The sequence below is a fragment of the Bufo bufo genome, chromosome 6 (genome assembly GCF_905171765.1).
Source record: "Bufo bufo chromosome 6, aBufBuf1.1, whole genome shotgun sequence".
Lineage (NCBI taxonomy): Eukaryota > Metazoa > Chordata > Amphibia > Anura > Bufonidae > Bufo > Bufo bufo.
The window spans coordinates 339,484,185-339,628,363 of NC_053394.1; the positions used below are offsets into that span (position 1 = coordinate 339,484,185).

The window sequence follows — 144,179 nt, forward strand, 5'->3', positions numbered from 1 at the left end:
CATGGCTGCAGCGGTGACGTGTCATCCATGTGTCATGTGACCCAGTGACATGACGCATGGATGACACATCATCACTGTAGCCAGTCTTTGGCTGCAGCGGCCACGTGACCCACGTCAAACTGGATGCTGACAACTGCAGACCTGCGATGGCCAAAAGGGGAGGGTTGGAGTCAGAACCCAGCAGTGGTCATCTGCTAACTATGATTATCACCATAGGTCTGGCCATGCTTGAGGGTCTGTAGAAAAGGTCCCCAGAGGTGAACAACCCCTTTAAGAGGTGCACCCCTTTTCATAATCTTGCCACATCTCAAGAAGTCCATTGACCAGAAACTGAAATCTAGGCCAGTTAGAAGTTGATGTACGGTAGATTTCTGGTCTATGTTAAATGTATAGGCCCCACCCCTTCTCACAACACCACACCCACTTTTTAGAAACATGGTCAGCACAACCAGAAAGTTGCAAATTTTTGTGCAAATGGGATTTGTTTTAAAATTTAGGACTTTTCGGAATAAATGCCTTAGTAAATACAGTTGTTTTGCCTTATGATCCACCCTCTGAAAACTTTAGCAACTTTACTTATGCTGTCACCATTGCTTCACCCGCAGTCATCTCACATTCACAGTTTGTGAGTTCATGTTCATTATGTCTTGAAGGAAACACTCTGACACTAGTTTTATCCTTTTCTTACCCCTCAGAGATCTGACATGAGATATAACTGTATAACACCCCAGAGTTGTCTTACTACACTCCTCTACCCCGCTACTGCCCTTCAGGAGCCATTATATTGTCATTTGATGTGATTTTGATTATGTCATTCACAAATGTGCATAACACCATGTTAAAGGGAGTCTGTCACCAGCATTTCACTTTTTTAACCCTTCCCACAGCTCCCTAGCATGCTTACAGTTAATAAAAACGTTACCTCTGGCATCAATCCTGGACGATTTTCGCGTCGTTAGCCGGCGCATGCGCAATAGTTACTGTGATGCCGTACAAGGAATGGGCATCGCAGTGCGCATGCGCCGGCCAAAGGAATGAGTGCGCCGGCGCGGGATATATCGGCAGCATAACAAGTTAGTACAAAGGCGGTCAAAGGGAAAGGATGGGCGGGCAGAGGGTAGGAAGGGGCGGGGACGCAATGAGAAGGCTGAGCAAGCAGGGCACCTAAGAGAGTAACGCCCGCCCTGGGCACTTGCGAGCCCTCATTTGCATATCTTATAAAGATCGTTTTTGAGGGTTCTATAAGTCCAGGATTGATGCCAGAGGTAACGTTTTTATTAACTGTAAGCATGCTAGGGAGCTGTGGGAAGGGTTAAAAAAGTGAAATGCTGGTGACAGACTCCCTTTAAAGGTAATTCTTTCCTTGTAATGTTCCAGGTTGACCAGCAGGTGGCAGCATCATTGGTAGGGATAGTTTTAATGTTATGGCCGTTCAGAGTGGAACGATCCTGTTCTGTTCTGCCCCCCTGTTTAAGGGAAGTGGAGGTTCCCACATCCTGCAGCAAGGGAAGAAAAAAACAGAACGAGTTCTAGCCCTCCCTGCATAGGGAAGACAGCAAGGATCAAGTCTCATGCTGAGATTTGATCAAATTCCCAGTCTGAGCTCTGCAGCTCAGCTGGATGAAACAAAGCAGAAAGTTGCAGACAACTTTAGTTCCAGGAAGAAACCATACCCCTGAGAAGATAACTGTGAGTAAAATCCAGAGACCCTAGGAGAAGCCATTCCTTCTCAGCTAGTCCCCATACAGCAGAAGATAGAGAGTGCAGATGTCACGAGGGTGTCAAGAGCCACGTCTGACTCCGTTATACCCGGGGTCAGGAAGTCGCAGCGGGTGGCTGCGCGTTCTATGTATAAAGATAGTGCTGATTCTTAATGGTAGCTTTCTGGGTTTGCCTTGCAACCCTTTTTGGCTCACTCAGGGATCTGTAGCTTCTTCTCCTCAGCTGTTTCTTGTCCAGCACTCCCAACCTCCTTATATTCCCATCTCTCACTTCTCTGGTTGCCAGATATAGAGCTTCCTGCCTGGACTTCTATACTGACCCACTGGAGCTGTGTAGCTGTGTTCCCTGGTTGTTGTTCCAGAACGTTACCCTCCGGATCCCTGTTGGGCCTTTGTGGTCTGCTGTTGTCGCCCACCTGGGATTATATGTTTGTCTGTATTGTCTGTCCTCTCCTTGGTGTTTTCCTTTTAGTGTCAGTGGTGCGGACTAGTGATCCCAGCGCCCCGTTCACTACATAGGGCTCATCTTAGGGAAAGCCAGGGTTTAGGCACGTGATCGGCGTACGGGTGAGGAACCCGTCTAGGGATGTCAGGGCAGTCAGGTGCCAACCTCTAGGTGAGTCAGGGGTCACCACCTTTCCCTCTCCCTTGGACAGGGCCTTCCCATTTCCCTCCCTTTGCGTGATGCCGGTCATTACAGCAGAAGCCAAATTCCTGCCATAGTGTAGAGCTAACAAGCAGACGTCTTTTCCTGCAAGCTCCAGGTTGATAGAGCACAAGATAAATTCCTGCCAACCATTGTCAATACCTGCTTGGACCTAAGACTAAAGCTGTATCTTGCTTGGATGAAAGTTACAATCAGTAAAGACAAGTTTGAACTTCACCAAAGGTTTGGATCTCAATTTCTGCTGCAAATTCCTCTATTACTCTTATTAGCACCACACTCAATTTATTGCAAGTGAGCCAGGATCCAGGAGTCCAGCCGTACCCAGGTAGGAGACACCGTTGACACCATTATTATTACCATACAGAGACATTACACCACTCTGGCATTCCTAACCTGAGGCGGGAGTTATAACACCTTGGAGGGCCCTGTGACAGTACCCTGCGCACGCTGGAATTGGCGTCACGAACAAACAATAGACTATTATACCTCTATCCTGACCCACTGCATTAATTGGCGTCCGTGTAACCGTACCACGGTCCTGCTCATTGCAAAAGTGGCATCACAAACAGGATTCAAAACAAATTGTGTGCCATTGTCACGACTGTGACTGATCCAGACAGGTCTGGGAGGAGAAGGTCGCAGCGACTTGCTACTCGCGATAGCTTGTGAGTTTGCTCCGTGGTTCAGGGTATGTCATCTGGGTTTTGCCTTGTGAACCTTTTTGTCCTGACTGGGAGTTTGTAGGCATCCTTCTCAGGTGAGTCCTGTCTGCCACTCCCAGCTACTATATTAGTTTCACTTTCACTTGCAGTCATTGCCAGATATAGTCTTTACTTCCAGTTCTATTCTGACCTTTGAAGGAGATCGTTTGATGGTGTTGCTGTGGAGCTCTTGTCCGGCGTGGACTGTCGTGATTGGGATCGCCTTCTCTGCTCGTGACTGGATAAGTCTATCTCTGATATAGTTTGTTTGTTGCTGTCTTCCCCTGCTGTTCTCCTAGACATGAGTGATGGTGACTAGTGCTCCCATCGGCCTTTCCCCACTCTACGCTTGTTAGGGTGACTGAGGGTTTAGGCATCCTGCTCGCCGCACGGGTTCACACCCCGTCTAGGGTATCAGGGCAGACAGGTGCCAGCTTAGGGTTAGTCAGGGGTGGCCATACTATTCCCATCCGTAGATAAGGGTCCCCCTTCCCCTCCGTCTGGTGCGACACGACTGCTGCTGGGGTAGCGGTCGTGACAGCCATAACAGGATCGGATCGAATTGTGTGCCTATCCCTGCCATAACCTGATCCAACTGTGTGCCAACAGGATCAAATTGCATGTTTTACAGTACTGCAAGATCTGAGGATTGTGCCAAAACCCTGAAAATTGACTTTGCTGCTTAATTGCTGTGCCAGAAAGCGCACCAGCACTCCAAGGGTTAATTTGCCATATTCGCATAATGGCACCGCTTTTTCATGCCTTTCAGAAGCGGGAAAACTCAAGAACGCCCTCTCAAGAGCGCGAAAATGCCGAATATGCCCCCCTAGAAGCGGGAACTCTCAAGCCTGCCCACCAAGAACTTTGCAATGTGAGCCAAGGGAGTGCTGACTCCTCCCTCTGGGCTCCACCCTCACTTCCTGTACTCGTCCTGACAGAGGAGCCAAGGAAGATGGCGCTTCCATCACCTAAGTGGGACCAGATGGTCATCGGAGGAGAGCCTGTCTATGAGGACCACCCGCCAGAGATTAGAGTTTCTCAGCTGGTAAAGAAAAGTGGCCCCTCCACCTTTGCCGTGATCCCGGAGGCAGTGGATCCCTCCGCGGCTACCGAGCCCGCAACCCAGATTGCCACCAGCGCTGAGGACAAGATGGCCACCACACTCCATCCTGCTCCCGCAGAAGCAGATGCCACCCCTATCAAGACACTGGAGGAGACGACTGCACCAACCACCTTACCGTCTGTACCAGCGACTGACGTCCCGGCCCAGAAGCAAGCCGCGATTCCTGCAGGGCGGACTACAGCTTCAGAGACAGCCGCGATGACGTCACCTATCGCGGAGGTCTCCACGCCCAGCCGCGTCATCAGGTAGGAGCTGTCGCGCTCCCTGAGGCCCAGGCCCGGTTCAAAGCTGCCCCAGCATCGCGCTTGGTGGGTCCCGCCACTGCTAATAGGCCTGAACAGGTTCCGCCATGCACGCTTGCTGGTGCGGCGGAGGCGGCCGGAGTTTCCACTCCACCGCCCAGAAAGGACATCCCTAAGTCCAGAAGCCTTAACCCAGAGGTCCGAGTGGAAATCACTGCTCATGCCCAGACTGCCTGGGAATACAAATCGGCCATTGAGGAATGGGTAAAGCAAGTTTTAGATGACCCCCGGCCCGGCAACCCAAAGCTCATCAGGCGCATAGGGACTGTACTATGGTTCGCTGTAGATCGAGGAGTGGGCTTCCTCCAAGACAGCCATTCAGGGGAAAAAATATTTGTGGGCCACCGTTCTGTCAAGCGCCATTACCTACCACAGGCCCGTCACAACCTGTACGCAGGGGATCAAGTGGAGTATACCCCCATTCACTCTATCCAAGGCCCATTTGCTACCGGTGTGACCCTGCTGTCCAAACCTTTGTCCCCTGCAGTTACCCCAGAGACCTGGCAGGAAGATCCAGGCTCTGCAGGGAGAGTTAGGTGTTTGCAAGAGACTCAAGACGGCAGGTTGCAGTTCAAAGAATAGCCTCAGCCAGGGCCTGAACCACTCATCCCTGACCTGGCCGCACCACCAACACTACGGATGGGCCAGATTAATAACTCTGTTTTAACATTTAAAGGGTTTCTGTCACCCCATTAAACCGTTTTTTTTTTTTTTCTTTAATAATAATCCCTATAGTGCGATCTCATGATACATAATCAAATTAATAATTTTGGTTCAGTAGATTTTGCTAAAAAACGATTTTTAAAATATGCTAATTACCTTGCTACCAGCAAGTAGGGCGGCTACTTGCTGGTAGCAGCCCCATCCTCCGATGGTAATGACGCCCCCTCGGCATGCTGATTGACAGGGCCAGGGAAGGTAATCCTTCTCTGCTGGCGCTGTTAGAATTTGAAATCTCGCGCCTGCGCCGTACCTGGCTTCAATCGGCGCAGGCGCACTGAGAGGCGGCCGCTCTGCTCGACCGCTCCATCCTCAATGCGCCTGCGTCGATGACGTCATCGCATACACCCGGAAGCATATTTTAAAAATCGTTTTTTAGCAAAATCTACTGAACCAAAATTATTAATTTGATTATGTATCATGAGATCGCACTATAGGGATTATTATTAAAGAAAAAAAAAAAAAACGGTTTAATGGTGTGACAGAAACCCTTTAACCCCAGGGTGCAGCCATATGTTCTACCTTGGAAGCTGCCACAGGCACCCTCAGTTTGCCTTCCAGAACCCCTTCAGCCGGAGGTTTTAACCGCCTCTGCACCGGCTAGGGATCCCGGCTTGCAGCATGTCACAGCTGCATTCACCAGGCTGACTGCACAGCCAACTCTAAAGGATAACACCAGAGGGCAGTGGCGCATCACTACTGCTGCAACTCTGAGCTATCAGAAACAGGAGCGCCCTCTAATGAGATTTAGTAGCTCAAGCAGCGAGGAGGACCTGGACGTCCTTCTCTAAAAATGCTCCTTTTCAAAAATAAAGGACTATTGGAAGCCACGGCATGGACTGTTCCTGACGGGTGAGGACCCGTTGGCATTGTTTTAACCACCTCCCGTCACACTAACGCCGATAGGCATCAGGACGGTGGTGCTCCCAGGTCTCGAAGACGCCAATAGGCGTCATCTCGTGAGACCCGATATTTTCTCTGAACGCGCGGTCACAGGATCGCGAAGTAAACAAGTTGATCTACAGCCTGCCAGCAGCGATCATTCGCTGGCAGGCTGTAGATGCAATTTTTTTAACATCAGAAAGGTATATTAGGCGCTGTTTTGTTAACAGCGTCTGATATACCTGCTACCTGGTCCTCTGGTGGTCCCTTTTGCTTGGATCGACCACCAGAGGACACAGGCAGCTCTGTAAGTAGCACCACACTACACACACACCCCCCTGTCACTTATTAACCCCTGATCACCCCATATAGACTCCCTGATCATCCCCCTGTCATTGATCACCCCCCTATAAGGCTCCATTCAGACATCCGTATCTGTTTTGCGGATCCACAAAACACGGACACCGGCAATGTGCTTTCCGCATTTTGCGGATCCGCACATTGCCAGAACTATATAGAAAATGCCTTTTCTTGTCCGCAATTGCGGACCCGGAAGTGCAGATCCGCAATTCCGGATCCGAGCGGGACAAAGTCTGTCCCCATAGAAATGAATGGGTCCGCAATTACGTTCCGCAAAATGCAGAACAGAATTGCGGACGTGTGAATGGGGCCTAAGGGTCCCTTATCACCGCCAGTTAGCTACTTGTAAGGTAGTTAGCGCCCAGCCCACCGCACCACAGTCACTGTTTAGTCGCTGATTAACGTCATCGCTGTCGCTAATGAGCACTATTACTATATAGTATTTGTAAGTGATCAAGACTGATCGCAATCAGATCTATATCAGTACATTAGGGTAACCTTAGGCTCTACAAAAAACGCAGTGTTCGCCCGATCAGGCCTGATCTTGTGCGCACACTTGCGTTCAGTCCGCCCCACCGAGTGACAGAATTTTTTTTTTCTGATCACTGCAAAAACACAGTAAAATCGCTGCGGTGCTATAAAGATCACTTTTGAGCTTTTTGGATCTTTATTAGCGATCTGAGCTTTTTCTTTTTTGCACATTTTTTGGCAGAGATTTTTTCATCCACATTGATTGATGCGAATGAAGAAATCTGTGCCGTTTATTTTTTCTTTCAGCCCAGAGGCTGAACGAAAAAAAAAAATCTCATTACCCGTATGCTCAATATAAGGCCTCATGCACACGACCGTGCCGTTTTTTGCGGTCCGCAAACCGCAGATCCACAAAAAACGCCGGCAATATAAATGCCTATTCTTGTCCGCAAAGCGCGGACAAGAATAGGACATGTTATATTTTTAGCGGGGCCGCGGAACGGAGCCACGGATGCGGACAGCACACGGAGTGCTGTCCGCATCTTTTGCGGCCCCATTGAAATGAATGGGTCCGCATCCGAGCCGCCAAAACGGCTGCTCGGATGCCGACCCAAACAACGGTCGTGTGCATGAGGCCTAAGAAGAATAGCAGAAACTCCTAATGCTGGCCATACATGTAATGATTGCGGAGACCCTCAAATGCCAGGGCAGTACAAACACCCCACAAATAACCCCATTTTGGAAAAAAGACACCCCAAGGTATTCGCTGAGGGGCATATTGAGTCCATGAAAGATTGAACTTTTTGTCACAAGTTAGCGGAAAGGGAGACTTTGTGAGAAAAAACAAAAAAAAATCAATTTCCACTAACTTGTGCCAAAAAATAAAATCTCACATGAACTCGCCATGCCCCTCACGGAATACCTTGGGTTGTCTTCTTTCCAAAATGGGGTCACATGTGGGGTATTTATACTGCCCTGGCATTTTAGGGGCCCTAAAGCGTGAGAAGAAGTCTGGAATCCAAATTCCTAAGAATGCCTTCCTAAAAGATACTCGTTGGACTTTCGGCCCCTTTGCGCATCTTGGCTGCAAAAAAGTGTCACACATGTGGTATCGCCGTACTCAGAAGAAGTAGGGCAATGTGTTTTGGGGTGTATTTTTACATATACCCATACTGTGTGTGAGAAATTTCTCTGTAAATGACAACTTTTTTATTTTTTTTATACAAAGTTGTCAATTTACAGAGATATTTCTCTCACCCAGCATGGGTATATGTAAAAATACACCCCAAAACACATTGCCCTACTTCTCCTGAGTACGGCGATACCACATGTGTGACACTTTTTTGCAGCCTAGGTGCGTAAAGGGGCTGAAAGTCCAATGAGTACCTTTAGGCTTTACAGGGTTGCTCACAATTTAGCCCCGCCCAAAATGCCATAACAGTAAACACACCCCACAAATGACCCCATTTCGGAAAGTAGACACCCCAAGGTATTCACTGAGGGGCATAGTGAGTCCGTGGGAGATTTTTTTTTTTTTTGCCAGAAGTTAGCAGAAATGGAAACTTTATTTTTTATTTTTTTTTCTCAGAAAGTGTCATTTTCCGCTAACTTGTGAAAAAAAATTTAATCATACATGAACTCACCATGCCCCTCCACGAATACTTTGGGGTGTCTTCTTTCTAAAATGGGGTCATTTGGGGGGTATTTATACTATCCTGGCATTCTAGCACCTCAAGAAACATGACAGGTGCTCAGAAAGTCAGAGCTGCTTCAAAATGCGGAAATTCGCATTTTTGCACCATAGTTTGTAAACGCTATAACTTTTGCGCAAACCAATAAATATACACTTATTGGATTTTTTTTTTTATCAAAGACATGTAGCACAATAAATTCTGACACAAACTTGTATAGAAATGTAATTATATTTGAACAATTTTACCCGAAAAAGTTAAAAATACACTTTTTTTGCGAAAAATTTTTTTTGATCTATTTTGATTAATATCAGAAAAACGAAAAATTTCAGCAGCAATCAAATACCACCAAAAGAAAGCTGTATTTGTGAGAAGGAAAGGAGGTAAAATTCATTTGGGTGCCAAGTTGCATGACCGAGCAATAAACTGTTAAAGTTGTGCCGATTTGTAAAAAAGGGCCTGGTCACTAGGGGGGTATAAACCTGTGGTCCTTAAGTGGTTAATGTTTTCTTTTACAGATTGCCCTATTTCGTCCTGTGTATGTAATTTGTCATGTGCAGTAAGGACTCCCTCCATCATCATTTAACCCCTTGCATCCAAGTTTGCAAATTGTTTTACCCCCCTTTCTCAGGTTACTTGAGAGCCTCATGGAACTATGGTTCTAATTATGCTGCTTTTATGTGCTGTTATGTGACATTTTATACCTTTCATTGGATTATAATTAACTCTATTGTTTCCTTGGATTACAATTGACTTTTACCTGTTTCCAGAGGATTCTACATCAAGTACTTCAAGAAAAAGGACTCAAGCCTTATTTGAGCGTATTATGATAATATTGATTGCACTAATATTTACAAGTTATGCAACGGTAAAAGCTTGCACCCAAAGAAAAGACTCAAACGTATATCTGAGCTCTTTGTCATTCATACTGTTCTAATTTTGCACTAATTTCGTTACCAGTTTACAGGTTATGTAACGTTCAAGTATTATATGCCCATTGTGTGTATTCTTTTCTAGGTGCCGCAATGTGACCGTCATGCACTTAACTTTGCACTTAACCAGATATGTAGCACCTTACTCTTGTGTGCCTTGCTTTACAGCTCTTGTTCTCTCACCCCTTTATACGGACTGCCTATCTGGACGTTTAATACTAATGGCCTACACCCGGTGTTATATACCCATAGGTACCCAGGGTAGGACCAAGTGGTAAGTCCTGGCAGGTCTAGTAACTACACGGGTAACCCCGCTGCTTCGGGAATCGTTAGAGGAGTTTTTGACCCCTGCTTCCCGTTTATTTGTTCAGGATTGCTCCCATCCTGAGGTGTCTTCCAGGAGTTTCATGGGATTATCATACCCTCCTTCTGTGACTGTCAGAAGTGCATGGAGACGCTAATACCTCCACTTCTGTGACTTTGCCTAAGGTATGGTGCCTCAAACCTTAGAGCTACATTTTAGCTACCCATAGTCACCATAGTGATTGTGCTATAAGCCATATATTTGGACTTTGGTGCAGGGAAGGGAATACAGGATAAAGCCACCCTTCCATTTGCGGGCATTCCATTACATAATGGCGGGATTACAGAGTAAAGACACCCCCATGCTTCCTTTGGTGTTTAAAAGCCAGAACACTTCAAAGTTAGTCAGTAGTGATTGCTTAGTGCAGACCTTGGTTACTGGTTATACCGAGAGGGAAACTGTTACTTAGGACACCCTACTCATGCGGGCAGGAACCTAGGGTAGCCATTATATGCTTGTCTTTGTATGTCTTATGTGTATTCCAGGCAGCCCTTTGTATTAATTTGGGTACCCCAGAGCTTATTGCTCTTATCCCAAGCACAAGCCGAGGACTGCTTGATTCAAAGTAAGGGGGAATGTAACACCCCAGAGTTGTGTTACTACACTCCTCTACCCTGCTACTGCCCTTCAGGAGCCATTATATTGTCATTTGATGTGATTTTGATTATGTCATTCACAAATGTGCATAACACCATGTTAAGACCTAAGACAAAAGCTGTATCTTGCTTGGATGAAAGTTACAATCAGTAAAGACAAGTTTGAACTTCACCAAAGGTCTGGATCTCAATTTCTGCTGCAAATTCCTCTATTACTCCTACTAGCACCACACTCAATTTATTGCAAGTGATCCAGGAGACCAGCCGTACCCAGGTAGGAGACACCGTTGACACCATTATTATTACCATACAGAGACATTATACCACTCTGGCATTCCGAACCTGGGGCGTGAGTTATAACACCTTGGAGGGCCCTGTGACAGTACTCTGCGCACGCTGCAATTGGCATCACGAACAAACAATAGACTATTATACCTCTATCCTGACCCACTGCATTATTTGGCGTCCGTGTAACCGTACCACGGTCCTGCTCATTGCAACTGCGTCATGTGATCGATTCAGACTTAGGTTAAAGAAGACACATAACATTTCTTTGTTAAAACCGACTTTATTACAAAAGGAAAACGATGCAGAATTTATTAAATTTCATTTTAAAGGTTTTTTTAGGTTTATATTCTCAAAGTGCAAACTGTCAGAGCATATATGGGTTGATCCTCCACTACCATACTCATTCCTGAGACATGCTGCAGTCCACACAGTATTGCTGTACATTGGAGGTCTCCAACCTGTCACAAAACTACAACTCCCAGCATGTCCTGACAGCCACGCTGGGAGTTGTAGTTTTGCAACAGCTGCAGTAACCTCTACTGTTCATGATCACATCCCCTGCTTTAATCCGTGTGAGATACATGCACAGTAGTACTTTGTGGCCACTCATTTCCATGATCATCAGGACTAGGTAGTCATTGGCACTGCCATCTTGAATTGCACAGCTTTACCACTCATCATGCTCTCTGTTCTGCATATGCCAATGTTTGTCTTAGAATACTTACAATATTTTTTATATACAACTTTCCATATAATACATGTACAGAATTATGTAGCTCTAGAAATATTCCCTGGGGTGACCAATCTTATTAGATAGAAGTCAGCCTAACACGTGTTCAGATTCCCGGTTCCCCTATACATAGGCACACTTGGCTGAGAGTCCATGAGCCCTCAGCCGCTGGCGGGCACCTCTGCTGGTGGCCTATCTTCCCTGTAAACATAATGATAAAGCATGTTGAAATCCAACTGCCCAATCCTTCTATCCCCTGACATATGCTATTGAGATGCCCCATGCACATTAGATGGTCTACAGAGGTTGCTGAAAACAGGTTAGACCAACATTCATCGAATGTGTATGGCCAACTTCAGTTTCTATACAAAATTTACATATGATCAGTCACTAGAAGGGTTGTCTTGTGCAGACTTTGCTGGCATATTGCATGGATGCCTGAAAGGTGGGGGTCTAACTGCTGCAATCTTCACTTTAAATGAAGAAGAAGCAACACTAGGGTGGACATTTTACAAGACTGAAGGTCCCATACACCAGTCTTGATCCTCTGTGCACCGTAGTGAGAGGCACCTAATTTATTAAGATGCCTCTTAATAAATTGGGTGCATCTCTGCCCTTTTGTGTGCCAGAATCTCAAATCTGCACCATCTAGGGGTTGGCATAGACTTGAGCTATAAATTCCACCAGTTTTCTAGTGTAGGTTATCGTAAATCTGGTAGGACACGATAGGCTCTCTCCCTTCCCACTTTAGAAAACTGTTGAGAACTCAAAATGTCGCAAATTATGGTGCAAAGCTGGAGTGCACCATAATTTGTGACATTTTACGCCATAATAGTGGCATAAACTCATTGTCAAATGCCCTGGAAAGTCTCCTGTTGGATAGGCTTTATCAGAAGCCGCATGCTTTACCAATTATGGCTGTTCATGCTGCCTCTTGTAAAATCCAACCGGACCCTGACTGTGACTTCACTCTAGTCAGACCCTCAAAAACCATGCTTGGGAATTATATTGGTGCCCATATTTGTTGTCCCACAGCTATTCCAGAAATAGGTATAACAATCTGAAAATGAGAATTTAAAGATTGATGTTTAACACTGGCTTTTGGTTTGAAAGGGGTTCTGTCATCAGATATGTGGCAATCAAACTGTGTCACCTGAGACATGTCCTTGACAGTTGAATATCATGGTTGTGGTCCCATCTTTCTAGGTGCTCACGTTCTTAAGAAAATTGAGCTCCTGGGAGCAACGAGGGTGGTGTCGTTGCCCCTCGTTCTCAGAGGCTCTGCTCACTCCCACCCACCGACTGATAGGGCCAGGCAATACTAACGCCTGGCACTGAAGTCTCACGGGAGGTGATCCATCCCTGTACAGCGCGTGCACTGAACGAGCTCTAGTCAAGCACTCATTTCTTAGGTGAGATGGTTTTAGTGCAACATACCTGATGACAGAACTCCTTTAAAAAGAGTACAATTCACTGTTGGTCTATGTAAGCACCTTCATATATATGTATATGTCTGCTTCTATACAGGTAGATACGATTCCTGTGTACATGTAGCTTGACATATGTACAGTTTAGGATTTTTTACATATATATCTACACAGATCTGAATGTATACATGAAACCCATGTTCTGCGTAGAACACAGATACAGTCCTCTGCAAATATTGTATACTTGCAGTTATGACAGCCGACAACAGCGCAACATCCTGCACGCCTCTTGTCCTTCATCGTCAACCGGAGACTTTAGTCGTAAGATTGGAGGGTCTCCGCTGGTAGGTGTGTAGTATACAGAGGTCCCATTTGAGCACCACGGTGGAGTTCCAGGGTCACTAGAGTAATCTAAGCTTCCAGATCCAAGCAACTCACTAGTACTCCTGGCTAGGTATCGCCCCTGCTTGGCTGCCATCCTCTGTCTTTTTAGCTCCGATAGGGTAATAGGTGCCTGGTCCAGGATTCCCCTCCATATAGGACTTTGTGAATACGAGGACAATGAATGATTGCTGTTACCATTGGTTAGTTGGGTGGGTACTGGCGAATCAGTAATGGTTTGCGAGCAATAGAAAGGAGGTAGTGGAGAGCAGTACCCATTCCGATATGGGGTTTCTGGAAAGGTCTGTGGAGATGACAACACGGAGTTAAGGTCCACAGAATCCCTCTGTAAAGAAGATATATATGACAAATTATTGACGTCTAATGATGTCATCAGCACAAGTTTTACATTAAAGGGGTTTTCTGGGAGTAAAATATTGATGATCTATCCTCAGGATATCTGATCAGTGGTTGTCCACATTCAAAGGACCCCTGCCAATCAGCTGTTTGAAGAGGCTTCGGTACTCCTGGGACTTTTTTACACCCTAGAGCCTGGGCTGCAATACCAAGCACAACTATACAATGTATGCATGCACAGGGCCGAATGAGATCGCAGGTTGCTAATCTCTGTGCACACAGGCTGGGGCCTAGTGAAGGTCCCAGGCCTGCCTCCATTGTGTCCCAGCAGGCCATGCCTCTCTGGTGCAGCCTGCTGGGGGATATCAGTATAGCAAAGACAGTAATACATTGCACTGCAAGAACAGTACTATGTATTTTAGAAGCAATTAAAAGATCACCTAATATAGTCCCCTTTTGGGACTATTAAATGGTTTAAAAAAGTAAAAAAAATAAAAATATTTTTTTCATTTTCAAGAAAATGAAAAAAATTGCTTGATCATTTAGACCCAAAACAGGATGGTCCCCAGATATAATATTTAGTATTATATATACCTTTTGCACAGTTTATGTCTCTTTCTTTTTTAAGCTCCCCTGTGGCCAAATGTTTTGAGAATTACATAAATATTGGAAATTGGAAAAGTTGCTGCTTAAGTTTTTATAATAGCAATTTGCATATACTCCAGAATGTTATGAAGAGTGATCAGATGAATTGCATAGTCCTTCTTTGCCATGAAAATTAACTTAATCCCAAAAAAACCTTTCCACTGCATTTCATTGCTGTCATTAAAGGACCTGCTGAGATCATTTCAGTAATCGTCTTGTTAACTCAGGTGAGAATGTTGACGAGCACAAGGCTGGAGATCATTATGTCAGGCTGATTGGGTTAAAATGGCAGACTTGACATGTTAAAAGGAGGGTGATGCTTGAAATCATTGTTCTTCCATTGTTAACCATGGTGACCTGAAAAGAAACGCGTGCAGCCATCATTGCGTTGCATAAAAATGGCTTCACAGACAAGGATATTGTGGCTACTAAGATTGCACCTCAATCAACAATTTATAGGATCATCAAGAACTTCAAGGAAAGAGGTTCAATTCTTGTTAAGAAGGCTTCAGGGCGTCCAAGAAAGTCCAGCAAGCGCCAGGATCGTCTCCTAAAGAGGATTCAGCTGCGGGATCGGAGTGCCACCAGTGCAGAGCTTGCTCAGGAATGGCAGCAGGCAGGTGTGAGCGCATCTGCACGCACAGTGAGGTGAAGACTTTTGGAAGATGGCCTGGTGTCAAGAAGGGCAGCAAAGAAGCCACTTCTCTCCAAAGAAAACAGGAACAGATTGATCTTCTGCAGAAAGTATGGTGAATGGACTGCTGAGGACTGGGGCAAAGTCATATTCTCCGATGAAGCCTCTTTCCGATTGTTTGGGGCATCTGGAAAAAGGCTTGTCCGGAGAAGAAAAGGTGAGCGCTACCATCAGTCCTGTGTCATGCCAACAGTAAAGCATCCTGAGACCATTCATGTGTGGGGCTGCTTCTCATCCAAGGGAGTGGGCTCACTCACAATTTTGCCCAAAAACACAGCCATGAATAAAGAATGGTACCAAAACACCCTCCAACAGCAACTTCTTCCAACAATCCAACAGTTTGGTGAAGAGCAATGAATTTTCCAGCACGATGGAGCACTGTGCCATAAGGAAAAGGTGATAACTAAGTGGCTTGGGGACCAAAACGTTGAAATTTTGGGTCCAGGGCCTGGAAACTCCCCAGATCTTAATCCCATTGAGAACTTGTGGTCAATCCTCAAGAGGCGGGTGGACAAACAAAAACCCACTAATTCTGACAAACTCCAAGAAGTGATTATGAAAGAATGGGTTGCTATCAGTCAGGAATTGGCCCAGAAGTTGATTGAGAGCATGCCCAGTCGAATTGCAGAGGTCCTGAAAAAGAAGGGCCAACACTGCAAATACTGACTCTTTGCATAAATGTCATGTAATTGTCGATAAAAGCCTTTGAAACGTATGAAGTGCGTGTAATTATATTTCACTACATCACAGAAACAACTGAAACAAAGATCTAAAATCAGTTTAGCAGCAAACTTTGTGAAAACTAATATTTGTGTCATTCTCAAAACTTTTGGCCACGACTGTAGTATATTCTTCAGGGTGAGTTGCTTAGCAACAAATCAGTTTCCTGTCTGGGTGACTACCATTTGCTACATGCATAGATTTAGTTAATATCTATTTTTTTAAAGATTAAATTGCAACTATGGTATACAGTTATGTTGTATATTCCGCCCGTGTAGTTCATCCAGTCCTTCATTCGTTTAGACTAAGTTTTTACCCTTTGCATATCAGGGCTGCTGTCTTCCTCATCTTGAGTCCCCTCAGTATCTCCTGCAGAGACGAGGCACTGCCACACCACAGCCTCCTTCTCATACTCTCGCCTGTACATATTTGTTCTCTCCGATAAGCTGGCACGTCGTACCACCTTTCTGAAAGAAAAAAAGACTGTCAGAAAGCTACAGATGTGTGCGATATTTGTAAAATGAGTAGACTGGACGGACGGACAGATAACAGATAGAATAGATTTGTTTGCCCATATGACTGGATGGATGGATGGGCAGATAGATACGAGATGATAGATAGATAACCCCCTATATGTGTATCATATTGATATATTGACACCCATTCATTTGCCACAACAGTGTAGATAGCCACAAGAAATGGCTTATTTTAAAAAAGGGATTGTTTCCCACTCCTTCTATATTGATGGCCTTTCTTCAGGATAGGCCGTTTATATCTGATGGGCAGGAGTCCAACACCAGCGCATTCCCCCAAGGTGAACTGTCCTGCAGTAGCTCCATTGCTGGAAGTAGGTGCTGGAACTACAGAATTCTGTCCATTGTGTGAAGTGGACGAAGGTGGTTACTGAAGCTGATCGCCAGAGGTGTGGGGTGTCAGACCCCCTCCGATCAGATATTGATGGAGATAGGCCATCAATATAAAAGGAGTGAACAACCCCTTTAAGGCTAGGGCTAAATATATATGTCTCATCATGACATACAATGTAATCTTAACAAATGAAGTCCTCCTAGACATTGACTAATCTGGCCCATGGTGTCTTGCATTGCATTGAGGCCCATTGGTACCCTCCCAACATGGCCATCATCTGACAACATAATATGTGCATTGATTTCGGAGTGTTTTACTATGTAGCTCCTTCTCGTGCATCTACTTTTGATCCTGAAGTGAGCCAGCATTTACATGTGTATGTACATATGTATGTTACATACTTGTATGTTATTCCCTTCATATGAGCTGTTGTATAGAGTGGTTAACCAGCTGCATCCTATCGTAACAGGATGTTGGTTTTTATTTTGTCTTGCTCTATTTTTCAGCCAATTATACAATTATATATTGTTAGACTGGGAATACGAAGACTGACTGAATGGAGCTACGACCTTCCCCTATGAGAAACTGCTTCCTTTGTGTATCATAACAATCATGAATGAAGCATCTGTCTAAAACCTTAAATGCCAGTGGCGTTCTAGTGAAGAAAATGAGATTTATGTAGCTTGTGTTGGTGTAGAGAAGTGTAGCCTATAATAGAGGGAATACAACAAGAAAACAAGACTTGGTTCTCAGGGAAAGACTTTGGTGGCGCACAGGAAGTAGTTGGGGTATTTTAGAAGGGCTGTATCTAAACTCCATGTGACTTAAGGACCATGTGGGTATAAAGCAGCCATGGGATGTAGCAGCAGGGTAATATCAACATCCCATGCACTGTGGTAATAAAGACTAGTAATATAATACAAAAATAATAATGACAATGTTTTTGTAGGATGAGGCGCATGGTCATCTTGATCTGAGGCTTTGAATGTCACGTGACCCTGCAAAGTCACAAGGTCCTTACAGTGCATGGAGGTTAGATACTACTGTTTTAGAAGGCGCAACCTACTACCCGGTATGTGTGCAGTACCCCGGAGCAGGAGGTACAGTCAGGTCCATAAATATTGGGACATGGACACAATTCTAACATTTTTTGCTCTATACACCACCACAATGGATACACCACCACAATGGATTTGAAATTAAACAAACAAGATGTGCTTTAACTGCAGCCTGTCAGATTTAATTTGAGGGTATTTACATCCAAATCAGGTGAACAGTGTAGGAATTACAACAGTTTGCATATGTGCCCCCCACTTTTTAAGGGCCTAAAAGTAATGGGACAATTGGCTTCTCAGCTGTTCCATGGCCAGGTGTGTGTTATTCCCTCATTATCCCAATTACAATGAGCAGATAAAAGGTCCAGAGTTCATTTCAAGTGTGCTATTTGCATTTGGAATCTGTTGCTCTCAACTCTCAAGATGAGATCCAAAGAGCTGTCACTATCAGTGAAGCAAGCCATCATTAGGCTGAAAAAACAAACCCATCAGAGAGATGGCAAAAACATTAGGCGTGGCCAAAACAACTGTTTGAAACATTCTTGAAAATAAGGAATGCACCGGTGAGCTCAGCAACACCAAAAGATCCGGAAGACCACGGAAAACAACTGTGGTGTATGACCGAAGAATTCTTTCCCTGCTGAAGAAAACACCCTTCACAAAGTTGGCCAGATCAAGACACTCTCCAGGAGGTAGGTGTGTGTGTGTCAAATAGAAGTGTTTCTGGGGCTCACCAGACGGTCAGTATGGATAGAGGTGCTCAATCACCGGTACACCTAAGACCGTGAGGATATATTAAATTAGAAAAGAATTGTGATGGCACACTCGCATTTGGATTAAATTAAGGGATGTTTAATGTTATTTAAAGTAAAATATTCGATTAAGGATGATATTTATTTAAATTACATAAAAATGATAAGATAAAAATATATATAATATATGTTAAGATAGAGTGACTACTCTTGTATAAAGTCTATTGGACAAAGGTGTATATTCCAATGGGTAATGTTGGACGGGAACTAGGATTCCCTAGGATTGGAGCTGGTGTCCAAATGTTCAAAGAGTTCTTCAAAAAGGTCCTGGAATCAATAAGTATACAGTCCAAAAAGCCTAACAGTATATGTTGATTCCCTTCAGTGAAGTAGTGCTGTTCTTGAAAGGTGTGCAGTATATTCGCATAAAAAATCCAATAAATATAATATAAGACAAAGTGCCGTGCAAAAAAAAATTGGAAAAAAGTGCTCAATTGAGTAAAATACGTTGTGCACAACAAAAAAAATGTTGATTTTTTAGCATACGAGTGTTCTTAAAAATGTGTTCTTAAAAACGTGAATCATACACCATATAGATAGTCTTCATATATTGCAACGCTATAAAGTAGCTGCTGGTATGGCTACAACAATAGTAGGTCCTGTGTTCACCGGGTTTTCAAGTGTTAGAGTGTCCGCCTTTTAAAGAGAGAGCGACTCTCCTGGCAGATTTCTAATTCACTTGAATTTAGATGTAAATTGTCCCGATATTCTTATTACATATAGCTGTTATTGTAGGCAAAGTACATATGTTGTATTACGGAGGAACAGTAAAAGGTGTAATTTACTTTACCCCTCTTCAATCTGTTACGGTGTCTTCCGTTCTGCAAGGACCTGCGTGGCGTCCCACGTGATCACTTGCCTTACCATGTGATGCTGCACGTGATGGTGATGCAGCCTGACGTCACACGGTAGTTGGTTCCTGATTGGCCAATCTTCTTAGCTGTGGGAAATTTAAAAGAATATCGCGGTGGCGAGTATTTTCATCCGATGATTTTCAGTTCAATATAGTTGATTTCCTTATGGTCCTCACTGCTTCCTCTGATCAGACGCGTTTCGGGACACTTTCCGGTCCCTTCCTCAGTGGTCATTACTCAATTGAGCACTTTTTTCCAATTTTTTTTTGCACGGCACTTTGTCTTATATTATATTTATTGGATTTTTTATGCGAATATACTGCACACCTTTCAAGAACAGCACTACTTCACTGAAGGGAATCAACATATACTGTTAGGCTTTTTGGTCTGTATACTTATTGATTCCAGGACCTTTTTGAAGAACTCTTTGAACATTTGGACACCAGCTCCAATCCTAGGGAATCCTAGTTCCCGTCCAACATTACCCATTGGAATATACACCTTTGTCCAATAGACTTTATACAAGAGTAGTCACTCTATCTTAACATATATTATATATATTTTTATCTCATCATTTTTATGTAATTTAAATAAATATCATCCTTAATCGAATATTTTACTTTAAATAACATTAAACATCCCTTAATTTAATCCAAATGCGAGTGTGCCATCACAATTCTTTTCTAATTTAGTATGTGTGTCAAAGTCAACAATCAAGAGAAGACTTCACCAGAGTGAATACAGAGGGTTCACCACAAGATGTAAACCATTGGTGAGCCTCAAAAACAGGAAGGCCAGATTAGAGTTTGCCAAACGACATCTAAAGAAGCCTTCACAGTTCTGGAACAACATCCTATGGACAGCTGAGACCAAGATCAACTTGTACCAGAGTGATGGGAAGAGAAGAGTATGGAGAAGGAAAGGAACTGCTCATGATCCTAAGCATACCACCATGCTTCAGAACTCATTGGACGGAGCTTCACAGTGCAGATGGACAATGACCCAAAGCATACTGCAAAAGCAACCAAAAAGTTTTTTAAGGGAAAGAAGTGGAATGTTATGCAATGGCCAAGTCAATCACCTGACCTGAATCCGATTGAGCATGCATTTCACTTGCTGAAGGCAAAACTGAAGGGAAAATGCCCCAAGAACAAGCAGGAACTGAAGACAGCTGCAGTAGAGGCCTGGCAGAGCATCACCAGGGATAAAACCCAGCGTCTGGTGATGTCTATGCGTTCCAGACTTCAGGCTGTAATTGACTGCAAACGATTTGCAACCAAGTATTAAAAAGTGAAAGTTTAATTTATGATTATTATTCTGTCCCATTACTTTTGGTCCCTTAACAAATGGGAGGCACATATGCAAACTGTTGTAATTCCTGCACCATTCACCTGATTTGGATGTAAATACCCTCAAATTAAAGCTGACAGTCTGCAGTCAAAGCACGTCTTGTTCGTTTCATTTCAAATCCATTGTGGTAGTGTATAGAGCCACAAATGTTAGAATTGTGTTGATGTCCCAATATTTATGGACCTGACTGTATCTGCAAATGGTTTGTTCTTTAAGGAAATGTCAGGTATTGCTATGCCATTTATTCAGTATAGCTCTGTATGGTAGTGATGAAGTTAACTAACTCTAACACAGCCCTTTGCAGGAGGTTGCTAGGTGGCAGCTGGCTCCACCCCTAGCTCTAGAGTGTTCTAGGAGAGTCTGAGGAGAGAGTGGAGGGAAAAAAAGAAGCTGTTGCCTGATGCTGCTTCTTCCTAGGCAGGGAAGGCTTCAGAGACTAACAGATCTCTACATAGGAATCAGCAAGGTAATCTGCTACTACAACCATTCAGACTTTGCTGCAAGTGAGGAACCCCATTAAGACACCCTTCACACCTTGAAACATCCTGGCCAGACGTGCTATCAAAACCCTGTATTCTGCAGTCGGCATTACAGACATCATTGCCAGAGTCCTATTGCCTACCATAGATTCTACTGAGAGAGACCTTACCAAGATAGAGAAGAAAGAGGACCATAACTCCCATCCTTGCCTAAATCCATACACTGCTGTCTGGGAGAGAATTGCACTATGTACAGTTCGAACAGTGTTTTGCTATAGTTGGATGTACTACAAGTCCTATTTTGCACTACAGTAAAGAGAGGTGTTTTTCTATCTCTGGCCTGGTTTCCTGACCCCTACACCATGCTCTGGTCATTGCACTCTACACGCCCTGCTGCTTCTTCCTAGGCCGGGAAGGCTTCAGAGACTAACAGATCCAGCCAAATACCTAACATCATGGGCATTGCAGCTACCCTCAGGTAGGAGCCCCAGAAATATGATGTGCCTCGAGGGAAGAAAGGGTGCCCTCTCCTTGCGCTGCACTGGCCCTTTGGAGCAATGGTGGGAGGAGAGCCACTGTGATAGACTATGTTATAACAGGAGCCACTATCACTCCCATCCTCTGCTCCAGCTATTCAAGGGCTCGCTGCATGTGTGCTGAGCAGAGAGAAAAACATGAGAAAGTGAAGCATGGAGCTGCAAGGAGATATAGGAAGAGGAACCGAGAGACAAGAGGCTACAGTGAAAGAGATGGGTAGCTAGCAGAGTCCATATGTTGGTTGCATCACTTTCAGATGAATGCCGTACTATGGATCTGAGAGACAATAAAGACAGAGCAGGCAGTGTGGGTGATACATGTCTATAAGGATACCGAGTCAGCAACAGCAGGTACTAGGTGTATCCAACCACGAACAAAGTGCAAGTGTTGAAACGAAGTTCAGAGACTGTCATTATACTTGTAAAGATGTATTATACCCCATCAATACAAGGTCAACTCAGGTCCCAGATAGTTCCACCAATTGTATCATTTTACATTCGCCGTTGGCAGCCAGAGGCCAGCCATGAATGACAAGTCATTCGGGAAATGGCCTTCTGAAATGTCTAGTTTATAATGAAGTGAAGGATTTGGACCGCCAAACAGAACAAGATACCTCCAGTCAAAGTTTAACATCTGAGTGGGCTCCTGAATCATGGTGCTTCCTGGAACAAGAAGTAGCTGTCTGACAGCCATATTAGCTCTCATAGGACTTCCTTTTTTGCCACTCGATCACCCAGGTCTCTGGAACAACCACTCAAAGTAAGAAGAGCCATGTTTGGACTGAATCTACACATGTCCTTGTATCAATGGCTTAATATTTATTTGCCCCTACAAAAGTAGCTGTTTTTGTTGTACGCTGAGCATTGAATGGGCTGGCTAAGGTCAACAATAAAGGGGATTTCCTGGATTTAGACATTGATGACCTGTCCTCAGGATACAGCATCAATATCGGATTGGTGGGGATCCGACATCCGGCACTCCTCACTGATCAACTGCTTGCAGCAACCTCCAATGCCGGACACAAAACAGTGGATAGAGCTGAAAACAGAAGGCACCATCCTGTGTGTAGTGGCTGTACCAGTGTGCCTCAGCTCAGCTCCTATTCACATGAACTGATCTGCAGTAAGCCAACCTTCTGCTTCCGGCTCCGTCGGAGATCGGATGTCCGATCCCCACCATTATGATATTGATGATCTATCCTGGGGATAGGTCATTGGTATCTAAATCCTGGAAAGCCCCTTTGATATGGGAGGTCATTACAGCTCTGGTTACTGGGTGAAAGTTAGTAATACCAGTTAGAGGACTGGTATTGAGGCTGGTGGAGAGGGTTCCTATAAGGTAGTAGACAGGGAAGAAGCCATTTTATGACTTAATAACCAGGTACCATATTCTTACTGACCCATGACTCCCTGTGCTGGAGCTCCGGCGACTCAGAGAAGACTTGTTTTTCTGCTGAGATTTCATTATAAGGTCATGTTTGTGCTTCAGCTCTAGGAGCAATGAGCGGAGTTCTTCGTCCTCACATAGATCTAGGGACAGAATTACAATGACATATATGTGAAGACACATTACAAAAGGGGCACAAGCAAGGAAACCTTTTATTCATGACAGTACAGGATATGAATAGTTCTTCCCACCTAATCTTGAAAATGGAGGCTTCCTGATAAAGATGTATTTTAAGGCATGATCAAAAAAATCTAAAATAGGTGATGCCAAGATGATGAGAAGCCAATGACTAGTGATGAGGGAAGTTATGAAAAATTTGATTCAGATGCTTCGCCAAATTACTTAGTCACAAACCGCATTCCTTTGTATGAGGCAGGTGCAATGACGGGGAACAGCGATCGCACCCCCCCCCCCCCCCCCCTTTATTGATCGTGACAGCCACTCCAAGAGCAAATGGATGAGGTAAGTATGTTTTTTTTTGCCCACCATTTCAGGAAAAATAGATTTGTTACCACGAAACATGAAGAAATTCGGCTTCGTGGCGAATTGAATTTTTCCTGAAATTCGGATCAAAGTCAATTTGTTTGGCTTCGATTCGCTCAACATTGCCAATGACCATGGTACCTGCACAACAACTTGTATCCAAAATACATAATTGTTGTTATATATTTCTACACGTGTCCAATCATGCCTATACATTTCCACCTGTCATCGCTTTGTGATGCCTTAGGGTACTTTCACACTTGCGGCAGGACGGATCCGACATGCTGTTCACCATGTCGGATCCGTCCTGCGGCTATTTCGCCGTGCCCCCGGGCCGCCGCTCCGTCCCCATTGACTATAATGGGGACGGGGGAAGAGCTCCGGCGCAGCACGGTGGTGCACGGCGAAAGGCCGCCGGACTAAAATTACTGCATGTCAGGTTTTTTAGTCCGGCGGCTTTCGCCGTGCACCGCCGTGCTGCGCCGGAGCTCCGCCCCCGTCCCCATTATAGTCAATGGGGACGGAGCGGCGGCCCGGGGGCACGGCGAAATAGCCGCAGGACGGATCCGACATGGTGAACAGCATAGAGCCGCGCTCCTGCTCTAACAGGCCAGACCATCAGGAGTGCCAATCTGGGCTGTTTAACCCCTTACATGCTGCAGGCAATAGCCCCCACCGCAGGTAAGTGGTGACAGACTTCCACTGTCTCCCATCGGCACCCACAAATTCCGATGTGTGTATAGGCTGGCTGGGGCATGGTATAGGCCCCAATCCAGCCTTGAGTATTTTCCAACAGCCTCTCTGGCACAGCCTGCTGGTCAATGTCAGTATAGTACTGACATTAAAATGCAATGCACTATAGGGATAGTGCATAGTATTTTAAAAGCAATCAAAATATTGCCTGTTATAGTTTCCTTGTGGGACTATTAAGTGGTAAAAAAAAATGCAAAAAAAATACACTTTTTTTCCTCTGAAAATACGCTTTTTAATGAAAAAAATTGCAAAAATAAAATCTGTTTTGTATCGCCACATCCGTAACGACCTGCACTACACTATTATTATGTAAATTATCCCCTATAGTGAATGCTGTAAAAACAAAAAGGCAGAATTGCTAATTTATTCTTAGTCACCCCCAAAAACATTATAACAAGTGATCAAAAAGCGTGTATTGAAAACCAATAAAAAAGTTTAAATAAAAAAAATAAAAAAAATAAAAAAAAGCGTAATTTACCCCAAAATGATACCAATGAAAACTACAAGTCATCCTGCAAAAATCAAGCCCTCACACAACTCCATAGAAAGAAAAAAAAAAAAGTTATAGCTCTTGGGAAGCCGCGATGCAAAAAGATTTTCTTCTTTTTGAAAAAAGGGGTTTTATTGCACAAAAAGTAAAAAAAATATACGTACTGACCCAGAGAATAAAGATATTATATTATTTATACCGAAAATCAACCGATTAAACTCCTTAAAATTTATCATGTAAAAACTCAGTGGCAGTATTGCTATTTTTTCGCATCTCCCTCCCAGAAAGAGTTAATAAAAGTTAATCAGAAAGTTATGTGTACCCCAAAATGACACTATTAAAAACTGCAACTTATCCCGTAAAAAAAAAAAAAGCCCTCATACAGCTACATAGTCAGAAAAATAAAAAAGTTATAGTTCTTGGAAGGCGACAATGAAAAAAGGAAGAAAAAACGCTTGGTCAGTAAGGCCCAAAACAGGCTGGTCACTAAGGGGTTAATTAGTTGTAAAAGTAATTTGTAATTTACTTTCTGTTCAGTTGTGAGATATTCTCTTTACTTCATTATAATGGCGCCCCCTGGTGTTTAATCTGTATAGTAACATGCACATGCCCTTCTACTGAAGTGGACGTAAATGCTCAGTTCTATCTTTCAAATGCCACCAGTCCTAATTACTATTACAAGCTTTGACACAGAGAGAGAGAGCTGATGCCAAAAGGACACACCCCTGAGAAAAGACACACACCTTTAGCTTTGATAGGGTGAGAGCTGTGACAGAAAGGACACACCTCCTGAGAAAGGACACACCCCTGAGCTGCCAGCCTGAAGAGAATCCAGCATTATTGGAGAAATAAATGCGGGAAGCTCTAGATCCATGTGAGGTACAGGGCTGGTCCTAGCTTTGTTAGAAACAGATTTTCATGTACTATATGATGTCTGATTTTCATTTTTTTTTTTTACATCAATCATGGCATAACTCCTTAAAGGGTTTGTCAAGTTTTCTGATATTTATGACCTACCCTCTGCATGGGTCAGCAATATCAGATAGGCGGGGGTTCATCTCCTGGCACCCTTCCCAATCAGCTTAGCCTAGGCCGTGTGATGTCACTTTCATCGGTCACATGGCCTAGGTGCAGCTCGGTCCCATTGAAGAGAATGGGGCTGAGCCGCGATAGTAAGCACAGCCGCTATACAATGTACGAGTTGTGCTTGGTTTGTTGAGAGAAGGCCGTGGCACCACTGTGAGCACTGGTGCCTTCTCAAACAGCTGGGTGTCGTACCCCTAATGATCACCTACAGAAGATAGGTCATCAGTTAAAAAGTATATATATTTTTTTCAAGAATAGCAACAAAAGTTTATTTAGTAATTGCAAAAATGTAAGGGCGCAAAATAATAATAAATCACATTTGTCTATATACAGTATAATGTAGAAACCCTTTTGGTAAAAATTCTCTTCAGACTGAAAACGATTGTCAATTCATAGTGTTGAGCGAATCGAAGTTAACGAAGTGGACTTTGATCCGAATTTCAGGAAAAATGTGATTCTTCGCAAAGCTGAATTTCCTCGCGCTTCGTGGTAACGAATAAATTGTTCCTGAAATGGCGTTAAAAAAACAAAAAAAATATATACAGTACTCACCTCGTCCATTTGCTCGCGGAGAGGCCGTCGCGGCCACTCCGTCATCAGTGATGACGTCACCGGGCCCGGCCAATGTAATGACGTGGTGATGTCAGCACGTGCGAGATTTGGATCATTTTCTTCAGTCAAGATGGCCACAATAGACTCTCCGCGACCAAATGGATGAGGTGAGTATGTATTTTTTTTGTTTTTAACTCCATATTAACCCCTGAAAAACCTCAATGTAACTGTCGGAAGCGTTGAACGCAGCATCTGAGGGGTTCAATGACGGGGAGCGGCGTGATCGCTGTTCCCCACCATTGCGCCTGCTAGATACAATGGAATGCGATTTGTTACAAAGTAATTCGTAATTCATTTAATTTCTTTGTGAAGTTCGGCGAAGCAGCCGAATCAAATGTTTGATAATTTTGCTCATCTCTGTTCATAGTTCATTAATCTGGATATGTGGCAGACAAAGAGGAAAAAAGCATTTCTGTACAGGGTAGGTTCACACTGAGTTTTTTGGAGGAAGGTTTGAGGCAGATTTTTCTGCAGGTTTTTAAGAAAAAGCAAGAAGTGGATAGTAAAGGATTCAGAAATATAAAGGAAGGATTATACTTTGCCTCCCTGCTGGAAAATCTCCCACAAGACCTCCTTCAAAACCCCGGTGTGAACCTACCCTATGGGTGCTCAGAAGGAATTACGAAGAAGGGTTTGTCCGTAAAAGCCAAACTCACCAAGAGGAGTTTCATCCAAGGAAGTCTTACTGCTCAGACTGGCACCATGTGACACTAAAATCTCAGCCACATAAATCTGCAAAGGAATTAGAGAGAATTTAGGCCAATCCCATTGGAAGACGATGTTAGGGAAGGTTCACATTTACTTTTGTCTTTATCAGAATTGTACACTTAAGAAATTAAGGTAAGTTTCCTTTCCATCTCTCAGCAGATACAAACTGCTTAACAAATATCTGCACCCAGATCAAAGACCACAGTCCACAGTAGGAGATCCTGTGGCTAACTGGAGCTGGGCCCAATGAGAAGGGGGAGAAGCCTGCGAGAGATTGTGAAAAGGAAACTCCTCGAACCATGAACCAGCTAATGAGACAGAGAGAGGAACAGTACAAGCACCCAAGGAGCCCACCATAACAGGTGCCACCTCTTAAGTTGAATTGTGCATAAAATGGCCTCTTGGTCTGTGTCTGAGCGCAGTTCCTGGTACATACACGCTCATAGTCTATTTGATGTACTATAGAAAGCAATTGTGGCAAAGAATGGAGAGGCACTCATAGGGTAATAATTGACAAGAGTAATAAGTTGTGCTCACCTTTTTGTGTTGTGCAAGCATAGGCACAAGACTAGTGTAGGCGTGTGATTAGACAGTGGTCGGTGCTGCCAGTATTGTTCGCTTCTCCCTTGTAGGGTTGCCAGTCCTCCAGAGGAGCAACGCTCTCTATATATACACATGTACATGTGATTGCAGCTAATGTTTTTTTGCCCCCTGCTATACGTGCCCCTGGGTGACTAATCTCACTGTCTACATATATATATATATATATATATATATATATCTATATACAGTACAGACCAAAAGTTTGGACACACCTTCTCATTCAAAGAGTTTTATTTATTTTCATGACTATGAAGGCATCAAAACTATGAATTAACACATGTGGAATTATATACATAACAAACAAGTGTGAAACAAAGTAGCCACCTTTTGCTTTGATTACTGCTTTGCACACTCTTGGCATTCTCTTGATGAGCTTCAAGAGGTAGTCCCCTGAAATGGTTTTCACTTTACAGGTGTGCCCTGTCAGGTTTAATAAGTGGGATTTCTTGCCTTATAAATGGGGTTGGGACCATCAGTTGCGTTGAGGAGAAGTCAGGTGGATACACAGCTGATAGTCCTACTGAATAGACTGTTAGAATTTGTATTATGGCAAGAAAAAATCAGCTAAGTAAAGAAAAACGAGTGGCCATCATTACTTTAAGAAATGAAGGTCAGTCAGTCAGCCGAAAAATTGGGAAAACTTTGAAAGTAAGGGCTATTTGACCATGGAGGAGAGTGATGGGGTGCTGCGCCAGATGACCTGGCCTCCACAGTCACCGGACCTGAACCCAATCGAGATGGTTTGGGGTGAGCTGGACCGCAGAGTGAAGGCAAAAGGGCCAACAAGTGCTAAGCATCTCTGGGAACTCCTTCAAGACTGTTGAAAGACCATTTCAGGGGACTACCTCTTGAAGCTCATCAAGAGAATGCCAAGAGTGTACAAAGCAGTAATCAAAGCAAAAGGTGGCTATTTTGAAGAACCTAGAATATGACATATTTTCAGTTGTTTCACACTTGTTTGTTATGTATATAATTCCACATGTGTTAATTCATAGTTTTGATGCCTTCATAGTCATGAAAATAAAGAAAACTCTTTGAATGAGAAGGTGTGTCCAAACTTTTGGTCTGTACTGTATATATATATACAGTTGTGTGAGTGCACATACACATTCCCTTAAGGCATTCCTATTATAACCATTATTAAATCCACTATTATAAACAACAATATAATAAATAACAATTCACAACAAAATGACAACATAAACTCAATATATTCTTCTCTTTATAAACAAGATTTTATTATATTTTTTGACAATTTTGATACATTTTATTTTATTTATAACATATACTCAATACATTTCCTTTTCTTTGAAAACATGATTTTATTATTAAATACCTTTCTGACAATTTTTGATACATTTCATTTATGGTTTATTTATTATGTTGGCTTGCAAAGCCAACATACTGTTATTCGATAGTCAAAAAGCGTTTCAGCTTATTATTATTATTCTTAGCCGCGTTTTCTATACGCTACTCCTCCTACAGTTTTGTGGCTACATACCCCAAACTTTCTACACTTCTTCGACCTATAGCGACTCGAGTTGCTTGTGCTTTTATAAGTGATCCCACCCCCGGGGCCCCCGTGGCGGGCCCCGGAAGCTCGCTTTTTTCCCATAGACTTTGACAGGGTACATTTTCAAATCGCTCCCACTCGCCAGGCTTTGACGCTAAAGTCACCAAACTTGGGTCACTTAGTCATGGGATCAACCCGAAAATTTTTGGAACATTTCGGGGACCCCGAAAAGTGGGCGGGGCCACACAGAACCAATCAAAATCTCCCCATTGACTGTAATGAGACGTTCAAATTGCTACTCCTCCCACATTTTTAGGAGTACAAATTCCAAACTTTGCAGACTTGGTCGGCACCCACCCTAGTACCTTGCTTGTGCTTTGTTAACCGATCCCACCCTCCGGGCCCCTGGGACGGGCCCCCAAAATCCACGTTTTTCCTATTGACTTTGACAGGGAAAATTTTCAAATCGCTCCCAGTCGCACAGATTTGAAACTAAAGTCACCAAACTTGGGTCACTTAGTCATGGGGTCAACGCGAAATTTGTTAGAACATTTCGGAGACCCTAAAATGTGGGCGGGGCCACACAGAACCAATCAAATTCTCCCCATTGACTATAATGAGATGTTCAAATTGCTACTCCTCCCACAGATTTAGGAGTATAAATACCGAACTTTGCACTCTTGCTCGGCACATACCCGAGTATCTTGCTTGTGCTTTGTTAACCGATCCCACCCTCCGGGCCCCTGGGGCGGGGCCCCGAAAACCTCTTTTTTCCCATAGAGTTTTATTGGAAAAATGCAAACGTTTGTCACTCATACAGCTTCGGAGTGAAACTGACCAAACTTGGGTCACTTAGTCATGGGGTCAACCTGAAAATTTATGTCACATTTTGGGGACATTAAAAAGTGGGCGGAGCTACAAACAACCAATCAGATTTTCCCTATTGACTTCAATGAGAAACCTTTAAAAAGCTGTCATTCTCACAGTATTTAAGCCACAGCACCCAAACTCGGCAGGGTGGGTCAGTGTGTGACAAAGGTTAAAATTTATAAAAAGTGGGCGGAGTCTACAACGGCCAATCAAATTTTAGTCAGCTGTTTTAATAGGAAAATTTAAAACTGCCGCTGCTCTTAGACTTTTATTGGCACAGTCTTCAAACTTGGCACGGTTGGTCACTGGAGGACTGGGATTCAAATTAAAAAAAGTGGGCGGAGACACCCCGACCATTAGGTGCACCCACTCCGACCCTTAGGTGCACTCATCCTAGTCATTAGGTGCAACCACCCCGACCCTTAGGTGCAACCACCCCGACCCTTAGGTGCAACCACCCCGACCCTTAGGTGCAACCACCCCGACCCTTAGGTGCAACCACCCCGACCCTCAGGTGCAACCACCCCGACCCTTCGGTGCAACCACCCCGACCCTTAGGTGCAACCACCCCGACCCTTAGGTGCAACCACCCCGACCCTTAGGTGCAACCATTCCGATCCTTAGGTGCAACCACCCCGACCCTTAGGTGCAACCACCCCGAACCTTAGGTGCAACCACCCCGACCCTTAGGTGCAACCACCCCGAACCTTCGGTGCAACCACCCCGACCCTTCGGTGCAACCACCCCGACCCTTCGGTGCAACCACCCCGACCCTTCGGTGCAACCACCCAGACCCTTAGGTGCAACCACCCCGACCCTTAGGTGCAACCACCCCGACCCTTAGGTGCAACCACCCCGACCCTTAGGTGCAACCACCCGACCCTTAGGTGCAACCACCCCGACCCTTAGGTGCAACCACCCCGACCCTTAGGTGCACCTACTCCGACCCTTAGTTGCAACCACCCCAACAATTAGGTGCACCCACCCCGACTCTTAGGTGCACCCACCCCGACTCTTAGGTGCACCCAATTATTAAATTTATTAAATTATTAAAATTCAAATAAGTGGGTGGAGCCACCAACAGCCAATCAGATTTCAAGCCAACATCCTGTGGTTTCTTCAGAAACGACACCTTCTAGTTATTATTTATTATTTGTTATTACGGTGACTCCTAAAAGACTTCCTGAAAATATCCTGCTATATACATATATGTATATCTATCAACATGATTTTTATTATACTACTACCAACACTACTATTATTTTATCAATTTATTTATATATCATACACAATCTTTGATGTTATATATCCCAACCTTTCACCCATGTTTTTTTTTTATGGAACTTGACTACCTTTTAGACTTCAAAAAGGAGTATTTATAACTCCGAAACGTGTTGTCACCTCTATACATAAACAATAAAGGAACTATCTACAACTACCTGAGATCATATCCTTGCGCCAAGAAGTATCGAAAAACGGTGGATAACAATTACTCCACACCCTTGTACTATAGAAAGGGAAGTCCCAATGGAGACTTGTACCATACAGCAGTCCAGAAGTATTGCAGTGTATTATACCAGGCATAAATCTATTAGAAGTTAAAGTCCCCTAGTAGGACTTGAACAACGCATAGACTCTCCTTAGTTGGATAACATCTACTAGCAATTTCCTAAGCTCGATAATCAGTATCAGCGATCTGCAGACTTGGTTCAGCACCACCATTGATCGCCTAAGTTGGATAATCATCACCACCACTAATTTTCTCTACTGAGCTGGATCACCACCACCAGCAAACTCCTAGACTGGATAATCACCATCACCAGTGATCTCCTGAGCTGGATAATCACAACCACCGGCAATTTTTGAGCTGGACAACCACCAACCCCAGTGTCCTCCTGTGCTAGATAACAACCACCACCGGTGATCTCCTGAGCTGCATAACAACCACCACCAGTGATCTCCTGAGTTGGACAACCAGCACCAGTGATCTCCTGTGCTAGATAACAACCACCACCAGTGGCCTCCTTTGCTGGATAACAACAACCAGCAATCTACTCAACATCTGCTCTCCAAAGAAAGATTTGCTCAACATCATTTCCATTTGCAGCTTCTCTCCATAATGGTATTTCATAAAAAAAAAGAATTATCCTTCCCTTCCCTACTTTTACTTTTGTATAGCTTGACACTTGGACAAAGGTTTTCTTTTAATATCCAAGAATTGTTCTTATTTCCAAGCTTGTTTTATTCTCTGTGATTTACTGTATATCGTAGAATATAAATAATAGCGTATGCCATACTGTACATGCACGAGAGTCACACAACACCCACCCAGTGCCATATGGCGCCAACAGTACCATACAACAAAACAAGGTCTGTCTGCTTTCTGGAAGTACTAAACAAATTCAATAACCCCTTGAGGACCAGGGCATAGTTTTTTTCCTTCCTGTCTTCTGAGTCACAACATTTTTAATTTTCAATTCACGTAGACACGAGGGCTTATTTTTTTGTATTTTTATGGCATTTATTTTTATCATATCCTGTATTGGAAAATGGAGAAAAATGGTCTGTGGGGTAAAACTGGAAAAAAAAGACAAACCAGTTCCACCATGGTTTTTCGGGCTTTGTTTTTACATCCTTCATCTTGCACTATGAATAACATGACAACCTTATTCTGTGGGTCAGTGCAATTACAGAGATACATTTATATCATTTTTATTATGTTTTACTTCTTTGTTGACATCCATAACTTTTTATATTTCTGTCTACAGGTCTGATTGAGGGCTTAATTTTTGTGGGACTTATAATTTTTAATTCAGTTTTTTATTTATTATGTTTTTGGTAGATTCTGGACTGTTCATGTGCTGCCCTTCATGTGCACTGTGGTAGCAACAGGGGTGCTGTGAGAGGGCACTATGTGACATCAAACGTTGTGTGACTGTAGCCTTCCGCAGAGCAGTGACACTGGAGAGTGCATCACAATGTTCAGACAGGGAGAGGAGGAGGGGGGATATAATCTCCACCAGAAACCAAATCAGAAGTTATGGGGTGTTACCGTGTGTAGCGTATACCCACCTGCTGAATGTGTGGGTCAGTCATGGCAGCCGTGGCAGTCATTGGGCACAATGCACTAAAAAATTGTGCTACATTAAAATGACTGTGTTAGCCAAGGAGATGGCTGCAGGGAGAGGGGCTGCCAGCTACAGAGACTGCTTGACAGAATTAGAGAGCAGGTGGAAAAGAGCCTCTTCGCATAACAGAGAGAGAGTGGTTTAAAAAAAGTCCCCTCACAAGAGAGCCACTGATAGAAGTCGGGTCCAGAGAGTGATGGAGCTGAAACAAGAGCCTGTGAGGTGCTGTATGATGGCACCTTGTGCATGGAGCTGGTAGATATGGAGATTCAGACTGGTGGGTGGAGGTAGAAGACTACTCACAACCGGCTTGCCAAGAAGAGCGTGCCTGTCCTGTGAGTCAACCCCCGAGGTTCAGAGTGGTGGGTGGAGTGAGGAGGCCCAAAAATAGTGTGGACAGACGGAGCTCAGACAGAAAGAGAGACCCAAAGCTGTGTGTGGCAGTACTGTATTCAGGGGCACGGTATGGGTGGCAGTCTGTATTTGGGGGGCACTGTGTGTGGCAGTATTGTTTTCAGGGGAACTGTGCGTGGCAGTATTGTATTCGGGATGGGGGGTGCAGGCAGTATTGATTCAGGGGCACCGTGTGTGACAGTCTGTATTTAGGGGCACTGTGTGTGGCAGTCTGAATTTTGGGGGTGATGTGTGTGACAGTATTGTTTCCAGGAGGCACTGTGTGTGGCGGTATTGTATTTAGGGGAACTGTGTGTGCCAGTCTGTATGTATTTGGGGGGTGATGTGTGTTGCAGTATTGTATTCAGGGGAACTGTGTGTGGCGGTATTGTATTTGGGGGGGGGATGTTGTGTTTGGAAGTATTGTATTCAGGGCCACTGTGTGTGCCAGTCTGTATTTTGGGGGTGATGTGTGTGACAGTATTGTTTCCAGGAGGCACTGTGTGTGGCTGTATTGTATTCAGGGAACTGTGTGTGGCAGTATTGTATTTAGGGGAACTATGTGTGGCGGTATTGTATTCAGGGGGCACTGTGTGTGACAGTATTGTATTCGGGGGGGGGGGGGGGGGGGGTTGTGTGTGGAAGTATTATATCTGTATGTATTTGGGCGGTGATGTGTGTGGCAGTATTGTTTCCAGGAGGCACTGTGTGTGGCAGTATTGTATTCGGGGGGGATGTTGTGTGTGGCAGTATTGTATTCAGGGCACTGTGTGTGCCAGTCTGTAGTTGGGGGGCTTGCTTTGTGTTGCAGTATTGTTTCCGGGGTACAGTGTTTTTTTTTTTTATATGGTAGGAAAACATCTGAATCCCATCCCTGCAGGTCCCATCCCTCAAAATAATTTCCACTGGCGTGCTTAAAGTACCTCAGTCCAACACTGCCCGGATATATGTTTAAGCCAACGTATTGCAACCAAAACATATGTCATAGTCTACACAGTCCTTACCTGTCCCCAAAAGGCTGCAGCATGAAGAGGGTCCCACATGTCAGGATCTGTCACATCCACAGAAGCCCCATTTTCAAGCAGGGTCTCTGCCACTTCTGCAAAGCCTCTAGAGGCTGCAACATGGAGCTGTAGTAACAGAGAACATACAATTACAAAATCTTCTATAAATTACCCCCTAACTCCATGCAATCTAACCCTGTTGACAGAGTGGCACACAGGCTGATTTGGACCAGGGGATACCTGGGCTGTCAGGTGTCAGATGTCACCCATGAAGATGCCCGGTGAGTCAGCTGAATGGCATTCAGCCAGCAAGGAACCAATGGGTCATTCAAAATGAAGATGCAAATGTTGTACTCCCGCAGTAATTGCAGTCATACTCCTGCAGCGAGTGCAGTCTGTGGCTTCCATTCAGTTCTATGGGGTTACAGAAACAGCAGAACTCAGTCCACTTGGCTGATTCTGTAACCTCAATCACTTCTGGCCACCACATTCAACAGGTATTCTAATACTCCTTTAAGACACATCTGCTCTGTGTACTTCAAATTATAATGGAAGCTGCAGTGCTCTCCCAGATCTTTCATACAATGGATATCAATGGCACCCAACAGACCCCAATGGCTTGCAATGGGGTCAGTTGTGTGTCTGTCCTTTGCATGTCATGAATAGTGCTGCTGCTGCTGCTGCATGCTTAGCCATTCTTGCCTTCAAATGTACTAAAACTGCCAACAGAGTTTTCAAACCAAGTGTGAACAAAGCCTAATTGGCACCTCCAATTGCATAATACAGTTGTAATATTCTTTAACTTGACACTTAAAGGGAACCTGTCATCATCTTTATGCTGACCTCACTGAGGGCAGCATAAAGTAGTGACAGAAATGCTGATGTCAGCGGTGTGTCCCTCATGAGCTAAAAGTAAGTGGTTGCTGAGAACCAGGATCATAATCATTGCAGCCCAGGCCTCGAAAAGAGTCAAATCTACCTGAGAAGAGTCCTGGTTATTCCTAATCTCCTGCACTCTCTCCCATCTGCTGATGACTGGCAGTTTTCTCCTAGAGAGAAAGAGAGACAACTAGGTAGAAGACTGTCAGTCATCAGCAGGTGGGCAGGAGAGCAGGACTTCATGAATAACCAGGACTCTTCTCAGGTGGCCGGGACTCTTTTCCAGGCCCAGTCTGCAATGATTGTGATGTTGGTTCTCGGCAACCACTTACTTTTAACTTATAAATGACACAACGCTGAAATCATCTCACCTGTCACTACTTTATTCTGCCGTTAGTATGGGCAGCACAAAGTTGATGACAGGTTCCCTTTAACTCACTATATACACAATAGCCCGAAACTATACGTTGACCCTTAAAGAAGCACACCCACAATAACTTTATTCTCTGACCTGTTTGAAAGGTACATGATGTAAACTTTAGTGAAGGTAATCTTCTTAGCAGTGACTGTATTTGTGATTTATAACCTCCCCTCTGATCCTCAGCTGTGTGATGTGACCAATTCTCTTAACTGACACAGGATCGGAAGTCAGTTACTTCTCTATTCATTCCTATGAGACTGACTGGCTACCCTAGGAATACATAGAGAATACATAGAGAAACTGTCTTCCTGTCCACACTTAAAATACTGTGTTATTTGGAAAGTCAGAGTGCTTGTCACATGACACAGCTGAGGATCAGAAGGGAGGTTATAATAAATACAGTCACTAGTAAGAAAATTACCTTCACTACACTTTACATCATATACCTTTCTAACAGAGAATACATTTTTGTGGGAGTGCTACTTTAACACAAGAAAAGTATTTAACATCAAGGTAACATCTTTCTAGAGACTTTTTCTCACACATTCATACGGGATCCCCCAAAAAATAACATTGCTGCCTACTTCAACACATGCCATATGGTAATCTTCGGCACACGTTACTTTGAGGGGAGAGCGTGGTGCCTCTTGGAGACCCCCTATGACAGCAGAGGGCAGATGGATTAATAGTACAGGTCCACAGAGGCTTAGCTATGGCGGATTCTGGGATAGCAGTCATACCAAAGCTCTGTAGCATTAGGGGGTCCAAAGGCACCGCTGCCACATCAGTAATATAAATGGCATATGGTAGGCGGGGGCTTAGATTTTGCTAAAGTAGGTGAAATCATAACTGGGTAATTGGGTAAAGTAACACGACCAGGCTATTTATCTCACCAGAGTGGCCCCTTGGCTGTCTGTTCTGTTCAGGTCCTGTCCGGCTGCCACCAGAGCTCTCACATCATTCAGCATGTGACGCTCCGGGGCCTGCCGTGCTTCATTAACCATTTCTTGTGTGAGGCCTAGAGAGAGGTGGACACCGTGAGGTTAGGTACAATCGCAGTGAAGTCAAGGGTATGTTTTTGTATTAATTAACCCAGAGCAGAAGTCTGAAGAATAGAAGGGTTTTGTAGCTTCTCACCTTTGTAGGTCATGCAGCTTTCTATGACGTTCAGCGTAGCTTCCTCCTCACACAGGTCATACACCATGTTACCATCAGCATTTACTGCCAGGAGATCTGCACCACTGGGGACAGCAAAGAATCAGAGCTCAGTATTGGCCTTAAAGGGTTATATGGGATTTTTCTTCCTATCAGGATAGGCGATCAATATCTGATCGGCAAGGATCGAACTACACAGCTGCACCTATTATATAGAGCAGGGGTGCACAACCTTTTTTTGGTCTGAGGGCATTGTCAAGACGCTCTATTTCAAGGGGCCGCAAATAAAAAAAATGTTGCATCAGCCTATTACACAGGCCAATGTAAAGTGACTGGGGAGGAATGATCGCTATTACAGTCATTCTTCCTTCATTTAGTTATATTGATTATCAGTAGCATATCCCTGATTACACAGAGATGTGCGGCACGATTATACCGGCCAGTTATCATGAATGAGCATTCCTATGAAGACTTGTTTCCAGTAATTGACCTGAATATCTCGCTGTGTAATAGGGGCTTAAAGGGATTTCCCAGTAAAAATGAATTTTTAACAAGTTCTTGCAGCATGGCCCCTGAAACTGAAGAGTTATACTTACCTGCTCCCCACGCTGTCTTCACCTGGCAGTGCATGGCTATGGTCACATGCACCTCTCTAGCCAATCACTTGCTTCAGCGGTGATGTGGCCACAAGCAACGTGTCACTGCTGCAGCCAGTCATTGACTAGAGTGGTGTAGGAGACCATGGCCATGCAGGTGTAAAAGTGCAGGAACCAGAAGATGGAGGCAGAGGGGGCCAGGGCGGCATGAAGCCGGTAAGTATGAATCTTCTGTTTCAGGGACTATGCTGCAGGAACTTGTTAAAAGGCATTTTTACGGAAAAGTGGCGACTTTTTACGGAAAGTGGTAACTTCCTGCCTCCTATTCATAAATCAGCGCTTTTCTTCACTGCAGAGGACAGTGCTCCCTGGTTATTACCACCTCCTGCCAGTTACAGGCGCCATGTAATAACCAGTAAGCATTTTCCCTTACTAATGGGGAAAGCGCTTATTGGGTAACACTTTAATAACCAGGCCTGAAGAGACACTTTTTATTGGGATTTAGCGCACGTGGTGGTTCGAACGGTTGTAACTTTTTTGTGTTGGGAATACCAAAATAATTTTTGCAACAATTTTTCACTTGACACATAGGGCCTTATAATTAGTTTTTTATTTGGGGGAAACTGTACAAAACATTTGTAAAAAGTTATTTTTTTTAGACTATAGCTCCTTATTCTTTAAAAATGCAAACTGACACACAAGTTCCCTATTTTGTGTCGGTCGTTTTGTTATATAATATGTATAGTTTCATTCACGTGAATGGGGCAATAATGGCGACAGTTTTGGTTGGTGTGGGTGTTTTTTCTTTTATGTACTGTATTTTATTATTTTTTATCTTTTTTAACGTAATTTTTAATATATTTCTGCTACAAATACACTGACACTTTTTGTAAATTTTTCTCTTTTTCCTTTTTATTTTTTCCTTTTATTTGTATTTTACAAAAAAATGCAGGCAGTCGGCACTCCTCCACCGGAACCGTGGTGCTCGCGTCCAGGGTAAGTACAACCCACTTCAAATGTCGCAAGAAAAGACCGGCACTTCACTCCTTGTTAAGATGTTGCTTTATTACAAGCATAGAGGATACATAGCGCAGAGATTGCGACACGTGTTTCGGCTTAAATGTGAGCCTTTTTCATGCTTGAAAAAGGCTCACATTTGAGCCGAAACACGTGTCGCAATCTCTGCGCTATGTATCCTCTATGCTTGTAATAAAGCAACATCTTAACAAGGAGTGAAGTGCCGGTCTTTTCTTGCGACATTATTTGTATTTTATTAATATCTTATAGTATTTTTTTATAATTGATTTATTACTTATTATTTAAATATATTTTTGCCACATAATATGTCCCCCAAGAAGAGATCATAAAAATACTGTTGGGGGACAATGAACACTCTACTATTTTGCACTTTTTCTTTTTTTTCTTTTATTTGTATTTTATTGAATTTTTTTTATTTTTACATTTTCTATTATTTTTTTAAATATATTTTTGCCATATAATGTGTCCCTCAAGGGATCATAAAAAGATTGTTAGGGGATATTGAACACTCTTTTATTTTGCAATTTTTCCATTTATTGTTTTCTTTTATTTGTATTATTTTTTATTTATAATTTAACCTTTTTTTGCCACATCATATTTTATTTCTTCTTTTCTTTTATTTGTGGGTTTTTTTTCAAATTTTTTTTTTACTTATTTTTTTAAATATTTTTTTCTGCATAATGTGTCCCCAAGAGGTCACTGAAAGACCTTTGGGGACATAGACTTTTTTTGCACTATTTCCACTGTAGCTAGGGCATCCGAAGGAGCTCCAGTTACAGGTGAAATCAGCCTGCTGTGGGGGAATTGTACAAGGCAGATCTGATCAAGGTCTCCTGACCTTGCAGCTCTGCAATCCTCTTCCCCCAAGCAGGGTCCACCCTGCATAGTGCGCCGCTCACCTATCTGAGGAGAAGGCAGAAGCGCTGATACACTGATTCTGCCTTCTCCTTGGCTCCCCCACTGTCACTGACAACCGGGGACCCATCCTGCTCCTGCTACAGTGCAGGAACTGTAATGCTCCATCGTGTGGCGCTGTGGGCAGAAACACAGCTCATCACACGATCAGCTGTGTTTCTGTCCAGGAGGACGGGGCCGCAAACTGTGGCTCTGGGGTCGCGGGTTGTGCACCCCTGGTATAGACGATGGAACTGGATACTGCAGCACTGCTCCCAATTTGCTTCAATGGGGGCAGTGCTGCAGTAACCAGCTCCGTCTGGAGCTGTGTAGTTTCAGCGCTAGCTTTCAGCATGGGAGCTACCCAGAAACAGCTGATTGGCAGGGGTGTGGAGTGTCGGACCCCCACTGATCAGATATTGATAGCTTATCCTGGTGATAGGCCATCAATAATAAAATCCTGGACAATCACTTTAAAGTGATATAAAAAATATAAAGGCTATGTACACCTTCGGGGCAATTTTTTATGATTGCATTTTACAAATTTTGGGCTAAAAAAAACCTTTTTTCAATTGGTCTTTATTTAAAAAATATCGAGCCGTTCTGTCACAAAAAGTTAACTGTCTAGCTGTGTGAATCGTCCATTGGGTCATCTAATAAACCTCATTTCTAAATTACTAATGGGTCATAAACACTTATTTAAGCCACATTGTTATCAGTAAGATAAGAACTGAGCTATAATGAGTGTTTAGGAGATCAGAGATAAGAGCCGTCAGCTGAGCTGCCTGAAGGAAAACAGAGCCTGCTACTAGAGAATCACAGGGCTGCACAGAGAAAGGAGCTCAACATTTCTAACAAAGACCAATTAAAAAAGTGATTTTTAGCTCAAAATGAGTACAATGCAATTATAAAAAATGTCCCAAAGGTGTACATAACCATTAAGTGAAGGATAAATTGTGAATACACTGCATTATTTATCTTGTATTGATCCTGATTCACAGTCTGTATTACACTCCAGAGCTGCATTTACAGTTCTGCAGGCTCAAGAACTAAAATCTCCCAATATTCCTTAATATCATCGCAGACCCATGACTGTCCACTCAATTTAAAGGGTTCTACAATACCATCTAGTCTTGTAATTTAACGTATATCCTACTTCCTAAACATGTAACATCCTGACTCTTGTACATTTCTTTACTGGGGCTGTGTAAGAGGCACTATTTACAACGCAAGGGGAGCAAGACAGGAGAGCAGAGCTTCGGCAACTGGGACACCCCCTGAGAAATGACATGCCCCCTGATCTGCCAGCTTGAAATAAATCTAGCAGAGCAATTGGAGATCCCTGGACCCATGTGACGTACAAGACTGGTTCCCTTCTACAATTTTTGTTTTCCCCAAATGAAAAGCCCAGGTGCCAGACTATGAGGACATAATCTCCTGCTCAGTTATTCCAGCTTTATATATATTGTGTGCTCCCGGGGAACCAGTTCCAGGCATCTATAAATAGTGTACAACCTGCTGCCCTCCAGCTGTTGTAAACTGGGACTGCAACTCCCAATATGCCCAGACAAACATTAGCTGTCATGTCATGCTGGGAGTCGTAGTTTCACGACAACTGTAGAGCGACAGGTTGCATACCCCTGCCCCATACAGATAGGGTTCTTGCAGTAAAGAAAACCACAAGCTAATGGTTTCTCACGCCTGAAGCTGCTGCCTGGTTTTATGGCACTGCAATGAGCAGTGGTGATGAATATGGAGCTCATCGGGAAGAGATATGCAGCAAGCTCGGGAGGGAAGGGGAAGAGGACCGGAGTGGAGATATTGGCAATGATGGTGGTAGTAGTACTCACAGTAGCAGTCCTCACTATGGTGCTCCCTGGAGTACAGGGCTATGCAATACTGTGACTGTGCAGGTGATGATTCAAAGCAATAACAAGGACGGTTTTAGGTGCCATCGGTAAACAGGACTTTACTGAAGAAATGTGGCAGCTGATAAACACATGTTTTCCTAAGGCTGCATATAGTGTCAAACAGTATAATGGCCCCTCTGAGTTCCTCTCCAGATAAACTGTGCAGTCTTTCCAATTCATCCAAAGGGTGCAATTTTCTGCTTTTTCTTTGTTTCAATCTTTATTTGTAGAATACCCAGTTGCGGGCTGTAGTCCTTTAACAGATGGCCAATCTCTTTATTTTGTATGGTAGGCAGCTTGAAACTTCTAACCCCAACCAAAGTGCAGTGAAGTCCACAGCACTCTTCCTTATACTGGCTGCTAAACCTCCTATTAGATTCCATTCAGCTCTCCCTTAGAGACTGCCACTTGCTTCTGTCTCTTACATCCAGTCTGCTTTTCTGCTCAGACTGCTGTTGTCTCTCTGCTTGCTTCTTTCCACCTCCTTACTATTCACAACCCCCAGATCAGAAGGCTGGGAGCAGGCCCACACCTGGCAACTGAATCTAGGCCTGGCAATTTAACCCCTTTACCCCCCTTTACAGCCTTTGGGAATGACAATGCACTATAATGGCATAAAACCCCTTTAGCAGTAAACCACCGGGTCCCTGCAGATATATAGACCTGATATCAAGTTATACAACTCTTTACAGCTAGGACAAGTCTGTACAGAATGAAATGTTACTTCAATTCGTGTTAAATGATTTTTACAAATGTACCAAATAATGAGATTAAGGTGATTTATTCATTCATAGAAGGCTAGGCACATATCCAAGACACAAGGGGGAGAACTAATGGGACATGAGCAAGGGGCATTCTGGGCCATGAGGGGTGCCAGTAAGCCAATCTGCCTTGGATAGGATTTTTATCTACAGGACTAGGGCAGCAAACTTTGGCATCAGTTATACAAATGCCAAAAATGTTGCAGAAATTGACATATGGTGCAGATTTTCAGTGTACCTTGTCTATACGTTCAGCAGATTTTCATTACGGATTTCATCTTTCTAAAACAAATCCAAAATGGATTTGTGAATGTACCCCAAAGGGAGTCTCCTATGAGGGGTATTTTCCCCCCTTGAGAACGTTATTTTATGTGTATTATACAGGATGGCGGTCATTTATTATTTGTTTTACACCACTTTTCGGCGTATTTAGCTCGCAGACTTTGTTGCAAAGGCGTTTTGCGACAAAATCTGTGACTTTACCTCGCTCATGCCACTTTTGCGAAGTGGCGGAAAAAGGGGGAGTGAAGTGGGCAGGGAAGAGGGCGGGCTGGCCGGCCTGTCTCATCATTTTACACGCCAGTTTATGGTGTGGGAAAATGGCCCTAAACTACGGTATGCCAGCAAGGGAGCTGGCGTAGTTTAAAGCATGTCGCATGGCTGGCAGCAGCAAGGCCTGCACCTCTACATAACTTTGGTGCATCCACCGGCAGTGCAGAGGGATTAAGACTGGCGTATAAATGGCCGGTCTTAATAAATGTCCCATGATGTATGTATATATATTTATATATAGAAGTATAGATAGATACACAAATATGCTGTATATCTATATATACTGTATGTACAGAAATATACAAGATTATTTTCAGGCATCGACATTACTGCAGGAAAACATGAGTCTATCTTAGTATATTATAGAAGATTATTAACCATGGAAACATAATACGTATCTACTGAGGGCTGTAAACCTCCGCACAACTTTAATTACATACTTATGGATTAATACCACTTGTGACCACAAGGTGGCAGTATGACTAATTGGACTGAATAAATGTGCACTATTTCCCAAGTGAAGCTTTAGGGAGTTATTTCTTTAATAAGATTACGTAAATGGCATATGTAAGAGAACAAACAGCTGCGGAGATGTACAACATAATATTGAAGCTGGGGCTTTCACTGCCTCTGCCGTATGTTACCCATACACTGTTAAAATCGTCCTGGAGAAGCTCAATCTCTAAAGCCTCTTTATATCTATATATGAACAATAAACTGCATAATAATTATGAAATACATGCATAGTCCGCCCCGGGTGCCAGGCCCAGAAGCAATGAGCGCTTCCATCAACACAGATGGAAGCGCCCATTGCTGTGGCGCTGACGCCCACATACTGCGGCGGGGCACGGGAGCGCATAGTTCCCGGCCTGCCCCGCCGCTGATCACCGCCATAGGCTTCAGGCCTAGTAGGCCTGAGGCCTATGCGGTAGTGAAATCTTGGCGCATTATGGGGCAGTGTTGGGGAAATTACTGTGTGGGGGCAGTGTGGGGGAAATTACTGTATGGGGCAGTGTGGGATTAATTACTAAATGGGGGAGTGTGGGGCAAATTACTATATGGTGGCTGCATGGGGGGTGTTGCTATTGGGGAGGCACTGTAGGGGCAATTCTATTATTTCTGGGGACACTATACAGGGATTATTACCTGGAGCACAATATAGGGTGTTATTATTACTGGGGGCACTCTAGGGGACATTATAGCTGCTGTGGACACTATAGGGACATTTGGGGTAATTTATCAAACTGGTGTAAAGTAGAACTGGCTTAGTTGCCCATAGCAGCCAATCAAATTCCACCTTTCATATTTGACAGCTCTTTTGGAAATCTAGGTCTTCTTTTCACCAGTTTGATAACTGACCCCAATTTTTCAGCAGTATAGTACCTGGGACATTAGGGAGCACAATATTGTTGGTGGCAGCAGGATGACACTGTGAGGACACCAGGATGGGGAGGTTGATGGAAAAACTGAGAAATCTAACGTGTCTGTGTTACAAACTCTATAGAGACAAGATGCGGCTGAAAGAATTTGTCATGGCGGTCTAACGGAGGAGAAGAGGAAAGAGAAGGTCTACGTGACAGGAGATGTCCCTGGATGTAAGAGGTATGTGGTCAAGTATTGGGGGGCAGAGAAAGGACCCGCCCCAGGTGCCAAACACCCTAGGCATGCCACTGATGACCTATCCTGAGGCCAGACAACCTCTTTACTGTTGCATATGCATATTTGTAACATTCCAAATATGTAGGCTATATACAGTAGACTTATGCAAACCAATTGCATTTTTTTGCATTGATGTATCTACAATGGAAAAAAAGAAGCAGCTTTGCAAATAGTATTTATTAAAAACATCTGCCATGCAAACTTGTGTATCTCCATGGTAACAGACAATAAAACCCATGTAGTCTGATCCAGTAGTCATATTATTCCCTTCTATCTGTCCCATATTCCCTGCATATGTATTAAATGTAAGTTAGGAGGAAGTAGGGGATATATGGAAGGAAGTAGAACTGCAGATTCAGACTACACAGCATTTGTTTGTAGTCTGTTACCGTGGAGATGTTTAAGTCTACATAGCAGGTGTGAGGACAAAACAGTAGGACTTTTTAATGAATACCATTTTCAAAGTTCCTTTACTTTTCATTGTAGGTGCCATGGAGCAATAATAAAATAGTCTATGAACGTGTGTGTATAGCCTCATTTTCTGCATTTAAACATCGGATATATAATATGAATGTAGCTGAGCTACAATACCAGACACATCCCCTGGAAAAGAATAGAGCTGGGGAAAAAAGCAGTCTTTTTAGTTACTTCCTAACACTGTCCGTAATCCCCAATCTTGGACTGGGATTCCTTGGGACCACCAGAGGAAATTATTCTTGAGGCCCAACCCCTATATCATCAATAAAGTTTTATAGGTTTTGAATCACAAGTATAAGACCATAGTGGCAAGTGACTAGCTCCAAAGGCAACCAAATGTTTTTTTCCCTTGGTCTTTGGGGCCAATTATGGAATCAGAGCCTGGACCCACCAGAGGATCCTCCGGTACTCTAGTGGGCCAGTCCAACTCTGGTAGTCCCAGGACCTGCTTGGATATAATGTATCTCATATTGGTCTGCTTGCACAATGTGGTGATATAGAATATTTTCAGCAAACATACTTACTGCTGAATCAGTATCCGCACCAGGTTGGTGTGACCACAGGTTGCCGCTGCGTGGAGAGGAGTCCAGAGCTCATTGTCTGTGACATTAACGTTAGCGCCATGTGATAAGAGCAACTTGAGAAGATCTTCATAGTTATCAATGCAGCACTGAGGGGACAGAGTGACAGGACACACTATGTGACATGGCATGTAACAATGGCTTGAAATAAAACAGGTTTCCTGACATAAATACAGACGAACAAAGACACGAGGGACTAATAAAGAGGACATCATGGTGACTGGTAACACCAGATAAGAGGAGGACATTACCAACTATGTGACTAAAATAAAATATGCCATCTCCTTCAATGTACATGGAATGGTTTGGTGTGAGGAGGAGGACTAGAGGTTCTCAGAATGTGACACATTTGACCCAGTGTAAAGTAATTGAAAGGAAAATGGCAGTAAATACATAAAAATATAAAAAATATATAAAAACAATAATACTAGTAATAGCATATTAATATAATAGTATTTAAATCCATGGCCGCATGCACACGGTCATGTGCATGCCATCATTGTTTTGTAGAAATGTCCTATTCTTATCTGCAAAATGGACAAGAACAGGACATACATATTCGGACAGCACACGGTATGCTGTCCGCATTTTTTGCTGACCCGTTGAAATGAATGGGTTCGCATCCCATCTGCAAAAAATGTGGATCGGATTAGGAAAAAATATATGGTCGTGTGCATTGGGCCTAAGGCATTTATGGCATATTCATAGGATAAGGTGAGGTGTCCAACTCTCAGATACCTACAATGGGGGTCTTTTGACCCCCTCTTCCATCTGGTGAGGTGACCTTCATCATCTGCAGACTGAATAGAGAGGTGTGCAGCTCAGGCTACTTTCACACCTGCGTTAGGTGCGGGTCCGTCTGGTATCTGCACAGACGGATCCGCACCTGTAATGCAAATGATTGTATCCGTTCAGAACGGATCCGTTTGCATTACCATGAACAAAAAAATAATAATAATCAGTTGAAAGTCAATCGGAGGCGGATCCGTTTTCAATTGCACCATATTGTGTCAGTGAAAACGGATCCGTCCCCATTGACTTACATTGTGTGTCAGGACAGATCCGTTTGGCTCCGCATCATCAGGCGGACATCAAAACGCTGCTGGCAGCGTTTTGGTGTCCGCCTCCAGAGCGGAATGGAGGCTGAACGGAGGCAAACTGATGCATTCTGAACGGATCCTTATCCATTCAGAATGCATTAGGGAAAAACTGATCTGTTTTGGGCCGCTTGTGAGAGCCCTGAAACGGATCTCATAAGCAGACCCAGAAACGCCAGTGTGAAAGTAGCCTTACTCAACTCAATTCTACAAATCATATGAAAAAAAAGTATGTGGCTGGCTGTAGTCACCACTAGTGTTGGTCGAGCACCAAAGTGCTCGGGTGCTCGAGTAGAACACCTCAGGATGCTCGGGTTCTCTACAGAGCACCCAAGCACAATGGAAGTCAATGGGAGAACCCGAGCATTAAACCAGGCACCCCCTGCTCTGAAGAGGGGAGGGTGTCTGGTTCACAGGAAAAGTTCAGAAATTGATGGAAAAACCACCGAAATGGTTCGGGAACAGCATGGGGAGGATGTCTGGATGCATCTTGGACTCCCAGGTCGCTGCTGGGAACGATGTTGTCCGAGTAGTACTCCACTTTTACAGACTGACAATAATACGCACCAAACCGAAGATAAAATCGATTTTAGAGGAAGAATTGTTAGGAAACATTTTTTCCTGTATATTTACTTGCATATAAAGTGCAAGTGCTGCCAAAAATTACAAGGAAGAGGCACTCTGATGCAACCTGTGTATCACATAAAGGAGGGCCTCATTTAGATTGTGGTACAATTGTTCAGGTAGTGGGACTCCTACACTCATAAAGCCTATGTACTAAGTTAATGGGCTGCCAAAAATTACAAGGAACCGTCACTCCAATGCACCCTTTATTACACATAAAGGAGGGCATCATACACACCCTTGAAAAATTATGATTGATGGCCTGCTGGTGACCCTCAAAAACATTAGGAGCAAGGGCCTGCTGGTGACCCTCTAAAACATTAGGGGCGAGGGCCTGCTGCTGATCTGACCATCTAAAACATTAGGCGTGAGGGTCTGCTGCTGAGCTGACCATCTAAAACATTAGGTATGAGGGCCTGCTGCCAAGCTGACCATCTAAAAAATTTTGTGGGCGAGGGCCTGCTGCCGAGCTGACCATCTAAAAAAGATTCTGGGCGAGGGCCTGCTGCCGAGCTGACCATCTAAACATTTAGGGGTGAGGGTCTGCTGCTGAGCTGACCCTCAAAAACAATATGGTTGAGGGCCTGCTGGTGACCCTCAAAAACATTATGTGTGAGGGCCTGCTGGTGACCCTCTAAAACATTATGGGTGAGAGCCCGCTGCTGAGCTGACCCTCTAAAACATTAGGAGCGAGGGCAGCCTAATAAGCATGTTGATATGATGGAGGAGGAGGACGAGAAAAGGAAGATTGAACCATATACCCTTTTTAGTGGTGGAAGGGGTGCATGGGAATACAGTGTATTTAATACACCATAAAAGCCACATTTAAAGTGCCTTTATGTTCAGCCACTTTCCTCTGGTGGAGTAGAGAAGTCAGGGGCAATCCAGGCCTTGTTCATTTTTATAAGAGTCAACCGGTCAGCATTTTCAGTTTACAGGCAGATACGCTTATCAGTTATTATGCCCCCAGCAGAACTAAATACCCACTCTGACAAAATGCTGGCGTCGGTGCAGCCAGCACCTCCAAGGCGTAGAGCGCCAGTTCGTGCCACGTGTACAGCTTGAACACCCACTGGTTGTAAGGCACACAGGGATCACTGAAGACTCTGACACGGTTTGCTACGTACTCCTTCACCATTTTCCAAAATTTTTCCCTCCTTGTGACACTAGGCCGCGCATCAGGTTGAGGGTGCTGGCGGGGTGTCATAAAACTGTCCCAGACGTTGGAGAGTGTTGCCCTGCCTCTGTTGGAACGGCTGTGTGTTCCCTTCATCTCCCCTCCTCGGTTGGCCAAGAAACTACGTACTCTGCAGCCAGCGTTGTCAGCTGGAAATTTTTGGAGCAATTTTTCCACAAGGACCTTCTGGCATTGCACCATTTTGCTCGTCCTCTTTGTAGCGGGGGTCGAGAAGGATGAGCAACCAGTAATCAGTGTTGGCCAAAATGCATACAACCAGAGGGTCATGGGAAAGGCAGCCTAACATAAAGTCAGCCATGTGTGGCAGGGTCCCAACAGAGAAGACTTTGTGTGTCCTTATCAGGAGGATGACTCTCAATCTCCTCATCCTCTTTCTCCTCTTTTACCCATCCACGCTGAACAGATGGAATAAAACTTCCATGGGTACTACCCTCTGTAGCGGAGCCAACCGTCTCATGCTCCTCCTCCTCATCATCCAATTCGCGCTGAGAAGATGAACTGAGGGTGGTCTGGCTATCACCCTGTGTACTGTCTTCCCCCATTTCCACCTCTTCCACATGCAAAGTGTCCGCCTTCATTGTGAGCAGCGAGCGTTTGAGTAGACACAGAAGTGGGATGGTTACGCTGATAATAGCGTTATCGCCGCTCACCATCTGTGTTGATTCCTCAAAGTTGCGTAAAACCTCACAGAGGTCAGACATCAATGCCCACTCGTCGCTTGTGAAGAGCGGAAGCTGACTGGAAAGGCAACGACCATGTTGCAGCTGGTATTCCACCACTGCCCTCTGCTGCTCACAAAGCCTGGCCAACATGTGGAACGTCGAGTTCCAGCGCGTGTTCACGTCGCACAACATTCGGTGAGCTGGTAATTGCAAGTGCTGCTGCAGCATTGCCAGACCGGCGGAAGCTGTCGATGACTTGCGGAAATGGGCACACACACGGCGCACCTTCACCAGTAGCTCAGGCAAATTTGGGTAGGTTTTGAGAAACCACTGAACCACTAAGCTTAACACGTGGGCTAGGCATGGTATGTGTGTGACCTTGCCGAGCTCCAAAGCTGCAACCAAGTTACGGCCATTATCAGACACAACCATGCCTGGTTGTAGGTTGAGTGGCGAGAGCCACAGCTCAGTCTGGTCCCTTATACCCTGCCACAGCTCTGCGGCGGTGTGCTGTTTGTCACCTAAGCAGATCAGTTTAAGCGCGGCCTGTTACCGCTTCCCCACTGCAGTGCTACACTGCTTCGAGCTACTGACTGGTGCTGCAATATGATAATTCAGAGGTAGAAGTGGAGGAGGAGAGGGGGGGGGGGGTTGCAGCCACTAACGTAGGTGGCGTCAGGAACACTGATGGAAGTAGGGCCCACAATCCTTGGCGTCGGTAGCACCTGTGCCATCCCATGGTACGACTCACTCCCAGCCTCCACAACGTTCACCCAGTGTGCTGTCAGGGAAATGTAGCGTCCCTGGCCAAAAGCACTTGTCCATGTGTCAGTCATTAAGTGGACCTTCCCAATAACTGCATTGGTCAGGACACGGGTGATGTTACGGGACACATGCTGGTGTAAGGCTGGGACTGCACACCGTGAAAAATATTGGCGGCTGGGGACAGAGTACCGCGGGACAGCCGCCACCATCAGGCTGCGGAAAGCCTCAGTGTCCACAAGCCTGAATGGCAACATTTCCAGGGCCAGCAATTTGGAAAGGTGCTCATTTAGTGCTATGCTCTGTGGGTGGGTGGGTATTTGCGCTTTTGTTCAAAGGCCTGAGGTATAGACATCGTTGCGCTGCGCTGGGACACAGAAGTGGATGTGCTAGCTGATGGTGCTTGCGAAGGTATAGGTGCATGGCAGGAGGCGTCTTGGATAGGGGATTGGCCAGCACGTAACACAGGGGAAGAGGAGGCAGTGGTGTGACCCGCAGACACTGGTTGTGGACCATGGCGTTCGAACCACCTATTAGGGTGCTTTGATGCCATGTGGCGGATTATTCTGGTGGTGGTGAGGTTGCTAATGTTCACGCCCCTGCTCATTTTGGTATGGCACAGGTTGCAAATGACAATTCTTTTATCATCCGCACTTTCCTCAAAAAAGCCCCAGAATGCGGAACACTTACCCCTTGGCAAGGGGTGCCACCCCACTTCCTCTTCCAGCCTGTTGCGGTGCTGCGGATCCCTCCCCCTCTGTACTGCTGTCCTCGCTCGGCTTGCCACCTTCCCAGGTTGGGTCAGTGACTTCATCGTCCAGCACTTCCTCTTCCACTTCCTTACTATGGTCATCCTCTTGACTTGTTATTGACAACTGTGTCTCATCCTCATCATGAACCTCTTAAGACATTAATTGCGGTTGACTTATTGGAAACTGTGTCTCATCATCATCATTCACCTCATTAAACACTAATTGCCGTTCCCCACCGTCATCTTCTTCTGACTGTGGATGTTCTAGGGTTTGGGAATCAGGACACAAGATCGCCTCATGTCCCTCTTCAAGCAGGCTTGGCGAGAGGCCCAAATTAAGGAATGGCGATGAAAACAGCTCCTCGGAATATCCGAGTGTGGGATCACTTGTTTGCTAAGACTCTCTATGGTGGGAGGAAGGAGGATCATGGTGAGGATTCTGTTGACCAGACTCTTGGCTACCGAGACTGGACTTTGTGGAAGACTGGGTGGTGCTTAACTGACTGGAAGCATTATCTGCTGCAATCCAACCGACCACCTGGTCGCACTGGTCTGACTTCGAGAGTGATGTCCTGCGCTGCCCTGCAAACTGGGACATGAAGCTAGGTATCACATTTCACTGTGCACAGGGCCAAGGCCTCTGCGTGCACCATCAGCAGCACGGCCACTGCCCCGTCTCTTACTGCTCGTCTTGCGCATATTAAATAGTATATATGATTGCAAGTATGTCACACGTACAGTAGGGCAGGTTTTGTAAGTGTATGTGCAAATAAAGTACACAGAATGTCACAGATATTTTTAGGATGCGCACACGTTAAACAGGAGGTATAGCGCAAGTAATGTCGCTGTCACCAGCGCCTAATAAAAAATTTCACTGAATGAATGTCACTGATATTTAGGATGCGCACACGTTAAACAGGAGATGTGGCGCAGGTAATGTCGCTGCCACCAGCAGCAAAAAAATTTGACTGAATGTCACTGATATTTCGGATACGCAAACGTTATACGGGAGATGTAGCGCAGGTAATGTAACTGTCGACAGCGGACACCATCTACAGAAAAAGTACACTGGATGTCACAGATATTTTCAGGCTGCGCACACGTTATACTGGAGATGTAGCACAGATAATGTCGCTGTCACCAGCGGCAAAAAAAATTACACTGAATGTCACTGATATTTCGGATGCGCTAACGTTATACTGGAGATGTAGCGCAGGTAATGTAACTGTCCGCAGCGGACACCTTTTACGGAAAAAAGTACACTGCATGTCACAGATATTTTTAGGCTGCGCACATGTTACACAGGAGATGTAGTGCAGATAATGTCGCTGTCTGCAGCGGCCAAACAATTGCAAGCTATTTAGCGCAGGTTGCACTAAAAATATATATTGCTGCCACACACAATAGTCCTTAAAATGACTTTTGGGTCTTTACAAGTTTTAGCAATTTAGCGCAGGTTGCGCTAAAAATATATATTGCTGCCACACACAACAATAGTCCTTAAAAGGACTTTTGGGTCTATAACAAGTATAAAAGCAAAAATATTCAATTTTAGTCCCTACACTATCTCTCCCTTCTTCAGCACAGCTCTCCCTGACTAACACTGAGCCGAACACATGTTATCGGGTGCTATATAGCACCCTATGATGCGTTCCGGCCAGCCAATCACTGTAATGCCAGTAGCCAACATGGCTACGGAATTACAGTGAATGGCAGTACTTACCTGCACGTGTATTGGCTGTGTAGCAGCCAACAAACGTGCAGGGAGGAGACTCGAGCATCACACTCGAGCACACGCGGTATTTGGCCAAACACCGCAATGTGCCGAGCATCGCAATGCTTGAGTAAAATTTGTGTTCAGCCGAGCATGCTCGCCCAACACTAATCACCACGTCTTATAAATAGGGGTTCCACCTCTGAAACCTCCACCTATCAAAGAATAGATGTCCCCTGACTCCCCAATCTGCCAGAGGAAGTGCCCGACAGTGGCAGCAGACTGAATGGAAAGGTCCATGGCTCTGTCCATGTGGATGTTACTGAAAGAGATGATGGGAGTTATGTATAGAGCCTGTAGCCGGATGTGTCCACCTCACTTGGCACAATAGGTGTCACTGGTCTGATAGATGGGGGTTCTACTCCCTGTGTTCAAAAGAACGGAGGTCCAATGACCCCCAAGCCACCAGCTGAGGTGATCTTTAGGGTCTGCAGTCTGAAACAAAAGGTGGACGTGCATATGCATGGCTTTCTCCATCCATCAGGACGACAGAATGAGCTAATGTGGAGTTACACAGAGAGTCTGCAGCTGGTTGCGCCACCTTGCCAGGGGGAAGGGGGATGAAGAAGCCACAGCTAAGTATCACAAATATGAAATTGGTGGTTCTTTACTTTCTAAAAGATCAGATTACACATTGTGGTATAAAACACATGATCATCATCTTGACAACAGGTCAGGTCTTGATCAGACTTCCTGAAGATCAAGGGAACTTGCCTTCTTGGACCTTCATAAAACAAGCCCCATTATTTCCCAATCTCTGTAGTTCAGTGAAGATGCAGAAGTATTAGGAGCACCCAAGATCAGACAGACAAACAGTGGGTGGCACACAATGCCCTCCTTATAGTGAAATTCATGTAGGGGTAAGGAATGCGCTGAAGGCTGAAGTTCTCTCCCACTGCAAAGACTGGCCCCTGGCTTGGTTTAACCCTATAACTGCTAGGCGGCCACATACCGGAACACAATTTAAGTAGAGGCCAGGATGATTCTCAGGGATGAGCGCTGGTTGAACCCTAGATATATACGTATCCTCATACCTGATGTAGAGCTGTCAGGCCATCTTCATTGCTCAGGTTGGGGTCCACATTGTTCTGCAGTAATGAAAGGACTGCAAAAGAGAAGAAATACGAAAAACGTATGTAAGCTATTTATCAAATGCATAGGACGTTTCTGTATTATACTACTGACCCCTAAAATACAGACAACCTATTCAACACATTGCAATGTTTGTGTGCAGTAATTCATGATAACCAATTCCTAAGCATTTTTTCCCATTGAAATGCATTAATGCTGGATCCGGCCCCGAGTATTCTGGCAAAATGGATCCGGCATTGCGGTCTGCGCATGATCAGACTGAAAAAAATGTGAAAAAAAATAAATGCCAGATCCGTTTTTCCGGATGACACATGAGAGACGGATCCGGCATTTCAATGCATTTATCATTCGGATCAGGATCCTGATCCGTCTGACAAATGCCATCAGTTTGCGTCTGTATTGCTGGATCCGGCCGGCAGTTCCGGCAACGGAACTGCCTGCCGGAATCCTCTGCCGCAAGTGTGAAAGTACCCTAAGGCAGACATTCCTCTTTAAAGGGCTTCTGTCAGCAGTTTTGTACCTATGACACTGGCTGACCTCTTACATGTGAACTTGGCAGCTGAAGACACCTGTGTTGGTCCCTTGTTCATATGTGCCCGTATTGCTGAGAAAAATTGTATTTTAATATATGCAAATGAGCCTCTAGGTGCAACGGGGGCGTTGTCATTACACCTAGAGGCTCTGCTGTCTCTGCAACTGGCACATCGTCTCTGCTATAATTCACAGGGCCAGGCAGGGAAAAAGTCATAACACCTGGTCCTGTCAATCACAGTGGAGAGGACGCGGCAGTTGCAGAGAGTAGAGTCTCTAGGTGTAATGACAACTCCCCTGTTGCACCTAGAGGCTCATTTGCATAAATTAAAACACCATTTTTCTCAGCAATGCGGGCACATATGAACATGGGGCCAACACAGATGCCTTCAGCTGCCAAGTGCACATGTAACAGGTCAGCCAGTGTCATAGGGACAAACCTGCTGACAGATGCCCTTTAACTTTAGTGCAGACAGTGAGTTTATGTGATTGATGATAGAGAGCCCCTGCTGCTATGCCATGTTTATGTCAGACATCTCTGTGTATGTTATCAGGCTGCAGACCCTTATAGCGGAAATTAAAGGTAGATATGATGTACACCTCAGTGCAACAATAGTTCCAGGATCTACATGGCGGCACCTCTTCGTGCACTGCAGAGACCATGTATCTGCTCACTTCAGTGTCTGTTGCAGAGATATCATTAATTCTAGGTCACCAGCTACCCATTGATCGATCCATGCTTTATTTAATACTGAATTCAATTTAACTGTGTGACTGATGGTGCAGAGCCCAGGAACTTGCAGAGCAATTATGGTTTTCAGAAAGGTCACACCGGGCACTGAGCGGAAGGATGTCTTCAGCCATAAGGTACCATGTAGTAGCCATGGCATGTGAGAAGGTACCTAAGCAATTTTGACAAAGGGCTGACTGGGTCCAAAATGGCAGGTGTTCTGGGTTGTTCCCAGTATGCAGTGGTTAGTACCTAATGAAAGTGTCCCAAGGCCAACTGGACACAGATGCCTAGGCCTACTGATGCGCATGGAAGGGGGGAGGGGCGAAGGCTAGCCCTCATGGTTCATCCCCACAGAAGACTTTAGTACAAATGATCAAAAAAGTTACTGCTGACTATGATAAGAGGTGTCAGAACATATAGGGTATGGGGCTGTGTAGTCGTAGACTGACCAGAGTGCCCATGATGACCTCTGTCCACTGCCAAAAGTGCTCACAGTGGGCACATGAGATCCGAACTGGATCATAGAGCAAGAGAAGAAGGTGACCTGGTCTGAAGAATCACATCTTCTTTTACATTAAGTAGACGGGCTGGTATGTTGGCATCAATTAACTGGGGAAGAGATGGTACCCCCAGATGCACTATGGGAAGAAGAGAAGCTGGGTGAGCAGTTTGAAACTGTAGGCAATGTCCTGCTGGGAAATCATGGGTCCGGGCATTCATGTGGATGTTACTTTGACATGTATCACCTACCTAAACATTTTTGCAGACCAAGCACACCCTGTCATGGCAGTGGTATTCCCTAATGGCAGTGGCTTTCATCAGGATAATTGCAGAAACCGGCTGGTTCACTGCTAAAGGGTTAAGGCTATGGTTTACTGCTAAAGGGTTAATGCTATGGTTCGTTACTAAATCTGTTCAAGTGTTTACTGTTATGCTAACTATGATCTATGCACTATGTAGCCCAAAAATAGTTAACTGGCAATCTTTAGTGGGCTGGTTCTGTTTCCCCTCGTTAAAAGTCTTCTGGTAAGGGTACATTCACACTTGCGGCAGAGTGATCCGGCAAGCAGTTCCGGCGCCGGAACTGCCTGCCAGATCCATCAAAACGTATGCCAACTGATGGCACTTGTAAGACTGATCAGGATCCTGATCCGTCTTACAAATGCATTGAAAAGCCGGATCCGTCTTTCCGGTGTCATCTGGAAAAACGGATCCGGCATTCATTTAAAAAAAAAAATTTCTATAGAAAAAAAAGCCTTCAGGCAAGTCTTCAGTTTTTTGGGCCGGAGATAAAACGGCAGCCTGCTGCGGTATTATCTCCGTCCTGAACAGTCAAAAAGACTGAACTGAAGACATCCTGATGCATCCTGAATGGATTGCTCTCCATTCATAAAGCATTAGGATAAAACTGATCAGTTCTTTTCTGTTATTGAGCCCCTAGGACGGAACACAGTGCCGGAAAAGAAAAACGCTAGTGTGAAAGTACCCTAAGCAAGCTAGATTGAAAACCTGTTTGGTGTGTGCTGATGCCAAGTGGGCCAAGACAGAAGCCTTCCCCAGGAAAACACCCGCCAGAAAAAAAAAACTGCCAGAAAAGCAATTTTGCTAAGGATTAACCCCTGAGAGAAAGAAGCACTGAATTATTGTAGAAGTTGAGGACCATAAGGGCCATCCTTGGACTGAGAAAGTAAGGTAATACATGCATACAGCCTTACACTTTACTGCATGTGGTGAGGGTTAATGGTTTCTGGCGCCCACTACACTACTGAGACGGACTGGACATCTGATCTAGGACTGCACCCTGCAATTGGGCGCTGCAGAGAAATATTGAGAGTTTACACGCCTTTGGACATTTAAGAAGAATGCATGGTATATGCAGAGAGAGTCTTAAAGGGAGCCATCATATTGCCTAACCCCTATACAAAGCCTACTCTGTGGAATACTTCAGAACTGTGCTTACTGCTTGTATTTGTACTGTGACCTCCATCATCTATTCAGTAAAAGAGAGACTTTATATTCACTACAACCAAACCGGCTTAGTCATTGGTTTCCTTTACAGAGTGGAACCCCTGTACAGTATATCTGTCTTGCACCCCACTTCTCACCTAACATTAAGGGCACCCCCGCCACCACCTGTCAGGAGACTCCAAAGTCCCAGGTGTGTCCTGAGGTGGAACTTCACCACCTATAGAATCTAGGGGGTCACCACCAGCCACCCTACCTTCCAATTTGCCCTGCCCCTCCAGCTTCCTTCAATGGTGTGAGGTATATACGTTCATCTGCCGATGTACCAACTTTTGCTTGTTTCCTGGATTTGACCCTTCACTGCATGACCGAATGCTGCCTGATCTCCATACTGACTCTGAGTTGAAGGCCCTGACCTCAGACTCTTTATCGAATTGCACAAATTCTGCCTGCCCTGACCTCTGCTAGATCTCTATACAAGGGCATGCTTGTGACTCCCCCTTTGAAGCCTATGCGCGTCACTATCATGGCTGCCTCCATAACCAGTAGAAAAGGAAAAGCTCACATGTGGTCACCTCTTCTACATCTACCTGCCATAGGGAATAGGTTGGATTCTTAATTTCAGAGGTGGGATTGGGACCCCTACCATTTTTCCCCTAGGGGCCTCCACCAACCTTAATCTGGCCATGATAATGGTACCTGTTGTGGTCCCACCAAGGTTCTGCATGGTGGACTAAGTAACAAAACCACCTTGATGTTTTCTCAGAAAACCCCTAATCCAACACATCAGTTATCATGATTTCCTCAAAGTTAGTTTATGATGGCTTTCAGACCTTGCTGGAGGACAATACTCTGTAGACCCTTTTCTGTCGTCAATCAATCCCATGGTCCATCTCAAAAATTTTCTAGGCATATTTTCTAGTACAGAACCAGAATCTTTCACTGACAGTTTTACTTTTGCTGTTACATTATTGTAGTTTACATACTGTAGTGGTGTGAAGCTTTCTGAACTAAAAGGTTAATCTAGAACCAAGCTCCAATTAACCCTTTCACCTTACACGCAATTAAAGGGAAGTGTGACCTTTCCACTCGAGTACACACTGAAGTGAAGTAATAGTTGTTTCAACAATTATTCAAGGCTTTTCAACTAGGTAATTACCATTTACCTGAACCTGTAACACTAGCTTTTAGCTGTAGAATCTGGTTATGTGTAGCAGAACACGGAGTAGACCTGCTCTAAATGTGGCAGGTGACGAGATGGCAAAAGTCACTGGGCCAGATTTACTAATCCTGCAGATTACGTAAATTTACACCAGACAGTTTTAAGATGCACCAGATTTATCACAGTGGCTCATGCTGGAAGGTAAATTTGGTGTTGTCTCACTATGTGACAAAATGTTAGCACATAAATATGCCCACTGTTCCACCCAGTTTGAAAAAAAGCGGTGTAGAATTTTTAAACAAGTCACACATTTTTGCACAAAAATGGTGTGCCCCACAATTTGCAACTATTTTTCCACCAGAATTCTGCCGCAGAGGGAATGAGAAATTCCCACCCTGGACTTTTTACTATTAGCGGATTCTCTTCACACTGCATTTGCAGCTTTTGTATTTCCTCTGCACATGTCTATTCTATATCTTATCACAAAAACAGCCTGGAAAACGTTAGGCGACATCAGAGGTTGGTTAGCAGCTGGAATTGATCGATTTTTGGACAGACTTATAGAAAGATCAAAGCTGTTTGATCAGATCAAAACCTGTAAAGGCTCCTCAGTCATCTGAGGTCATCCATTGATGTTTTTTGAAAAAAGTAGGGAATGGACAGATAGAAGATCGTGCACAGCATCCAAATAAGGATGAAGAATAAAACTGCGGATCCGGTATGCTGGCCATAGACTTCTATTATGACAGAATGCATAACAGAATTCCTCTAAAGGCATTCCGTCATGGAATTGCGTTATGGCCCATGGTAACGGAATCCATAACGCAGTTCACCATATACCAGAACCTGAACTTCAAAACTTGAAGTTGGCTCATCCCTAGTTATTAGTGATTGATAGTATTCTGTATGTAATGGTGTTTTCGTGGTCCTCTTTAAAAAAAAAAGAATAACAAAAATTCTAATGTTGCCCTATAACATTTGCAGATTTTGCTGCAGAAATTTCCATTCCTTTGAATGGAGTTGTTTTGAAGGTAAGTACATGGACAGTGGTGTAACTAGAAATGAATGGGCCCCACAGCAAATTTTTGAAAGAGTCCCCCTCCCCCAGCAACTTCTTCGCAACTCTCCACTCCTGAGGCTAGTCAAGATCGCGCTCTCAGACAAGGCCCGGCAGCCGCTCCGTTAGTGTCCTGCAGTTTCACTGTATATCATGTCATTGCATAACACCATTGAGGGGACCCTGACTATAAAATCTTTTAGTCCTCCTGGATGGGCCCCTTATGAGTTCGGGCCCCAAAGCAGCCTCTTTCCCTATAGCTACACCCCTGCACATGGATTTCTGAAAGTCCCATTCAAATGAATGAAACAGATTTTTAGACACAGACATGAGACACAGCTCCGTATGTGTTTCAGAAAAGAAACACTTCAGGCAGAACTGATACACAGTGTTATGGCAAGTGCAGGGCTCATGCGGCCGGTACATGACTTAGGGATTGTCATGTAGCACACCCTTCAGGCCCCACGCTAGGCATAGCGCAGTGTTTTTCCCTGGAGAGTCCCCTGGTCTTGGACTGATGCACGTGCTTTATAATGCCTATTATGTAATACATAAGAGTACTAATTATAGTATCAGGTAATGGCATGAGCTTTCAGAACCGCATAAACAATCTATTAAGGTGCATATCCAGCCAAAACCTGAAAATTCCACTTTGGTTAAAGGACCTTTATCACCGGTGATCCATCTTTCTCAAGGTCAGAAGATATCACAGGAGGCGCTGAACAGGCAGATAAGGCACTTGTCTAAAGGCAGCTATACACATTTCGGTATTGTCTGCCGACCCGCCAAGAACAGCGGGTTCAGATGACAAGCTAATGTGAGTGGGAAGCTCCCGAAGGATGATGTTGGGGGACACAAGGATCGAGTGAAGTGATTACTTTCGCCCAATACTTTTGTTCTCCTGGAAGATAAGCCCGCAGATTTCTCCCCTCTCCCCAATGAATACACATACACGTTCGGCTGAATGTGTATGAGGGAATCTGGAGGATGTTGAGGGTGATAGCTTTCGGCCGAACGATCGTTCGACTGACAGCTAATAAAAAAAACCTTTTACATGTTACATTCCATTTTTTTGCGGACCCATTGAAGTGAATGGTTCCACATACAGACCTGTAAAAAAACGGAAAGGAAGAAAAATATGTTTGTGTGCATGAGCCCTAATACATAGTTACATAGGGGGTCATTTACTATACTGAAATACGCCTATTCGCATTTACTATTTTGTACGCCTGTTTTAGGCGTAGAAAAAGGTCTAAATGTAAGACAGCTCGGAAGCTCTCTTACATTTAGAACTGGCAGAGGATGCGCCGAAGTTATGTACAGGCCGGCACCAGTGCAGGGCTTTATTAAGACCAGCGTCTAAACAAATGTGCCCAAAGGTTGGAAAAATTCTATCAAGTCCAACCTGCAATCCTGCTATATTGATCCACGGAACAAATCCCTGGATCAATGTCCATCTTCCTTTTAGGGGTGTGGATCAGGGCAATTATAGGAATTAGTGCTCTTAGGACCGCTCGTTCAGAAATAGTTGCCTTATGCAGATGTGCCGCTGGAGAAAACACTTGTTCATCGGGTGATTCAATCTTTTATGTGACATATAAAATCCTTGTTTGTCAGCATTATGGTAATGACTATTCAGCCCATGTAGCCAGAGCTACAACTAAACAGCAGGTTTGTCGGACCCCGCCAATCTGATATTGATGGTCTATCCTGAGGATTGGCCATCAATATTAAAATTTTAGACAACCCCTTTAAGATGGACCACTGAAATTGGCAATTTTAGCTGACATTCATCTAATATGCCTGACCACCAGGGGAGGTCCCAAGATTTATCTCACATCCACAGAATAGGTGACAAGAGTCTCATCAAAGGGAATTAGACTGTTAGGACTGCCTTCAATCACGAGAATGGTTGCCCTGTGTATCCCCATAGAATGGCAGTTGAGCATGGGCAATACATACATCTTTATGGAACTGGTGGACAAGCTCAGACTTTCCCACAGGTGAACAGGTAAATCCCCGGGTGGACCCCTGAGCAAAGCGGGCCCCTAGTTCTCCACCCTCTGCACAAGTGGCACATGGCATTGACTGGGCAGATTATTTAACAAAGTACGTATGCCGAACAGCTTTTTGTGTCTTGTTACAGAAAAAAGAGACTACACTCCTCTAAGGTAGTCTAAACATACTTCCTGTCTTATGTACAACATGATCACCAATGAGAACAGGACACAGAATTACCATATCCTTTAAAGTTTTTTTTCAGAATTTTTATATTGATGGCCTATGCTCAGGATAGGTTATCAATATCAGATCAGCCGGGGGGTCCGACTCCAGCTCCCCGCCAATCTGCTGTTTGGAAGAGTCTGCGGTCTCCTCACAGCTTACCAATCACCTTATATTAGAACGCGCTGTGCATGGTATTGCAGCCCAGGCCGATTTACTTAAATGGAACTGAGCTGCGCATAGGCCATATGACCGATCTACAGTGATGTCACTGGCCTAGGAAGAGGCCCAAGCAAGAGTGTTGCGGCCTCTTCGAACAGCCGATTTGAGAATATCCCACAGAACAAATACCTGTGGTAAGTCCTGATGCATTGACAACAATTATATCACCTGCTCAATACTAAGGAAATCCTGAAAACATGACTGGCAGGTGGGTCCCAAGGACCGGAGTTGAGGAACACTGATCTAGGGCACAGATTATAATTTAGTCCGCTGACATAACATGTCCTAACACCTCCCAATATAGCTCCTAGCTCTTTCTTGAAGAGAGAAAAGTACGGGGAAGTCCTGGATGGACTATGCTTAATTTATTTAGGCTGGTGTCACACATTTCTTATCGCCTCTATTTTGTTTACTTGGGGTTTGATCACTCCGCGCCCAATGACATACCTCAGGTATATTGTCTCCTCTAACCCTATTGCGCTTTTCAAAGGGAGTCTTCTACAACCTGGAACTTTGGGCAGGTGACTTTCCCAGTCGGTGCTGTGGATGACAATATCATCCAGGTAAGCCAAAGCGTACCGACGATGTGGTTGCAGCACAATGTCCATTAGCCTTTGGAAAGTGGCGGGGGCGCCATGCAGACCACAGGGTAACACCTTATACTGGTACAGTGTGATGAAGGCCGTTTTCTGTTTGGCAGCCTCCGTTAAGGGTACCTGCCAGTACCCTTTGGTAAGGTTCAAAACAGAAAAATACCAGGCTTGTCCTAACCTCTCAATCAGCTCAACTACCCGGGGTACCTCGTAGGGTCCCTGCCACCTAGCTAGTAACTTACTGTCCACTGTCGGTACCAGAACCAAAACCCGATCTCCCGGGTTAAAGATCGGGACCTAAGCCTGCCGATTATACACCCGACTTTGAGCTTGCTGAGCTGCCTCCATATGTTCCTTTACCAGTGGCAACACAGTTTCCATACGTTCCTGCATCTGGGTGACGTATTCAACAAAACTTTTATATGATGTGGGTTGTTGCTCCCATGCCTCTTTGGCTATGTCCAACAGACCACGTGGATGTCTGCCATATAGTAGTTCGAAGGTGCAGAACCCACTAGAGGCCTGGGGCACTTCTCGCACTGCGAACATAAGATAGGGCAGAAGGAGGTCCCAGTCTTTTCCATCCTTAGCTACTACTCGTTTTAACATAGTTTTTAACGTTTGATTAAACCTTTCTACTAGGCCGTCAGTTTGCGGGTGATAGACGGATGTCCGTATCTGTTTGATATGCAGCAACATACGGAGCTCCCGCATGACCTTGGACATAAAAGGAGTCCCCTGGTCAGTCAGAACCTCTCTGGGTATCCCCACTCGGGAAAACATCTCTATTAACTCTTTTGCTATGAGTTTGGCCGATGTAGGTCGAAGTGGCACCGTCTCCGGTTACCAAGTGGCGTAGTCCAGGACGACCAAGATGTGTTTGGTGCCTCCTAGCGGACTTTGGTACTGGGCCTACGAGATCCATAGCGATTCTCTCAAATGGTACCTCGATAATTGGGAGGGGCACTAAGGGACTGCGGAACAGGTGCTGGGGGATAGTGGTTTGGCAGGTCGGGCAAGATTTACAAAAGTCATCCACCTCTCTAAAGACACTGGGCCAGTAAAACCATTGTAGTATCTGGTCCTGTGTCTTCTGCAATCCCAGATAACCCCCGAGAACATGTTGGTGGGCTAACTCTAACACAAGTTTTCGATAGGCCCTGGGCACCACCAACTGTTCAACAGGCTCACCCTGCAGCTGGTTTACCCGATATAGCATATTCTGGTGGACCACAAAATGGGGAAACAATCGACTCGGCCCCAGGTTGTTGGGGTACACCATTAAGTATTACCACATTCTCCCAGGCCCAGGATAGGGTTGGGTCTCGGTGTTGGGCTGTACTGAAATTCTCCCCGGAGACGTTGAGGTCTGCCAACCCAGGACCCGGTGGCAACTCCTCCATGTCTCCCACTATTACCCTATGCGGGGTTGTCTCCCCCTCTTCCACCGAAGTGGCAGTCACCCCTACTGATGGCCCTTCGGCCTCAGGTTCCCAGGATTTTGGCCATCCCCCTCAACAAGGCCAATCTCCTGGGCTTATTCCTGTCTCAGGGGTATCCTTAACTCTCACAATCGGCCATAGGGCAGGGAAACCTGGAAAGTCCTCCCGTATTATGAGTTCATAGTGGAGATTTGTGGCGACTGCCACTTGGTGGGTCCACCTGCTGACCACCGTGGTTAGAGACACCAGCGCGGTGGGGTAGTCTTTCAAGTCTCCATGAATGCACATCACCCCAACTTTCCGGCCAGTATACTCAGCGGACCACACCAGGATAGCCCTTAACAGGGTCACCAAGCTCCCTGAGTCCAGCAGTGCCTCCACTTGATTGTCTCCCACTTTCACCTGGCACAAGTGGTCTAGAGCCTCCGGGGTACCTGTGGCACACAGTTTCCTACCATATAGCGATTGTCAGTAACCACAATTAACGTCCATGGGCTCAACCCGATGAGGACACTCAGCCCTGGTGTGGTCAGGTTCCTGACACCGCCAGCAGATTAACTGGGTCCGGCTCATAGGGGGAACCGCCCAGGGGGGTTTCATTGGCTACCGGTGGGCCTGGGGTGGGGAGTTCTGGAGTTTGCCTGCCCTTCTCCCAAAAGAACCCCCCTTGAGATTCTTGGTGGTCTCATAGCGTTCCACCAGGTACACCATTTCCAGGGCATTTCAAGGAGATACCTGGCCGATCCAGTGCTGGAGAGGGGGTAGCAGCGCCCTCCAGAATATGTCAGCCAATAGTCTATCCAGCATAGCTGTGGGGCTCAGCAAATCAAGCTGTAGCCACTTTTGCAAAAGGTGGACCAAGTCATAATACTGGGGTCTTGCGGGCTCAGCCGGCTTAAACCCCCACTGATGTACCCGCTGTGCCCGGACCAACACATTCACCCCCAGTCTTGCCAAAATCTCACCCTTTATCTTTGTGTAGTCGGCCGCTTGATCATCCGGCAAGTCGAAATACACCTGCTGGGACTCTGATGCTTTCCAGGCATCGTGGACACTTGGGGTTGCTCCTGCTGTCTGCAAAGCAAGCACGTGTTGTAGCAGCTACTGGTTGGTCTCTTGCTGCTGCTTATTAGCCTCTCATTGGTGCAGGTTGGTCTCCCACTGCTGCAAATTAGCCTCTATGAGGGCCTTAACAACATCCTCCATTTTGTCGTAGGGCACGGGTTGAAATACAGCTGGTTTGATGTGCGACATACAACTGTGCCCAAAAATGCAAACCCAAAAATATATTGGCGTTCACGCCCGCCTCACTGCGTTTGCATGCATCCTCCACCAATTGTGGGGATTCGCTCTGGTAGTTAGGACTAGCAAATGCAGTATAGAGGCAAAGTACACAGTTCTTGAATCAAACAGCGGTGTTTATTCACACATTGGTGTATAACAAAATGCAGAAAGGTGTATCACAAAACGCAGGTCGCTTGGTGTTTGTTCACACACAAGGAAAGTCCATAAATAATAAAAGTCACCTTTTCTCCTGGGTGTTAATTTACACCCTGTTAGCAGTTCAGCCTCATCAAGTCCATAGGCGGCCTGTTCGCCTTTAGAGGGGCCTGAGTCCTACAGCACGGCTCAAACCTCAAATCCCAGCACAGCCCTCAGTTCACAGCACACAGACTCCTGAGCTCCACTGTCAGAGGGAGGTAAATCCACCACACTTGGCAGTGCTGGCTGGTTTTTATGCCTGGCAAAACCCGGCCTGGAACATGGGGAGTAGTCACCCACCCAGCACTTTGACTTACTTATCAGAGGCCAGAAACCTCGGTGACACATACTTTCCATCCACGATGATTCCAGGTACCTTCTTACACCTCCCATTGTTCTTAAACAGAGGCCACGGTTTACGGTCAAGGACCATGCCAAGTAAGAATCTGTATTTTCTTGGAGTGGTCATGGCAATACCACAGAGAGCTGCATTAACAGAAGGGTGATCTCCCTTTGAGAACAATAGGAGTCAGACTCTGCATGGCTTCCAGGTGGGTTTTTTGCACAAAATCTGCGCCAAATTCTGACTGCAAAAGCCACCGCGTGAACATAACTTTACAGGTAATGAAATGGGAAGAAATTGAGCCACGTATAATGGAATAGCAAAGCTTTTTGTGCATGCCCAGGATTCATCCTATTCATTTGTATTGAGCAGCTCAGAGGTGGCCAGACTCTAGATAGGTGCGCTGCCAAGAATATGGCCAGGATCAAGCGAAAGAATGCAGGGGCATCTTTGTAAACTCAGTCACCTCTGCAGGAGCAGGACAAAGACATGGGGTACAACCAAAAAATGAAGTTAAATGCAGAAATTAATATTATTACATCAGGGCATATTTGAATACAGATTTCTAATATGGGAAACACCTTATGTCTTATAAGTCATAGATACGGCTAAGGCCTTATACGCACATCCGTGGTGACATCTGTGACAAGATGGTCAGTGGTTCATGTCTGTGAAGAATCTACGTTTGGTCCATGTGTCCATTTTTTTGCCCTCTGTGTGTTATCATTATTCCATGAACAATGATGGGCAGAAAAATTAGTTTCCAGAGCATTTCCTACCAGTGGCACCCATGTTGTGTTTTGGTTTTCACAGTCCCATAAACTGTAACATGCATAAGGGAGCTGTAACCACTGACAAAATAGGGTATGCTTCCGTTGTGTCATATGAATACACACATTAACGTCAATGGATGCGTGAGTGGTCCTTGGAGGCCATGGACAGCAAACTTCCCCGATTCACGGATGTGTAAAGTCTCAGCTGCTTTTAGCCAAGCTATATTGGAATACAGCTGGAACCACTGGATTGTTTCAATGGGTTCTTTGGTCCATTCATTGTGGTCTTGTTGCACAAGATGAACCTATGTACAGCACATAAGAACATTTATGATACAAGCCCCTTAACTCCACCAGCATTACCATCATACATTACATTCATAGTGACTTTTGACTGTTGTACACTGCTTTAAAAGTCCTTGGTTTTTCAGAAAATGTTTTTTTTTTACAAGACGATTAATCTTTATGTTTCAAAACCAGTGAGTTGAAGAATCCAAGAAACCTCACTTGTGTAGGTACAGTGTCCAACCCTATGTTCTCTTAAACAAAGATCTGGTGCTCAGCTCTCTCAAACCCGCCAGTTCCGGTTCCTAACAAGTCTGCATAACAAGCTTCACCAAGGTTTATTGGTACAGAAATAGTCAAGTGTCCTTGTGCTTCTTTAACCCTTACTGACCTAACCTTGATTTTGACCTGATATCAACGCCTCTATAATTCTGAACGTAGTCATATTTCAATCTAATGCTCAATCTTTTTGAACTCTCAATCAGAATCAGACAGAAGTCATCACGCGTACGTCAGCAGAGCTTAGCAATTATATTGGATTTCACATTATTAACCTTTATCCCAATGCATCCCGTTAACCTGACTTATATCACTCTCATTCTTAGTTCACCACAGGTATCGGCATGTTACAACTATACAGCAGCATGGGATGAAAGACCTACACTACACAGACAACCCACTGATAATAGGCACTGCGTAATGCTTCATTTCCCCTGCGAAGGCGCTGTAGAAAAATTGAAAACATAATGACAGGTTTCCACAAGATGAGTGATCGTTTTTGAGGTCCCAGCAAGGAGACCTTTTTTCATCAGGACATTATTTACAGATTTTCCAAAGTGAAGAACCCCTTTAATCAATTAATTTTCATGATATTGTTCTATTCAAAGAATAATCTGAGGGGTTTGTCTGGTCTTGTTAACCCTATTTTCCCTGAGCTTTTCCATTATGTGGTAGTAACTTGATGAAAGGGATGCTTATGGTAATTATACATTCATTCTTGCCTACATAAAAGTGGGTATATGATGTGCTGATGGGTTGTATGAATGGGAGTTTTATGGATGTGAACAAGCCATTAAAGGTCATGAAAATTAGCACTAAGAAACACCTGGAAATGAGTCTACAGCAGGTACAGTACATTTATGACTATATGTGATAGAATCGTTTTTGACATCTACAGACTGCAATGGAAAAATGTATTTCAGGTGACAATCTATTAACCAATATTTCCAGAGACATCTGCTGTTTTTGTGACCTTAATAGTATATTGGTTGGTCCCCACCCGCCCTTGACACTGTCCTGCCTGGATACAACAGCCAGCGGTGGTCAGGACTATGGAAACCACCAAGTGAGCTGTGCTATGCTGTTTCCGTAACTCCCATTCACTTGCAGTCTCAACCATCTCTGTCCACTGCACAGTTTTTCTTCCGGCAAATATGCAGGAATCTGTGATGGAGCTTCCAAAACAGATAAGAAAAGCGCATAATCCAATTACACATGCAGACACATGACCATGTCAGGGGGAAGAAGGGGGAATTCTCCTGCTTGTGTGATATCTCATACTCTGATGTACAAGATATCACAGATCAAATGTCTCTATCTTCACTGCTCGCTTCTCCCTCTCTTTTTATGGAGGGATTTTACATGCTGGGCTACAGCAGAGTTTCACAACATAAGATCTGACTGTGAAGACTGGAGTAATTACAGCACTGCCTTAAAATTGTTATAGAGTGGAATGCAATGGTAACTTTAGATATTTACATTGGTAACTGCCACCACAGCAAGCCCTAGCAGCATCAAAACAAAGGTTTAGTACAGAGCCGGGCAAGATGATAAAAAAAAAAAATAACTACTTCTAAGCTATGTTGGCATCATCATGAGCATTCAGACACATGTATGCATTTTATAAACTCAGATAACACTTGGCCATACAAATTAAATAAACGTTGACGGAAGCTGCCGATTATCTCACAATCTAATATGTACTGGACACCTCCTCCTTTGTCCCCTGACAACAGATGTTGACGGATTAGAAGGAACAGGCATGATGGATTTTTTAGCTGCTCCATTCAGTCCCATAAGTTGAATAAGGAGGGGGACACACAAGCATTTAAGCAGGAGATCAAGGCTCCTGTTCTTGTGATCGGCGGGGCCCCTACTGATTAGACATTTATCCCCTTCCAGTTTTCATAATTGGACAACCATTTTAACATGCCTGAACATTTGTTCCAGTGGGGTGTAAGCTGCTGCCAGAGAGGCACGTCCCACTGAAATAAACATGCACTCTCGGCTGAGGGTAAGTGCATCAGCTATTGACCAGCCTAACCCATTCATTACTCTGATTAATTTGGTTAATATGCCCCATTCCATTATGTATTCATCTGTCTGTTCCTATGTTATGTAGCCAGCACAGCACAAGATTATTTGGTTACAGGCTTATTATGTAATGTGCTGTTTTTTTTTCAACCTCCTTGCTAACAACACTGAGTGCATCCGCCCACGATCCCACATACGCAAATGGTTTTTGAAGCATCTGAATTCTATGACTAACAGAACTAATTTCTAAACACTTGTAATTTTAATTCCCACACAAATCAGCACTTGTAGTAATAGCTGTGATCTGTACTGAAGAGGGTTAAAGAAACATTGAGCAAAACATATACTGGGGCGGAGGGGGCGATGTATGACACTGCAATGAGACTACTTGTATCATGCTCTGCCCCCTCAGGGTCTGCACCTAGTGTAGCATAGTGTATCGCTGAGACCGCTCCTTTAACACATATCTGTTCTGTCTCGTATAGATCCATAAATGCTTCACCTGTACTTATATCACAGGAAAACTTAGCCCAATTATTCAAGCACAACCTTAGCACACACAGCATTGATTCCTGAATTTCTTCATACTACATAATTCAATTCCTTAATCTAACCATAGACACAAACCTATAGCCCCATCCAAAGGAACAATCCAATATGCATGCATTATTAAACCTATTGTCCAGTGATATAGATGGGAAATTCTTAGCTAATTGTTGTTCTGATCATGATTGTCAATTGTTATCTGAGATGAACTTACCTTCTTCTGGGTCATTCCTCAGACAAGCCTCATGGAGTGTGACACGTGAGGGGAAAGACACTCTTTTGCTCCTGGTGGGGGTCTTCCTTCTGGCTTTCTGCTGGCGTCGTCTCCTGTTCTCTTCTTCCCTCTCATTCTGGGCCCATTTTTTCAGTTGTTGCTCCCTTCGCTTCTTTGCAGCACGTAATCTTTCTAAGGTAGATGCCTTCTCCAAGAGCTGAAGTTCTGTTAATAGATCCATTGGCTTTGTGGCCATATCTCACTGTCAGGATAGCGTAGGCGTCTCTCTCACAAAATGTGGATGTTCTGACATATCTGTGAAATAAAGAGCAGCACTATGACATTCAGATGTCTTGTGTCTAGTGAAAACACTCAGTTGCCCGAAGCCAAAACAATCGAAAAGGGCTTCCTGGGACACTGTCACTTTCATCTTTTTGTTATTATCACTCATCTTTAAGTCTTTTTTATGTTCACTCCGTGAGACTGTCCCTTATTACTGTGTAAGATGTCGTGCAATGGGCATCAAGCCAAGTTCCTCTCTAACACTTTTCCATTGTAGTTTGCTTTAGATGTCCATTTTGGGCACCTGCCACTCATTCATCTCAAGCAGGAGGCAAATAAATTACTAGAGATGGCCATACTACTTAGATAGCTATTGGGTGAATGCTCATTCAGCCGACAGCCATTCATTCCGATCCCCCATCCAAAGACATGCCAGGCCTGACAACTCTTCCAGCAACTCTGCCTTCAGGAGAGATTTAAAATACCTCCATACACATTAGTTGGACTCCTGACAAAATTGGGACCTCTAGTTCATCTCCTGCCAGAGCAAAATGATCAAGATTTGAAATTCTTTTTGCCTGATCTTTCTTTTTCCTCAACATCATGTGTTGGTAGAAAGCCAACTGGCTTCACCAACAACGGGAGTTTCAGCCAATGGTAATCTAAGGGTCTTTACACAAGTCATGAAATGAGACTGTACTCTTAGAAAAGTGGAGAAGAAAGTGTGCAGCTAGGTAGCCATCACTATAAAGATATCTACAGTTAATACATTCTACAACTGGTGACCACATGGCTGGACTATCCACCTTGAGGATCAAATCCTGGTCTGGGTTCAGGTTCAGACACAATCATGAGGCCCAGCAGCAATATGACTCATGAAGTCCAAGTAGGACAACCCAACTGGCAAATCACTTCATTATAGAGATTAAAATTTTTAGTGGGTGGGGCGGTTTCAAAAATAACTACTCAGCCGAAAACCTGATAAAACTCATTTACCTATGCCAGGGTTTATCAACTCCGGTCCTCGGGACCCACCTACCAGTCATGTTTTCAGGATTTCCTTAGTATTGAGCAGGTGATATAATTAGTGTCCATGCATCAGGATTTACCACAGTTATTCATTCTGTGGAATATTCTTAAATCCTGACTGGTAGGTGGGTCCTGAGGACCGGAGTTGAGAAACCCTGATCTATGCACTTGCAGAGCTGGGGGTTGGCCCATCTGAATGATTAAATGCAGTGGTCCCAATGTACTCTAGTCGGACACTGGGTGTTCATTGAATAGTACTGGTAGTCTACAATACAGCGACGTGACCTAATTTGTAATCTCTGATCATTCAGCTGTGTGATACATCCTGTATGGTAACAGAAACAGAGGCATCAAATGAAACCAAAGCCGGAAAGACAGATACAGACTGGGCCACAATGTGACTTCCTGCAGTGACAAAGTGACACATAGATCAGCACAGAATATGACGATGGAAAGTGCACAGAATATGTAATAGCATAATGTATAAATGGGACGGTGGGCCTGAATATATTGTTCCTTAGATTATAGTAAAAAGATTCCTTTTCTTTCCAACAATTTACTACCTACATCTCCTGGTGAGTTCCCAGTCTAAATAGACATCTTAAAGGGGTTATCCTATAATTAATGTAAAAAATGAAAATAAGACATCATATAGTACATGGCAACCTCTTTCTAGCAAAGCTAGAACCAGCCCTGTGCCTTACATGGATCCAGAGATCTCCCTATTCATTGCTTTGCTAGATTTACATCAAGCTGACAGCTCAAGGGGAGTGTCTTCTGTGCTGCAGCTCAGGGGGCGTGTCCATGCTCTCCCTATCACAGCTCAGGAGACTGTTGAAGGATGAAACTGAGCATGTGCGGCCATCTCAGTGAGCAGGACAAAGAAATAAGAAAAGAAACAAACAGCAGGTTGCGCCATACAGATACATTTTATTGAATAACTCAGTGGCTATACAAAATTTTTAATGACATGACATTACAAAAGTATTCAGATCCAGGTGCTGGTTTGAAAACTTTAGAATATTTTTTGTGGGACAACCCCTTTAAGGGAGGAATCCATAGAAAGAAAATGAACATCCTACTCTAAGTGATACAGAAAAAAAGAACTTAAAAAGCAGTCATGGAAGGAGCTATTTATCAAGTGCCAGTGGCAATACAATGGTCAATACTGGTTCCTTCTCGAATGAAGATGGATATGGGATGTTTATTGGTCTGAAAGCAAAGCCTTCTCCTCTGGGTATTCTGGTGACAGTCCTGTGACCTGCATAATATAAGGATACTGATGACCGCCACAAACTCCCACTTCTTCTTGTAGCTTATCTCTATTGTCTTATCCTACACGTACAGAAAACTGTTAATATGATCAGTGCTGAGCATTTGTATTGATAAAATGGGCACCTGTACAAGTGAATATATTCTTTCTAATTAATGCAGTGGTTATCAGTTAAAGGGGTTGTGCCACCGCTAATTGTTATTTTAATATACCGTAATTTGGCTTTACAAAAGAGTCACTTTTGTAATTTTATTTACGTTACAAAAATGCTCCAGTTGTATGATATTCTCCATTCTTCATTATTATGGCTTAAAGTGCATGTCAACCTACTGGGTCGCACAATTGCTCAATTCCATTCTTCAACTGCCACCAGCCCCAGCCCTATTTACTGTTAGGGCTGAACAATAGATAGGGCTGTGACAGTTACAGGGAGAGAGCTGCAGCAGGAAGAACACCCCCCCCTGAGCTGTGATAAGGAGAGAGCTGTAGCAGATAGGGCACACCCCTGAGCTGCAGCAGAACAAACATGCCCCCTGAGTTGCTAGTCACAAGACAATCTAGCAAAGCAACTGGAAGAATTTATGGGAAGATCTCTTGGTCCATGTGAGGCACGGGCTGGTTCTAGCTTTGGTAGAATTAAATTGTCATGTACTATATGATGTCTGATTTATGTTTTTTTACACTAATCATGTGATAACCCCTTTAAGTTCTATCTAGTAAAAGATAAGCAGCTAATGCAAGGCTGTAATGGGAGTCTCATATCTCTGCATATATACATTAAGGGAGATTTACTAAGCTAACTGCACCAGATTTCTGCCTTAGTTTACACCAAAGAACTGACATGTACACTATGCACCAGATTTATTTAGTATTTTAGATATCTGTTGTGCCTCACTAGATAATTTTTAGAATTGTCTATAAATAGGGGCAGAGTGAACCGCTGTGATCAATTTGGTGCATCTTCTTCCTGTCTGGTCTAGACAGTAATAATACATCTCTCCTATTGACCTACAGTGTGTCTTCAAGCAATTGAGTAAAATAACAATCCAAGGAGATACGTCAATTTGCATTCGGGTTGTCCTCAAAAAATTGGAACAGAACAAAAGAGAAGGGCAACATTTCCCAAGATTTTCTTTACCAGGTCAGGACCAAAGTAATTTCAGTCTTCAGAACCAGAGTTCACGTGGGTTAGTTTAACAGCTATAACTTTTTTATTTTTATACACATGACAGTAATTTATAATTTTTTTTAGAAGTTTTAGGCTTATAGTTTGACAAAAGTAGTATAAACACAGGGGGACATTTACTAAGACCGGCGATTTAGACGCCGGTCTTAGTCCCTGTCCGCTACAGCTTGATACGCCTAAGTTATGTAGGGTGCCGGCCGCTACATAACTGAGGTGCATAATCCGGTGCCTGTTCAACAAGATGAAATCTACACCAGCTTCTTTGCTGGCGTAGATTTAAGTCATTTTTCTACACCAAAAACAGGCGTAGAAAATGATGAATGAGACGGTCCTGCCGGGCTGCCCTCTTCCCCGCCCACACCATGCCCCCTTTTTTTGGAACTTGAGAAAAGAGGCGTAAGTGGCATATACAGCAAAAAAGGTGCATATTTTGCCGCAAAACACGTTTGCGACAAAATCTGTGCCTTATATAGGCCAAAAGGTGATGTATATTTTTTTTTAAATGTCCCCCATACTTTTTTTTTTATCTTGTAGATATTTTTTTTCCAGCTATAATATAGTATTACCCAGAAATAGATTTCCTATTTGCATTTATAATTTTCTGTTGTAAATGTTGATATATTACATGTCCATTTTGCCTAATTGGGTCTTGGCTAGTGATGCAAATTTTTTTATTTTATTTATCTATATTTATTTTTTCTGTCAACTTAGGTCCAGCAGCAGCCTCCTAGCACCTGCATTCTGGTGATCGTATGACTGGTTACATGACCCCGGGGACTAACAAAGACAGCGTCCTTGTGCCTTTTCTATATACAGTGGTTACTGAGTGCTGTGTGTGTCAGGACAGAGAAGACAGAAGTGGTGGGGTTCCCCAGCTTTTACAGTGGGGGACCTGACATTTGGCTATAACCAGCTAAAGAGTGTGCCAAAAAAAGCGGGCTGTCGTTAATCAGTTACAGGATGTTTCCTTTCTCCTTTGGATCCACATTTTGATGGGCCACCCTAACCAGAGAATATTGGATTGTTGGTTGATCCAGCCAACCAGATACCTAAGAAACATCCCGTGCAGCTTCTATGGGACCCTGGGACAGATGGAACCAATCCCACGTTGGTCTCTTCCCTTTTGTTATTGCATGACAAGAACCTGTGCAGGACTACCTTCTCCAGAGGAACTGCATTATTGGAAAACAAGGGTACAGGGTGTTGGCCCAAGGCTTCATGGTGAAGGCATGGAGGGTTAAACTGTACCTAAAGATTCAACTAAAATGTATTAAAACCTATTCTACATGTGAAAACAAGTGTTTTTGTAATATACAGTGCTGCCCATAATTATTCATACCCCAGGCAAATTTTGAAACAAAAATTTTATTGTTTGGTCACAATGATGTTTCCTTCATTTGGTGTAAAAAAGGAGAAGCCTTCAACCCAAAGAACACCATCCCCACTGTCAAATATGGTGGTGGGAACCTAATGCTTTGCTGGTGTTTTTCAGCCAATGGACCAGGGAACCTAATCACAGTAAACGGCACCATGAAAAAAGAGCAATACATGAGGATTCTCAACGACAACATCAGGCAGTCTGCAGAGAAACTTGGCCTTGGGCACCAGTGGACATTTCCGCATGACAATGACCCAAAACACACAGCAAAAGTGGTGAAGAAATGGTTAGCGGACAACAACATTAACGTTTTGGAGTGGCCCAGCCAGAGTCCAGACTTAAATCTAATTGAGAATCTGTGGAGGGAGCTAAAGATCAGGGTGATGGCAAGAAGACCCTCCAACCTGAAAGATTTGGAGCTCATTGCTAAAGATGAATGAGCAAAAATACCTGTGGAGACATGCAAAAAGTTGGTCTGCAATTATAGGAAGTGTTTGATTGCTGTAATAGCCAATAAAGGCTTTTCTATTGATTATTGAGAAGGGTATGAATAATTTTGGACTGGACACTTTTTGCTCAAATGTAAATAAAAGCTGAGAAATTCCCCCCCCCCCCCCCCCAATAATGCCTCTTGTACATCGTCTTATTATCTTTTAGGAGACACCTATGTCATTCTCCATCAAAAAATTACTTGCTGGTTCAATAAATGTAACTTTAAGTAAAAATTTGCCAGGGGTATGAATCATTATGGGCAGCACTGTCCTTTAAGTATTTTTTAAATCAGTTTTCCTTGCAAAAAAGGCACCTAAAATTCAGGTGTGCGGTTTGGAATCCAAACTCTCGTACATGCTGACATGTTAACGGTGTAGTGGCGTACGGATTCCACAGGGGCTGCAGTGAGCTGAGTATAGGCATAATGTTAGGTAAGTGGGTAAGACGTATATGCAAACACAAAAATGTCCTGTCCTTACTGGACATTAGTTATTAGGCTAAAGGGCCTTTGCTGTTTAAAGGGAGTCTATCACCAGGAAATTCATAGTAAAACCAGACACCATGCCTTGTAGAGCTAGCTCAGCTAAATGTAATTATACCTTTCACTTAGTGGCCCATTGTTTCATTATGGAGAAAAAAAAAGTACTTTTAATGCATATGCAAATGAGCAGTTAAGTGCACCAAGGCCGGGCTCAAGGCACTCTGTGCACCGTTGTACCTCCTCCATCCTCTGCCAGCCCCATCTTCTTCTTCATGGACAGAACCAGGTGAAATTACTATGCAGGACCCTGGCAGAAGAAACAGGAGGAGCAAGGGTGCACAGAGTGGCTTGTGTCTGCCCTTGGTGCACTTAACTGCTCATTTGCATATGGATTAAAAGTACTTTTCTTTCTCCATAATGAAGCAATGGGCCACTAAGTGAAAGGTATCATTACATTCAGCTGAGCTAGCTCTACAAGGCACTGTGCCTGATTTATCAGTGAATTTTCTGGTGACCAATGTCGCTCGACAATTTTTATAATGATAGTCTATGGTGTCGCACTGCAACATGCTGCGACTGCAACGCAACAGTCGCAGAAAATCCATTTGAGATGGAATTTTCAGCGACTGTCGCAGTCGCAGCATGTCGCATGTTGCAGTGCGACACCATAGACTGCCATTATAAAAATTGTTGCGCGACATTGGTGCAAGATGTCACGCAACAAATGTTGCAGTGTAGTTGTGCCCTATCTGTAGTCGCGCGACAAATGTCGTCGTGTAGACCTAGCCTAAAGGGGTTGTCTAATCTCAGACAATGGGGGCATATCGCTAGGATATGCCCCCATTGTCTGATAAGTGCAGGTCCCACTGCTGGGACCAGCATCTATATCGAGAACAGAGCCCCAAAAGTGGTGGATGGCGCACTGTGCATGCGCAGTGGCCCTCCATTCATTCTCTATGGGGCCGACAAGATAGCTGAGCGCTGAGCGCTCACAGAAGTTCAGGTTTGGGTTCAAGGTTGTGTAGATTGTATTATTTCCCCTTATAACATGGTTATAGGGGATATAATAGAATTCTTAATACAGAATGCATAGTACAATAGGGCTGGAGGGGTTAAAAAAAATAAAAAAATAATAATAATTAAACTTACCTCAATCCACTTGTTCGCGCAGCCGGCATCTCTTCTGTCTTCATCTGTGAGGTAAAGGACCTGTGATGACGTCACTGCGCTCATCACATGGTCCGTCACATGATCCATCACCATGGAGATGGATCATGTGACGGACCATGTGATGAGCGCAGTGATGTCACCAGAGGTCCTTTATCTCACAGATAAAGACAGAAGAGATGCCGGCTGCGCGAACAAGTGGATTAAGGTGAGTTAAATTATTTTTACATTTTTTTAACCCCTCCATCCCTATTTTACTTAGCATTCTGTATTCAGAATGCTATTATTTTCCCTTATAACCATGTTATAAGGGAAAATAATAATGATCGGGTCTCCATCCCGATCGTCACCTAGCAACTGTGCGTGAAAATCGCACCGCATCCGCACTTGCTTGCGATTTTAACGCAACCCCATTCATTTCTATGGGGCCTGCGTTACGTGAAAAACGCACAAAGAGGAGCATGCTGCGATTTTCACACCACGCACAAGTGATGCGTGGAAATCACCGCTCGTGTGCACAGCCCCATAGAAATAAATGGGTCAGGATTCAGTGCGGGGGCAATGCGTTCACCTCACACATCACACCCGCATGGAAATCTCGCCCGTGTGAAAGGGGCCCTATGTCCCTGGACTACAGTAGAATGGTGCATGCACAGTGAAGCGAAGTGTTATAGTCCATTAGCATTCACTCTTCTGCTGTACTCCCGACACATAGGGGGTACAGTAGCTAGAAAAGAATGGAGAGTAGGGGATGCCAATCAAATCTGGAGGGCATGCTTAGCAACTGGACTGCCTGTCTCTTTCTGACATATTTACTGTGGGTATAAAATTGATTGGTAGCACATGCTCTCGTGTAAACAGAAGACGTCCTGCCAACAAACTATGTCCTTTATGAGAGGAGGAAATGGAATGACCAATTACAAGGACGATCGTTCATTCAAACCCCTCCCAAAAATTGCCCAGTGAAAATTAATCGCTGATCAACTTCCTGTATTGTCAATCAGCATTTTGTTACCAGTGATTTATTTGCTGGTGTAAAAGGACCCAAAGATGTGGAGTGAAATAAAAAGTGACATTATGATGGGGAGGAGGGAAGATGCAGGGCTTCATCTACAACAAAGTTTATGGGACCATATCATAAATTAAAGGAGTCGTTCTCTACATTACTTTGGCGCATCCACTGCCGCTCTAAGTCTACTTTCACACTTGCAGCAGAGTGATCAGGCAAGCAGTTCCGTCGCCAGAAACGTACGCCAACTGATCCTGATCAGTCTTAAAAATGCCTGATCAGGCAAAAAAATGCATTGAAATGCCAGATCCGTCTTTCCGATGTCAACCGGCAAAACAGATCCGGCATTTATCTTTTTCACCTTTTTTTCGGTCTGCACATGTGCAGACTGGAAGGACGGATCCGGCACTAATACATTCCTATGGAAAAAAATGCCGGATCCAGCATTCATGCAAGTCTTCAGTTTATTTCACCGGAGATAAAACCGTAGCATGCTGCGGTTTTATCTTTTGCCTGATCAGTCAAAATGACTAAACGGAAGACATCCTGATGCATCCTGAACGGATTTCTCTCCATTCAAAATGCATGGGGATAAAACTGATCAGCAATTTTCCGGCATTGAGCCCTTTTGACGGAACTCAGTGCCGGAAAAGAAAAACGCTAGAGTGAAAGTACCCTAAATCTACACCAGCTTCCTTGAACATGATAAATGAGACAGACCTGGCGGCCCACCCCCTTTGCCGCCCACGTCACGTACCCCTTTTTTAGACATGGCGTGAGCGGGGGAAATAAAAATGGCGTATATCAGTTGGTAAATGACCCCTTAGTGTTTTTTGAATTCCTTTCAAGCACCACCTCTCGAGTCCTAAGGTAGACAGAAATGGTGCAACATTTTTGCCAGGAGTGTTCTGTAAAGATTCTGGTTACCCATGTCAAAATCCAGATTAGTAGGGTTTCCACATTACTGAAAGCAATGGCAGATAACTATGGGTACACCATCATTATCAGATCTCTGTGCTTTCTGGGACCCCCATCGATCATGAGGACGCAGGGGCCTTATCTCTGGTTTAGTGCCGTGGTCCCTTCACAGTTTCCCCCTGAACACTGGTACCCATGTTCACCCACTGTGCAGGCAACGGAAACACTGCACCACAGCACAGAGGGTGACCAGGAGTGCCACTGTGCAGGGAAACCTGTTAGGGGACAGTATCACTAAACCAGATGATATCTAATGTATCCAGTTAAGGAGAAGTCTATACACTGCGTGCAGAATTATTAGGCAAATGAGTATTTTGACCACATCATCCTCTTTATGCATGTTGCCTTACTCCAAGCTGTATAGGCTCGAAAGCCTACTACCAATTAAGCATATTAGGTGATGTGCATCTCTGTAATGAGAAGGGGTGTGGTCTAATGACATCAACACCCTATATTAGGTGTGCATAATTATTAGGCAACTTCCTTTCCTTTGGCAAAATGGGTCAAAAGAAGGACTTGACAGGCTCAGAAAAGTCAAAAATAGTGAGATATCTTGCAGAGGGATGCAGCACTCTTAAAATTGCAAAGCTTCTGAAGCGTGATCATCGAACAATCAAGCGTTTCATTCAAAATAGTCAACAGGGTCGCAAGAAGCGTGTGGAAAAACCAAGGTGCAAAATAACTGCCCATGAACTGAGAAAAGTCAAGCGTGCAGCTGCCAAGATGCCACTTGCCACCAGTTTGGCCATATTTCAGAGTTGCAACATCACTGGAGTGCCCAAAAGCACAAGGTGTGCAATACTCAGAGACATGGCCAAGGTAAGAAAGGCTGAAAGACGACCACCACTGAACAAGACACACAAGCTGAAACGTCAAGACTGGGCCAAGAAATATCTCAAGACTGATTTTTCTAAGGTTTTATGGACTGATGAAATGAGAGTGAGGATGGATGGGCCCGTGGGCTGGATTGGTAAAGGGCAGAGAGCTCCAGTCCGACTCAGACGCCAGCAAGGTGGAGGTGGAGTACTGGTTTGGGCTGGTATCATCAAAGATGAGCTTGTGGGGCCTTTTCGGGTTGAGGATGGAGTCAAGCTCAACTCCCAGTCCTACTGCCAGTTTCTGGAAGACACCTTCTTCAAGCAGTGGTACAGAAAGAAGTCTGCATCCTTCAAGAAAAACATGATTTTCATGCAGGACAATGCTCCATCACACGCGTCCAAGTACTCCACAGCGTGGCTGGCAAGAAAGGGTATAAAAGAAGAAAATCTAATGGCATGGCCTCCTTGTTCACCTGATCTGAACCCCATTGAGAACCTGTGGTCCATCATCAAATGTGAGATTTACAAGGAGGGAAAACAGTACACCTCTCTGAACAGTGTCTGGGAGGCTGTGGTTGCTGCTGCACGCAAAGTTGATGGTGAACAGATCAAAACACTGACAGAATCCATGGATGGCAGGCTTTTGAGTGTCCTTGCAAAGAAAGGTGGCTATATTGGTCACTGATTTGTTTTTGTTTTGTTTTTGAATGTCAGAAATGTATATTTGTGAATGTTGAGATGTTATATTGGTTTCACTGGTAAAAATAAATAATTGAAATGGGTATATATTTGTTTTTTGTTAAGTTGCCTAATAATTATGCACAGTAATAGTCACCTGAACACACAGATATCCCCCTAAAATAGCTAAAACTAAAAACAAACTAAATCTACTTCCAAAAATATTCAGCTTTGATATTAATGAGTTTTTTGGGTTCATTGAGAACATGGTTGTTGTTCAATAATAAAATTAATCCTCAAAAATACAACTTGCCTAATAATTCTGCACTCCCTGTATTGATGAGACTGCCTTCCAGGTATTCCTGTGAAGTATTATCAAGGCAGAAGATATGCAAATCAGTTCTTTCTAAAAGGATAAGAAAGCTGATTCTCTAATGCCACCAGATGTAAGGTAGCTATCCTATAAGTCAATGCACGACTATTTGAATAATAAGTTAGTAAGGATAATAAGAAGTATTATCAAGGCAGAATTTAAATGGGTTTTCCAGGGCCAAGCAGGATCCACCAATCACCAATCTACGGCGACACTGGTTGTGGCCATGATCGCAGGAGCATCACAGTGTAGCAGTGATCCCATAGAAATGAATGGGATTGCAGCAAACATGCGAGTCGCGCTGCGTTCTTATTCATTTCTATGGGATCATCACTAACCTGTGATCCTGGCAGCGACCAGTGTCGCCTTGTAGCTGTACTTTTATTTCAACTTGTTTGCACAAAAACATTTCCATCTCAAAGTTTGTGGATCAGCCTCTCTGGAACCAAGGATAGGGGAAGTGCTGTGGACCAGGCCAGAATCATTTATCTTCCTGGTGCGTGTGCAAATGAGTTGGATTCATAAGTTTCAACTTTTGCCAGGGGGAAGAAAAGTTCCTATCCTGTCCAAAGCACCTCCACAATCCTGGGTTGCAGAAGGGACTTGACTATCCATAGACCAGACTGGAAACCTGGTATTCAGACTGAATGATGTGATGTTGGAAGATTTGGGATTTCCAAAAAGAGGCACATCACTTGGCCGGGTTCCAGAGAAGCTGATCTACTCAACAAGAGAGAAAGTATATTGGAAACTTTCCTCTGCAGGCAAGTTAGGATTAATTAAGGTGGGTTGATGGGTCACACTGGGTCCTGGAAAGCCCTTTCAAAGGATATGTACAGTAAACCTTCTCGCAAAGCATGGAAGGTACAGCGGTGCTCCTAAGAGTGCTCTGCAACTTCGGCCTGCATCGGTTCTGCTCTGTTTTAGTACAGATCCTTTGTACTTTCTAGGGACCCGTACTCTGTGTGCTGCAAAAGCAGAGCAAAGCCAATGCAATACCAAGGGGCAGAGCGCTCTGAGAAGTACCACTGCACCCTCTGGGCTTTGAGTGAAGGTTTAGGTACCCTGAGCTGATATAATGGATAAGGCAAATCCATGTGTCCATTCTGAGGTCTCTTAGATGTAATTTAAGGCATAAAAGCAAAAAAGGAAAACAAAAATAATGAAAAAATGAAAGACTAGTTAATTAATAGATACACTTTCAACTATGGACATTGGAATCCAATTTCCCTAAAAGATTGAAGGCACTCGTTGCACCCACCAAATAAAACTGCAGATCAGGTAAGATTGCAAGCTGCTTCCACCTACTCAGACATTCAGTCAGGTGGGCGGTGTGTGGGGGAGTACCTTGTTATCCTGCAATCTGCCGCTTTTCCCTTGTTGCTGATATATTAACTCATTCCCACTGTGTCTTCAACCTGACTGAATGTTGGGAAAGCCTCCTAATCTGCTGTTTTATGGGAATTTAGTTAGTAGAGAAGAGTAGCTGGTCCGGCAGGGGTTGGTGGAGCATTTGCCCAGGGAGTAAGGTACCTGGACGAGCATTAACAGTGCACTATTCGTTGCCAAATATATAAAAAAAATGGGACATACCAGAGAAAGACCATTCATATGGCCATCTAGAGTCAAATAAGTCAATTCTCATTCATTTCTAGTTCTGACTGGTTAACAAAAGTAAAGAACAGTTCTTTTGACCAGTGGTCACCATCTTGCTATACCTGTGTGCCTTCCCATAAGGCTTGCTTCACATGTACGTTGAAGGCTCTGTTACCAATTTATTTCACATTTGAGTTGAATAAATAATATCTCCTGCTGTTGCAGTCTTTTAGGGAAGCCCAACATCAGGCTCCATAGAATCCAGGTTGTAAAACCATACACATTAGATGGACATCAGCCTAACCCCCTAATCATTAGCACTAAAAAAAACTAATAAAAACCAGAGCCAAGCAACACATACAGTAGTATAGTATGGACAGTGATACGGCAGATGCAGCTAAAGAAACTTATAGGTGGGTGCTCACCAATACAGATCCTAATAGGTCAAACAGCAGCAGGATCCCGAATCGTCACAGAAGAAGACTGGACACATGTAATTTGCCTTGAGACATGAACTGAACTTCAACACTGGAAGCAGAAAAAGAAGGATTTTTGTGCCAACCAGAGATGATCCAGATAATTCTTTATAAGATCCACATATAATCTACATATAATGCATTTTGTGGATGAAACTTCCCTTCTTCAGATGTAAAAGGAAATTTATATCTGAAGAAGGGGAGTTTCATCCCCAAAACCTGTTATATGTTGACTATATGTGGCTGGTTGGCGCCAGAATCCTTCTTTTTCTGGATTCAAAGATGAAGTTCAGCTCATATTTCCCTCCTAATGAGTAGGACTGGCCAACCATCTAATGACCATGGAGGGGTGTCCCGACTCTCCTTCAATGACGGATGCTGTGGAAAATAAGGACTGGGCATGTTGGATTTCAACATGGCTAATCCGTTGTTCTTGAGGGAGATGGTCTTTCACCAGGGGTTTCTGGTGGCAGCTTATTCCCCTATTGAGAACACATGTATGTTTGGCCAAACCCATTGTGCATGAGTATTCTGGGCTCAAGATTAATGTCTGTTGGTCGAACACGCTTTTTTCTGACAGCTGTCTAAGGTATATGGCAATCTTTATACTTTTGTAGAACAAACAGACCTTCCAGGAACTCTTTCCACTCTCTATAGCGTCCGTGGTCAGTCCTATGTTCTCAGTGCTCGTTGGAAATAATTATTCCTGAACTATGCATAATTCCTTTAACTTTGCATATCTTCTTCATTCATGAACTTTAAAATTCAGAACTTATTTACTCAACCTTTACATTTATAGAAACAGAACATTGAAAATGCATATTCTTCATTTTCTGACCAGACGAGAAGAATATGACTGTGACATTAGGCAGGCGAGCACCCGTGTGTAGTTATGCACCTGCTCAACAGCTGTGTCCTGGGATTTAGTCAAATGCTACAGCTATGAAAAAAGGTAAAAGGTGATCGGTAAAGATTATCCAACAATCTCCAGGGCTCGATCACAGAATAATGGCTCGGTGGCAGATGGAATTATTTGGGGAGGGGAAAAAAACCTCGAACATAGGTCTCCAAGTACAAACTCCAATGCAGCCTGGCCTTAGCCATAGTAGGTGATAACGTAATATGATTGAGGGACCCATTGGGTTTTGCCATCAATGACAGCACATCTGTACACAAAGGTCCTGAATAGGTAGGTGGACTATCAACGAATTACATCTCTAGAACTACTAGAGCCAATTTTACCCCATCGTAATTTAGCCATGTACGCTAAATGCAGCAAATGTATATATGTGCCTTTTACATATATCAGCTAATATCAGTCATTCTGGATGACCACTACACGTGCTCACTCACACACGATGTGCACACCGGTGGCATGATGTACAGGTATTATGTGTCCACTGAGGATAAAGCACCTGCAGCAAAGTGATAGGAGCCATATGTACAGTAATTCCTAATTTATACCACTATAATAATAGATCATATGGTAGAACTGTTGGTTTACATTTTTTATTGTGATATATATATATATGTCATAGGAAATATAGCATACATAGTATGTCATAGGAAATATAGCATACATAGTATAGTATACATACATTACGGCTATGCAGATATACATAGTACAGATCATCAATAGCCATACATACCTGTGTAAGCAGCCTGGGAGCAGCAGTCAAGGATCTGGAAGAAGTATTATGGACAGCAGACAGCACTTGGGGACCGATGCAAATAGGGAATGAGATCCAAGTGACAGCATAGAGGGACTAATGCAGACAGCCCTGCACACAGCAGTATAGACACACTACTCAGTGCTACTAGCTCTGCAGGGTAAAGAGAGGAGGCGTCTGCTGCAGCCTCGCAAGCCAGAAAAGAGGAGGGGGAGAGTGCAGAGACTTCTCATTATACAACTCCACCTACAGCATAAGCTAGTGCTGCTCCATCTACATACACCACCGGCTGCATGTCTCCTACAGTGCATTGCACTCTGCATACATTTACATTAGCATTTTGCCTTGGATATATACGTCATCAATGATTCATTTCTTTGCTTTATTTGGCATCATTTTATATCCATTACAACCGGCCTGGATCTGTATCTTTAGCGGACAAGTACTGCATCATGAATACACTGTACACTGTGCCTATATTCCATCATGGAAGGTTCACTCTGTTCTCCAGGCTAGCCTTATATCGTAGGGTGACCTGGGCGGTAGCTTCTGTGGGCACCCCTTGCCCACCATATGATGAGCACAGTCTAATAATTATACCATATAGCCTCTGCTGTCATACCATCAATGGGCCGTGCACCCACCTAAAGTCAAACCTGCTGCTCAAAATGGCATTCAAGTCCATTCTGTCAGGTTTGCTTCACTGGGGCAGAATGGCTTGTTGGTCCCCACACTGGCACCCAGCAACCCTTCCAGTTATGACCCTGGGAGGATTTCTTATTTGCTAAGCCCAGGACCTTGGGTCTGCAAGATTGTGGAGTGACCCCCTATGGACAATATTGAAACTGTTGCAGTCTTGATGTGTTGTAATTAGAGATGAGCGAATTTGTAAAAAAATGTAATTTGCCGGTTCACCTTTTTTTTTATTTTTTTTTTATTTCGTTCGATCCAAATATATTTGAGCCGAATTTCGTAAAAAAATGGCTATTTCCTGGCTGCAGAGACCCTTTAGGTCCCTTGGCGCTAACATTGACCTGTAAGGCTAAGTTCATACTTAAGTTATTTGGTCAGTTTTGGCCCCGTGACTGCCCAAATAAGTGAAGTGTGCAGTGATTCTAAGAGCGAACCCTGTCAACTGCATGCCACCTTGCAGACGAGTGTTGGTCACGCTGCGAGTCCGCAGCACAGCTCCTGGCCTGAACTCCCAGCGCTGCCGGGGGTCACATAGCTTTATATTGATTTATGATGCTATGTAACCCTTACAGTTCTGCAATATATTGGATAACACTGGCAGCATTATGCCAGTGTTATCAAATACATTCCAGAACTGTAAGGGTTACATAGCATCATAAATCAATATAATGCTATGTGACCCCCGGCAGCGCTGGGAGTTCAGGCCAGGAGCTGTGCTGCGGACTCGCAGCGTGACCAACACTCGTCTGCAAGGTGGCATGCAGATGACAGGCGTCGCTCTTAGAATCACTGCACACTTCACTTATTTGGGCAGTCACGGGGCCAAAACTGACCAAATAACTTAAGTATGAACTTAGCCTTACAGGTCAATGTTAGCGCCAAGAAGAAGCGCACTCTTTTTACACCATCGGCAGCTGATTCCACATAGATGTCTACAGAACCTGTTCTATTAAACGCTTATACAAGTAGAGCCCCCTGACAGAGTGGAGAGGGTGTCAGCAGTAAGTTTGTGTTGACATCACTGAGTATTTTGCCCTTCCTCTTATCCGTCAGAACAATAACCCACAAAAAACGGATCCTGTCTGTGGAGCATCCGCCTTCACTCGGTCAGCATTTGGTCAGTAATCCATCAGTATTGCAAATGCCAAAAAAACAGGAGTCGATCCAAAACAGAGATGACACGTGAATGGAATATTTGCATGTCTTCTGTGTTTTGTACCGACTCCTGCTTTTGGCTACCAAATCATAAGCCAATTCTGATAGACCATACAGGCCTTACAGCTGCTACACAGACAGGATCCGTTGTGCGTCTCATTTTACCTTCCTTCTGACAGATTAGAAGAAGGGTCAAATAAATGATGATGTCAGCCCAGCCAAAAAGGTTAAATAGCGGCCCAGTCATGAAGTGGGGAGGGTGGGAACAGCATGAGAAGTCCACAGAGTGGCCCTATGATAGAGTGTGGAGGTGGCGGCAGCATCAGGAGGCCACAGAGTGCTGGTTCAGGTTCTGCTCTACGCCTGGCTGCTGGTGAGTAGTTTCTTCACTATGCGGGTGAAGAAAGCTGCTTATCAGCGACTCTAGCTGCTGCTGATGGAACTGGTACTGCTCCTGCCACCCCATCCCTCCCCAGCAGCCATGGCAGTGGAACGTGAGCACCGAGGGCCCCCCAGTCAGACCTGCGAGAGGATGGACGATGGCACAGATAGGCAGAGGCCTACTAACTACATAGGATGTCTCTATAGTAGTTCAGTTTGTCCTCCCTCTCAGTGGGTGTAAAAAAGGCCCCCATTTTGGACTGGTAGCGAGGGTCCAACAAGGTGGAGAGCCAGAAGTCACCCCTCTGCTAAATGGTGACAATTCGGCTGTCACTACCCAAGCAAGTGAGCATGCAGCGGGCCATTTGCGCAAGTGAATCGGAGGGACTCCCTGCCTCCATCTCCACTGCATACTGCCATGGTGTGTCTGGGTCCTCTGCCTCATCTTCCTTATTGCCCTGTAGCTACTCTGGCTGCTCCTGCTCCTCCTCTCCTGTCACCTGTGTAGAAAAACCACTCATTTCGCTACACATTGCTTGTGCTCCAATGTCCTCCTCCTCCAGTTCAGCCCACACAGGGCTCATGTGGCCGTGAGATCTAGGCGCTACATCGCCAGTACCCTGACCAGCCAGATTTACCAGCATCTGTTCCAGGACATGAAGCAGTGGAATGACATCGTTCATCCCGTATTCCTGGCGACTGACAAATAACGTGGCCTCCTCAAAGGGCTTGAGCAAACGGCAAGTGTCACGCATGAGCTGCAACTGGCTGACATCGAAATTACACAGGGGAGTACTTCTGTCCGCTTGGATCATCAGGAAATCGTCTATTGCCTTTCTCTGTTCGTACAGTCGGTCCAACATATGGAGGGTGGAATTCCAACAGGTGGAAACGTCGCATATCAGCCTATGTTGGGGGATGCCGCTCTGCCGCTGTAGCTCAAGGAGGGTGTGCTTTGTGGTGTACGAGTGTCTGAAGTGCATGTAAAGTTTCCTGGCCATTTTTAGGATGTCTTGCAGATGGGTGGAAGACTTCAGGAGCCGCTTGACAACCAGATTGAACACGTGCGCCATGCAGGGCGCATAGCTCAGCCCTCCTTGACACAGCGCCGACACAATGGTCTTCCCGTTGTCGGTCACCATGGTTCCGATTTTCAGTTGTCGTGGAGAAAGACAGGATTGGATTTCTTGCTGAAGGACATGGAGCAGTTCCTCCCCTGTGTGACTCCGTTCGCCCAGGCAAACGAGGTGCAGAACAACGTGACTCCGCCGTGCCCTGCACATGTGGTATGCTGGAGGTGCACTGTGAATTGTCCCTGCAGTGGAGGCTGAGGACACGGTGGAGGATGAGGAGGCAGAGGCGGACATTGTTGCAGGACCAACAGCGTGAGAATGTGGAGGCGGAAGCAGCGTCATCTCACCAAGTTGCTGGTGTGGCTGTGCAGGAACCACATTCACCCAGTAGGCTGTGAAGGACATGTATTGTTCCTGACCATAGTTACAGCTCTACACTGCCGTGCACTTTGGCAGACACCGACAGGCTCAAGGACTGGCCCACCCTCTGTTCTACATGTGTGTGCAGGGCTGGTACTGCCTTTTTAGCAAAGAAATGACGGCTTGTGACTGTCCACCTCGGCTCGGCACAAGCTATCAGTTCTTTGAAAGGTGCACAGTCCAGCACTTGGAAAGGGAGGGACTGCAGCACCAGCAACTTGGCCAGGAGCACATTCAGCTTCTCCGCCGTTGGATGAGTGCACGCATACTGTTGTCACTTGGCAATTACTTCGGTGATCGATTGGTGACGGAATGAGTGATGAGGAGTAGGAGGAGCATCAGGACCAGCAGATGATGGGAAGGACAGACAGCTCCTTTCAGCTAAGGTGGTGGAGCCTTGACTGCCTGAAAACGGGTGCGTGCCACTGGGTGATGCAGCGGTTGCTGCGCCAGGCTGAACCACCACATCCGAGCCACGGTTCTCCCAGGCCACTTTATGGCGACGCTGCATATGTTGACGCAGAGCCGTAGTGCCAACATTAGCACCCTGGCCACGCTTCACCTTCTGCCCACAGATTCGACATATGGCCATGTTCACCCCCTCCGGCAATTTAACAAAAAACGGTCACACCGCCGAGTAGGTGATTTTACCCTTAACACTCCGCACTAACTGACTTCTACCGCCGCTGCCTCCATGAACCCCTGCACTGCTACTTCCCGGGCAGGTAGGCTCCCGCAAAGCGGGTGGTCTACCCAGGGCACGTTTGGCTACCGACCTCCCACTGCTGCCACCCTGCTGACTTCTGGCCACGCTAGCGACTTGCTGTCTCCGCTGCTGCCTCATGGGCAAGTTGCCATCCTCTTCTCCCGATGATGATGAAGCCCCTTCCTCACCCGGCTCCCAAGTGCGACCAGCTACATCATCATCATCGAGTGCTGTCTGCCGGAAGAAGCGGCGGATTTCTCCTCCAGATCTTGGCTGGGCAGTAGCTGCTGACTGTCCTCTAGTAGCTCCTCCTCCCTGAAAAGTGTAGCCGAGCCTACGGCATATAATACTTCTCGCAGTGAGGGAACTGAAAATGACAAAGGAAGGTTCAGGACAGGTGGGGGAAAAAGGTCTGCTCCCGGGCCATGCTAACTAAGCGTCGTGTCAGAGGAACCCACCGACTCTTTGCTGGGGGTGTCTGATGTCACTTGGGATGAAGTGGATGACCGAGTCAACCATTCAAGAACCGCTGGGTTGCTGGTAAAGACACGACCGCTACATGACACCAGGAGCTCAGGCCTCTTGCTGCGATCCCTGCTGCCATGCCCCCTTACTCTGCTGCGACTTCTGCCTGCTCCAGAAACATTTAGGCCTCTGCTACTCCCCAGTGCAGGGCCTGGCACTTCTCTGTCTGACATACTGTTAGATCAAATAATCAAATGTTAGATAAAATATTTTTTCTTTCGCCACTAATACACGGCAAACAGGGCTGTATAATATATCACTGCACCGCTGAATGGCAATTAGGCCCTCATTTTTTTTTACTTTTACACAACACAAAAGGCTTTTCAACAGATAAGTGCAATGCTGAACAGCTAATATATTTTTATTTCGCCACTAATACACAGCAAACAGGGCTTAAGAATATATCACTGCACCGCACAATGGCAATTAGGCCCTAATTTTCTAAACTTTTACACAACACAAAAGGCTTTTCAACAGATAAGTGCAACACTGAACGGCGAATATATTTTTATCTCGCCACTAATACACAGCACACAGGGCTGTAGGACATATAACTGTACCGCTGAACGGCAATTAGGCCCTAATTTTTTTCTACTTTTACACAACACAAAAGGCTTTTCAACAGATAAGTGCAACGCTGAACGGCGAATATATTTTTATTTTGCCACTAATACACAGCAAACAGGGCTTTAGAATATATCACTGCACTGCTGAATGGCAATTAGGCCCTAATTTTTTTCAACTTTTACACAACACAAAAGGCTTTTCAACAGATAAGTGCAACGCTGAACGGCGAATATATTTTTATTTCGCCATTAGTACACGGCAAACAGGGCTTTAGAATATATCACTGCACCGCACAAGGGCAATATATTTTTCTTTTGCCACTAATACACGGAAAAAAGGGCTTTACAACATATAACTGCACCGCACAAGGGTAAATAAGACGTACTGTAGAAATATTTCCTTGTAATAAACCCTGTTAATAGCTGTATCAAACAGCAATTGCACCCTAATAACAAGAACGGTTTGATGGAATTACAGAGCTGTATAATGGCAATTTGGATCCCCAGTCAGTGCTGCAAGGTGTAATAGGATTGTTCCTATTACCCAGTCTGTAACCTCCCTTCCTGAACCCTGTTCTACATAAATGTTGTGGAACGATTCCTCCCTATCCTTTCCCTGCACTTATAAATTGTTTTTTTACCACAATCAAGTCTTTCCTATCACTGTCCCTAGCGCCTGCAGATGTCTCTCCCTGCACTAAGTACACTGGTAAATGGCAGAATCTAAGATGGCTGACACTATTTATAGGGCTGTGACATCACAGGGCTGGCTGCTAATTGGATTCATGCATTATGGCTGATCCCCCCTTCCCAGAGTTCCTTTCTCCTCACATGTGTAGCAGCCATTTTAGGAAAAAATGCGATTTGTTACTACAAAACGTGAGAAAATTCAGCTTCGGTGCGAATATAATTTTTCCTGAAATTTTGATCGAATTCCACTTCGTCAGCTTTGATTCGCTCATCTCTAGTTATAATGTAATGTTTTGAATGGTACATGACATGTTTTCCCAGCTTGCCACTGGTCTTGCGGCAGAATCCAGTCAACTGTTACTGTTGTTTTACTGTTTGCTTTCCTCAAAACAGGTGCCCATATGCCTAATCTAATATGGTCACAGTAGAGTACAGCCCTGGATGCCATCACGGGTTCGGAGAGACACGTGTAGTTCGGCCCAGAGGGTGTAGGGATGGTGTGTTTCTGATGTGAGTAGAGTAACTAGTCTTCAAGGGGGCTGCTTGTCCCAAAAATGAGAGTGAGGACATACTGTAGGCCTGCAGTGAGGGCATAATACTCAATGTGTAGAGAGTGCCTCTATGCCAGATTATTAGTGGGAGGAGGAGAGTCATCCCGAAGGATTGAGGCAATGAGTGGAGAAGAGTCTCCCCACATGATTACTGTAGTGGGTGGAGTAGAGTCTCCCCGAAGGACTGGGGCAACGATTGGAGAACAGTCTCCCCACATGATTACTATAGTGGGTGAAGAAGAGTCTCCCTGAAGGACTGGGGCAATGAGTGGAGAAGAGTCTTCCCTCGTGATTGTGGAGTCACCAAGCATTATTATTGTAGCATTCAGATAGGGAGTCATCCCACAAAGACTCAGGGAGAGCTGGGTCTGGAGAGTAGAAGATCCACAGCCAAACTGATGTTGTGAGCGGTGGAGAGTGGGCTCCCAATGGATACCGAGACTGAGAGTCTGAGAGGGAAATGATTTGAAACCCAGGACTAATTAGCAGAAAAGGTCAGTCAGGAGGGCATGCCAAGCATATAAAGAAGATAAGCTAGTTTGAAAGAAGATTTGCAGCCAAAAAGTGACAACCACCAGTGCCACCACCTGTGAGATGTGACAGTAAAGAAACTGTATCCTAGTTCATGTAACATTCAAAACCTGTACCTTTCACTGGGAATACTGTTTTTCACTCCGTAGAGGCCGTAGTACTGTGATGGCAATATTCAGTCCAGATCTTTTTGTTGTAGTTCATTTAAGTGTGTCATTGCCATGCTTCCAGGGAACATCCCCTTGCCTACCTTCTCAGCCCCATGTCTACCCCTAGTTCCTTTCCCCTCTTCTAAGAGGTCTACAATGGAGCCTAAAACCTTAAAGGAACTGCTTTTAGTTATCTTTTTCAGGGTAATCGATCTTTTTGCTATTTTCCCAGGCTCTTGAGCATTTGACTATAAATACAACAATCAGCAAGCTTTTATCTTCTTCCTGTCTATAGATAAAACATCCTCATGGTCACAGCTGGTTTGGTTTATAATTCCTTTTAGATGGTGTTTTCAACATGTCTATTGACCAGTGGTCTACAATCTGTAGGTCTCAAGCTGATGTGAAACTACAACTCCCAGCATGGCACAGGCTCTTAGGTCATCCTGAAAGTTGTAGTTTGGAAACAGCTGGAGACCCACAGGTTTCTCCTGGCAATAGCAGCTGCACCTTCGGAGCTAGAGAGCCTGAACCCACAATGATCAACTGATTGCTTGGCCAGCTTCTATTAAAAATTATATTTACAGATTCCTGGTAGAAATTATTCAATAAGTATTTGTCTAGTCATTACTGAATTGTATCTGTATGTCTTAAATAGTGCAGGCCTATTCCTATTTTCCTTCCCTATCTGCTTCCGGTTCCTTTATCAGTTTCTTCCTATGCTATTGTTAAGTAAAATCAATTTGATGAAAACTTCTCTGAACTCTATGTCTTCTTCTACTTCCTTATAGCACCTTTATGAAGATATATCCTTCAACTATAACAAGTTAATTGGAATCTTTCATCTCATTGTTTTCAAGTGTTCTGATATAACAAGACACAGAAAAGTACATGATATGAGCTTGAAATCTGAGAGGAGTCATTGTGATCCTTCACTGCGGGATTACAGCATATGGCATTGTGTGGCAGATGTGTACTTTGATTTACCCATCTCAACCTCGGGGACACAGTAAGGAATAATATTCAGACTTAAAAGGTAGCTAAACATTTGATGAAAATACAAATGGGTAGCAGTACTTCTCATAGTGCCCTGCCCCTTTGATTTCCATAGTCTCTGCTTAGTTTTTGGAGTGTGCAGTGTGTGAATCCTTAGTTTTTTCATCAAAGTTCTAGTTTCCCCTTAAAGGGGATTGTGCCAAGCTTTAAACGTATCCCCTATTCAAGAGATATGGGAAATGTGTCTGAGTGTTGGAATCTGACCACTGGCCCTGTTGCAGTGCCCCAGAGGACTACTCCAAAAGGTTTATTACTTCTAGGATTAATTTAATGCTACTGAGTTAAATGTTGTGATTTACTGTTAAAGCACTTATTTCTCTGCACACTGTGTATACCTAATGGCAAAGTATATACAACAAATGGTTGACTAACAAGCAGACCTGGTTAGTGGAGTTTTAGTTGAGCAGAGCTGCAGAAAAGACCTGCATGTGCAAGCTCCTGCAAACTAGGCCAAGTGCAAACAATCTTTTTCTCTGAGACTACAGCTACCAAAGAAGCAACACTGCCAAAAGTGTACCCTTAAAGTAAAAGACCATGCTTCTGCCTGTTCCTTTGGTGCCAAGCGCTGGTGTCTTTTGCCCACCTGGGTCAGCAGCCTGTGAATGGTGACTACTCTTAGAAGTATTGGCCTGGTAGCCCTTGCAGCGAAGTCCAGATCCTTGTATAGGGGTAAAAGGGTAAATACCAGGGAACCACCCTGATAAGATCATCAGCAGTAGCCCCAAGCAAAATCCATTCAGTAGGCACGGTGGGTCCACACCCGCTGCAGAACACAAAACTTCAATAACAGTCAACATTTGACAGGATGCTTTTCAAAATGGATCCTTAACAGCTGTCATGACTGTCATACTACTGTACTTTTTCAGAAGATTTATGTTCTCTATTCTATATATATATAAAGAAGGATGTATGTATGTTCCGTAATCACTCAAAAACGCAACCATCAATTTAACTCCTTAAGGACACAGCCTTATTTCACCTTAAGGACCAGGCCATTTTTTGCAAATCTGACCAGTGTCACTTTAAGTGGTGATAACTTTAAAACGCTTTGACTTATCCAGGCCATTCTGAGATAGTTTTTTCGTCACATATTGTACTTCATGACACTGGTAAAATGAAGTTAAAATTTTTTATTTTATTTATAAAAAAATAACAAATTTACCAGAAATTTGTAAAAAATTGCAAATTTCCAAGTTTCAATTTCTCTACTTCTATAATACATAGTAATACCTCCAAAAATAGTTATTACTTTACATTCCCCATGTGTCTACTTCATGTTTGGATCATTTTGGGAATGATATTTTATATTTTGGGGATGTTACAAGGCTTAGAAATTTAGAAGCAAATCTTGAAATTTTTAAGAAATTTTCAAAAACCCAATTTTTAGGGACCAGTTCAGGTCTGAAGTCACTTTGTTAGGCTTACATAATATAAACCACCCAAAAATTACCCCATTCTAGAAACTACACCCCTCAAGGTATTCTAAACTGATTTTACAAATGTAGTTAAACCTTTAGGTGTTGCACAAGAGTTATTGGCAAATGGGGATGAAATTTGAGAATTTCAATTTTTGGGCAAATTTTCCATTTTAATCCATTTTTTTCTGTAACAAATCAAGGGTTAACAGCCAAACAAAATGCTATATTTATTGCCCCGATTCTGTAGTTTGCAGAAACACCCCATATTTGTCCGTAAACTACTGTACGGGCACACAGTAGGGCGTAGAGGGAAAGGTGCGCCGTATGGTTTTTGGAAGGCCGATTTTGCTGGACTGGTTTATTTACATCATGTCCCATCTGAAGCCCCCCTGATGCACCCCTAGAGTAGAAACTCCATAAAAGTGACACTATCTAAGAAACTACACCCCTCAAGGTATTCAAAACTGATTTTACAAACTTTATTAACCCTTTAGGTGTTGCACAAGAGTTATTGGCAAATGGGGATGAAATTTGAGAATTAAATTTTTTGGGCAAATTTTCTATTTTAATGCATTTTTTCCAGTAACAAATCAAGGGTTAACAGCCAAACAAAATGCTATATTTATGGCCCCGATTCTGTAGTTTGCAGAAACACCCCATATGTGGCCGTAAACTACTGTACGGGCACACAGTAGGGCGTAGAGAGAAAGATGCACCGTATGGTTTTTGGAAGGCCGATTTTGCTGGACTGGTTTATTTACACCATGTCCCATTTGAAGCCCCCCTGATGCACCCCTAGAGTAGAAACTCCATAAAAGTGACCCCATTTTGGAAACTACTGGATAAGGTGGCAGTTTTGTTGGGACTATTTTTAGGGTACATATTATTTTTGGTTTATCTATATTACATTTTTGTGAGGCAAGGTTACCAGAAATAGAAATTCTGAAATTTCATCTCCATTTGCCAAAAACTCTTGTGGAACAACTAAAGGGGTGTAGTTTCTTAGATGGGGTCGCTTTTACTGAGTTTTTACTCTAGGGGTGCATCAGGGGGTCTTCAAATGGGACATGGTGCCCCAAAAAAAAGGCCATCAAAATCTACCTTCCATTAACCATACGACGTTCCTTTCCTTCTGCGCCCTGCCGTTTGGTCATACAGCAGTTTACGACCACATATGGGGTGTTTCTGTAAACTGCTGTATGAGGGTAATAAATATTGAGTTTTGTTTGGCTGTTAATGTTAACCATTGCTTTGTTAGTGGAAAAAAACAAATTAACATGGAAAATTTGCCCAAAAATTGCTTTTTTGGCACCGTTTTTATTTTTTACTGTGTTCATCTGAGGGGTTAGGGGGGTATTTTTATTGAGCAGATTTTTACGGATGCAGCGATACCTAATATGTCTACTTTTTATTTATTTATTTATGTTTTACACTATATTATCTTTTTATAAAGAAAAAAAAAACATTTTAGTATCTCCATAGTCTAACAGTCATTTTTTTTTGTTTTTATCCGATTAGCTTATGTAGGGGCTCATTTTTTGCGGAATGAGAGGACGGTTTTATTGGCACAATTTTGGGGGGCATATGACTTTTTGATCGCTTGCTATTACAATTTTTGTGATGTAAGGTGACAAATAAAAAACCTTTTTTTGCACCGTTTTTATTTTTATTTTTTTACCGTGTTCATCTGAGGGGTTGGGGGGGTATTTTTATAGAGCAGATTATTACAAACGTGGTGATACCTAATAAATCTACTTTTTCTATTTATTTTAGTTTTGCAAAATAATATTTTAGAAACATTTTTGTTTTTGTTTTAGTGTCTCAAGTCTGAGAACCAGTTTTTTATCCGATTGTCAGTGGCTAAATTGGGATATAAATTTAGTACTCAATGGAAGTGTGGTACTCCCTGAAGCAATCGTCAATGCAGAGGCCCGGATGATCGGGGCACGTGTCGCACTGAGTAGTGGTGTCCTTCCGTATCCCCCTCCTGCGACACACTCTGCACTTTTTTTGGGTCCGTCCCTTCTTTCCAGTATGGGGGACCACACCTGGAAAGTGTTGGCCAGGGACGATCCGGGCGCCTCCAGTTCCTGAGGTACTCCGGCCTGCTCTTTCCCGGTTTGAAAAGATCAGGGCTTTGAGGACTGCCTCATAGAACTGAAGGAATGTCCCTGTGTTGCCAGCGCCCCGGGACAGCACAAAAGAGTTGTACAAGGCAACCTGCACCAAGTAGACCGCAACTTTTTTGTACCATGCCCGGGTTTTGCACATGACATTATATGGCTTGAGGACTTGATCAGAGAGATCAACTCCTCCCATATACCCATTGTAGTCGACGATACAATCGGGCTTGAGGACCGTTGCCGCGGTACCTCGCACAGGGACAGGGGTGATGCCGTTACCATGAATTGTGGACAGTACAAGGACATCCCTCTTGTCCTTATGTCTGACCAGCAACAGGTTTTCACTGGTAAGGGCACGGGTCTCACCCCTGGGATAGGTACCTGGAGGGGGTGGGCAGGGAGGCTGCGTTGATTTTTCCGCACGGTCCCACAAGCGGACGTGGATCTGGCGGCGAGGGACTGGAACAAGGGGATACTAGTATAAAAGGTATCCACGTACAGGTGATAACCTTTATCTAGCAGTGGGTGCATAAGGTCCCACACAAGTTTCCCGCTAACACCCAGAGTGGGGGGACATTCTGGGGGTTGAATACAGGAATCTCGCCCCTCGTACACACAAAACTTGTAAGTGTACCCTGAGGTACTCTCACAAAGTTTGTACAGCTTCACGCCATACCTCGCCCGCTTTGAGGGAACATACGGGCGGAAAATAAGTCTCCCCTTGAACGCAATGAGAGACTCATCAACCGCGACCTCCCTTCCAGGTACCTAGGCCTGTACAAATTTGGCCCCAAAGTGATCGATGACCGGCCTGATTTTGTACAGGCGGTCATAGGCAGGATCACCTTGGGGGGGACATGCTGCATTATCTGAATAATGCAGGCATTTCCGGATGGCCTCAAACCAGGTACGTGTCATGGCGTACTGTAAAGTGGGGTCTGGTAGAGGACGTCCCCACTCCAGTAATGCCTGACACTAGGTTTCTTGACTAGGCCCATGTGCAGCACGAGGCCCCAAAATTTCCTCATCTAGGCTGCACTGACCGGGGTCCAGCCACCGGGCCTAGCCAAAAAGGAGCCCGGGTGTTGAGCAACAAACTGTTGGGCGTACAGGTTTGTTTGCTCCACCATTAGATTTACCAGTTGGTCACTGAAAAAAAGACTAAAAAAGTCATATTCAGTGAAGCCCACTGTGGAAATCTAGATTCCTGGTTGGCCTACAAAATCAGGAGTCATGGGCTCAAATCGCTCTGGGGTACACCAGACAAGTTCACCGGCAGGGGGCTCAGGTGGATTTAACTGGTGGGACGGAAAACTAGTAAGAGCCCCAAAGCTGATCGTACTAGGGTGGGCCACAGGGTCCCTAGCATGGCGGTCCCCTTGCTCCGCCTGGCGGCGTCTCCGCCGCCTTGGGGGCTCATCATCATCGCTAGATGATGAGGACGCGGATGACAACAGAAAAGTGGGGTCATCCTCGTCCTCACTAGGACTCTCGGACCCAGAAGCAAGCTGGGCGTATGCCTCCTCGAACATCCGGCAGGCCATAGGGGAGTGTGTGTCTGCGTGTGTGTGTCCGTGCGTGCGTGTAAATCTTTATTCAGTGTGCGTGTGTGTGGGGGCACGGGTGTTCACGTACTTATCCCTAAAAAAAAAAAAAAAAAAAAGACTAACTATAAAAAGGGGAAAAAATGTGAATAAAAAAATAATAATAATTCAAAACCGCTGATCAACCGTTCGAAGTTGATCAGCGCTGGGGTGTGCGATGCGCTAACAGTGATGCAATCAAAGTTTCTTTTCCACTAACTTTCCCTTTTATATCCCTGCCTAGCCCAACCTTTCCCTGGCCTTTCCCTAATTACCTGGCTCATCAGATGGGGGGTGCTGGGGCACAGATCGGGTGCTGGGGCACAGATCGGGTGCTGGGGCACGGATGGGTGCTGGGGCACAGATGGGGTGATGCTGGCTGAGATCCACCCGTGCATCGGCAGCGCTCCTCTCTCCTCTGCTCCCCGGACACAAAAGGAGGAGGAGAGGAGCGTTGCCAAGATTTGAACGTCCCACCGCCCGCCCACCTATCAATCAGAGGCGATCCTGAGAGGTGATGTCACATCACCTCTCAGGATCTCAGGATGGTGATTGGTGGTGTAATTTCACACCACTGATCACCATCCTGTTCCGGGTTATCGGGTCCTCAGAGACCCGAATAACCCGGAAACGCAGCAAACCTCAGGTCTGAATTGACCTGCAGTTTGCTGCGATCGCCTACACCCTCAAAAGACGGACTAAAAAACCCCGACCCAGGTCCCACTAAGCCACGCCCCTCCCACTCCGCAGCCGACGGGGATTGAAAAAATGAAGGTAAAAATCAACTTCTGTCAGCTGCAGGGGATCGAGGGAGGGTGACTTTCTCCCTGCAGCTCACACTCAGACAGCACAGTGCTGCTGTCTGAGAGCGAGCTGTTCAAAAGAACATCCCTGTGTCCGTCCAGGCCCTGCGCCAGATGGAGGACAGGGAGTCTGAAAGCCAGACTGTCCGGCCCAAAACCGGACCTTTACCCTAGGGGCAGGCTGCTGTGGAGGTCACAGTTAAGGGGACAATCCAGTATGGAGGTCAGTGTTAAGGTGCAGATTGCTGTAGAGGCCACTGTTAAGGGGACGGGGTGTTGTGGAAATCACTGTTAAGGAGATGGGGTACTGTGGAGGTAACTAATGAAGGGGCGACCGCTGTGGAGGTCGCTGTTAAAGGGGCAGGCTGCTGTAGAGGTCACTGTTAAGGGGGCAGGCAGGGCCGGTGCAAGGATTTTTGCCGCCCTAGGCAAAGATCCATTTTGCCGCCCCCTCATGTCACTCACTCACTGACAGACACACACACACTGACAGACAGACACGCACTCAGACACTCACTGAATGACGTACACACAAACTCACTGACAGACACACATACACTCACTGACAGACACACATACACTCACTGACAGACAGACACGCACTTAGACACTCACTGAATGACGTACACAGAAACTCACTGACAGACATACTCACTGACAGACACACATACACTCACTGACAGACAGACACACACTCACTCACTGACAGACACTCACTGACAGACATACACCTACCCACTGAAACACACACACACGGAAACTCACTGACAGACACTCACTCACTGGCAGACAAACACACACATATACTCACTGACAAACATACACATACTCACTGACAAACACACAGACACTTACTGACCGACAGACATCCACACTCACTGACATACACTCACTCACTGACATACACACACAGACACTCAATGACAGACACACGTACATTTACTGACAGAAAGACAGACATACATACATACACTCGCTCACACACTGACATAAATACACAGGCAGACACTCACTCACTCAGTCAAACACTTAAACACTCACCTCCCTGGGGTCCAGTGTGGTGCAGCTCCTCAGTCCTCCAGCGCACCGTTTAGTATGTCGGGGCCGGAATGACGTCATATTCCGGCATCACAGAGGGCGCACGAGGGAGGAGTGGGGAGCTGCTAGAACAGCCTCCCTTGCCGCCCGCCTCCTCTCCTCCGGTAATTTACTGGCAGAGCAGGCACCTGCCATCAGTGTAAGCAGATGCCTGCTCTGCCATATTTAAGAAGGACCTCCACATCCTGGCTCCCCTGTAACGGCGCTGGGGGCGGCTCAAGAGCCGCTCACCCTGTCGCCCAGGGCTGCAGCCCCAGTCAGGGGGAGCCCACCAGGGCGCCCCCAGCAGGCCGGCGCCCTAGGCGAACGCCTAGTTTCGCCTATATGGTTGCGCCGGCCCTGGGGGCAGGATGCTGTCGAGATCACTGTTAAAGGGGTGGGCTGCTGTGGAGGTCACTGATAAGGGGGCGGGCACTGTGGAGGTCTCTGTTAAGGGGACAGGGAACTGTGGTGGTCACAGTTAAGGGGGTGGCCCGCTATGGAGGTCAGTGTTAAGAGGCGGGGTGCTGTAGAGGTCACTGTTAAGGGGGATACTGTCAATATCTTTTAATGACATACAAAAACATTAAATTAAATAGATAAAATATACCCCTGCGAAGCCGGGTCCTTCTACTAGTGCAAAATAAAAAGAAATACATTTAAAGATACTCCTCTTACATTAGTATGAGTCAGAGCAACTCTGAATATAAAGATTCAGTCTTCTGAATCAGTACAGCATCGCTTCTGACAAGACCCACAGTCGTTACTGAGTGGATCATCGCCCCGCAGCATCTTCAAGACACATCCTGAAAAGCTTTGAAGAGTGTTGTTCCCCCAAAGGTGAGTGTATTAACAATTTTATACTCTTTTTACCTTGAAATGAAAATCCTACCAGTACCAATGACACCATTAAAAACTCAAGCCTACATACTAATACATAATGTGCAAGCTGGGATACAGTATTGCAGTACAGAGATGTAAGGCATGATCATATGTTTGATTTATTCCTAAAAACACTTGTCTCTTTATGCACTGTGTATCCCAAATGGATATGTATGGGCAATAAAGAGTTAATAGTTTCCAGCGTAAGGAACCGCATGTTTATAGCAATAAGACTTTACTGCTTGTGGAAAGGGTATATTGCTTTGGCACACACCACACTTTGAAATGGACTGGCCATCCGGATCTACGGTAAGATCTGCAACTTGCAACTGGGAACTGCAGAAAGAGTTAATGAGAAGGGAACTGCACACTTATTTGGAAAGATTATAAAGTGTACTTACAGTGAGACTAATTGAGGATTACACCCATCATTGTTTACGGTCTATAAACACCTATTGGGAAAAGCCTACTCTGTAACGTACTCCAGCCACTTCTGCTATATGAACTACTACTCTCATTATCTATTTGGGAAAGAGAAACTTTATTTCAACTAAATGAGCCTGGTCATTGACTTCACCATCATCCGCCACTCCCTATGTCTGTCCGCCTGCCTTGAACCCATCTACCTAACATCAAGGGTACCCCACCTAACAACATGCAGGAGCCCCCAAAAGGTCAATGATGTGCCCCGAGGGAAAAAACGGTGTGTTCTCCTTTCACTGCATGGCTCCAGGATGTGACGGTAACGTACACTACACACAGGGGGGAGGATAGTGACCACTGCGCTCCACCCTCACCCCTGGCCCTGCCTACTTGCCTCGCAAGTCCTAATGACAGGGGACAACTAGACGGCAGTCCCTAACTTAGGAAACGTGCTGGGAAGACAGACAAGACAAATAACGGAACGTGAACGGACCAGGTCAATACCTAGAGAGCTACGCAGTACTAAGGAATGAGCAGAGAATAGTCAGGAAAAGCCGAGGTCAAATACCAGGAGAGAAACGAAGTACAACAGGAGTCCGCAAAGAATCGTCAGGTGGAAGCCGGGGTCAGGATACCAGGAGAGATGCGTAGTACAGGAGGAGCAGGCAGAGAATCGTCAGGGAACACAGGATCAGGTAAGTATGCAGGAACAAAACAATCACCAGATACCTAGATTTATAGTGAGGAGTGAGGGTCATGTGACGTGGCCAGCATCACATGACCGACAGACCGACCAGTCGAGCACCGAGTGATCAGCTCAGCGCTCAAGGCAGACCTAGGAGCAGGGAGCCTCCCAGCTAGCAAAGCTGCCCTGGGAACAAGGTCAAACACAGATCCTCGCTCCCGAAGCTAAGCAGCAGGTCTGCAGCTGATGGGAGACCGAGTGCGCCTTCGGCACCCCGTTACAGTACCCCCCCTTTTACGAGGAGCCACCGGACCCAAGACTTCAGGCGATGGCCTTTCAGGGTGTTCTAAATGAAATTTTCGAACAAGTCTAGGAGCATGAACCTCCCTGGCAGGTACCCAAGATCTCTCTTCAGGTCCATACCCCTTCCAGTGAATCAAGTACTGCAAGGAATTGCGCACCTTCCTGACATCCACTTTTTTAGACACCACATACTCAACAGCATCATTAACAAGAACCGGCAGAGGCGAGGCTTTTGATGGTAATACTGGTTCAACATATCTTTTAAGTAGATATTTATGGAACACATTATGAATGTGGAATGACTCGGGCAGCTCCAACCTAAACGATACTGGGTTAATCACCTCCATGATCTTATATGGTCCAATAAAACGAGGAGCTAATTTTTTAGAATCTACCTTGAGAGAGAGATTCTTGGAGGATAACCACACCTTATCCCCAACCAGAAAATTCGCGCCCCTTGAACGTTTCCTATTGGCTTTGAGTCTTTGAGAACTTTGAGCCTTTTCTAGGTTCATTTGAACCCGGGCCCAAACTGTGCACAGTTCAGAAGAGAGCCTATCTGCCTCAGAGTTAGAGGAGGAGACGGATGACCCAGAATGAAAACGGGGATGAAAACCATGGTTACAAAAGAAAGGGGAGACCCCAGCAGAAGAATTAACACGGTTATTCAAAGCAAATTCAGCCAACGGAAGGTATTAAACCCATAATTGCTGGTCATCAGCAACATACGACCTCAGGAATTGTTCCACAGACTGATTAAGGCGTTCAGTCTGCCCATTACTGTCAGGGTGGTAGGTGGAGGAAAAAGACAACGAAATCCGACATCTTTGACAAAAAGCCCTCCAAAATTTGGACACAAACTGCACACCCCTGTCAGATACAATATTTTCCGGGATACCATGTAACCGTACAATTTCTTTCACAAAAATAGATGCCAGGGTCTTGGCATTCGGGAGTTTAGACAGAGGAATGAAATGAACCATCTTGCTAAACCTATCGACCACTACCCAAACCACAGTCTTACCCTCCGCCGGCGGCAGGTCAGTAATAAAGTCCATCGAGATATGGGACCAGGGTCTACTGGGAATGGGTAGGGGTCGTAGGTTACCAGCAGGTCGAGTCCTAGGTGTCTTAGACCTAGCACAAACCTCACAGGCTGACACGTAGGATTTGACATCCCTAAATAGAGTGGGTCACCAATAGGATCTAGAAACCAGCTCTCTAGTGCCCTCAAAACCAGGATGTCCACAAAAGTCAGAATCATGACACTCACCCAACAGCTGGAGACAAAATTGTATGGGAACAAACAACTTATCTGTTGGGGTGGTTGCCGGTGCCAGATGTTGTTCAGCCTTAATGAGAGCCGAGATATCTTAGGTTAAGGCTGCTACGAAGATATTTGCTGGTAGGATGGATTCAGGCGGTGCCTCTGTAGGCTGAAAAGCATGGAAGCTCCGAGATAATGCATCAGCCTTCACGTTTTTACTTCCAGGCCTGAAAGTAATGGAGAATTCAAAACGAGTAAAAAACAGTGCCCATCTAGCCTGACGGGGATTCAACCTCTTAGCAGATTCGAGAAACATAAGGTTCTTATGGTCAGTGACAACAGTTACACAATGCCTTGCCCCCCTCCAGAAAATGCCTCCACTCCTCAAATGCCCACTTAATGGCCAGCAACTCCAGATTCCCCATGTTGTAGTTTCTCTCGGTTGAAGAAAATATTCTGGAAAAGAATGCACACGGTTAGTTAGACTAGCAGGACCTTGTGAAAGGACTGCTCCTGCGCCGTCCTCAGACGCATCCACCTCCACAATAAAAGGTCTCTCCTGATCTGGCTGGATCAGAATGGGAGCGCTACTGAATGCCTTTTTTAGTGTTTCAAACGAAGTAATGGCCTCAGTAGACCAGTTCTCCAAATCCGCCCCTTTCTTAGTAAGGTCGGTCAACGGTTTAGCAATTACTGAAAAATTCTTAATAAATTTACGGTAGTAATTGGCAAAACCTAAGAACCGTTGTAAGGCCTTTAAGGATGAAGGCCTTACCCATTCCTTAATAGCTAGTACCTTACCAGGATCCATCTTGAAGGCGTGAGGGGTCAGGACATGCCCTAGAAACAGTATCTCCTGTACACCAAAGACACATTTCTCTTGTTTAGCAGACAACTGATTCTCCCTCAACACCTCTAATACTTGTCTAACATGAGACACATGAGATTTGAAATCAGGAGAAAATATCAAAATGTCGTCAAGATAGACAATGACAAATTTACCTAAAAACTCTCTAAGAATATTATTCATAAAGTTTTGGAGCATAGCTGGGGCATTGCTGGGTCCAAAAGGCATAACCTGATATTCAAAGTGCCCTGCCGGAGTATTGAACGCCGTCTTCCATTCGTCTCCCTCCTTGATTCGGATTAGATTATATGCCCCTTTCAGGTCAATCTTAGAAAACCAAGTTGCCCCCAGAACCTGGTTAAATAAATCCGGAATCAATGGGAGAGAGTATCTATTCTGGATAGTGATCTTATTCAATTTCCAGTAATCGATACAAGGCCTAAGACCACCATCCTTCTTCTTAACGAAGAAAAACCCTGCTCCCATAGGAGAGACAGAAGGTCTAATGTGCCACTTACCGAGGCTTTCCTTAATATAATCCTCCATGGCCTTGCGTTCGGGCTGAGAGAGATTATAAATACGCCCCTTAGGAAACCTGGCACCTTCTACTAACTCTATGGCGCAATCATAAGGTCTATGGGGTGGTAGAACCTCCGGGGTAGGTGATGAGAACACATCAGAATATTCCCTAATGACCGTGGGTAATATATCAGATTCTACTGAGACCCCAGCTTGTACCACAGACAAGCACGAGTCACAATTAGGTCCCCATTTCACCAACTCCCCCCTGGACCAATCAATAGTGGGGTTGTGTAATCGGAGCCAAGGCAACCCTAGTACCACCTCGACCGGTAAGTTCTCCAGGACTAAGAGGGAACATTTCTCAGAGTGGCACACCCCCACGGTTAAAGAAATCTCTGAGGTACATGACCTCACCATACCACCTACCAGGGGAGTGGCGTCAATAGCCATGACATGGATAGGTGTAGGAAGAGAAAAAATTGGAATACCCAGTCAAATGGCGTACTCAGAGTCAAGAAAGCTGGCCGCTGAACCAGAGTCAATAAAGGCCTTACCCGGCCATTTATTAACCCCCAGAGATATTGTTATAGGTACCAAAAGCTTACATTGCGTAATATCAGGGTGTACCTGGTCTTTAGGTTGCCTTGCCTTGGGAGACTTAACGGAGAAGGCCTTCTTTGGACACTGGTTGATCCAATGGTCAGGATCTCCGCAGTAAAAACAAACTCCACGTCTGCGGCGCAGATTCCCTTGAGTCATGCCGACCTGCATGGGTTCTTCGGTAGAGACCTCAGCGTTGTTTCGGGGATAGACCTCAGGCTGGACCACCATCTGAGAAGAGAACTGTCGTTCCTGTCGTCTTTTTCTAACCCGTCCTTCAAGTCGGACTACAAGGGTCATCATCTCCTCTAGAGTCTCTGGAAGATGATAACTCACTAGAAGATCCTTTAAGTTATCAGACAGACCTGACCTGAACTGATTTTTAAGTGCTGGTTCATTCCATCCTGAGGGAACACACCACCTTCTGAATTGGGTGCAATACTCCTCCGTAGGTAGATCGCCCTGAACCAAAACTTTTAGAGCAGTCTCGGCTACCAGTGTCCTGTCTGGTTCATCATATAGGGTACCCAGGGCCTGAAAAAAAACCTCCACTGATGTTAAACTGGCGTCAGCAGGTAAAGAAAATGCCCAGTCCTGGGGATCACCCTGTAACCGGGAAATGACAATGCCCACGCGTTGACTCTGGGGCCAGAGGATACGGGGCGCAAACGGAAAAAAAGTTTACAATTTTCTTTAAAGGAAAGAAACTTCTTCCGATCTCCAGAAAAGGACTCAGGAAGCTTAATCTGGGGCTCTAAATGTGGACTGGAGGCCTGAGGGATGGAAGTACCTTGTCCTAGCTCAAAAGAACAGAGTTTCTCCCCTAGCTCCTGCACCATCTGCGTCAGGTTAGAGACATGGTCAGTCAGGGTCACCAGAGGATTCATGATACAGTGGTTAGGTTACGGCCTGTTAATCTGTGACGGTAACGTATACTACACACAGGGGGGAGGATATTGACCACTGCGCTCCACCCTCACCCCTGGCCCTGCCTACTTGCCTCGCAAGTCCTAATGACAGGGGACAACTAGACGGCAGTCCCTAACTTAGGATACGTGCTGGGAAGACAGACAATACAAATAACGGAACGTGAACGGACCAGGTCAATACCTAGAGAGCTACGCAGTACTAAGGAATGAGCAGAGAATAGTCAGGAAAAGCCGAGGTCAAATACCAGGAGAGAAACGAAGTACAACAGGAGTCCGCAAAGAATCGTCAGGTGGAAGCCGGGGTCAGGATACCAGGAGAGATGCGCAGTACAGGAGGAGCAGGCAGAGAATCGTCAGGGAACACAGGATCAGGTAAGTATGCAGGAACAAAACAATCACCAGATACCTAGAATTAACAGGCAACCTGTGGCCAGCAGGCTGCCTGTATTTATAGTGGGGAGTGAGGGTCATGTGACGTGGCCAGCATCACATGACCGACAGACCGACCAGTCGAGCACCAAGTGATCAGCTCGGCGCTCAAGGCAGACCTAGGAGCAGGGAGCCTCCCAGCTAGCAAAGCTGCCCTGGGAACAAGGTCAAACACAGATCCTCGCTCCCTAAGCTAAGCAGCAGGTCTGCGGCTGATGGGAGACCGAGTGCGCCTTCGGCACCCCGTTACACAGGAGTTTTGGAGTGAGAACAGCCACTGTGAACCACTACAACTGCTATCAGTGCAACAACTATCACTAACCTCCTCCTAGCTCTCCCCGTGTAGGGTTGACTGTTTGCCACCAGTCATTGGTGCTTCAGAGAACTGCTGCACATCCCCTATCACTTTCTCAGGACAGAAGGGAACTGCCATTTTAGTGAATTTGTCAAACTCATTCAAAGGGTTTGTGTCTAATATTTCCCTAAAATTGATGTTAACTTCAGATAATATTTTCAATCCAAATGTATTATTTTCCTTAACCATGACGGTTCTCCAATTTTGAAGGCATCTCAGTTAACTCGTGGATCTTAATCCCTCAACAAAACAAGTTGTCCCATCCACGAGTAAATATTGGGCAGACCCTGACAACTGGTGCAAAAATCCCCATTTGAACAACCTTTCCAGCTCATGGAATATCTTTCAATCCTTCTTCCATTATCATTATATGCTATGAAGTCCTGGTGCTCATGTGAAATGTATTTCTTTCTTTCTGCATGTCCTATCTTATGTTGGGTCTTTGGGTATCTCAATGGTATGTCCATAATTTCTGCGCTTATATAGATCTTATTGCTGGAAGCCCTCTTCCTATTGAACCTTCAAATCCTTTAAATTTTATTACTTTTCTGACACCAGATCCTGGCCATATATATGAGATATGGATGAGCTGTCATCCAGAAGTACATGTCTACATACGTAGCTTTTCCCATGATGTCTTGTGTAAAGTCTTCAGCTTTCTTGTTGCTGTAACCTAAAACAAATGTGTGCACTATGAATGGGCAATATTGTATTTCTTTTGTATATTTAGCTGCATGTACTCAACCCGTGGTCACCCATACAGGAAGTCAATTGGTTGCTAAATGACCAGAATTAAAAAAAAACTGCAGGATTCACCATGGAGGAGACAGTCTGCAAAGATGATTTCTTTATGTGTATGCAGTTATTGTAGGCTTGTTAGTCATGAATTAATATAATTGAATGCTTCACAGAGGGTACGGCTAATATTAGGTAGAGATGTACTTGATGGTTGTGTAATACATTTACTACATATTCTGAAACTGGAGTTTAAAAATTGGAGGTTAGCCACCGTCTAACAAATGAAGTGCTCTTAAGAACAGATATAGTAAAACAAAAGACATTGCCGAGACTACCACATATCTGGTTACCAAAATCTGTACAAGTGTAAGTGAATGCTGGGTCTTAATCCCATATGACCTTACCACCCGACTAATCAATAGAACTGGTATATTAAGATTAAGTTGTTTGTCCTGAAGCTTAACGTCTAGAATCTTACCGTAAAAGTAAACCTGTAAGGGATTCAGAATCACTGGTGACATAAAGGATTTAGATGGTAGAAGCTTGTGGGATTGAAGAGTAGAAGAAAAATTTACCCAGGTATATGTGATCAATGATCAACAGTGATCAACATTGTTCATATATGGAAGATCACCAATGCCAAATGAAAGGGACAAACAGGCGTAGAATAGTGCAGAGTGGACCAGGATAGCGAACTGGCGGATGTACTGAGATGGGCATTTAGCTGGGTGGACAGTGTGAAATTTTTCAAGGCCCTTTTCCCATGGTGAAGAAAAAAGTTTATACTAGCACCATTTGTAAAAATAAAAAAAAATTGTGGCTTTGTGAGGTAGTTTCACATACGTGTCAAAAAACCCAGAGTTGTCTGGATCGGGCACAGTCAGATAGTGCTGCATGCCCCCGGCACCCCATTAACAATAAAATGGGATATGGTGGGGATCCGGCAGGTCCACGGCATTTATGTTGGGATTTGGACGGACAAAACCCGTTGCGTGCAGAAGTTTTTGTCTGGCTGAGTCCCAGCCGGACAAAACCCGTTTCATGCAGAGTGTCTAGATCCCCAGCAATCTAATATTGATGACCTATACCGCTTTGTCACTGCCTGGCCCTTTCAATCAAAGATAAGAGTGGAGCTTGCGTGCAATACAAGCAATTGTGACACCCTCACTGCACCAAAAGCCTCATTTGCATATTACGAAAAAGTATAATAGCTTGGGAACATAGGTTTGGATCAACAAAAGGAAAACGGTTTAATCAGGTGAACCACAACTATGTGTCTATGGACAGTTTGAATGGGAGGTCGCTGGTGACTGATTCCCGTTAAGTCCTATCACTTTCGGTACAGAATGCACCGAGGTTCCTTTCTTTATGTCTATTTTTTCTTGGAAGAAGATATGTTATTGTGACATATTGCATCCCACTATTGTGAAACACATGGAGTGCTGACAGTACATTGATTGCTGTGGGTGTAGATAATTACACTGTCATCATTGCTGTTTTCTTAGAGGGTAGCTTCTGCTTAGAACTACTTTAACTCCTTCGTAAATTTTTGTGTTTTTGTTTCCATTTTTTACTTCTTGCCTTCCAAAAGCAGGCGACAGGATCTGGTCCTAGAGGTGGGGCCACCACATGTGTGAAATTTATGACATGTCCTAGCGATATGTCACAAATGTCCTCCAAATCCATTTGAATAATTTTTAATTAGATATTGTAATTATAATTTTTTTTATTATAATTCATTTGAATGGGACTGAGCTGCACCTAAGCCATGTGACCAATGAACATGACATCACTGGCTTAGGAAGAGACCATGGCACCCACCAGAGCGCGGAAGCCTCTTCAAATAACTGATCGGTGGTGGTTCTGGGGGTTGGACACCTGCTGATCTGATATTGATGACTAGGGATGAGCAAACCCGACGGGTTGAGGTGGAATTCCATTATGGATTCCGTTATCACAGAATATAATGGAATTCTATGACGGAAGGCAAAACGGAAGCCTGAGGAGGATTTCAGTTTTGCATTCCGTCATAACAGAAGTCCACCAGAACCCGAACCCGAAAACGTCGGGTTAACTGATCCCTATTGATGACCTATCCTGAAGATCGGCCATCAGTATCAAAGTCTCGTAAAACCCCTTTAATCTCTTGCCATTCTATGCTAAGGTGTCCGGTGGGCAGTCATATCAGTGACGGACTGACAGCAATATCCGTATATACATTTATACAGCGGAGGCTGTCAGTCACCAGTGCTGCCCATTATGAGAACCATCCGCTACTGTGCCATGGTTTTTGTTACAAATGTAAACCACATCACAGATGTACACATAGGGGTAGAAACATCTCCAGTAAACCCAAGAATAACTGTTCATACTTTTGGATGCATCAGGGGAAAGTTATAGCATTATATTTATACAGTAGGAGGTTATGAAGATGAAGTTATGACATAGCCTTGGAATAAGTACAGTAAAGATGAGCTGACATCAGCATTAATTACCAGTGGTACAATCAGAACCTTGGCCAGAGATATAATACTTGTAAATGACTGTACAAGCAGGATCCTGGTAGATTGTACTGCAATTATTAATGCAGTGGATATTGAAGAGTAATTACACTTTTTTGAAATTTTTGATCTGTCATGGTAACATATCAAAAGCGTGGATTGGCGGGGGTCCCAGTGCTTAGACCCCTGCCGATCTCTAGAAAGAGGGGTCAGAAGCGCTCGTCTACAAGTCTAATGCTCAGAAGCCAGGAGAAGCGCTTGGCTGAGTGCTTCTCAGTACCTGTTTTAGAGATCGTCAGGGGTCTCCTGCCGATCAACACTTTTGATATGTCCCTATGACATATCAAAAATTTCCAAAAAGTGTAGTGACTCTTAACCACCTCCGGACCGCCTAACGCAGGATCGCGTTCCGGAGGTGGCAGCGCTGCGCACAGTCACGCATATACGCGTCATCTCGCGAGACGCGAGACTTCCTGTGAACGCGCGCACACAGGCGCGCGCGCTCACAGGAACGGAAGGTAAGAGAGTTGATCTCCAGCCTGCCAGCGGCGATCGTTCGCTGGCAGGCTGGAGATGTGGTTTTTTTAACCCCTAACAGGTATATTAGACGCTGTTTTGATAACAGCGTCTAATATACCTGCTACCTGGTCCTCTGGTGGTCCCCTTTGTTTGGATCGACCACCAGAGGACACAGGTAGCTCAGTAAAGTAGCACCAAGCACCACTACACTACACTACACCCCCCCCCCGTCACTTATTAACCCCTTATTAGCCCCTGATCACCCCTAATCACCCCTGATCACCCCATATAAACTCCCTGATCACCCCCCTGTCATTGATTACCCCCCTGTCATTGATCAACCCCCTGTAAAGCTCCATTCAGACGTCCGCATGATTTTTACGGATCCACTGATAGATGGATCGGATCCGCAAAACGCATCCGGACGTCTGAATGAAGCCTTACAGGGGCGTGATCAATGACTGTGGTGATCACCCCATATAGACTCCCTGATCACCCCCCTGTCATTGATTACCCCCCTGTCATTGATTACCCCCCTGTAAAGCTCCATTCAGATGTCCGCATGATTTTTACGGATGCACTGATACATGGATCGGATCCGCAAAACGCATCCGGTCGTCTGAATGAAGCCTTACAGGGGCATGATCAATGACTGTGGTGATCACCCCCCTGTCATTGATTACCCCCCTGTAAAGCTCCATTCAGATGTCCGCATGATTTTTACGGATGCACTGATAGATGGATCGGATCCGCAAAACGCATCCGGACGTCTGAATGAAGCCTTACAGGGGCATGATCAATGACTGTGGTGATCACCCCATATAGACTCCCTGATCACCCCCCTGTCATTGATTACCCCCCTGTCATTGATTACCCCCCTGTAAAACTCCATTCAGATGTCCGCATGATTTTTACGGATGCACTGATAGATGGATCGGATCCGCAAAACGCATCCGGACGTCTGAATGAAGCCTTACAGGGGCATGATCAATGACTGTGGTGATCACCCCATATAGACTCCCTGATCACCCCCCTGTAAAGCTCCATTCAGATGTCCGCATGATTTTTACGGATGCACTGATACATGGATCGGATCCGCAAAACGCATCCGGTCGTCTGAATGAAGCCTTACAGGGGCATGATCAATGACTGTGGTGATCACCCCATATAGACTCCCTGATCACCCCCCTGTCATTGATTACCCCCCTGTCATTGATTACCCCCCTGTAAAGCTCCATTCAGATGTCCGCATGATTTTTACGGATGCACTGATAGATGGATCGGATCCGCAAAACGCATCCGGACGTCTGAATGAAGCCTTACAGGGGCGTGATCAATGACTGTGGTGATCACCCCATATAGACTCCCTGATTACCCCCCTGTCATTGATTACCCCCCTGTAAAGCTCCATTCAGATGTCCGCATGATTTTTACGGATGCACTGATAGATGGATCGGATCCGCAAAACGCATCCGGACGTCTGAATGAAGCCTTACACGGGCGTGATCAATGACTGTGGTTATCACCCCATATAGACTCCCTGATCACCCCCCTGTCATTGATCACCCCCCTGTCATTGATCACCACCCCTGTCATTGATCACCCCCCCTGTCATTGATCACCCCCCCTGTCATTGATCACCCCCCCTGTCATTGATCACCCCTCTGTAAGGCTCCATTCAGATATTTTTTTGGCCCAAGTTAGCGGAATTTTATTTTTTTTTTTTCTTACAAAGTCTCATATTCCACTAACTTGTGTCAAAAAATAAAATCTCACATGAACTCACCATACCCCTCACGGAATCCAAATGCGTAAAATTTTTTAGACATTTATATTCCAGACTTCTTCTCACGCTTTAGGGCCCCTAGAATGCCAGGGCAGTATAAATACCCCACATGTGACCCCATTTCGGAAAGAAGACACCCCCAGGTATTCCGTGAGGGGCATATTGAGTCCATGAAAGATTGAAATTTTTGTCCCAAGTTAGCGGAACGGGAGACTTTGTGAGAAAAAAATTAAAAATATCAATTTCCGCTAACTTGTGCCAAAAAAAAAAAATTTCTATGAACTCGCCATGCCCCTCATTGAATACCTTGGGGTGTCTTCTTTCCAAAATGGGGTCACATGTGGGGTATTTATACTGCCCTGGCATTCTAGGGGCCCCAAAGCGTGAGAAGAAGTCTGGTATCCAAATGTCTAAAAATGCCCTCCTAAAAGGAATTTGGGCACCTTTGCGCATCTAGGCTGCAAAAAAGTGTCACACATCTGGTATCGCCGTACTCAGGAGAGGTTGGGGAATGTGTTTTGGGGTGTCATTTTACATATACCCATGCTGGGTGAGAGAAATATCTTGGTCAAATGCCAACTTTGTATAAAAAAATGGGAAAAGTTGTCTTTTGCCAAGATATTTCTCTCACCCAGCATGGGTATATGTAAAATGACACCCCAAAACACATTCCCCAACTTCTCCTGAATACGGCGATACCACATGTGTGACACTTTTTTGCAGCCTAGGTGGGCAAAGGGGCCCATATTCCAAAGAGCACCTTTAGGATTTCACAGGTCATTTACCTACTTACCACACATTAGGGCCCCTGGAAAATGCCAGGGCAGTATAACTACCCCACAAGTGACCCCATTTTGGAAAGAAGACACCCCAAGGTATTCCGTGAGGGGCATGGCGAGTTCCTAGAATTTTTTATTTTTTGTCACAAGTTAGTGGAAAATGCTTATTTTTTTTTTTATTTATTTTTTCATACAAAGTCTCATATTCCACTAACTTGTGACAAAAAATAAAAACTTCCATGAACTCACTATGCCCATCAGCGAATACCTTTGGGTCTCTTCTTTCCAAAATGGGGTCACTTGTGGGGTAGTTATACTGCCCTGGCATTTTAGGGGCCCAAATGTGTGGTAAGGAGTTTGAAATCAAATTCTGTAAAAAATGACCTGTGAAATCCGAAAGGTGCTCTTTGGAATATGGGCCCCTTTGCCCACCTCGGCTGCAAAAAAGTGTCACACATCTGGTATCTCCGTAATCGGGAGAAGTTGGGGAATGTGTTTTGGGGTGTCATTTTACATATACCCATGCTGGGTGAGAGAAATATCTTGGCAAAAGACAACTTTTCCCATTTTTTTATACAAAGTTGGCATTTGACCAAGATATTTATCTCACCCAGCATGGGTATATGTAAAAAGACACCCCAAAACACATTCCTCAACTTCTCCTGAATACAGAGATACCAGATGTGTGACACTTTTTTGCAGCCTAGGTGGGCAAAGGGGCCCACATTCCAAAGAGCACCTTTCGGATTTCACAGGTCATTTACCTACTTACCACACATTTGGGCCCCTAGAATGCCAGGGCAGTATAACTACCCCACAAGTGACCCCATTTTGGAAAGAAGAGACCCCAAGGTATTCGCTGATGGGCATAGTGAGTTCATGGAAGTTTTTATTTTTTGTCACAAGTTTGTGGAATATGAGACTTTGTTTGAAAAAAAAAAAATAAATCATCATTTTCCACTAACTTGTGACAAAAAATAAAAAATTCTAGGAACTCGCCATGCCCCTCACGGAATACCTTGGGGTGTCTTCTTTCCAAAATGGGGTCACTTGTGGGGTAGTTATACTGCCCTGGTATTCTAGGGGCCCAAATGTGTGGTAAGGAGTTTGAAATCAAATTCAGGAAAAAATGAGGAGTGAAATCCGAAAGGTGCTCTTTGGAATATGGGCCCCTTTGCCCACCTAGGCTGCAAAAAAGTGTCACACATCTGGTATCCCCGTACTCAGGAGAAGTTGAGGAATGTGTTTTGGGGTGTCTTTTTACATATACCCATGCTGGGTGAGATAAATATCTTGGTCAAATGACAACTTTGTATAAAAAAATGGGAAAAGTTGTCTTTTGCCAAGATATTTCTCTCACCCAGCATGGGTATATATAAAATGACACCCCAAAACACATTCCCCACCTTCTCCTGAGTACGGAGATACCAGATGTGTGACACTTTTTTGCAGCCTAGGTGGGCAAAGGGGCCCATATTCCAAAGAGCACCTTTCGGATTTCACAGGTCATTTTTTACAGAATTTGATTTCAAACTCCTTACCACACATTTGGGCCCCTAGAATGCCAGGGCAGTATAACTACCCCACAAGTGACCCCATTTTGGAAAGAAGAGACCCCAAGGTATTCGCTGATGGGCATAGTGAGTTCATAGAACTTTTTATTTTTTGTCACAAGTTAGTGGAATATGAGACTTTGTAAGAAAAAAAAAAAAAAGAAAAAAAATCATCATTTTCCGCTAACTTGTGACAAAAAATAAAAAGTTCTATGAACTCACTATGCCCATCAGCGAATACCTTAGGGTGTGTACTTTCAGAAATGGGGTCATTTGTGGGGTGTTTGTACTGTCTGGGCATTGTAGAACCTCAGGAAACATGACAGGTGCTCAGAAAGTCAGAGCTGCTTCAAAAAGCGGAAATTCACATTTTTGTACCATAGTTTGTAAACGCTATAACTTTTACCCAAACCATTTTTTTTTTACCCAAACATTTTTTTTTTATCAAAGACATGTAGAACTATAAATTTAGAGCAAAATTTCTATATGGATGTCGTTTTTTTTGCAAAATTTTACAACTGAAAGTGAAAAATGTCATTTTTTTGCAAAAAAATCGTTAAATTTCGATTAATAACAAAAAAAGTAAAAATGTCAGCAGCAATGAAATACCACCAAATGAAAGCTCTATTAGTGAGAAGAAAAGGAGGTAAAATTCATTTGGGTGGTAAGTTGCATGACCGAGCAATAAACGGTGAAAGTAGTGTAGGTCAGAAGTGTAAAAAGTGGCCTGGTCTTTCAGGGTGTTTAAGCACTGGGGGCTGAGGTGGTTAAAGAATTATTCCCATCTCAGACATTGGGGACATATCGCTAGGATATACCCACAATGTCTTATAGGTGCCGGTCCCACCTCTGGGACCCACACTTATACTTAGAACTGAGCCCACAAAGTCCAAGAGGGCACACCGCGTGCGCGCAGCCACCCTCCATTCATTTCTATGGGACCGGAGAAAATAGCAGAGCAGCACGCTCGGCTATTTTTGTAAGTCCCATTGAAATGAATAGGAGACGCACCACGCAAGCCTGGCCACCGCTCCATTCACTTCTACGGGGCTCACGGAAATAGCCGAGCCAGAACTCGGCTGTTTTCACCGCTCCCATAGGAATGAATAGAGGACGGTTGCGTGTCCCACCTCTGGGGCCCACACTTATCAGACATTGGGGCACATCCTAGCGACATGCCCCCAATGTCTGAGATGGGAATTACCCTTTAAAGGGAGCCTGTCAGTAGTTTTAAGACATCAACACTATACAGGTGTTGAGAAGACTAGGGCATAAATGCCTAAAGAGATAGTCATGCAGATTGCTTCCAATCCCTAGAACTGCAGCCACAAGTGCCCAGAAGGAGTTTCCTTCATGTTCAGCACTCTGGGATCTTGGCACTGAACACTTCCTCGCCCATCCCCTTGGAGTGACAGCTTCGGCTTTCAATGAGGAAACTGCTAGAGCAGAAGGGAAATATGGGGGGGGGCACAGGGCTCTGCCTGATGCGCCCGTGCGGACTTCTCCATTTGGCTTCTTACAGCGAAGTGCGCATGCGCAGGCACTTCGCTCAACCCCCTGTATGACCTGCACTCTGGCGCCAGCCTCTCAGAGGCCTGTGCGCAGAGCGAGATCTTACAGCAGGAGGAGGGGGGAGGGAGGGAGAGCGAGAGGCGGCACAGAGGATTAGGAGGCGGCGCAGAAGTCTGGAAAGGCGGCGCTGGGCACGAACGGCGGCGGGTGCAGCGGGCACCTTGCATCCCTTGACATCCCCTGACATCCCCTTGGGCACCTTATTTCTTTGAGTGACAGGTTAGTAAAAGCAGTTTTTTAGCTAAATAAGCCCACAGATGACATTTATAAGCCCACATTAGGAATCGTGAAGACGCCCTGAACATCAGCATATGTTTAGCTGACAGGGGTGAAACCTGGTGACAGAATCCCTTTAAGGAGACAAAAAATATGCATGATGAGTATTGTATGCCAGGCAACACTACTTAGTTCCTAGGAAGAATATATTCAAATTGATATATCTTAATTCAGCTGGCATGAGATTAGCATTTTTTATTTTTTTTTGTAAGAAATGCTAATTTAAATATCCTTCCCAAAAAACCAAAAGGTATGCAAATTAGCTTTCCTGACAAAAGCGAAAAGTGGGGATGTCTAATGCCAGCAGAAATAAGATAAGAGAATTTGCATATATTCTTCCCAGAAAGCAAGAACACTGTTGCTTGGCATAGAATACTTTCATGAATAGTTTTTGGTCTCCCTAATGATAAAGGATACCACAAAGAGTACTCCCCAAGGCCAGTCAGCAAAGCAAGGAGATCTTCTCTTGAGACATTATGGTTATTTTGTCTTTATGGAAGGAGAGCTACCTTGCATGTCTGAGAGAATTGTAACCCTGGGTGCAATATTCTAGTTGTTTTGGATAGAAAATGAGATTGCATGCCTTAGGCTACTTTCACACTAGCGTTCAGAGCGGGTCCGTCTGCTGTCTGCACAGACGGATCCGCTCCTATAATGCAGACGTTTGGATCCGTTCAGAACGGATGCATCTGCATTATAGTTTAAAAAAAATTTCTAAGTGTGAAAGTAGCCTGAACGGATCCGTCCAGACTTTACATTGAAAGTCAATGGGGGACGGATCCGTTTGAAGATTGAGCCATATAGTGTCATCTTCAAACGGATCCGTCCCCATTGACTTACATTGTAAGTCTGGATGGATCCGCTTGCCTCCGCACGGCCAGGCGGACACCCGAACAATGCAAGCAGCGTTCAGGTGTCCGCTTGCGGAGCGGAGGCTGAACGCTGCCAGACTGATGCATTCTCAGCGGATCCGCCTCCACTCAGAATGCATTAGGGCTGGACGGATGCGTTCGGGGCCGCTTGTGAGTCCCTTCAAACAGAGCTCACGAGCGGACACCCGAACGCAGGTGTGAAAGTAGCCTTACTTACAGTTGAATATTGGGTTGGATGGGCTGAGTCTCTCTTTTATACCCATGTTTATTTGGTGAGGTATTATATACCAATTTTTAGGCTAATTGGAGCGTATGTGAATTGTCTAGAATACATTCATATCTGAATTGAACTTTCAAAATTCTGACGAATCAGATCCGAAACAAATTTGGAGTTCATATCTACCATGTTTATTTATACATATGTCCTTGTGTTTCATAGATCAATTGTCCCAAGTTTTCAGTGTACTTTTTCATATTAAGATTTATGTATTTTGCTCATACCATGAATCCAGCTCCGTCAGGGTAACTATCCTTTAAAAGAGCAGAGCAAAGAAACTTTGCTTGGCTGCCTGAGAGGCCTTGCTTGAGGTACTATTTATTCCATTTATTCCAACTATGCATTGTAACCCAGTCAAAGTTCCTCTGCATTTCTGAGAAAAATATTGTCAGGAATCATCCTGCTATGTCTGTTTAGTTCAGATTGTCTTGCCCTCAAGTTCTCCCTCAGTTAAGATGGTGGATTGTGTCTCACCTGGGTGCCATCTTACTTCCTGTTTCACATTTAAACCTCTCAAGCCTGTTAATAATTGCTTGTGTATTGTGTTTTAGCTTCTGCTTGTGCAGTCCTGGAACTAGCTCTCTGGTTTGTTCTTCCTCCTTGTGGTTAAGGGTCCATTCACATGTCCGTAAGTGTTTTGCGGATCCGCAAATTGCAGATCCGCTAAACACAGACACCTGCAATGTGCGATCCGCAATTTGCGGATCCGCACATCACAGACACTATAATAGAAAATGCCTTTTCTGGTCCGCAATTGCGGACAAGAATAGGACATGTTCTATTTTTTCCAGGAACTAAATAACGGTTCCCGAAAAAACGGATCCCGAAAAAACGGATGTGGATCCCGAAAATGCAGATGCGGATCCAGGAAATGTGGATTTGCATCCGTTCCAGCCCCATTGAAAGTGAATGGGTCCGCAAATTGTGGAACGAATGCGCACCCAAATTACGGGCGTGTGAATGGACCCTTAGGGTCCATTCACACGTCCGCAAAATGGGTCCGCATCCGTTCCGCAATTTTGTAGAACGGGTGCAGACCCATTCATTTTCAATGGGGCCGGAATGTGCTGTCCGCATCCGCATTTGCGGATCCGCACTTCCGCATCCATGCTTCCGTTTCCACAAAAAAATAGAACATGTCCTGTTCTTGTCCGCAATTGCGGACAAGAGTAGGCATTTTCTATTATAGTGGCGGCGATGTGCGGTCCACAAATTGCAAAATGCACATTGCCAGTGTCCGTGTTTGGCGGATCCGCAATTTGCGGATCCGCAAAACACTTACGGACGTATGAATGGACCCTTACCCTGCTACTCTGTGGCATCCTGCTACCTCCTGTTGCCGACCGGGATTGCCTGACTACGTTCCTGTGCCGTCTGCCCTGACCTGAGCCATTTCTCGTCTGACCTCGGCTCTACTGCATCCTTCAGTCCTGCACCGTTGCTACCAGTAACTGCTCCGCCTGTCTGGCTCTGCTTCATCCTTCAGTCCTGCAACCTCCTGTTCAAGACTCTGGTGCTTCCTGTGTACAGGCCTTGTCCCTGCCATTGGATTCCAGCAGTATTCCACTAGTATCGTGACAAATATAAGAATTTAGCACATCTTACATCTGCTGGCATCAGATAGGCTTGGTAAAGCTAATTTGAATATCTTTCCCAGAAACCCAGAGGGGCATTGCCTGGCCTACAATACAACACAATATGTACTACGCATACTAGGTACTCTCCATAATCACCACCATGCCATAAAGCACAAATTGGTGGAGTGCTGCAGTGATGGTTGACCTTCTAGAAATTTCTCCCATCTGCACAGCTCAGCCAGAGTGACCATTGGTTTCTTGGTCACCTCTCTTACTAAGGCCCTTTTCTCCTGATTACATTGTTTTGTGGGGCGTCCAGCTCTAGGAAGAATCCTAGTTGTTCCAAACTTTTTCAATCTAAGAACTATGGAGACCACTGTGCTCTTGGAAACTTTCAGTGCAACAGACATTTTTGTACCCTTCTCCAGATCTGTGACTCCAAACAATAATGTCTGTGAGCTCTACAGGCAGTTCCTTCCTCCGCATGGCTTGGTTTGTGATCCGATATGCATTGTCAGCTATGAGACCTTATATGAACAGGGGGTTGTCTTTTCAAATCATGTCCAATAAACTGAATTTACCACAGGTGCTCTCCAATCAAGGTGTAGAAAAATCTCAAAGATAATCAAGAGAAATGGGAAGCTCCCAAAACTTTGACATTTCCAAGCAATTTTTTTTTACCTTTTTAATAAATCTGCAAAAATTTGTAAAATTCTGTTTTTACTTTCTCATTATGAGGTATTGAATGCAGATTGATAGGGAAAGTTTGTAGTTTTAGCACAAGGCCGCAACACAACAAAATGTGAAAAAAGTGAAACGGTCTGAAGACTCTAAATGCACTGTATCTCATGTACAGAACTGGACGACAAGTGAAATGTACTATTGGCATAGTATTAAATAACTGCTCGGCACACAATGTTCAGGGGTGTAGACACAACAAAGAATAGAGCACCGCATGCCATGAATGCGGTAATAATGATACCACTTTACACAAGCATTATGTGGCAGCATAGAATGATGACTCTTATTGACTCTGAAGCTCTAGGAGACATAGCAGGTCTTATGGAAGTAAATCTTACTCACTGTGTAATGAAAGGTTATGCACCTTCCCGTTCCAAGATGTCTGCTTGCTGTGAGTCTACGACAGAAAAAGCATTGTCCCTGATTTATCAAGACCGGCGTTTACTGCGTTGTTCTTCACACGGCATGTGCTGCCAGAGGAGGCATGTCATTTATGACAAGGCGTAGGCATCATCATAAATTACGTCTCCTCCGGCAGTCTGTGCGCCAGGATGAAATCTACATCCTGGAGTAAATAATGATGAATGTGCCGTCCTCACCACACCACCTTTTGTAAACATAAAATGCCAGTTGCAACTAAAATAGTTGAGGTTTGCAACTTTTTTAAGCCAAAAAAAGCATAGGGGCGTGATGAATTTCAACCATCTTAATTTATTCCCAGATGACGGCCTCCTACAATTTTGTCCATTCTAGGCAATACTTTCTATATCACACATCACCAGGCTGTATGGCTCAAAGAGAATTGCTTAGGATTATCCTTTGCCGAAAAGCAGAATTGCATAGCAGTTTTGGCACTATATTGTGGTACTATTCGGCACTGCATTGCTGCGTTATATGCCGTTGTTTGGAATAGGATGCTGGCATTAGACACTGTATGGAGGCAGTAAGTGGTGCTGTATTACAGTGTTATTTGGACACTATGGCAGTCAGGGCTGGGACAAGGCCATTTGGTGCCCAGGGCGAAGATGGCAAACTGCGCCCCCCCCCCCCCCCCCCCCCCCCGTTTTTAAGAAAGAATCAATGTTGTTTCAAAACAAGAATATACTTAAAGCAATAGAACAAAGGACTGTGGGACTTTGAAAGTCACAGACACTATAAAGTTCCCCCCCATCATCATGTGCCAGTATAAAGTCCCCCCCATCATCATGTGCCAGTTTTGTAATAAGCCCCCCCAATGTGCCAGTAACACTATTGTAAAAAAAAACAAAAAAAAAACACTTATACTTACCTAAGTGTCAGCGATGCGATGCAGCCTCTTCCTGTGTCCCACGCTGTAATGTAAGGCTCAGGCGGCACGATGACGTCATTGCGCCGGCCTCTGATAGGCTGCCGGCCTAGTGCCTGCAGCCAGGGGCGTACATAAAAATCACTGGGCCCCATAGCAGGAATCTAAATTGGGCCCCCATTCCCCTTTTATAGCCCCTCCCTTTGTTCCATGAACTATTCTTGCTGCTGCGTTTTATAATTTATGCCATCAGGGCCGGAATGGGATTACAAAACAGCCCTGGCACACAAAAGAGGTATAATAGATGCAGATGTATATTATATACAGCAGTGTACAGTTATGTGAGGTACGCGGTATAATAGATGCAGTGTGTACAGGTATATAGTATATTCCCTAGTGTTCTGATATGTGAGGTACAGGGTATAATAGATGCAGTGTGTACAGGTATATAGTATATACAGCAGTGTACTGATATGTGAGGTACGGGGTATAATATATGCAGTGTATACAGTATATACAGTAGTGTAATATGTGAGGTACGAGGTATAATAGATGCAGTGTGTACAGGTATATAGTAAATACAGCAGTGTATTGACACCTCGTACCTCACATATCAGTACACTGCTGTATATACTATATATCTGTACACACTGCATCTATTATACCTCGTACCTCACATATATAGTATATACAGAAGTGTACTGATATCTGTACACACAGCATCTATTATACCTCGTACCTCACATATATAGTATATACAGAAGTGTACTGATATCTGTACACACAGCATCTATTATACCTCATACCTCACATATCAGTGCACTGCGGTATATACTATATATCTGTACATATTGCATGTATAATACTGTGTAATATATGCAGTGTGTGTGCATGTATGTGTGTGTATATATATATATATATATATACAGAGCAGTGTATTGATGTGACACATAGAAGGTATAATACTGTAGATGCAGTGTTTATAGAAATATGTGGTCAGTTATGCATTATAGTCACTGTGAGGTACATGAGGTAGTGGTAACTGTCTGAAGTAGTATACATGAGTGAGCAATGAGTAAAAACAGGGCATGGAGGGGGGGGGGGGGGGTAAATGATGAAAAGTGGAGGACCTCCTCTTACCTCTCCATTCCAGTCTGTATGGATCAATACAGAGCTGCTTGTGAACTTTTAATACTTGCTGTTAGGGGTTGAAGGACCTGTGATGATGTCATCACAGGTCCTGGCAGATGTACCTTTGAAACCTAGGAACTACACCATTTTTGGTTCCTTTGCTAGATTCTGCAGGACCTGTGATGTTGAAGATGATGTCATCACAGGTCCTGGCAGATGCACTGTTCTAACCTGGGAACTACACTTTACACTGTGCAGTTCCCTTACAGGACCTGTGATGACATCATCAAAGGTCCTTTAGCTTTAGAAAGGTAAACAGGAGTAATTAGGGGGCGGGGCCTCTCCTCCACTTCGGTGCCTGCCTGCAGCCTATCAGAGGAAAGGGAAGGGACACGCCTCTCCCTCCCCTGCACCTCCGCTGGCACAGACAGTTTACAATGGAGATGAGCGCAATGGAAGCGCTCATCTCCCTGTGCCCGGCGCGGCTGCTCACTTGGGGGGGGGGGGGGGGGTCATTTTAGTTGGGGGGGCACAGCATGATGTAGGGGGGGCCGTGGCCCCCTCTGGCCCCCCCCTGGCGACGCCACTGCTGCTGGCACTTCACCTGCGCCCCCCTCCTGTCCGCAAATGGTAGCGCCCAGGGCACCCGCTCCTTCGGCCCCTGCCTTTGTACCGGCCCTGATGGCAGTATTAGGCCCCTTTCACACGAGCGTGACGGATTAGGTCCGGATGCGTTCAGGAAAACTCGCACAATTTTGCAAGCAATTTCAGTCAGTTTTGTCTGCGATTGCGTTCCGTTGTTCAGTTTTTTTTCCGCGTGGGTGCAATGCGTTTTGAGGCGTTTTTCACGCATGGGATAAAAAACTGAAGGTTTACAAACAACATCTCTTAGCAACCATCAGTGAAAAACGCATCGCATCCACACCTGCTTCCGGATGCAATGCGTTTTTCACGCAGCCCCATTCACGTCTATGGGGCCAGGGCTGCGTGAAAAATGCAGAATATAGAACATGCTGCGATTTTAACGCAACGCAGAAGTGATGCGTGAAAAACAACGCTCATATACACAGATCCATTGAAATGAATGGGTCAGGATTCAGTGCGGGTGCTATGCGTTCACGTCACGCATTGCACCCGCGCACAAAACTCGCTCATGTGAAAGGGGCCTTACTTATTATTGTATTAGGTACAACCTTCCCAAAGGGTTTTCTCTTTGTGGGTGATCTTTGCAAAGTGTGGACTGAATAAATGGTTTTTCCAATTTCAGACATATCATATGAACCTCAGGAATCGCCTCTATTGGGAAAATAGGAGTCTTCTTAGGCTCCATTCACATGTCCGTGGTGTGTTGCGGACCCGCAAATTGCAGATCCGCTACACACCCGCCCGGCACCTCTATAGAAATGCCTATTCTTGTCCGCAAGCTGCTGACAAGAATAGGACATGTTCTATCTTTTGCGGAGCTGCGGACCCGAAAATCAGGGCCGCGCTCCGCAAATGCGGATGCTGACAGCACACTGTGTGCTGTCCGCATCCATTCCGTCCCCATAGAAAATGAATGGGTCCGCACCCGTTCCGCCAAATTGCGGAACAGATGCGGACCCATTTGCGGACGTGTGAATGGAGCCTAAACCTCTTTAAAGGGGTTGTGTCACTTTAACAAATGGTATTTATCATGTAGATAAAGTTAATACAAGGCACTTACTAATGTATTGTGATTGTGCATACTGCCTCCTTTGCTGGCTTGATTCATCTTTCCATCACATTATACACTGCTCGTTTCCATGGTTATGACCACCCTTCAGTCCAGCAGTGGTGGCCGTGCTTGAGATAATCCCTATAAGGCAAGACATGGTTTGCTCAGCTGTTTCCACTAGGGCTCATGCACACAACTATATTTTTTTCTGCATTCTGATCCGCATTTTTTTGGGGACTGGATGTGGACCCATTCATTTCAATAAGGCTGCAAAAAATGAAGACCGCAGACCATGTGCTGTCCGCATCCATATGTCTGCATGTCAGTCCTGCAAAAAAAAAAAATAGGACCTGCTGACTAGTACCTCGGAACCGAAGCCTAGTTTGGTTTCAACTTTTAAAGTGGTTTTCCACATGCGACTTCGTGAATAACTTACTTCGGCTCATTGGAGCCCATACATTTTAATACTGTATGGAGACGGATTTCAGTACAGTATTAATCCAAAGTTTTGAATGAAGCGACTTCGGATGTAGCATCCGAAGCTCACTTCCCTCAACACTAGTGGTGATTCAGCACTTGGGTGATATTGGCCTAGTGGTTGGTGGCCTCACTTCACAGCAGTGTCTGTAGGTGCAGATGTAGCAGTTCACACTGCTGTCTGGACTCTCAAGGCTTCACTTGAGGACAATTGAAGCTCTAAGGCAGGGCTGGCCAACCTACAGCTCTCCAGCTGTTGCAAAACTACAACTCAGAGCATGCCCAGTCTGCCTACAGCAGGGAATGGTGGGAGTTGTAGTTTTACAACAGCTGGAGAGCCGCGGGTTGGCCAGCCCTGCTCTAAGGGCTCTTTCACACAAGCGTGTCCCTTGCGGGAGGCATTATCGTGATTGATAATGCTATGTGCCTCTGTGTGACCTTTCTGTAATGGAATCATACAGATGCACACTTTATTTTTGGGGCGTTTTATGGGTTTTAGCGCTTTTTGGGCAAAAAATGGTAGTGCCACATGAGGCTTGGAAGTCTATGAAAAATATTAATCCCAGGACAAACAAGCATTTTTTGTAGTGGAGTCTTTCACCCTTTAGGTGTTTTTTGGGTCAATGGTGTTTTTTTGATGGTTTTCTCCCATAGACCTCCATTGGTTTTTTCCAGCTTACAAAAACACAAAGGGGCACATAAATTAAGACTGGCGTTTTAGACACTGGTATTAATAAAGCCCCTGCGCTGGCGGTGGATCCTCCGGAGTTATGAAGAGGTGCCGGACTCTTCTAAATCCTAGCTGTCTTACATTTAGACCACTTTGTACGCCTTAAACAGGCGTAGAAAGTAGTACATTTCTACACCCCACCCCCTGTAGACCTGGAGTAAGCGGGGGGGGGGGGGAGAGGGGAGTCACAGATTGCGGTGCAAATGACCTTTGCGCCACAATCTGAGCCAGAAATACGCCTAATTTAGTTTGATAAATGACCCCCAAAGATTGTTGGCATTTTTGCATGGCTTTTTTCTTTTACCAACGCTTTTTTCCCCACATGCAGCTCTACCAAGGACAAAACTGTGCGTGAATAAGCCATGACACATACAGACCTAAAATAAACTTTGTGCTCTAGATTTTCAATTTTATTGGACTATGGAATTCAGATCAGACCAAGCCCAGCATATTAACCTTTAAATCCATCATTAAAGCCACAGTTCATGAAGGCAAAGCTTTATCTTTTCGGTATCCACATCCTGTTGGAGCCTCCCAGAAAATCTGCACAAATTAATTATTCACAGCTCTCTTGTATCAGGATTGAGAGCTGAAGAAGTTGTATGATGGTGGAAAGCAGGGCCAGTCTTCCCCATGGACTGCGTTTGGTGGCTCAGGAGAATCCAAGACACATTATACATTTCTGCATTCAAGTTTGGCTACACGAGGAAAGCAGCAGGAATAGGCGTTAGTGGCACATCCGTCACATATAGGGGCACACGCTGTATTGTCTTCATCCCCCTCCCTGGCCTATCGAGACTGTACATGTAGTGTGGAAGTGCCTCCTTCTTTGGCCTGTCTTCTAAGTAGCAATGAGAACCCAGTTTTCCCAATTGTGGGGTAATCAGTTCCCATTGATCAAACATTAATGACAATGAATATAGCTATCGTGTGCTGTTATCTTAACCAGCCAAATTCTGAATTTAGGTTTAGATGCGATTGTAGAAGAAGCTTCATGTAACTGTAAATTAGTCAAGAAATGTGCCTACAAACCTATACAAAGTTTCATAAAGGTTTTGCCTCAGATTTTTGGTTATTTCCTGTCACCTATAGCATATGGACAGTTGTTCCTGTACTTCCCACAGACTATCAGTGGTAGCCGTTTGTAACGGATCTCCTAACACCCCGACCGGGTACCTCCGTTGAATGGATGCTCCTAGTGCTTTCCGAGGACTCCAAGCACTCCACTTGACACCGTACGTACTGCAGACCCCACGAACCGCCGAAGCTTGGTTGAGGTCTCACCGTCTCCTACCCACCCTGGACCTACGACAAGGCTTCAGGCTCCAGTGGGTGAACCTCTCCTAAAACCAGAGAGCAGGAACAGCTCTTAAAAGAGCTAGTAGTTATAGCCAGGGGAGTATAGCAAATCTCCCAGCGTATAGCAATCCCCAGCGTCGATCAGTTACCCAAACATCAGCCTCAACATGATAAAGGGTAAAACAGGAACACTTTATTGAGGGCTACCCGCCCGTATTTATGCAGGTCCCCATCTGGTGGACACGCCCCTAGGGGACCAGATGGAGGACTGTGACACAGGACAGACACGTAGCACTCAGGATACAACACATCCCCACAATGCATCATGGTTTCCTCCTCTCTGCCCTGGAGACACCCGAAGAGCAATTCAATTATCTCTCAGGACAAAGGGAAATCACCAATACACATGTGGGAACAACAGGACAGGAATTCCCACCCAAACACACAATGTCACTCTCCCAGCCAACACAGACATTTAACATATTCCCAGATAGCTCAAGTCTGAGTGCATATCATTAGGTGAATGGCACTCAGAATACACAAATACAATAAAATTTGCTATCTGGGTACCCTCACATAACAAATACAATTGCAAAAACAGATTTAAGCTGTGCGGCCGGTCTGTCTGCTCCTTTAAAGTTAGTATGGGCCATAATCCTTAGGCAAGAGGCTGGTAGCCAGGCCCCTCCGAAACCCAGTGGCGAGGTTGGTTTCGCCACACCATTTTGCCTGGAACAAGAAGGTCCTAGAGGTGGTTCCTCCACCCATCAGACTTTTATGACATATCCTACCAAATACTCAGTGGTGCATGGTATCACCATGCAATCCAAGCAAATGCTTAGGTCCCCAGAGATCGCAGAGCGCCCTACTGGCCACAAGCAATTGGCTGAAGAAATACCACCTATGCAGCCCTTTCATTGCACAAGGATACTGGGGACTCTCCCCAGTTGTAGAAGTGCCCAAGCTGCACTGAGAGTGGGACTTAGCGGGCCTACTGAGTCAGAGCATAGCCGGCTGATGAGGGAGGAGCTTAACGATGCAACGGGGCCCCAGAAATGCCATCCCTGTGCATACTCCACAAACGTCAATGGACTATTGAAGAAATGCTATTCTTGTCCGCAAAACGAATCAGAATAGGACATAGGACACATGGATGTGGACATCACACAGATGACATCCATGTGCTGGCCGCATTTTTTTGGGCCCCATATAGATGAATGGGTTCACGTGCGATCTGCAAAATATGTGGATCTGAAACAGACCAAAAGTATGATGGTGTGTAGTGGTGAGCGAATCGAGCTTCGGATCCGAAGTCGATTCGCTCAAAACTTCGTTTGAATGCAGTATGGAGATTCGTCTCCGTACAGCAATCAAATTTATGGGCTCCGGCGCAGGAAATTCATTATCACAGAAGTCTTGTGAGACTTCGGTGAATAACTTCAGACTTCGATTTTAGAACTTGAAAACCATATCAAAACTTGGATCCGAAGTGGGCTTCGGTACCGAGGTACCAGCCTGTACCGGAGCCGACTTCGGATTCCTGTTTTAAAATTGTTTTCAAGTTTAAAAATTGAATGCCGAAGTTATTCACCGAAAACCCGCGAGACTTCGGTGATAACGATCATAGCGAATTTCACCGGCCAAACATTTTAATGCTGTACGGAGACAGGTCTGCATGCAGCATTAAAACGAAGTTTTGAACAAATCGACTTCGGATCTTGGATCGGAAGCTCGATTTGATCAACACTAATCGTGTGCATAAGCCCTAAACCAAACTTGCAGCTCGATGCAACAGATGAGACAACATACGGGTGGTCATGTCATGGAAATGGCTCTACGTACATGGAAAGTTCCATTCTGGAAAATACTGATGCTTATTTACAGAGAAGTCACGATGTAATATAAGATAGATAAATCTGTTATCAGTGCTGTCTGAGTGAGCTCCGCCGGGAATTGTGGATGTGAGATTCCTCATTACTTATTTACAGCGCATTTCCACAGTGTTTAGCAATTACAGTATAGTCACATCCGGTCCCCGCAGTCCAGCGGCCGCACAATCAATGCTCAGAACTGGCAACACACAGAAGAGGTCGTATTGAGATGGGACTGTTCAGCTCCTGGAGAGTTAGGATAACTGCACACAATGCGGATTATATACAGTTTTTCAGCGCCAATTTTTGTGCAGAAAAGCCACGGTGTAATACAGTACATGCAAAGTGAATGAGGTTTGACAAATGTCATGTACGCTTTGTTTTCTTCTTAGGTGCGGAAAGTGACCCTCTGTGCAGATTTTCAAATCTGCAGCATGTCAGGTCATATGTAGAGTGGTTGCACCAAAACCACAGTAAATAGTGCATATTTATGTGCGTTTTTTTTTTATGCTCTTTTGGTGCAGATTTGTGTGCCAAAAAATCTGCTAGAAATCGACAACAGAAACGCACGTAAATTTGTACTATTGATTATGCTTTTGGTGCGGATTTGATGAAGATTTTCTTACCCCTTCATTGAAAACGGTGGAAATCGCACAAGAAAAACCCAACAATTGACATGCTGCAAATTCCACAGGCACCCTTAGGCCTCATTCACATTTCCATGTCCGTTTGACATCAGTGAAAAAAATCAGTCCGTGTTTCATCCGTGAAGGATCTGTGTTTGGTCCATGTGTCCTCCATATTTTACAGACTCTGCTCAGCTGAAAACTAATTTCCAAAGCATCTCCTATTAGTGGTCAGTGCAAAACGGATGCCATCCGTGTTGTGTCAGTGATTTTCACAGCCCATAGACTTCAATGGACCAAAGTAGTGCATGTCTCTGTGATTTTTTTCACTGACCCATATTCAGTAAAAAATACTGATGTGTGAACAGACACAATCAAATCAATGGGTACGTTCGCTGTCCGTGAAAAATGTGGACAGCACATTATCAGTGAAAAATGAAAATATGAACGAGGAGTTAGGGCCCTTTAACACGAGTGAACATTGGGCCAATTATTGAGGATGAACGTGGCTACAAATCCTTTTCCCGATAACTGCCCCGTGTAAAGTTGCCACCAATCACCCACTCGTTCATCAGTCTCATCTTTCATGCGGCATCTAAAATAGTCATTTGTCGGCAGCACAAACAGGGATGTGCTGCCGATTCTACATGAGGAAGATCCTCCATTGTTCTGTGTGTCAGCCCATGTAAATAAGCCCTTGTTCTGGCCATACAAATAACATAGCTCATGGCTAAAAACTAGTTCAATGGACGGCCATTTGCACCGACCATCCCATAAACATGCATGCTCAGCTCGGCTTAATATATTTACTGTAATGGGGTGAGGGCCAGTGATTTTAATTAGTGTAAGTATAAAGCTGTGGCCTGCTCTCATTGCATTCATTGGAAGCCATTTGGCACCAGGAGAGGTATAGAGTGGGCTCAGCATGCATGTTGGTACCTGCATTCCCTGGATTTAATGGAGGCCATTATGGCACCAAAAATGGTAAAAGGCAGACTGGACCCAGCATGCATGTGGAACCTGCACTCCCTGGATTTTAGGGCGGCCATTATGGCACATAACAGGTAGTATTTTGTGTTAGGTTCCCGTCTTACAGAGATCGCCTTGACGTTTGGCAGACGGGCCCAAATAATTTTGTACAAAATTTATTTGCAAAGAATATAAGCGTAGTATTAGCACCAGAATATTTTCTATAACTATGGCATTATTATACGTTATTTGTGTTTGCAGAGTGCTGTTTTATTGTGTTTTTTTCTTCGACCAGTGGAATAGAACATCTTTTATTAGGGGACAGTTAGGAGGCCCCCATATCTTGACACATTAATCCAATATTTATTGGGTATCTTAAGGTCCTGAATCCACTATATATATATATATATATATATATATATATATATATATATATATATATATATTTATATATTTAGTGTGGCTCATTTCAAGGCAGGTGCTCTACCAATGTAGAGCAACAGTTAAAGGATGGAACTGAGCATGTGCGACCACTTCAGCAGGTGGCCATGCACACTACTATAGAGATTAAACACCAGGGGGCGCCATTATAATTATGAATAGAGAATCTCTCAAAACTGCAGCATTTTTGTAACAGAAATTAAATTAGAAGTGTAACTTGTTTTTCATGCTACATTATATTAGAATAACATTTAATGGTGGCACAAATCCTTTAAAGATAAGTTATTAATATTATGAAGCTAGAACACCCCTTTAAGGGAGAAATGCCAAAAGTTCTTATCAATAAATTAAGTTAGAAAGGTAGGTAGTACTAACCCCCCCCCCCCCCCCCCATCATACAATTTCAGCTATTTTCTGATGTCATTTTGTTTCCATATTCCCCTTCACTGCCACTTCCTCTCCACCATGGTAAGAATTCATCCTAATTGTCTCCATCTGCTTGGTGAGATCTGCTTGCACTTTCCCATGAAGCACTATCTATCGAGTTAAGATGCCACATACCGATATTCAAAGTGGCGGTATGTACTAAGAATTGTACATTGCACTGCTTCCTCTTATGCCCTACTGGTGACCAGTCACTATGCACCAACAGCAACTGGACGACGTGGTATCACACTGGCATTTATGTCTATCTGCCTGCTGTGGTACTGCTGCATAGTCGCCACAGAAGAGTGATGGCGACTGGAGGGGATGAACAGAAATATTCAGACTTTTTTTTTACACACTAGTCCAGGGATCAGCAACCTTCGGCACTCCAGCTGCTGTGAAACTACAATTCCCAGCATGCTCCATTCATTTCTATGGGAGTAAGAACAGAGTAAGTACTGTATGCATGCTGGGAGTTGTGGAGTAGCGGAGGTTGCCTACCCCTGCACTAGTCTATGCATATAAATCTGAGCACAGCACAAAGTGGCTTTCCCAATCACACTGACACTTTGTTCTAGAGATCAGCACTGTACATTGATCGCACATCCTAGCAATATGCCATCAGTGTTTTCATGATGAAAGATGTCAGTAGAATTGTCATTGCAGAACTGGATCTGTATAAAGTAACTTTATGTAAAATGATGTTCAACTATGGACGTATACTTTAAAAATGTCAGAATAACAGGTTACCTTCTAATGATTGGGCAGGAGTGCTCCCAACAGGTAAATTGCCTCAATGTTCTCTTTCCAGTTCTCCTTCCAGCTCCCAGCATAGTGGCTGAAGCCAAAAGAGAGAGGCACTGTGAACATCTGCAGCCAGGAGAAAGTGGCACTGAACGACTGCAGCCAGGAGAAGGGGCACTGTGTACGACTGCAGGCAGGAGAAAGTGGCACTGTGTACGACTGCAGCCAGGAGAAAGGGGCACTGTGTACGACTGCAGCCAGGAGAAAGTGGCACTGTGTACGACTGCAGCCAGGTGAGAGGCACTGAACGACTGCAGCCAGGGGAGAGAGGCAATATGTATGACTGCAACCAGGAAAGCGTGGCACTGTGTACGACTGCAGCCAGAAGAGAGTGGCACTGTGTACGACTGCAGCCAGAAGAGAGAGGCACTGTGAACATCTGCAGCCAGGAGAAAGTGGCACTGAACGACTGCAGCCAGGAGAAGGGGCACTGTGTACGACTGCAGGCAGGAGAAAGTGGCACTGTGTACGACTGCAGGCAGGAGAAAGTGGCACTGTGTACGACTGCAGCCAGGAGAAAGTGGCACTGTGTACGACTGCAGCCAGGTGAGAGGCACTGTGTACGACTGCAGCCAGGGGAGAGAGGCAATATGTATGACTGCAACCAGGAAAGCGTGGCACTGTGTACGACTGCAGCCAGAAGAGAGTGGCACTGTGTACGACTGCAGCCAGAAGAGAGTGGCACTGTGTACGACTGCAGCCAGAAGAGAGAGGCACTGTGAATATCTGCAGCCAGGAGAAAGTGGCACTGAACGACTGCAGCCAGGAGAAGGGGCACTGTGTACGACTGCAGGCAGGAGAGTAGCAATGTGTATGACTGCAGGCAGGAGAGTGTGGCACTGTGTACGACTGCAGCCAGGAGAGAGCGGCACTGTGTACGACTGCAGCCAGGAGAGAGCGGCACTGTGTACGACTGCAGACAGGAGAGAGTGGCACTGTGTACGACTGCAGGCAGGAGAGAGAGGCACTGTGAATATCTGCAGCCAGGAGAAAGTGGCACTGAACGACTGCAGCCAGGAGAAGGGGCACTGTGTACGACTGCAGGCAGGAGAGTAGCAATGTGTATGACTGCAGGCAGGAGAGTGTGGCACTGTGTACGACTGCAGCCAGGAGAGAGCGGCACTGTGTACGACTGCAGCCAGGAGAGAGCGGCACTGTGTACGACTGCAGCCAGGAGAGAGCGGCACTGTGTACGACTGCAGGCAGGAGAGAGCGGCACTGTGTACGACTGCAGGCAGGAGAGAGCGGCACTGTGTACGACTGCAGGCAGGAGAAAGTGGCACGGTGTACGACTGCAGCCAGGAGAAAGTGGCACTGTGTACGACTGCAGCCAGGTGAGAGGCACTGTGTACGACTGCAGCCAGGGGAGAGAGACAATATGTATGACTGCAACCAGGAAAGCGTGGCACTGTGTACGACTGCAGCCAGAAGAGAGTGGCACTGTGTACGACTGCAGCCAGAAGAGAGAGGCACTGTGAATATCTGCAGCCAGGAGAAAGTGGCACTGAACGACTGCAGCCAGGAGAAGGGGCACTGTGTACGACTGCAGGCAGGAGAGTAGCAATGTGTATGACTGCAGGCAGGAGAGTGTGGCACTGTGTACGACTGCAGCCAGGAGAAGGGGCACTGTGTACGACTGCAGGCAGGAGAGAGCGGCACTGTGTACGACTGCAGGCAGGAGAAAGTGGCACGGTGTACGACTGCAGGCAGGAGAGTGTGGCACTGTGTACGACTGCAGCCAGGAGAGAGCGGCACTGTGTACGACTGCAGGCAGGAGAGAGCGGCACTGTGTACGACTGCAGGCAGGCGAGAGAGGCACTGAACGACTGCAGCCAGGAGAGAGTGGCAATATGTATGACTGCAACCAGGAAAGCGTGGCACTGTGTACAACTGCAGCCAGAAGAGAGTGGCACTGTGTACAACTGCAGTCAGTAGAGAGAGGCACTGTGAATGACTGTAGCAAGGAGAGTGTGGCACTGTAAACAACTGCAAATGAAAAAGAGTGGCACAGAATGCCCATAGTATGGGGAGCATGGTACTGTGAACGGCTGCAGCCAGGAGAGAGTGGCACAATGAACGACTGCAGCTAGGAGAGAGTGGCACTGTGAATCACAACCAATGAAAAAGGGTGGCACAGAACCAATATAGCTAGTAGAGAGTGGCACTATGAACGACTGGAGCCAGAAAAGAGTGGCACAAACGATTGCAGCCAGGCGAGCATGGCACTATAAATGACTCCAGCCGAAAGAGAGTCAGTGAATGACCGCAGTCTGGAAAGAGAGTGGTACTGTGAACTAAAACAGCCAGAAGAATGTGGCACTGTGAAGGACTACGGCTAGGGGAGTGTGGCACTATGAAAGACTATGGCCAGGGAAGTGTAACATAGTGGATAACCACTGCCAGGGGAGCGTGGCACTGTAAATGACCACTGCCAGAGAAGCGTGGCCACTGAAAGCAACATTCTGCTGGGAAGCGAATAATAGCAAAGCAAAGGCTGCATTTATGGTTCCTGTAAAATTTTCTTTTGCAGATGAATATTGCTTTGTTATACAGTGGGAAACATATGAACAGAACTGTGATGTCGTGTGCGCCCTCTGCTGGCATATTCTGTTATAACCGCACTAACATTTTGTGACATCTGCCAGCTCCTTACATATGAATACTTTTTCAAACAAGATATAAATAAAAGCTCTTCATCCAAGTAGAAGCAATAAGAGAAACAGTCTCATGTACTTCGTATGCAATCTGTGATCCAGCACTAGGTGCACTTTCCTCTCCATGGCAGCTTTGACATATGCTTCAGCAACCCTACAATTGAGTGTGACAACAAAAGAGCACTAAGAACCGTTGTTGTCACCACGGGTTACATCTCTTGTCATTAAGCAGCGACCTGAACTGCAAACAATGTGCCTACGAAATTATGCAGGGGCAGCCATACCTTAGGTGCTACCCAGTAGGTATAGAGGCAGACTGCCATGTTAAAAGGAGCTTCATAATGTCCACCGATTGCAGGAGATTTATAGAATGAGAACAGGACTAGTTGGCACCACTTGCAGAGCTGGTGAGGGGTTCTCACTACACTCTGGCCATTCAATATATTCATATTGGCGAGTGCTCCTGTCAGGCTGCTCAGCTATGATGGCATATCGTAGGCAGGATCACATCATAACCATCTATTATAGGGCAGTGTAGTGTCTAGTGAGGCCCGACCCTCACACCCCTAGGCAGCTCTGCAAGCGATGGCAACCAGTCCTTTTTAATCATTCCTGGAGGACCCCCATGTATTGCAGTCATTCCTGGCTTTGGCTTACAACAGATTTAAAATACTGACCAAAATATGCAAGTGTGAATGAAGCCCAACTCTATGCAGCCATATTCCCTGCCATCTGTCTTCTACTTCTTGCTAACCTGCCAAATGTACATTAGGATATAGTAGCACAGAGGCTGGCCTGGCACAAGAACTGTAGGATCACATCGACCACCCAAGGGAACATCTGCACACTCCATTAATATACCGATAGGTTAACTGCTTCCCATGAAATTGGCCCTAGATTAGTGTTGGGCGCTTTACCGGTATATATGATCTACCGCGATAATAAAAAAATATTCTGCCATGAGGCAGGGGGACGGCAGTTTGCCGCAGGGCACACGAGCTTCTAGCTCCCATCCCCACCATTCATCGTCATACAGCTCAGGTTACTAGGCCCGTCGTAGGCACTTGACCATGTCATCACGCTGCCCCCTACCTGGTGGAGGATGTCATCGCGAATGCCTGCACTGGGAAGGGTCAACTAAGGCCCTGTAGCGTGACGACAGAAGAAACCTGTGGCCTGCAGGGGAGTATAATGCTTGTTTTTTAAATAGATTTATGTATGGCACTACTGGTGGAAGTACCTGGTGGGAGGAAGAGCGCTATACTAACGTGGGGAGCATTATATATTGGGGCCATTATATTAGAGGGGAAGACCTTTTTATATGGGAGCATTATACTACACAGGGGGAGGGCATTATACTAGAGGGCGGGAAAGCATTATATATGGGAGTTTTATACTAGAGAGGGAGGGCATTATATAAATGGGGGCACTATAAGGAGCCTTAATGTCCTATGGGGGCCTTATTAATATTGGGGGTACAGTGAGGGCATTATTATTGGGCACCATATGGAGGGCACTACTACTAATGGAGTTACTATTGGAGGCACTATTACTATTGAGGGCAGTCTGTTAGTTATTGGGGAAGAAGATGAGGAATGGAGAAGACGAGGAAAGAGAATGTCTACATCAGAGAAGATATCGCCAGAGGTATGTGGCGCTGTATTACCCTGTATGTTTAGGAGCGCAGTATGTAATGTCCACCCAGAGAGGTCTTTAAAGCCTCATGCATTTTCTGTGGATTGAATGCAGACCCGTTCATTTCTAAATCTGTGTGCCTGCGCCTCATTACATGGTGTGGGACAATGGGGCTACAAGAAGACATGACTGTAATATATGCGGGCAACACAGAGACATTTTACTTTACAAGCCCCATACAATATAATGTCATCTTGTGGCTCCCATCACCATATAGAATAATGTCTCCTTGTGGCCCCATACTATTGGGCAACAAGGAGACATTAATGTATACTGTATGGGTGCAAAAAGGGGATATCATATTGTATGGGGACAAGAAGGAGACTTTATACTGTATGGGGGTTACAAGTTGTATAATGTCTGCTTGCTGCTCCCATACCATATAGAGTAATGTCTACTTATTGCCCCATACAGTATAATTTCTCCTTGTTTCCCCCATACAGATTAATGTCTCCTTGTGGCCTCCATACAGTATAATGTTTCCTTGTGGCCCCAAGTGTTTTTTCCTCTAAATGGGCTTTTATTGCGATATACATCGTTATTGTAATACATTTCTTAAAGAGGACCTTTCATCTGGCAAAAAATTGTGAACTAAGTGTCATGATCTGTACAGCGGCGCCCAGGGATCTCACTGCACTTACTATTATCCCTGGGCGCCGCTCCGTTCTCCCGTTATGTCCTCCGGTATGTTCGGGGACTTGGTTATAGTAGGAGGAGTCTGCCCTTGTTCTGCTGGGCGTCTCCTTCTCCCAGGCTGTGAGCTCTGCGCTGCGATTGGCCAGCGCTACAGCCTGGGAGAATGAGATGCCCAGAAGAACAAGGGCAGACTCCTCCTACTATAACCAAGTCCCCGAACATACCGGAGGGCATAACGGGAGAACGGAGCGGCGCCCAGGGATAATAGTAAGTGCAGTGAGATCCCTGGGCGCCGCTGTACAGATCATGACACTTAGTTCACAATTTTTTGCCAGATGAAAGGTCCTCTTTAATATCGTTATCCTGGAAATATTTTTTATATCGCCCAGCCCTACCCTAGATTTTTTTAATTTGCTTAAGGGCTCATGCTCACAAACGTATTTTTTTCTGCATCGGATCTCCATTTTTGGCAGACCTATTCACTTCAGCACGCTGTGTGTGTTGTCTGCATCTATATGTCCGTTCCTCGGCCCCGCAAAAAAATAGAACACGTAGTATTCTGATCCGTTTTACAGACAAGGATAGGACTGTTCTATAGAAGGCAGGATGTTCCTTTCCGCAAAATGCAGAATGCATACAGACGGTATCCGTGTTTAGCAGATCTGCAATTTGCGGACAGCAAAACTGTCTAAATTGAGGACTGATGTGGAGAATTGAAGACATTATGAGGTTTCTTGATGGTTTCAGGCTTTATTACAAAAATAAATATACATAGAAAATGAGAAAAATGTCTCATCTACCGAGCCTGTCTGTATTGTTAAAGAGCACCTGTCATCTCTCCTGAAAGGTCTATTTCAGTAGGTTAATTGTATTCCACATGACACAGCTATTCTGCGGCATTCATTTTTATCACTCTATGTTGTGCCATTCCTCTACTATTTCTATGAGAAGTTTAAAAAATAAATGTACAATTGCATGTGACCAGTTGGAGGTGTAACACTGGCAGCACTGACTGGACAATGCAAGACTTCTTACTGGTAACACCCAGTTGTACCTTTAGTCATAAACTTCTTTGAGGAATAATAGAGGAACTGCAAAACGTCATATCATGTGGAATACAACTATTTCCTAAAACAAGTCAGGAGTGGAGAGACTTGCCACTTGGATCCTTCAATCCATCTTCTCTGGACAGAAAAGCACCCGATGATCGGGTTCCAGAGTCGCTTGAGAGCAATGTTCAATATGCACAGGGCACCGTTTGCCTTATGACAGGGAAGCACCTGGGTTACCCTGTGGAATATTCTCTGACTCCTGGCTGCTGGATGGCGCTGCGCTACGGGGAGCTGGCTTGGGCAGTCGAATGGATGTGTAAAGATTGGACGCCACATGCTCTTTTAGGTACTCTCCTCCCATCTCTTCATAATTCTTACGGCATATCCAGCCCTCGTCTGTTTCCAGATTTTGGAGGGCCCATTCAGAGGCACCATGCCAGGTATCCAGGACAGGATGAGAGGCCAAGGACACCTGTAGAATGAAATGCAACATAAACTATATGACACTTCATATAATCCAAAAGCACTGTCCATCAACAACTTCACGCAGACGTTAGTAAAGAAAAACTAAAGGCCTCAAAAGCCTGTAAAATATGTAAAAAATAATAAAATCTAGAAAACTAAAATTCATTAAAGATCTAATAATGAGCAGGATACAGGACAGAGTAATCTTACATGAAAAGTGGAACCAAAAGGCCTCATCTGCAGCAGTTCCTTCTCAATCCGAGCCTTAATTCCTGGATACATCACATTGCCGCCTGTCAGGAAGACATTCTGCACTAGCTGCTGCTGCTCTTCTTGTGGATACCTGAGAATTATAGAAAGCGGTGTATCTAAGGGGTTTTTGGAGACATTTTTTTAAAATGAAGGGCCACAAAGGATTAAGAAAAAAAACAATTACTCATCGCTCCCCTGACGATCTAGTTTCGTCGCTGCTCTCCTCTTCCTGGTTCTACTCGGCGTGTGCGTTCCAGGCCAATTCCTGCGTGTTGAGTCCGGACCAGGAAGTGGAGAGAAGCAGAGAAACTGGAGCGTCAGATGGGAAGTTTATTTTTTGGGGTGTTTTAAACCTTTGAAAAAACGAGATTTTTGTGAACTCACCTGTAAAATCTCTTTCTCGCGTAGTTCATTGGGGGACACAGGAACGTGGGTATAGCTGCTTGCTGCCACTAGGAGGCGACACTAGGCTAAGAAGTGATAACTCCTCCCCTGCAGGCTATGCCCCCTCCATCCTGGAGAGAGCATATCAGTTTGTGCCCAAGCAATAGGAGTAGGAGAAAAAAATCTATAAAGAACATACAGTAAACAACCAATAACTGACAAACATCAGTCAGATTGAACCAGAACTGAGGACCATACTGGCCCACCAACCGCCATTATTTGCGGCAAACAGAACACTGGGTGGGAGCTGTGTCCCCCAATGAACTACGCGAGAAAGAGATTTTACAGGTGAGTTCACAAAAATCTTGTTTTCTCGCTCGTATCATTGGGGGACACAGGACCGTGGGACGTCCTAAAGCAGTCCACGGGGAGGGAAACAAATCACACGCCCATGCAAGATCTTGCTGCCTGGAGCAGCAACAGTCGATGTCTAGGAAAGCCCCCGGAAAACTCAGTGAACTTGCCGGAAGACCAAGACGCTGCCTTCTAGAAGCAATGCCTGGAGTAGATGAACCAGAGAAGTGCCGACCGCTGGTCAGGCAGGCCATCACTCCGCTAGGAAGCAACTGTCAGGCAGACATCCCAGGAAAAAACATCCCGTTGGAAGTCGTCAGCTATGACAAGGACCTCCAAGATAACCAGGTAAAAGTACAGCGGAACGCGCTAGATATGGACCAGCAAATCTCAGAGGCCAAAATAGATGGCTGATGTAGAGCCCGCCCTTAAAAATACGAGGGAGAAAGAAGAGAAAACCATTTCTGAGATGACCTGGAAAGCGGTGACCTGCCGCAAGAAAGAAAATTCTGAGCGGAGCACTGCCTGATGCAAATGACAAAGGACAAATGGACGTACAAGAAGGCGCTATCAACTCGGAAAGCCGTCGGATGGAAGATCCTGCCACCTGGAATGCCGCCTTCCTAGAAATAAAAAGAAGAAGAAGTCCCAGAGGGAGGGCTTGTCTGTCCCTGAAACGCCTCCAGTGATCTACAGATCGTTGGGACGAAGCTGGTTGCTGGCCACAACTGTGGAAGCGGAACCAAAATCCAGGTTCGCAGGATCCTCCTCTGGGTAAAAGAAACCGGTAATGGAAAGCCCCATAAGCCCCATATTGACTTCCGGGCCGAGACCAAGAAAAGAGAATACTCTCCGTGGAAAAAAATAGATCCCGGATTCCATAGCTATACAACCCTTTGCTACCGGTCGAGTAGACTGAAGGGAAAGATGGTCAGCAATCCAGCTAGAGGAAGGACAGGAAAGAAAAAGTTGAATTAGTCTTACCGGTAATTCCTTTTTCGCGAATCCTCCATGACGGCACCTTACTTGGAGATTATCCTCCTCCTCCAGCCAGGCAGGGACAGGAAGGTTCAAAAGGGCCCGCCTCCTCACTTATCTTCAGTGTCTTCTGGACTTGACAGGCCCTAAACTTACACACTCATTCGTGACCTTCACCAGTGATTTATCTATTCTCTGTTATACATATTAAATCTCATACATATAACTCTAGACTAATTATTTAATTTTATAACTAGTCTTTTTTTTTTTTTTTTTTTTGGGGGGGGAATATAAGCGGTGCCGTCATGGAGGATTCGCGAAAAAGGAATTACCGGTAAGACTAATTCAACTTTTTCCCCTCCCCTCCATGACGGCACCTTACTTGGAGAACTAACAGATTAGTCAATTAGGGAGGGACTACTGCTTGTAAAACTTTCCTACCGTAGGATAGGTCTCTTTTAGAATCAATATCTATCCTATAGTGTTTTACAAAGGTATGAGGATTCGACCAGGTTGCTGCCCTACAGATCTGATCCAAGGAAGCGGATGCTTCTTCCGCCCATGAAGTCGAAACTGCCCTTGTTGAATGAGCCTTGATATTTACCGGGGGTCGTTCCCCTACTGCTATGTAGGCTTCTGAGATAGCCGATTTTAACCAGAGTGAAATAGACGGTTTGGACGCTTTTAATCCTTTCCTACTCCCTAAGAATTGGACAAATAGGTTATTAGATTTTCTCCAGTCTTTAGTTTCTGATATATACTTCAGAACACACCTTCTGACATCCAAAGTGTGAAAAACCTCTTCTTTTTTAGATTTGGGATTTTCACAGAATGAAGGAAGAACCACCTCCTCCATCCTATGGAACTCCGAGACAACCTTAGGTAGAAAGGAATTGTCGAAACTTAGAATTATTCTGTCGTCCCTGATCGTCATGAAGGGTTTTTTAACCGAGAAAGCCTGTATCTCATTAACCCTACGTGCCGAGGTAATGGCCACTAGAAATACTGTTTTAAGGGTCAGATATCTGATATTTGCTGACTCTAAGGGCTCAAAGGGGGGTTTAGTGAGACCGGAGAGGACAGAGTTTAAATCCCACGGAGCGACCAGAGGTCTACTCCGGGGTCTGAGTCTGACGGTTCCCTTCATGAAGCGAATGATCCACGGATTAAGAGCTATTTTTTCGTCTAAATAGGCACTTAAAGCTGAAATTTGGACTCTAAGAGTGCTAGGTTTTAACCCTTTATTAAAACCTTCTTGAAGAAAATCTAGAATAGACAGAATACTCCCCACAGAGTTAGAAGTATTTTCTGAACACCAGGAAACATATCTATTCCAGATTTTGCGGTAAATTTTATTAGTGACATCTTTTTTGCCGGCTAGCATGGTATTAATTACTCTGTCCGATAAACCCTTAGATTTTAAGACTGCCCTTTCAGGATCCAAGCAGAGAGATGCAGACTTTGCGTCTTTGGGTGGAAAACTGGTCCTTGACAGAGGAGGTCTTCCGACCAGGGTAGAATCCATGGATCCTCCTTGGACATCTTTGCCAGGAGAGGAAACCAGGATCTCCTCGGCCAGTTGGGAACAATTATGATTACCTCGGCCCTCTCTTCTTTTATTTTCCTGAGAACCCTTGGAATCAGAGGCAGAGGTGGGAAGCAGTATGCCAGTTGGAAATTCCAAGGAAGAGCTAGTGCATCTGTTCCTGCACTTCTCGGATCCCATGGATCTAGGGAAAAATAAGTTGGTAATTTTGCATTTATTTTGTTTGCAAAGAGGTCTATTTGGGGAAGACCCCACCTTTGTGTTAAGGTCTGGAAAATTTCCTCTTTTAAACTCCACTCCCCCGGATCTAATTTCTTGCGGCTGAGGAAATCCGCTTGGATGTTTTGTGTCCCTTTTAGAAAAATCGCTGATAGGGAGAGGAGATTCTCCTCCGCCCACAAGAAAATCTTGTTGGCTAGGACTTGAAGTTGTTTGCTTTTTGTTCCTCCCTGGTGGTTTATATATGCAACCACCGTCTTGTTGTCGGACCTTATTTGTACGTTGGACCTCTTTAATTCTTCTGAGAAGTAACTCAGAGCCTCCCACACCCCCAGAAGTTCCCGGTGGTTTGACGAGTACCTCTTCTGGGATTGTGACCACTCCCCTTGGGCTGACACTGATTGGAGATGTGCTCCCCAGCCCCATAGACTGGCATCCGTGGTGAGGATCAACTGATCTCTCACTATCCAAGGAACTCCCCTCTGTAAATTTAAATTTGATTCCCACCATTTTAGTGAGGACCGAATTGGATCCGGAATTGTTATTAGACTGTCTAGGGAATCTTGTCTTCGGTTCCATATTTTTAACATGAACGTCTGAAGAGGACGGGAATGTATTTGCGCCCACTTCACTGCCGGGATACAAGCTGTAAAGGATCCTATCAGGGCCATCGTTTGTCTTATGGTGTGGGATCTTTGTTGCCTGAATTGTTTTACTTGGGATTGGATTTTTGTGATCTTTTCTGCTGGTAAAAAGCATTTTTGGCTCACCGAGTCTATGAGAATTCCCAAAAAAACTATTCTTTGTGTGGGAACTAAGTGGGACTTTTCCCGATTTAAAATCCAACCCAGTTCCTCCAGTCTGTCTATCGTTTTGGATAGATTGATCTCTAGGTCTTTCTGGGAGTCCCCCACTATTAAAAGGTCGTCCAGGTATGGGATTATCATTATTTTTTCCCTCCCCAGAGGGGTTATTGCCTCTAGCATAATTTTTGTAAAAAGCCTGGGGGCCGTCGTTATCCCAAAGGGTAGAGCTTGAAACTGGAAATGTTTTAGATGCCCTTGGACCCATACCGCTATTCTCAAGAACGGTTGAGACCCTGGATGAATGGGTACGTGAAAATATGCATCTTTTAAATCTATGGATGCTAGAAACACCCCTTCTTGTAGAACTTTGACCGTGGTTCTTATAGATTCCATCCTGAATTTTTCGTACTTTATGGACCTGTTCAGGGCTTTCATATTTATGATGAGACGCAGTTTCCCATTTGTTTTTTTTACTAAGAACACCCTGGAATAACAGCCCAGACCGACTTGGTTCGTTGGTACCGGAACCAAGACGCTCATCTGAACTAGCAGTTCGATTCTTGTTCCATGCAAAGCTGGAGATGTTCCGAGCTCTGAACTGGAGTCTGAACAAATAAAGAGGGGGGACTTTTGACAAAGGGAATACTGTATCCTTTGTGGAGGGTATTTAGTAACCAGTGGCTGCATGAGTATTTTTCCCAGCAATCCACAAATTTCCCCAGTCTTCCCCCCACTGGGGCTCTGGCGTCATTTCTTGGAAGATTCCTCGGAACGGGGAGAGAACATAAAACCCTTCCCTTTCTGTCTTCCTGATCTCCAGTTTTCCGTTTTACTCCTTTTATTTTGAAAACTAACCTTTTTTTGGGAATGAAAAAAGGGAGCTTTCCTCTTCTTTTTATCCTCTGGGAAGTTCTTTTTGGAATCAGAAGCTTTCTCTAGAATTTTATCTAAGTCCTGACCAAAGAGAAGATTACCATAAAAC

General features: G+C 44.8%; 2 protein-coding genes across 3 annotated transcripts in view; both read right to left on the bottom strand.

Annotated features, from left to right (window-relative positions):
- Positions 1 to 12,347: 12,347 nt before the first annotated feature.
- Positions 12,348 to 84,611, bottom strand: PPP1R16B (protein phosphatase 1 regulatory subunit 16B). 2 transcript variants are annotated; one of them, XM_040437371.1, is made up of 11 exons: positions 84,448 to 84,611; positions 69,583 to 69,897; positions 53,641 to 53,711; positions 45,682 to 45,827; positions 37,253 to 37,356; positions 37,009 to 37,133; positions 34,816 to 34,941; positions 27,253 to 27,328; positions 23,126 to 23,255; positions 16,089 to 16,239; positions 12,349 to 13,702 (listed from the first exon to the last, which is right to left on the bottom strand). In XM_040437371.1, the coding sequence occupies exons 2-11, from the start codon at positions 69,836 to 69,838 to the stop codon at positions 13,226 to 13,228; spliced, it is 1,662 nt and encodes a 553-aa protein (XP_040293305.1). In that variant the 5' UTR covers positions 69,839 to 69,897; positions 84,448 to 84,611; the 3' UTR covers positions 12,349 to 13,225. The 2 variants fall into 2 exon arrangements, with proteins under 2 accessions (XP_040293306.1, XP_040293305.1); XM_040437372.1 differs by lacking the exon at positions 34,816 to 34,941 and having other exon boundaries at positions 12,348 to 13,702.
- A 53,141-nt stretch (positions 84,612 to 137,752) lies between these two features.
- The window catches only part of ACTR5 (actin related protein 5), a 23,627-nt gene continuing 17,200 nt past the window's right edge, over positions 137,753 to 144,179 (bottom strand). The window contains exons 8-9 of the mRNA XM_040437114.1: positions 138,869 to 139,001; positions 137,753 to 138,665 (exon numbers count right to left, since the gene is read on the bottom strand). Of these exons, the coding sequence (XP_040293048.1) occupies positions 138,405 to 138,665; positions 138,869 to 139,001 (394 nt within the window). The 3' untranslated portion in view covers positions 137,753 to 138,404. The remainder of the gene's footprint in view (positions 138,666 to 138,868; positions 139,002 to 144,179) is intronic.

What these genes read in the sequence shown, in the direction of transcription:
- PPP1R16B (XM_040437371.1), bottom strand. Translation starts at nt 69,838, where the DNA reads ATGGCCACAAAGCCAATGGATCTATTAACAGAACTTCAGCTCTTGGAG. An exon ending in GCCTGACAGCTCTACATCAG is followed by an intron (nt 45,828 to 53,640) that starts GTATGAGGATAC and finishes CTGTCCCCTCAG; the next exon opens with TGCTGCATTGATAACTATGA. An exon ending in GCAGCCCTGATATGCAAAGG is followed by an intron (nt 13,703 to 16,088) that starts GTAAAAACTTAG and finishes TCTTCTTTACAG; the next exon opens with AGGGATTCTGTGGACCTTAA.